Genomic DNA, 136,791 nt, shown 5'->3' on the forward strand with positions numbered 1-136,791 from the left:
AATATGATAATTACAAGATGAAAGAATTATAATACCAGTATCGTGCGTTGAAATGAAACGACGAAAATCAAATAAACACGTCTATGATTGTTTAAGGTTTCACAAAGACACACTTCCGCCCTCAGGTGTACAGACAGAAAACTGCACAAAGTCTACTCTAGACCACAGTAATCTACTGTAGAGTACTGACACTGGATTTGCAGCAGTTTCTAACCATGGAAGTGGACATACAAAACTAGCTTAAATAAGTTACAATTATTTATGCATTTTTGTAACTTTGGTGTGAAATGAGAAAGTCTGAGAAAACTTGCAGCTGGAGGGAGGTTGAATGTATCTGTTTATCTTTTCTGCATTTGTATTACTTTAACGAACTAACCCCAGTGCTATTTCTTTTTTAAAAAACAAACAAAAAAACATAACAAACAAACAAAAGAAAAGCGAATAATTTTTTTTACACTTTAGCTTGTTTAGCAGTTAGCAAAACACCCTTAGGTTAGAAAACACACACAAAAATAAACAAACAAAAACAATTAGGATTAACAAAACAGTACGACATCGACAATTGAAACTAGGGTTAAATGTCAGAATGAAATAAAAGGCACTGTTCATAAAGAGTTGGTTTGACCACACCTACCTTTAAAAGGTTCTCTTAGGGGGCAGTGTTTACTTTATACGAAGTAATAGAATACAAGCCACCCTAAGCCGTAGACCGCAAGACGTCTTAAGATTGTGGTGTGATGGTGTGACATTTAATAAAAACATTAAATAGAACTATTGCCAGCTATTTTTTAAACACTTCAAAAACAAAGCCAGTTTAACCACCTTAAACTAACAAAAGCTACACTTACACCAAAAGAATCAGACATGTAAACTGCTCTTGAAGCATTTACAATTCTTAAGATTGCAGTCCCATTTAGAAGAAAACTGGGTGATGTAGAGACAAGGCACCATCTTGGTTAAAATATATATTTAAGTCAGCTCAAGAGGACAAAGGCAAGGAAGGCAGCAGGTTCGAATGGAATCTGCTCCAGATTGCTCAGGGACTGTGCAGACCAGCTGTGTCAGGTGGTCCTGTACATCTTCAACCTGAGCCTGAGTCTGGAGAGGGGTCCTGAACCGTGGAAGACTTCCTGCATGGTTCCGATGCCAAAAATCGCACACCCCAAGGAGCCAAACAACCTCAAGCCTGTGGCCTCGACTTCTCATCTGATGAAGACCATGGAAAGGCTTGTTCTGCACCACTTTTGCCCACTGGTGAGCTCAGCGATCGACCCCCTGCAGTTCACCTACCGATCTGGAATCGGGGTGGATGACGCTGTCATCTACCTTTTACACCGATCCCTCTCTCACCTAGAACAGTCTGGGAGCACTGTGAGGAAAATGTTTTTTGACTTCTCCAGGAGACTAAGGTCCTTTGGAGTCTGCAGGACTCTCTTAAGGACATTCTATGATACCGTGGTAGCATCTGCCCTTTTCTATGCAATGGCCTGCTGGGGGAGCAGATGCACGGACAGGGACAGGAGCAGGTTTGACAAACTGGTGCGGAGCTCTAGCTCTGTGCTGGGATGTCCTCTGGAGTCTGTGGAGGCAGTGGGCAAGAGGAGGATATTAGTAACGCTGACATCCATCATGAACAACCCACATCACCCTCTGCATGAGTCTGTTTGCTGAGCAGCTCTTTTAGTCAGAGAGTGAAACAGCCTCACTGCAGGAAGAAGCGCTCTCGCAGATCATTCATCCCAACAGCAGTTAGACTCTATAACTCCTCAATCACAAAATCATAAGTCACTGGACATTGTGGACATACACTGTCACACTTCATGCATAATGCATCTTTTTATATGTATGGACGTGTGCAGGTATATGTGTATGTATACATATGTATATTTAGTGTGTACATTCAATTCAATTCAATTTTCAATTCAATTTTATTTATAAAGCGCCATATCACAACAAAAGTCGCCTCAAGGCGCTTCATAGATACAGAGAAAAACCCAACAATCATATGACCCCCTATGAGCAAGCACTTTGGCGACAGTGGGAAGGAAAAACTCCCTTTTAACAGGAAGAAACCTCCGGCAGAACCAGGCTCAGGGAGGGGCGGCCATCTGCTGCGACCGGTTGGGGTGAGAGAAGGAAGACAGGATAAAAGACATGCTGTGGAAGAGAGAGACAGAGATTGATAACAGATATGATTCAATGCAGAGAGGTCAATTCACACATAGTGAGTGAGAAAGGTGACTGGAAAGGAAAAACTCAGTGCATCATGGGAATCCCTCGGCAGCCTACATCTATTGCAGCATAACTAAGGGAGGATTCAGGGTCACCTGGTCCAGCCCTAACTATATGCTTTAGCAAAAAGGAAAGTTTTAAGCCTAATCTTAAAAGTAGAGATAGTGTCTGTCTCCCGAATCCAAACTGGAAGCTGGTTCCACAGAAGAGGGGCCTGAAAACTGAAGGCTCTCCCTCCCATTCTACTTTTAAATACTCTAGGAACAACAAGTAGGCCTGCAGAGCGAGAGCGAAGTGCTCTAATAGGGTGATATGGTACTACAAGGTCATTAAGATAAGATGGGGCCTGATTATTTAAGACCTTGTATGTGAGGAGCAAGATTTTGAATTCAATTCTGGATTTAACAGGAAGCCAATAAAGGGAAGCCAAAACAGGAGAAATCTGCTCTCTCTTTCTAGTCCCTGTCAGGACTCTTGCTGCAGCATTTTGGATTAGCTGAAGGCTTTTCAGTGAGTTTTTTGGACATCCTGATAATAATGAATTACAGTACACATGTGTGTGTAGTGTGCATGTACATGTCTATACTTATAGATATCTATTACTTACAAATTAATAGTAGCGGTAAAATAGTTAAATTTATGTCTTGCATGTTTCTACAACCATATCCATAATCACATACTGTGTATGCTACCACTGTATATATCACAGGTGTCAAACTCTGGCCCGCGGGCCAAATTTGGCCCGCAGCCTAATTACATTTGGCCCGCGAAGCCATACCAAATTACTATTAGAGCTGGCCTACTGGTATTATACAGCTAATATATATATTGTTTAGTATTAAGCTTTGCTTGTTCCATATTCAGTTTTTCAGCAAAACTTGTTTGAGTCCATAAGAAAAGATTCATTCTTATATCTGAGAATCTGAAGATTTTGTTTTTCAATAAATATTAACGTTAGCCCGCGACTTTGTTCCAGTTTTGAATATTGGCCCACTGTGTATTTGAGTTTGACACCCCTGGTATATATTGTATTATCTTACTTATTTTGTATTTGTTTGTATTTTATTTGTATTTTTGTATTTTCCTGCTGCTATCTGTACCTGAGCTGAGGTAACGCAAAAATTTCCCCGCTGTGGGATCAATAGTCTTATCTTATCTTATCTTATTTTAGAGAAGAGAAATACATTTGTTTTGGCCGATTTCTCAACTTGACCTCCAGCTTTAGGCAACTAAAAAAAATGGCACAGTGTCCCACATTGTAAGGAAATATGGGCAAAGCTGCTGGGGGAAAGGGTTTGCTTCAAAACAATCCAACAACTACTGTACATGCTGGGATAAAGAAACATTTAACATAATAGGTCTGTAGTCCGTTATACTGCTGTGAGAAAATACATGCAATGTGTCACAAAATACAGTGTCATCACTTTTTGGCAAGATAAATAAAATTCTTGAAAAGTGCAATTACATATGGCTGCTTTGCCAAAAATAGAAATAGTGAGTGGTTAAGGTTCTCGGTATTTAACTTCTTGAAGTTGAACAAATGTCAGCAGACTTCCTGTTTACACGTTGTGTCAGGACAAGCGAGCCACACTGTATCTACTTTAAGAAGCTCGTGTGCAGCAGATGCAGCATTACCTTTAAATGTCACTCAGCTCTGCCCAGATAAGTGACTTCCCATTGTTCCCAGAGTGAAAAGGAATGGCATTAACACAAGAAAGAAAACAGCGGTTTAATACAAGACATTTTTAAAAAAAATGAAAAAAAGAAAAGAAAAAGAAATTATGATTTCACAGAAACATCCCTGGTTAATATTAGTTTTACATTGAAAAGTGTTCAACTGCCTTTCAGAGAGGTGACACCTCCCAATTTCAAGGTAGTTATTTTATTCACTTTTTCCATTAACCATTTAACAATTTTCCCTTTGGGTTCAGCATCACAGCTTTTTTTTGTGGGAAAGATATTGCTCACATCAAATACCTAAAAACCATATCTGTTGCTCTCATAGATTCCATCCAGTTTACCACACACGAGGCTCCAAATTGTACCAGGAGTGGGGTTTGAACCCACGAGAGCATCCGCTCATTGTAACTTAAGTCCAACGCCTTAAACACTCAGCCATCCTGGTGCATATATTTACGCTTTGCCAAATCATGTGCATACATAGTAGCCCTTACTGGTAATCTCTTATGCATTAAGAGCTAATTAAAATCCTTACATCTATTATTCAGTTCTTTATCCTGCACCCTTTCCCACATTTCCGCCTCCCTGATCAAAACCCCAGTCTTATACTTTTGCACCAAGGTTCTATACAGAAGTCTATGATTTATAATTATTATTACATCTTTACATTCCTTATTTTTCTTTCTCCATCTGTCCATTTGACGGTAATAAGTTGGTCTATCCTCAGCTTTGGGGACCTTATTATCCCATTCAATCAAAAACCGCAGAGGTAAAGACAACCAGAAACAGATTAAAGCTTGGCACTTGTGTATATATGCTTCCTTTAGCAATTTGCATACATTACTGCAAAAAATCATGTCCAACTTCAGAGGGATGCATGGCACATTCCTTCCCCCCTACCTTATCTCTTGGTACATCATCCCCCTTTTCACATATTCATAATCCCTCCCCACATAAACTTAAACATTTTTCATATAAACCTCAACACACATGGAATTGGGAAGATGTAAGCAAGGTGGAGAAGGCCTGGTAGGATATCAGCTTTGATAACTAGCACCTTTCCCAAAATGGTAAGCTTCCTCTTGTTCCATAGCCCCAATTTTATACGCATCTTCTTCAAAATCTTTCCCCAATTAAAGATAGCATCCCCCTCTGTATTCCCAAAGGAAATACCCAAGACCTCCATTGGCCCTCCACATAATTGATATTCACAAATTGCCTCTCTCCTGCCCGCCCATCTTCCCAGGTATTTATACATTGACTTATACTTGTTTATTTGACAAGTATATTGATTCTGTTACACTTTTATCATCAGCCAGGTACAGCATTGTGTCGTCCGCATACTGTTAAATTTTTAATGTTTCTCCTCCCGGTAACTGTATTCCTGTTATGTCTGGGCTTTCCCTAATTGCACAAGCCAACGGTTCTACATATAACATGTACAGTAAGACTGAGACCCCCTCTCAGTCTTACTGTACATGTTATATGTAGGACCTTGGCACAGACCTCTCATTTGTCTTTCTTGTCTTACATCCCAGCTTTTTTGGGGGTGACTGGGTGGGGGGATATTGCTCACAGCAAATTCCTAAAAACTCCTATTGATCATTGTTGCTCCCATAGATACATTTCAGTTTACCAGTCATGAGGCTCCAAATTATACCAGGAGTGGGGTTTGAACCCACGAGAGCATCCGCTCATTGGAACTTAAGTCCAACGCCTTAACCACTCGGCCATCCTGGCGCATATATATTGTGTATGCGTGTTCCTTTAGGAAACAGGAAGATTGGTAGGAGAAAGAAACATATTATTCTTGTTTGTTAGGATCATAGCCATAAATGGAGGACTCTTATAAAGTCCATGGATTTTCATTCACACATATTACATGAGTTATCTACTCTTTACACACTAAGGATCCACACTACCAGGGCTACGGCACACAGCTGTTTTATAAATCATCAAAACCAATACTATCCTAAGATTTATTATATACAAAAATGATCTGTTCCAAAATGTTTTCATGTAATCCTGAAAACAGAAAAACAATCTTCTGCACTATTAACCATCCACAAATGGAAACAACAGACAATACAGGTGATTTTAGCTAAAGAAGCCAAGAAAAAATTGTGGGGGGGGGTTTTTTTTTTTCAAACGATGTAATTTACAGCCACAGAGGACAGGAAGCTGCAGTATGTAGAGAAAGAGAAGAGTTAAACCTATAATCAACATGAGTCCTTGTAGATGGCAGCCTCCGGTTTTTAAAGACTTCTATCGGTCTCTAGTGGACAACAGAGGTAACTGCAGGATTCGAGCCAGAATAATGTAACTGCAGTTCAAAACTACATATTTTTTTGATTTCCCATAGAAAGTGTGTGTCCACGTGTCAGTCCAAGTGGCAGGATTTAGTAATTCTCGTAATAGTTAAATGTAACTCATTCACAAATATTAAGTCGCAACATTTCAGCCTGACTAACCTTCGAAGATTACACGAAGGCAATGTCCACATATCCACACGCACGCATATATCTAACGTATAACAAATTTCTTTACAGAAACTGTTGAATCAAATTACACTTCTTTTTCACAGCTTCAGGGAGTGCACCGTTCCTGGAAATACTGCAATACCAGGTCGATGCGTGGAGTGGACGGAGCAAGCCCCTATTCCATCTCCCTGTTCCAAAAATCAATTTAATATATGGTCCCCGGATAGGGGACGTATCAGATATTAAACTGATAAGAACAGATACTACACTTGATCTTAGCCAAAAGGCCGAGAAGCGATACCCACATATGGCACGACAGAAACGACTCATTCTGCTTACTGCAACTCTAACTCATGGTTACAATGAAGAACACAGTCGCCTTCTAACAAATGGTAGAGGACAGGTCGATGTTTTACTGACGTTTTACCTCCGAAAATCACAATATAACTATGGTCGGCATGTTTCAGTTTATAAACGGCGCCACATATATAACGACACTTTAGTTTCTGAAACGCCGGTCAGCGCGTGCCGGTTAATGAGATTCAAAATCACGTGGTCGTCTGCAGTCCAATCAGCGGTCGTTAAGACGGAGCGTCTTAAATTCATTTTTATAACTTTCTTGGCGTTATAATTGTTTTCATAATATGATAATTACAAGATGAAAGAATTATAATACCAGTATCGTGCGTTGAAATGAAACGACGAAAATCAAATAAACACGTCTATGATTGTTTAAGGTTTCACAAAGACACACTTCCGCCCTCAGGTGTACAGACAGAAAACTGCACAAAGTCTACTCTAGACCACAGTAATCTACTGTAGAGTACTGACACTGGATTTGCAGCAGTTTCTAACCATGGAAGTGGACATACAAAACTAGCTTAAATAAGTTACAATTATTTATGCATTTTTGTAACTTTGGTGTGAAATGAGAAAGTCTGAGAAAACTTGCAGCTGGAGGGAGGTTGAATGTATCTGTTTATCTTTTCTGCATTTGTATTACTTTAACGAACTAACCCCAGTGCTATTTCTTTTTTTAAAAAACAAACAAAAAAACATAACAAACAAACAAAAGAAAAGCGAATAATTTTTTTTACACTTTAGCTTGTTTAGCAGTTAGCAAAACACCCTTAGGTTAGAAAACACACAAAAAATAAACAAACAAAAACAATTAGGATTAACAAAACAGTACGACATCGACAATTGAAACTAGGGTTAAATGTCAGAATGAAATAAAAGGCACTGTTCATAAAGAGTTGGTTTGACCACACCTACCTTTAAAAGGTTCTCTTAGGGGGCAGTGTTTACTTTATACGAAGTAATAGAATACAAGCCACCCTAAGCCGTAGACCGCAAGACGTCTTAAGATTGTGGTGTGATGGTGTGACATTTAATAAAAACATTAAATAGAACTATTGCCAGCTATTTTTTAAACACTTCAAAAACAAAGCCAGTTTAACCACCTTAAACTAACAAAAGCTACACTTACACCAAAAGAATCAGACATCTAAACTGCTCTTGAAGCATTTACAATTCTTAAGATTGCAGTCCCATTTAGAAGAAAACTGGGTGATGTAGAGACAAGGCACCATCTTGGTTAAAATATATATTTAAGTCAGCTCAAGAGGACAAAGGCAAGGAAGGCAGCAGGTTCGAATGGAATCTGCTCCAGATTGCTCAGGGACTGTGCAGACCAGCTGTGTCAGGTGGTCCTGTACATCTTCAACCTGAGCCTGAGTCTGGAGAGGGGTCCTGAACCGTGGAAGACTTCCTGCATGGTTCCGATGCCAAAAATCGCACACCCCAAGGAGCCAAACAACCTCAAGCCTGTGGCCTCGACTTCTCATCTGATGAAGACCATGGAAAGGCTCGTTCTGCACCACTTTTGCCCACTGGTGAGCTCAGCGATCGACCCCCTGCAGTTCACCTACCGATCTGGAATCGGGGTGGATGACGCTGTCATCTACCTTTTACACCGATCCCTCTCTCACCTAGAACAGTCTGGGAGCACTGTGAGGAAAATGTTTTTTGACTTCTCCAGGAGACTAAGGTCCTTTGGAGTCTGCAGGACTCTCTTAAGGACATTCTATGATACCGTGGTAGCATCTGCCCTTTTCTATGCAATGGCCTGCTGGGGGAGCAGATGCACGGACAGGGACAGGAGCAGGTTTGACAAACTGGTGCGGAGCTCTAGCTCTGTGCTGGGATGTCCTCTGGAGTCTGTGGAGGCAGTGGGCAAGAGGAGGATATTAGTAACGCTGACATCCATCATGAACAACCCACATCACCCTCTGCATGAGTCTGTGTGCTGAGCAGCTCTTTTAGTCAGAGAGTGAAACAGCCTCACTGCAGGAAGAAGCGCTCTCGCAGATCATTCATCCCAACAGCAGTTAGACTCTATAACTCCTCAATCACAAAATCATAAGTCACTGGACATTGTGGACATACACTGTCACACTTCATGCATAATGCATCTTTTTATATGTATGGACGTGTGCAGGTATATGTGTATGTATACATATGTATATTTAGTGTGTACATTCAATTCAATTCAATTTTCAATTCAATTTTATTTATAAAGCGCCATATCACAACAAAAGTCGCCTCAAGGCGCTTCATAGATACAGAGAAAAACCCAACAATCATATGACCCCCTATGAGCAAGCACTTTGGCGACAGTGGGAAGGAAAAACTCCCTTTTAACAGGAAGAAACCTCCGGCAGAACCAGGCTCAGGGAGGGGCGGCCATCTGCTGCGACCAGTTGGGGTGAGAGAAGGAAGACAGGATAAAAGACATGCTGTGGAAGAGAGACAGAGATTAATAACAGATATGATTCAATGCAGAGAGGTCAATTCACACATAGTGAGTGAGAAAGGTGACTGGAAAGGAAAAACTCAGTGCATCATGGGAATCCCTCGGCAGCCTACATCTATTGCAGCATAACTAAGAGAGGATTCAGGGTCACCTGGTCCAGCCCTAACTATATGCTTTAGCAAAAAGGAAAGTTTTAAGCCTAATCTTAAAATTAGAGATAGTGTCTGTCTCCCGAATCCAAACTGGAAGCTGGTTCCACAGAAGAGGGGTCTGAAAACTGAAGGCTCTCCCTCCCATTCTACTTTTAAATACTCTAGGAACAACAAGTAGGCCTGCAGAGCGAGAGCGAAGTGCTCTAATAGGGTGATATGGTACTACAAGGTCATTAAGATAAGATGGGGCCTGATTATTTAAGACCTTGTATGTGAGGAGCAGGATTTTGAATTCAATTCTGGATTTAACAGGAAGCCAATGAAGGGAAGCCAAAACAGGAGAAATCTGCTCTCTCTTTCTAGTCCCTGTCAGGACTCTTGCTGCAGCATTTTGGATTAGCTGAAGGCTTTTCAGTGAGTTTTTTGGACATCCTGATAATAATGAATTACAGTACACATGTGTGTGTAGTGTGCATGTACATGTCTATACTTATAGATATCTATTACTTACAAATTAATAGTAGCGGTAAAATAGTTAAATTTATGTCTTGCATGTTTCTACAACCATATCCATAATCACATACTGTGTATGCTACCACTGTATATATCACAGGTGTCAAACTCTGGCCCGCGGGCCAAATTTGGACCGCAGCCTAATTACATTTGGCCCGCGAAGCCATACCAAATTACTATTAGAGCTGGCCTACTGGTATTATACAGCTAATATATATATTGTTTAGTATTAAGCTTTGCTTGTTCCATATTCAGTTTTTCAGCAAAACTTGCTTGAGTCCATAAGAAAAGATTCATTCTTATATCTGAGAATCTGAAGATTTTGTTTTTCAATAAATATTAACATTAGCCCGCGACTTTGTTCCAGTTTTGAATTTTGGCCCACTGTGTATTTGAGTTTGACACCCCTGGTATATATTGTATTATCTTACTTATTTTGTATTTGTTTGTATTTTATTTGTATTTTTGTATTTTCCTGCTGCTATCTGTACCTGAGCTGAGGTAACGCAAAAATTTCCCCGCTGTGGGATCAATAGTCTTATCTTATCTTATTTTAGAGAAGAGAAATACATTTGTTTTGGCCGATTGGTCAACTTGACCTCCAGCTTTAGGCAACTAAAAAAAATGGCACAGTGTCCCACATTGTAAGGAAATATGGGCAAAGCTGCTGGGGGAAAGGGTTTGCTTCAAAACAATCCAACAGCTACTGTACATGCTGGGATAAAGAAACATTTAACCTAATAGGTCTGTAGTCCGTTATACTGCTGTGAGAAAATACATGCAATGTGTCACAAAATACAGTGTCATCACTTTTTGGCAAGATAAATAAAATTCTTGAAAAGTGCAATTACATATGGCTGCTTTGCCAAAAATAGAAATAGTGAGTGGTTAAGGTTCTCGGTATTTAACTTCTTGAAGTTGAACAAATGTCAGCAGACTTCCTGTTTACACGTTGTGTCAGGACAAGCGAGCCACACTGTATCTACTTTAAGAAGCTCGTGTGCAGCAGATGCAGCATTACCTTTAAATGTCACTCAGCTCTGCCCAGATAAGTGACTTCCCATTGTTCCCAGAGTGAAAAGGAATGGCATTAACACAAGAAAGAAAACAGCGGTTTAATACAAGACATTTTTAAAAAAAATGAAAAAAAGAAAAGAAAAAGAAATTATGATTTCACAGAAACATCCCTGGTTAATATTAGTTTTACATTGAAAAGTGTTCAACTGCCTTTCAGAGAGGTGACACCTCCCAATTTCAAGGTAGTTATTTTATTCACTTTTTCCATTAACCATTTAACAATTTTCCCTTTGGGTTCAGCATCACAGCTTTTTTTTGTGGGAAAGATATTGCTCACATCAAATACCTAAAAACCATATCTGTTGCTCTCATAGATTCCATCCAGTTTACCACACACGAGGCTCCAAATTGTACCAGGAGTGGGGTTTGAACCCACGAGAGCATCCGCTCATTGTAACTTAAGTCCAACGCCTTAAACACTCAGCCATCCTGGTGCATATATTTACGCTTTGCCAAATCATGTGCATACATAGTAGCCCTTACTGGTAATCTCTTATGCATTAAGAGCTAATTAAAATCCTTACATCTATTATTCAGTTCTTTATCCTGCACCCTTTCCCACATTTCCGCCTCCCTGATCAAAACCCCAGTCTTATACTTTTGCACCAAGGTTCTATACAGAAGTCTATGATTTATAATTATTATTACATCTTTACATTCCTTATTTTTCTTTCTCCATCTGTCCATTTGACGGTAATAAGTTGGTCTATCCTCAGCTTTGGGGACCTTATTATCCCATTCAATCAAAAACCGCAGAGGTAAAGACAACCAGAAACAGATTAAAGCTTGGCACTTGTGTATATATGCTTCCTTTAGCAATTTGCATACATTACTGCAAAAAATCATGTCCAACTTCAGAGGGATGCATGGCACATTCCTTCCCCCCTACCTTATCTCTTGGTACATCATCCCCCTTTTCACATATTCATAATCCCTCCCCACATAAACTTAAACATTTTTCATATAAACCTCAACACACATGGAATTGGGAAGATGTAAGCAAGGTGGAGAAGGCCTGGTAGGATATCAGCTTTGATAACTAGCACCTTTCCCAAAATGGTAAGCTTCCTCTTGTTCCATAGCCCCAATTTTATACGCATCTTCTTCAAAATCTTTCCCCAATTAAAGATAGCATCCCCCTCTGTATTCCCAAAGGAAATACCCAAGACCTCCATTGGCCCTCCACATAATTGATATTCACAAATTGCCTCTCTCCTGCCCGCCCATCTTCCCAGGTATTTATACATTGACTTATACTTGTTTATTTGACAAGTATATTGATTCTGTTACACTTTTATCATCAGCCAGGTACAGCATTGTGTCGTCCGCATACTGTTAAATTTTTAATGTTTCTCCTCCCGGTAACTGTATTCCTGTTATGTCTGGGCTTTCCCTAATTGCACAAGCCAACGGTTCTACATATAACATGTACAGTAAGACTGAGACCCCCTCTCAGTCTTACTGTACATGTTATATGTAGGACCTTGGCACAGACCTCTCATTTGTCTTTCTTGTCTTACATCCCAGCTTTTTTGGGGGTGACTGGGTGGGGGGATATTGCTCACAGCAAATTCCTAAAAACTCCTATTGATCATTGTTGCTCCCATAGATACATTTCAGTTTACCAGTCATGAGGCTCCAAATTATACCAGGAGTGGGGTTTGAACCCACGAGAGCATCCGCTCATTGGAACTTAAGTCCAACGCCTTAACCACTCGGCCATCCTGGCGCATATATATTGTGTATGCGTGTTCCTTTAGGAAACAGGAAGATTGGTAGGAGAAAGAAACATATTATTCTTGTTTGTTAGGATCATAGCCATAAATGGAGGACTCTTATAAAGTCCATGGATTTTCATTCACACATATTACATGAGTTATCTACTCTTTACACACTAAGGATCCACACTACCAGGGCTACGGCACACAGCTGTTTTATAAATCATCAAAACCAATACTATCCTAAGATTTATTATATACAAAAATGATCTGTTCCAAAATGTTTTCATGTAATCCTGAAAACAGAAAAACAATCTTCTGCACTATTAACCATCCACAAATGGAAACAACAGACAATACAGGTGATTTTAGCTAAAGAAGCCAAGAAAAAATTGTGGGGGGGGGTTTTTTTTTTTCAAACGATGTAATTTACAGCCACAGAGGACAGGAAGCTGCAGTATGTAGAGAAAGAGAAGAGTTAAACCTATAATCAACATGAGTCCTTGTAGATGGCAGCCTCCGGTTTTTAAAGACTTCTATCGGTCTCTAGTGGACAACAGAGGTAACTGCAGGATTCGAGCCAGAATAATGTAACTGCAGTTCAAAACTACATATTTTTTTGATTTCCCATAGAAAGTGTGTGTCCACGTGTCAGTCCAAGTGGCAGGATTTAGTAATTCTCGTAATAGTTAAATGTAACTCATTCACAAATATTAAGTCGCAACATTTCAGCCTGACTAACCTTCGAAGATTACACGAAGGCAATGTCCACATATCCACACGCACGCATATATCTAACGTATAACAAATTTCTTTACAGAAACTGTTGAATCAAATTACACTTCTTTTTCACAGCTTCAGGGAGTGCACCGTTCCTGGAAATACTGCAATACCAGGTCGATGCGTGGAGTGGACGGAGCAAGCCCCTATTCCATCTCCCTGTTCCAAAAATCAATTTAATATATGGTCCCCGGATAGGGGACGTATCAGATATTAAACTGATAAGAACAGATACTACACTTGATCTTAGCCAAAAGGCCGAGAAGCGATACCCACATATGGCACGACAGAAACGACTCATTCTGCTTACTGCAACTCTAACTCATGGTTACAATGAAGAACACAGTCGCCTTCTAACAAATGGTAGAGGACAGGTCGATGTTTTACTGACGTTTTACCTCCGAAAATCACAATATAACTATGGTCGGCATGTTTCAGTTTATAAACGGCGCCACATATATAACGACACTTTAGTTTCTGAAACGCCGGTCAGCGCGTGCCGGTTAATGAGATTCAAAATCACGTGGTCGTCTGCAGTCCAATCAGCGGTCGTTAAGACGGAGCGTCTTAAATTCATTTTTATAACTTTCTTGGCGTTATAATTGTTTTCATAATATGATAATTACAAGATGAAAGAATTATAATACCAGTATCGTGCGTTGAAATGAAACGACGAAAATCAAATAAACACGTCTATGATTGTTTAAGGTTTCACAAAGACACACTTCCGCCCTCAGGTGTACAGACAGAAAACTGCACAAAGTCTACTCTAGACCACAGTAATCTACTGTAGAGTACTGACACTGGATTTGCAGCAGTTTCTAACCATGGAAGTGGACATACAAAACTAGCTTAAATAAGTTACAATTATTTATGCATTTTTGTAACTTTGGTGTGAAATGAGAAAGTCTGAGAAAACTTGCAGCTGGAGGGAGGTTGAATGTATCTGTTTATCTTTTCTGCATTTGTATTACTTTAACGAACTAACCCCAGTGCTATTTCTTTTTTTAAAAAACAAACAAAAAAACATAACAAACAAACAAAAGAAAAGCGAATAATTTTTTTTACACTTTAGCTTGTTTAGCAGTTAGCAAAACACCCTTAGGTTAGAAAACACACAAAAAATAAACAAACAAAAACAATTAGGATTAACAAAACAGTACGACATCGACAATTGAAACTAGGGTTAAATGTCAGAATGAAATAAAAGGCACTGTTCATAAAGAGTTGGTTTGACCACACCTACCTTTAAAAGGTTCTCTTAGGGGGCAGTGTTTACTTTATACGAAGTAATAGAATACAAGCCACCCTAAGCCGTAGACCGCAAGACGTCTTAAGATTGTGGTGTGATGGTGTGACATTTAATAAAAACATTAAATAGAACTATTGCCAGCTATTTTTTAAACACTTCAAAAACAAAGCCAGTTTAACCACCTTAAACTAACAAAAGCTACACTTACACCAAAAGAATCAGACATCTAAACTGCTCTTGAAGCATTTACAATTCTTAAGATTGCAGTCCCATTTAGAAGAAAACTGGGTGATGTAGAGACAAGGCACCATCTTGGTTAAAATATATATTTAAGTCAGCTCAAGAGGACAAAGGCAAGGAAGGCAGCAGGTTCGAATGGAATCTGCTCCAGATTGCTCAGGGACTGTGCAGACCAGCTGTGTCAGGTGGTCCTGTACATCTTCAACCTGAGCCTGAGTCTGGAGAGGGGTCCTGAACCGTGGAAGACTTCCTGCATGGTTCCGATGCCAAAAATCGCACACCCCAAGGAGCCAAACAACCTCAAGCCTGTGGCCTCGACTTCTCATCTGATGAAGACCATGGAAAGGCTCGTTCTGCACCACTTTTGCCCACTGGTGAGCTCAGCGATCGACCCCCTGCAGTTCACCTACCGATCTGGAATCGGGGTGGATGACGCTGTCATCTACCTTTTACACCGATCCCTCTCTCACCTAGAACAGTCTGGGAGCACTGTGAGGAAAATGTTTTTTGACTTCTCCAGGAGACTAAGGTCCTTTGGAGTCTGCAGGACTCTCTTAAGGACATTCTATGATACCGTGGTAGCATCTGCCCTTTTCGATGCAATGGCCCGCTGGGGGAGCAGATGCACGGACAGGGACAGGAGCAGGTTTGACAAACTGGTGCGGAGCTCTAGCTCTGTGCTGGGATGTCCTCTGGAGTCTGTGGAGGCAGTGGGCAAGAGGAGGATATTAGTAACGCTGACATCCATCATGAACAACCCACATCACCCTCTGCATGAGTCTGTGTGCTGAGCAGCTCTTTTAGTCAGAGAGTGAAACAGCCTCACTGCAGGAAGGAGCGCTCTCGCAGATCATTCATCCCAACAGCAGTTAGACTCTATAACTCCTCAATCACAAAATCATAAGTCACTGGACATTGTGGACATACACTGTCACACTTCATGCATAATGCATCTTTTTATATGTATGGACGTGTGCAGGTATATGTGTATGTATACATATGTATATTTAGTGTGTACATTCAATTCAATTCAATTTTCAATTCAATTTTATTTATAAAGCGCCATATCACAACAAAAGTCGCCTCAAGGCGCTTCATAGATACAGAGAAAAACCCAACAATCATATGACCCCCTATGAGCAAGCACTTTGGCGACAGTGGGAAGGAAAAACTCCCTTTTAACAGGAAGAAACCTCCGGCAGAACCAGGCTCAGGGAGGGGCGGCCATCTGCTGCGACCGGTTGGGGTGAGAGAAGGAAGACAGGATAAAAGACATGCTGTGGAAGAGAGACAGAGATTAATAACAGATATGATTCAATGCAGAGAGGTCAGTTCACACATAGTGAGTGAGAAAGGTGACTGGAAAGGAAAAACTCAGTGCATCATGGGAATCCCTCGGCAGCCTACATCTATTGCAGCATAACTAAGGGAGGATTCAGGGTCACCTGGTCCAGCCCTAACTATATGCTTTAGCAAAAAGGAAAGTTTTAAGCCTAATCTTAAAAGTAGAGATAGTGTCTGTCTCCCGAATCCAAACTGGAAGCTGGTTCCACAGAAGAGGGGCCTGAAAACTGAAGGCTCTCCCTCCCATTCTACTTTTAAATACTCTAGGAACAACAAGTAGGCCTGCAGAGCGAGAGCGAAGTGCTCTAATAGGGTGATATGGTACTACAAGGTCATTAAGATAAGATGGGGCCTGATTATTTAAGACCTTGTATGTGAGGAGCAAGATTTTGAATTCAATTCTGGATTTAACAGGAAGCCAATGAAGGGAAGCCAAAACAGGAGAAATCTGCTCTCTCTTTCTAGTCCCTGTCAGGACTCTTGCTGCAGCATTTTGGATTAGCTGAAGGCTTTTCAGTGAGTTTTTTGGACATCCTGATAATAATGAATTACAGTACACATGTGTGTGTAGTGTGCATGTACATGTCTATACTTATAGATATCTATTACTTACAAATTAATAGTAGCGGTAAAATAGTTAAATTTATGTCTTGCATGTTTCTACAACCATATCCATAATCACATACTGTGTATGCTACCACTGTATATATCACAGGTGTCAAACTCTGGCCCGCGGGCCAAATTTGGCCCGCAGCCTAATTACATTTGGCCCGCGAAGCCATACCAAATTACTATTAGAGCTGGCCTACTGGTATTATACAGCTAATATATATATTGTTTAGTATTAAGCTTTGCTTGTTCCATATTCAGTTTTTCAGCAAAACTTGTTTGAGTCCATAAGAAAAGATTCATTCTTATATCTGAGAATCTGAAGATTTTGTTTTTCAATAAATATTAACGTTAGCCCGCGACTTTGTTCCAGTTTTGAATATTGGCCCACTGTGTATTTGAGTTTGACACCCCTGTTCTACAGCATCACTGAGACCATGAATCTCCTCCACAGAGTCCAGGCCAGGTTCACTCAGCCTCTCTATCCTGGTTTTTGGTTGTCAGCATTTGTTGGAGACACTGTTGAGTTGTGTAAGTTAAAGTAGACCGGAGTGATGACTGATCTGTGGTGAACAGTAAAATAATATATGCTGAGATGTGGCTGCACTGCTGAGGTCAAACTCTGTGGGTGAGAATTTAAAAAAATTGAAAAATACTGCATTTATAAAAGCAGGTATACTTATAACATATGCAGATTTTATAAGAATAAAACTTGCATTAGAAAGTGTTTTGATTTATTCATTTAAATAAACCTATTAATTTCTCTGAACACAATCATCTCCGAAAGGAATGTATTATAATGTAAGAAAATGTCATTATAATTTATATATTAATTAATTCAATGTCTATATTTGTTGCTGGGTATTTCATATGCTGTGTATTCTTCTTGTATATATTATAAAGCTGTTTTAATGATATTACAAAATCACAGCAGTATTAAATGTAAATTTAAGCATGTTTAATTGAAGCATTCTGAATAATGACCAAATTTACTTTTGGTAGCTATAATGTTAACACTAATGCTTTCAATCTTTACAAATGCAGGATTTTTAATTGTTATAGAGTATATTTAGTGTAAAAGCTCAGGTTATCTTTTCTTCCACTGAGCAAAACGGTCCCATCTTTTGTAACCTGCACAGCAGAAGAGCCACACCTGATGGTTGCATTTATTTCTGATAGATTTCCTATTGTCCTGTCCATGGCCATTTAAAATAAATCTTGGATTTGTTCCACTTTTATGATTCTCAATTTCTTTACTTTTATTTTAATATAACAAATAAGTAAAAGGTTACAAAAGTAAATAAAAGTAAACATTTCACCAGACAGTGTTACTTTCAGATTTATTACACAACTTGTTTAAACATTCCACAACAATCATGCAGGAATAAAATGGGAATTATACAAAGCTTTACACGCTTCTCCAATCACACTTCAGGAATAACTGGACTTCTGATCATTGTCTCAAAAACACTCAAAATGTGAGGTAATTTTTAAAAATCATTATCTACAGACGAAAGACCGTGTGTTGACTGAATGCCGAAGAGGGTGAAAGAAACAAAAACACTCATTATAGGGTAATGAAGTCAGCAATTAACTATACATAACTGTGCACTGCGTCAGCATTGAGTTCATTTGGAATATTAAAGTTTAAAATGCCAGGAATGTCAACAAATGCACCATCAATTCCTTATCCCTTATTTGATGTCCTCCTTAGAAGTAAAAAAAAATTACACATCAGAAATTATTAACATAACACCTTGTCCTTTTTTCTTTTGTACATCAATTCTACAAAAGAAATAAAAGCTACAGTAAAACAGACGCACAAACAAAGTCAGGGCGCTCTGGGATCATTGGACATTTATCATTTCATTCCCTTAAATTCTTACCATTCAGAGAAAATCTGTAAAGGTGCAGAAAGTGTCTTACCTAAATTCTGACTTTGAAAGGTCAAATACTTGAGAGTCAATCATAACTACCTCAGCCTCAGCATATATCTATACTTAAAAATATCAAAGCTTGAGATAATTAAGATAACGGTTGTTATAATTACCTTCTGTTCTTTTAACGCCTGTAACACAAAAAGCTTCCTGTCTTTTTTTTAAGAGCTGAAACATGTTTTGGGGGTTTTCCTTAGTTGCATACACTATACACACTATATGGACAAACGTATTGAGCCACAACTTTCAGTCTTTCAGTCTCATTGCCACAGGTGTGTAAAATCAAGCACCTACCCACACAGTCTGCCTTTTGTGAAAGAATGAGTCATTCTGAAGAGCTCACATTCAAGCGTAGTGCTGCGGTACCTCTGCAACAAGTCAGTTTTCATGCTAGATATATTCAACAATCAGCTGTAAGTGGTTTTATTGCAAAGTGGAAGTGTTTAGGAACCACAGCAACTCAGTCATGAAGTAATAAGAGCAGAGGAGGCATAGTGTTTAACAGTCAGCAACGCTCTGCTGACTCTGCCGCGCTCCAAAGCTCCTCTAGCATTAACATCCTGAGTTCAATTCCACCATCAGGCCGGGGTCTTTCTGTGTGGAGTTTGCATGTTCTGCCCGTGTTTGCGTGGGTTCTCTCCGGGTACTCCGGCTTCCTCCCACTGTCCAAAGACATGCAGCTTGGGGATAGGTTAATTGGTTAATCCAAATTGCCCATAGGTGTGAATGTGCGAGTGAATGTGAGTGCGAATGGTTGTCTGTCTCTGTGTGTTGGCCCTGCGACTAATTATTGGAATTCAATCCAGATAACAGTTTCCCCCTTACTTGCTAAAAAAAAAACGCATATGAGAGCTAGCTAAGCTCTTTCAATAAAAAATTGAATATGCCTGATGAGGGTTTTTTACACATAATCTGGGTGTTTGGCAGTGAAATACTGTTGTTATTAACAGATTTTAAAAAACGCAAAGTTTCCAAAACTCCACTGTCTATGTGCAAATATCTAGCTTTTAGCCGCTAATAGCAAACTAGCAAGATGTAAAAGTCTATTGGAGCTGCTAAAAGTGAACAAAGCTAATTGTGTGTGTGTGTGTTCACTTTTTCAGTAAGTTGCAGATGTTATAAGAACAGAAGCTACCCAGAAGATTGAAGAGCAGTAACAAAAAGCCATATGTCACAGCTTTTACTAAAAGGTGACTTACACATGTTATAAGCAACCTTAACATGTCTTCAAATCTCCCTTTAAGTCACTGCGAGCAAACTTCACAATAGCCACTGTGTATGCTCTTATTTATGCTTTTCCTGCTGTGTCATATATCAAAATGTCTGCTGTGGGAAAAGCTCCCCAGTTTTGTTGATCCTATCAGGGTTAGAAACAAATAATAACAATTTAATAAACACTTTAGCCACAAATACTGTGTGAAAAAAAAAGGTCAGATCATGAGAAAAACAGGCACCATATCCACCATAATCTCAATGGAAAATATCAGGTAAATATCAAACATGACTATATAAGAATTATGGATAAAAAGAAGTCTAATTTTGAAGCATATAAATAGAAAACAATGAAAAGTAAAGTTTGTATTATCAACGTGTACTACTTTACAGTGTGCTCATTAAACACATACTCTCCCAGATGTAACAATGTAACGATGAAGCCAAACAATCATTTTTTATGGGTTAGTGGTTTGTTTGTTTTTCAACTTCCATTTCCATTTTCATGCGCCGGCTGTTTTGTGAGGTTGTTCGAGTATTTTTAGATCAAGTCAGATGAGATCATATTCTTTGGTAAAAGGAGGGTGAAGAGGATGTTTGTATGAATTACCTCTGATAACACTACGCACGTCAACAAACCAATGATAAAAGGCCTTATACACAAGTTTAAAAATACAATGATAAAAAGTGATAGTATCAAAGTTTCCACAGTACAATACATACAACAGATTATTGCACCAAATGTAACTATTATAAATGTTATAGCAGAGCGACTTAGTGACACTGTTTCACTTTCTCCACTCTCTGGATTTAAAGCCACCCATAAATGAATAATACAATTAAAAAGCGAATGTTCAGTAGGGAACGTTTTAAAGACCAAAAATTATTATTTGCTGAATGATTAAGTAAAAAAATTATAGTGGCAAGTAGTTACATAGCCAATCGGTCATTTTGTATCAAAATTCTCATTAACTATATGTGTATTACACATGTTGTAAAGTCACAAATATTAAACCAATAAAGCTTTGTGCATCTTACATTTACACTAAACTGGCATTTCAGAAAACATCGCTTTCACCTACGGTCGGCTTCAAGTGCGTTACAGGGTAATGGTAATATACCTAAAAATGCACAATAAATACTAACCTTAAATAATAAGCATGATTGGACTTTGTCATCACTTAAAAAATAATGAGCTGCTTAAACTTTTCCTTTAGGAAAGTTACATTTTAAGTGATGATTTTAAGTGATGATGCTGTGAGACTCGCAGCAGTGATGGTGTGATCACCAAATGTTGCTATCAGCTCGTCTTTCCTCTGGAGGAACAGCGCCCTCTCTCTGCAGATTTCCCACTAAAACCTAGAGGGCTGTGGTGGGAGAAAGCCTTATTAGATGGTCTGATTTGTTTACTTTCAGCATTTTGTCCATACACTGCCTGGCCAAAAAAACAAATTTTACAAAGCAAAAAAAAAAGAAAAATTTTCATCCATCATTTTTCATCCAAGTATGTTGGAAGGGTCAAATTATTGGCCTCTTTCAGGCAAAGAAAACAACTAAAGAGACTGATAAACTACTAAAACCGGGTAGGGGCTTTCCAAGTTCTCATTACAATAAGGCAGTAAGCACAGAGTAAAAAGAACAGGACTAAACAAAACCACTCGTCAATGAAAGGGTAGAAAAGGGTTCAATTTGGTAGGAAGTATAAAGATTGGACTCAGCAGTGGAAAAATTGCCAGATTTAACCCTTTAACGCCTATTGTTTCATATTACATATTCAGTTTTTTGTGAGTTATATCATCAGTGTGATTTTTTTTCCCAATAACAAACCTAAAAAAATTAATTTTTAAGTATTTTCTTTGAAGCCAGATTTAGCAAACACAATATAAATTAAAAGTCATATATAGAAATTAAAATGTAATTCATTTTTCAAACAAATTTGCTAGATAGTTCAATAAACTCTCCATTTTCAAAAAAATCAAAGAACTTTCTAGCAATTATTTCATATTTCAGGCTTTCATAACCCTGCAGGAGCATGCAACTGTGTATGTACAAAAACGTGGTGACGCTGCATAAGCTTATCGAAACAATGCCATGGTGAATGCGAGCTGTCATCAAAGCTAAAAAGGCAGTGCAAGATATTATTAGATTTTTTTTGACAGGCAGTGTATTTTCTGATCTGTGAGCAAGGATGCCAATAAGACTTTTGAGTCTTTAGCTGGGTAAAAGTGTTTAACTTTTAAAAGTCATATCATTCGAATTACATTCAGCAACACATTCATAGCAGATGAGATTCTGAATATCTGTGAATCTGTTCACTATCTTGGGACAAATGTAACACTGATGCAAGATTTCATTATTTTACACCAACAAATGGACCCTGTGGTTTGACACAAAACAAGAACACAATAATAGGTAACAGATTTTCCTCTACAATGTGAGCCTTTTAGAATAAAGCAGTGTACCCTTTCTCTTACTTTATACTGACATCTACACACTAAAAACAGTCACACGGGTTTACATTTTGCCGTAGGAGTGATAAATGCAAAGCTAAAAATGAAGCTTTTAGATCAATATAAGGACATTTAAGCTGCGTTTCAAACACAAGTGCCTCCTAAAAACGAAACAAAACATGTCTAAAAGTTGTTCCAGAGCAGGAACAGTGAGGAAGGTCATATTTTTAAATGGGCATGTTGCTTTTTTAAGACATTAAGTTTGTCGTTCTTGTAAAAGTAAGCTGTGTAGAAAAAGAGCGCATTTTAAAAAATGATTATTTTGGTATTTGTGCTGAAATTTGCAAAAGAATAGCAGACAAAAGCAGAGAGTGGAGAAACAAGTCCCACCACAAATAAGCCAGCAGGTTGCTGGGACTAGCTAGTGGCTGTGAAGAGTGATCAAATACAAAAACACCATCCATCCAAATGTCTACAGCTTCTCTGTGCCGAATATGTAACAAAAAAGGCAACCACAGTCCACATTAGCCAATTTGTAGCAAGTCATCAGAGACGAAGAGTGTTGCTGTGAAGGTGTGTACATTTTTTTTTAAAGTTTTATACTTTTAGTTTAAAAAAATACAAACAAAACCTTAGCTGAATAACAATGATCTGCATGTTGAGTCAGTGGTTTTGCATGCAAATAATATGTAGATATTTTGCAATGTGACATTTAGAGAATAAAATCTGTTTTTAGGAGGAATTCCTTTTTTGTGTTACATGAGGAGCTGAGTGGAACTGGATCGGTCAGATTTTAGTTCTTGGATGCTGGATAAATATTTAGATTTCTACTTTTGAAGTGCCACTGAGCAAACCACTAGACTACCAACCTTTCCTCTATAACTATATTTCTTTACTTCCTATCAACCTGCCTGTTTTTCATGACGGCAGCTCATTTAAATTACAAACTGTAGTTCAGCAATAATGTCCTTGTTTACATCAAACAAGATTTTGAATTGTTTCCATTAGAGGTTTCCTCGATAATTTAAAAATAAATGATCAACATCACATCATACATTATTGTGTAGCTGTTCTTATTCTATGCTTTTGCATGGCTATGGTTACACACTCTCTTGCGAACTCCATTTATTTGGAGATTTAATTAAATTGCCTCAAAAGAAATTATGCAATAGACAACGGTGTAGATGAACTTGCAAAATTGCAATAATATTGTCGTTATCGGCAATAATCGTGAAGAGAAAATCTGACAGGACAGTCCAAGTTTCCAACATTTGTTGGCGTTAAAATGCTACATGTAACACTCTAAGACTTAACTACCACAGTAGCTGCTGGATAAAAGCCTCTTGTTCAATGAATATCTGGTATTTTTTTCTCCCCAGAAAACAGATACAGCAATGTGTACACTGTATAGTGAAACCTTTCGCACACTATAGATCTCTAGCACTGAAAAACAGTAATTTTATCAGGTGGCAGGCACACAAAAGACACAAACACGAATAATAGAAAAATCCTCCCCTCTCTCTGCCACACAGCAGACTAGGAAAGTTTGCAATCACCCTCAATATGTGGCAGGAAACCTGTGCGTGTCTGTCTGTTATTCCAGAGACGAAGGGTGAAGTAGAAACGGGGTACAGGCTTTACTCATTAGCGGGCTTCTCTTTGCAGGAAGGTTCACAGAGGATTTCTTTGTGTGGTAGTGGATAGGGGAAAGCTGCTCCGCTGCAAGTGCTACTGTGAACCAGTTTGTTGAGGCGAGAGAGGCCCTTGATGCTGCCAGGAGGCCTCCCGGGGCTGACCTTATACCCCGCCGCTCTGGTCGTACCGAGCGGCCTTCCAGGACTCGTCTTGAACCCGGCAGCTCTGGTGGTGCCGAGTGGTCGCCCTGTGCTGGTTCTATAACCAGCTAGCTTGGTGGTTCCCAAAGGCCTCCCACGTCTGCCCGTCTTCCCGACAGACTTGTTCTTCTTCTTGGCATCATCTGTTGCTTGATTGGTGTTTTTTAACCCTGCTAGCTTTCCAGACGAGCGGGGGTCACCCCCAAGAACTTCCTGTCTCTGGCACACCATGGGCTTGTGGCTCTGGGTGGGTAAGGCCATGGGAGCCAGTGTCATCTGGAGGGATGATGGAGGGGGAGGAGGGTAGAACTTGCTGGCCTGTGAGGTGCACAGGTCAAAGTGAGCAGTGGGGTGGTGGCTGTCCTCTGCTAGGCACGACGGCCTGCTGTTCATGCAGAAGTCACTGGTTGTCACCTGGCGCATCATCTTCTGTTGGGGGTTGGAAATAATGCATCATCACTCAAACATCAGGACTAATGTTTTCTGGATAGTGCCATGTCAGGTTAAAGTTAAAAAAACAACTCTGCAGTTGAAACTGATCATACCCATATTTGCATGAAGACAAGAAACATGGGAACACTAAGACTTCAGTGAAATATTCTGAAAGCATCATCTGGTCTAATCCAGATCTACACACGGTGGGTCTAATCCCATCCCAACAGATTATTCTCATAAGAAAGGTCAAGAAAGGGTGCTGCTTATTTCTGAAGTGAGCTTCACTTTTGTGCTGCTGGTCAAAGTTCAAATTTAGTGTCAGCGCTAAATATTAAGGGCTCATTACTGCCACGCTGACAGTAGAAGGCTGAAAGCATCTACTATGACCAAGGGGCAACAATGACCACATTGCACACTGAAAGGGGAAACTTCAAAGTGCATGAAGGTGGGAGACGATGCTATATCTGAACCATTTTAACAGAAGAAAGGACTTGAGGATTGTTTTGCTCTGCAGAGAAGGAGCAGCAGCATACTGTAATGTGGCTGTGTGCTGAAGTCGAGGTTATTACAGCAAACAAACTACACAATAACTGTTGTCTCATGGTGTTTGTACTATAAGATAAAGACCCAACAATCAGACCTCAAATAAAACGTAGACTCAAAAAGAAAGGCAAACTAACAGAAACAATAATGGACTTACAAAAGTAATCCACAATATTGAGTAAATATGCTTAGTCTTAGTTAACTTGCACTACTTCTAAGCACTTTGTTCTCCAATTTCTCTTGTTTCTTATTTATTCCTGCTGTCTTACTCTTTATATTTTGTTCCTGCACAGTTGGCATGGAGGACTTATAACTTAGTTCTACATGTACAGTGACAATAAAGGGCTATTTTATTTATTTTCAGCCTGAGGAGGCATTGGTTAATCTGTTGGGTTGTTTGTTTGTTTGTTTTTATTATAATGACTGTGAGTCAACTGCCTTCACACAGTGTTGTCCTTGTTTTATAATACCAGCTTTGAACTTCCTAATCTGCCTTCAATAATAATTAGCACGGAAACATACAAAACTAAACTAAAAGTAAACAAGAAAAACAAGCAAATCCACTCTGAAACTAAACAGAATTAAAACCAAATTAGAAATTTGGATTCACACCCTTCATGTAACAACAACAACCCCTAAAAGTTAAAAAACATTATTGTTATTATTACTACTACTACCTATATAACCAGGCAAATACCCTTCATATAACAACAAAAAAACAAGTGCTGAAACTATTAAAATAAACAAGAAAATCCCCTGAAACTAAACAGAATTAAAAGTAACTTATTAGAAATATTGAAATAACAATAAAAAAAATACAAAAACTATAGATCTCGATGAAAAATGCTTTGTTTAGAAACTCAAGTTCACATCTAGTTCGCTTGTTTACACGCAGACTTTCTCGTGTTAACTCGACCATGAAAAGCTGTTTCATAATTTAACAAACAGCATATGATTACATACGTCCCATAAACAGCTTCGACCTTAAGAATAAGGATAGACCTCACCAAAGTGGTGCTGAAGTGCCTTAGAGCAAGACCTCTCCTCTCGCCGGTCATAAAACCGCGTTAGACTGAATGCATTTGGCTGCTTTGCACACTTTAATTACAGTAATGAAGAGTGTAAATGGAGTGAAGTAAAGAGTGCACACAGCTGCTGTCGCCTTTTCTGCAGAGGAAACGGGACGCAGGGAGGTGTGGACTTTCACCATCACACACGCTACACTGTCAGTAGTAATATTCATTCACAAAAAACAAAATGCACATGGATTCCGCATCTTTGCATTCAGACAAAACCTCCAGCTCTCCGTTAACGAGCAGCACCGAGGGCTGAACGTAGCCTCGTTCCTGGCCCGAATAACGGGCTTTTTTTTTTAAGAGACACAGAGACTGGTTTACTCTGTTTACAACATGGCAGCTGACCGCGGACAGAGCTGATTTATGTGCTCGCATTTGAGCCGCATAACGAATCTAAATGCCCCTCCGGAGACCCGCGTTAGCGCTAACGTTACTGTACCTCGATTGTTCGCAGATCTCGGAGCAGAAAGGGTTAAGGAGCAAAATGATCTTTCATCCCCCTCAAAGCGCGAGTCGATCCATTTTCCAGAATATTTTCTCGCCACAGGACATCGGTTCGCTAACACACGATCACCGCATCGGGTAGTTTCGACGCGAGCGACGGTGAGAGGTGAGATGTGGTCAGCTAGACGGCTCCTTTTTTCATCTCCCAGCTCCAGCGGTTTGGATAAGAAACGCAGCCATTTTCCATTAAAAATTTATAAGACAGCAGCGCAGTCTGAGCATGCGCACAACAGCAAACTGGGGATGTGAAGAGGTTATTCTCCTTCCCCTCCTCCTGAACTGCTTTCACGACGGAAAACGCTTTTTTTGTCTCTCAAGTCCTGAAAATTCTAATTTTCACCAAACAAGCGAGAGTAAAGGCTCAAAAAACGACTTTATTTTTCAGATTATTATCCTGAAACCGAGCCATGAAGCAGTTTTAATGCTCACCAAGCATCACTTCCCACCACTGATGAATAATATACAAAGAACTGCTATTAAATAATTAACATTAGCAGTCTGAACAAATACGAAGCACCTTAACAGACTGGAAACAAGTTTATTTTCTTAGCAACATTGTTTTCTTGGGATCTTTCATAAAGATGATGGTTGGTGTGGTGTTCCTACATAAATGTGACTAAAAACATCTTATTAATGAAACCAGGTCTTATACTTAAAGACATATTGTGGATAGTTCACTGCAGCATTGTGCTGGTTTGATGGTATAAAAATCATTGGACATATATGTGTGTGTGTGCGTGTGTGCGTGCGTGGGAGGGGGGGGTCAAAAATGCAAACAAACAAAATGCAACTAAAGTTGGACACATTACAAAAAATATTGACTAAAATATTCTTCAACAACTTGGATGAAACTGTGGAGATGAGGAATGGAAGCTCCTCCGGTGTGCCTCGGTTCATCCTCTACAGCACTTTGTACCGGCCTTTGCTCGTCGGCTGGTAGGAGTTTTGCTGGGGGGGGGGGGGAAGAAAGAAACGGGAAATAAAATTAAACATTTTCGGCATAAAGTCACTGCATAATAAGAGTGGATGACATGTTTTAACATGTGTGAGCAAAAAGATACTTACTAATCGGATGAGCTCTTCCTTGATTAGCCGTGTAATTTCTGTTTTGGCTTTCTGCACAGCCAGTTCATTTGCACCTACAACACAAATAACATGTTAATATTCAGTATAGGCTGCTCTGTTAAGGAAACTGGACACCCCATTAGGAAATTCATTGCCTTCGAGGTAATTAAAAAAAAAATACCAAAAGGGAGGGAGGAGTTGTATTTTGCAAGAGGCACTTTTAACAGCATGATTTAAGCCAACAAAAGCTTTTTTTCCTTCTTTAAAACTTGAAAAGTCAAGATTATCTGCTCCGTGTGATAACTAGTTTATAAACTTCCTGCGTTGTGCTGTTCTCAAGTTATCATGTTCATTGTTCGTGTTCACTGAACCTTAGAGTTCAGCAATTGTACAGCTGCCCTAAAAATATCTTGTTATATCAGGTGTCAGGACTTTAAAAAAAAAAAAAAAGGACAGACGTTCTTTGACACATACTCTCAATAGCCAGGTAGATCTTGCGCTCTCCTTCCTTGGGCTCTTTGCCTGGAGGGAAGTACGTTCCTCTGATGGTGATGGCAGCTTCAGAGTATTCACCGATCCTCTGCAAAGCTTCTTTAGATGTCACCTTCCACCTGGCAGTCTGAGGGAAGGAAGAAAAGGAAGATTTTATAAGCCCTTTTTTGTCTGCTTTATGTTCAGAGGAAGAAACAAAATACTTTGGGATTCTTGATTGTTAATCAGTCGTGACAAAAAACACAAAACGCTCAGTTTAAGCATCTGTCATCTAAAAGATAAGCCCCTCTCCCGGACAAAAAGCATTTGTATTGAGCATAAACATTTTGCCAAAAATTAGAACAGCTTAGCTTTTTTTAATCAGAGATTAAAAGAAAGTTATTTTCTTAGTAGCTTAAAGAAGTCGAGGATTTTAATGTCAAGTATTTTTAATAGATGGATTTGCTTAATTTTCCACTCAAATTTGCATATGTTAGACTTTACATCATGATGCACCAACTACATGCAAGAGGTGGATTTTAAAGGAGTATAACAGGAATGACTACTAGGCCCTCAGGTCTCCAGCTGTCTGCATCCGTGTTCGCAATGGAGAATAATCAAGACTTACGTGTAAGCAAATCAGGAACACACATTCACAGATGTTTTAAAAAAAAAGTACAAATGGCTTTCCAACTTTAAATCTGAAATTGCATTGCTAAAAAAAGCGACAGTGTAAGTCTTACATAAACACTTAGAGAAACAACGTCTATGCTAGAAAAACTTGAACGCGTTTCACTTGAAACCACAACCAGGAGATGGGTTTGGTGTGGTGTGAAAATCACTAAAAAGAAAGCAAAGAAAACACTCAAAGACGTGTAAAGTGGAACTTCTGGTATGTATGGGTAGAATGCCTGCAGACTAAAAAGTGAGCAGACTCTAAAATGGGAATCATCTCTCAGTTTTATAGGGGTTTTAGCAACGTTCACTCAACACAACGTATAAAAAGCAAGATGAGAGAAGAAGGAGGTCTTACAATAATGCAAAAAGAATGACAGGATATCTGTGCATTTGGCAGGAAAAATAACTTTTGAAGGAATTTTGCTGGATTTTTGTTATTGCTCCCCACATGAAAGTACACTTTAATAATAGTAAATCTGGGTGTTGGAGGAATTGTGGCTCCCAAACTGCAGAGCATTATGTCTGCTGGGAATGTCAACACATGCAAAACTACTGGATGGAAACAGACAGGGTGTGACAGGGTGGATCGTCAACACTCACATATGACCTTATGTCTGGATAACTTTCCACCAAAGGAATCAATAAATAATCATATTGATGATGTTGTTTTATCGCCTTATGATGTATTATGATCCTTAGATTTCCCCATTACGCATTCGTTATTTATATACAAATGTATGGCTAACCAGGTAGCTGCAGGTTAGTCTTACATGTCTGTAAATTTGTTGAAAAGTTTTAAATAATAATAGTTTTGGGTTTTTTTTCTTTCTTTTTTTTAAAAGTGGGCTTGAAAAACAAAGGGAGCAATAGTAGAGCTCCGTTTAACAGGAAGTAGTCAGGAAAAAAAATGCAAAAGCAAAAGTTTGTTTTATGTTTTGATTTGTCTTCTGTTTGGTCTTTTACTCATTTTTAAGTCCTTACACGGCCTTGCCCCACACGACATCTGAGCTGTTTTATTTCCCAGTTGCTCAAATCAGCAGACCAGCTGCTCCTGGATGTGCCGAGGACACAGTGGAGGCTCGGGAGAACAGGGATTTGCCATGGCGGCTCCCAAACTGAGGAATTCTTTGCTGTTAAAAAGACAGGCCTCTTCACTACCAGTTTGCGCTTATGACCCACCTCTTCATCTTGGCTTTTGTGAGATGTTGATTTTACGTTTTGATTTTAAATTTTTACTCGTGTTTAATTCTGTCTTGATGCTTTTATTTTACATTGTAATTTTAATTCTATTTATTTTATTCTAACATATCTTTATTTTTGTATCCTGAGGTTTTATCAGTGGTTGCTGTTTTTTAAAGTGCTTTAAAGGAAGTTGGCTTGGCTTATCAGCAGCACGGGCTAAGCTAACAATCCAACAACAGCACAAACAGAAATAAGCTAGCATGCAGACAGTTGATCCCCATATTTTTGACACAGACCCCTGGTGACAATACACAGCAACAACATCCAGATTCATGATTCCTTCCCTATGCTGTTTTGGAGAAATGACTTAGTCGAGTTAAACTACTGAAACCCAGCGGCTGTGAAAAGAAAACCTGAGTCCAAAAAACAAAGAGCAAAAATAAAACTGATCCTTGCTGAATATTTCAGTACAGCCCTGCGCTGTGTGCCGCTGACCTGAGGGAAGTCGTTGATCTCCAGCTCCTCTTCATATCTCCTGACTGTCTCAGCCTGCTCAGCCGCCTGCCGCTCCTCCTCCAGCTTCTCCACCGGGGTGTAGTTGAGCTTTGCATTGATCTTTTCTGCCAGCTGCTCTGCGATGGTTTTGGCTGACACTGAGGGGGTCATGATGGTGCCGCCCCGCAGGATGGCGTTGGTTGCCTGCTGCATTACATCCTGTAGACACAGAGTAATTGTAATTGTCACAATGCAAACAAAGTTTTAATTACTAGCTGAGGTCCTAGGATTTTTGTGGGTACTAAGTATTGGACACAATAAAAATTAAACCTAAGTGGTTAGTCTGAAAAATCACAAGTCCAGCAATCTCAGCTGTGTCATGAATACGTGCACAACCGTCCACTTCACGGTGGCACTGGAGTCTTGACGTACCTGAGCCTCAGCGCCCAGGTTCTTCTGAGCGTTGATCTTGAGCGCCAGCCTTTTGGCCATTTCCAATTTCTGGATGTTACCAGCAGACGTAGGCCCGAGTCCTGGCAAACCTCCGGGGGCAGCCGCTGTGGCGGCAACAGCTCCAGCTGGACCAGCAGCCGCGCCCGGAGCAGACAGATCCTTCACCCTCTTCTTGGAATTAAACATACTTTCGATTTGCTCCTCAATCTAAGAAGGAATAACAGTTAAACATGTTTAATAATAATAGAACTGCAATTAGAGGACAAAAAAAACTTGAAGCCAAGCAGCTTAGCAGAGGTAAGTAAACAATTTAAATAAAAAAATTTAAATCTCCATTATTTAAAAGTTACTCACATCCAGGGCTCCGTCCTCATCGTCAGAGTCCTGCAAACCGAGAGCAGCTTTCTGCAGCTTCTTCCTCTCATTGGCCAGAGCATGCTCAGTCTCATCAAACTTGAAGCCTTTTCCTGAGAAACCACTGCTGCTCTTAATGGTCTTACCCTCCTGCACAGAGCAAACGGAGGAAAGAAAGAAGCTTTCAAGTTTGTCACATTGTTCTTCTAGATCCTTTTCAATCTGCTTACTAACTGAGACACCAAAGATCAAATTTTATCCCAATTAATGTTAAGCATTTACAATATAAGAAAACAATAAACAAATGAAATACGAAGTATAGAAGCAACAAACTAGCACCATGTAACTGCAAAGAAAGCATAAAAATGAACATGATATTTAAGCTGATGCATTACATGTGCAGAAAGACGTTGCTAATACCTTCAGAAACTTCAACATACGTTTCTCCCTGGCAGTAAGTACTGCTAAAATATACGATTGCCTACTGCGGGTCTTTATCTTACCGCTTTTTGTTGGTCTTTGAAAGAGGCCCAAAGCTGCTCCAGTTCTGGTGGGACCGGAGAGCCCGACAGCTCCAGAGCTTTAATGATATCGCCAGCATAGCGAACCTGATCCTCCGTGATGAACGTGTAGGCGTATCCCTGAGAAGCAAATGTGTACAGATTTAAACATGATTACCACCAAAAACAAAACACCCCAAATGTCAACACAAATTTCCTAGTTTTTGATGTCTAAAATTAAATGAGCTCCCTTTAAAGGGGCTGACCTTGTTGCCTGCTCTGCCCGTGCGCCCGGCCCTGTGAACGTAGTCCTCGTAGTGGTTGGGACAGTTGTAGTTGACCACCAGGATCAGCTGCTTCACATCAAGGCCTCTGGCTGCCACAGAGGTGGCGACCATCAGACGACACGCTCCATTCTTAAAATCGTTGATGATGCTGTCTCTGTCGTACTGATCGATTCCTTGGAGACACAGAATTACTAATTTGTAGTAAATGTGGCCATAACAGAACAGAAACCTAAAAATATAACTGACAGATATAAAACTGACTGATTGTATATTCACATTAGGAGGACAAAAAAAAATATGAATTCATGTGGTTTGATGAGACTTTTTAATATTCCTGGTCGTTGTTTAAACAGACCAGATCATCCCAAATACCTGAAATTGAAAAGTGATTGACAATCTGCTAGCCAATGAAGATTCAATATGATGAAAAAAAAACAAAAAAAAAAACTAATGAGGCTTCTAAATGAGACTTGAGAAACCAGAGGGTGATGTCACAGTAGCTTTGTTATTCATCATATGGCTGTCAAAGTCAAAGTGTGGCTCACTACCTCCATGTAAAGACATGCAGGGGTACGAGGCTTTCATCAAGTCTTTGAGCAGTCCGTCTGCGTGCTCCTGTTTGTCCACAAAGATGATAACAGATCCTTTTTCCTGGTAGTGACCCAGAATCTCCAGCAGCTTCAGGAATTTCTTGTCCTCATCGATTACTAGCTGCAGAAATAAAAACAGATACTTTTTAAAAAGGGGGGGAATTAAAACTGAACTAGTAAGCAGAGAAACTGAAAGGGAAAGTTACTGTTTAGTGAGATGTAACATAAATGGCTTACCACGTGTTGCTCCACATCAGAGCAGACGACACTGCGGCCTCCCACCTGGATCTCCAGGGGCTTTGACAGGATCCTGCGAGCCAGCGCCTCCATGGCTCTGGGGAAAGTTGCTGAGAACATGACCGTCTGACGGTCTGGACGCACGTTGTCAACGATACGCATCACCTGGTGTGTGAATCGGAGGGGGAAAAAAATATATCTGAGAATTTTTGTCACTGAACATTTTCTTTTGCAGGTTCAAAGTTGATTTGTCCTGGCTTTATAAAACATTATTGTGACAACCGTTCCTCAAGTGCTAAACATTATACACTAAAAATGCTTCATTTGATGCTACTGATGCATGAAAAGCTGTATGTTAATGTATGATCCCCCACCTGTGGCTCGAAGCCCATGTCAAACATCCTGTCTGCCTCATCCAGGACCACATATGTGACTCTGCGGAGGTTGGTTACCCGACCTACACATTAAGGAAGACGGGCATAAGGAAATCAGTTAAATATGAACAACGCCAAGGCTTAACAGGCATCCTGCCTTCTTCACATCACATGAAACTAGTCTAACAAAACACAGAAAAGCTTTTTCCATGATACAACTACTTGATACAACTGGACAATAAATCAAGGCATCCTAATTTCAGCACATTTTTCAAGTGGCCAGAGTTTTATTGCATTGGTATTTTAGGCTGTTCATTTCTTTGCTCGTCTTGCGTACCATCTCAGGGGCAACTGGGACCTGTAAAACATATAATACAAGAGATGGAGCCACATCAAGCACTATCTGAGCGAGCGCCTTTTCACCTACAAGGGAAACATATTACAGATTACCTCGCATGTGTGGAAGCAACAAGAAACCCCTTCTATCATACTAACTGCTACACACATGTAATAGCTACTTTCTAAGTACACTAATAGTGTTTTTTTCACATTTCTATGCAAAGGCTCAGTGCTGCGCAGGACTCTACAATCATATTTACTCCCAGAAGCAGTACATTAAGTCAAAATAACCTGACATGATGCAAAACTCTGATATAATACAGTGCATACCCCTGACCACCTTACATCCATGTTATGATACACTTATCAAACATTACGATTGTTTCCTGCTTTAAGTCAGAGGAACCGTGGAGGCAGCACCAGGTCCACCTACCTGTACTTGGCCTGAGCTTCGGGAATAACACATCAGTCTTGTAGATATGAGTGATCCCAAAGGTGGTCAAATAATGCCAACAGTTTAGTAAGTAGTACTGATTTGGTTCATTATGTACTGTATCATACTGTTTAATCCATGCAAAGCAACAAGAAAAGGCATCAAATGAGCAGATTTGCATTTATGTCCTATAAGGATAGAGAAGCGACACGACCAAGAGTGATGAACTCACCGCTGTTGGCCCCCAACATGTCAATCATTCTTCCTGGTGTGCACACGATGATCTCAGCTCCTCTCTTCAGCTCAGCGATCTATAATACAGAAGGCAGCGTTAAGGAAAAACACACATTTTCTTTCTGTTACAGGAGTTTTGAGGGAGGAACAATGTCCAGAATTTAAACACTTATAATACCAACACAAACACAATAAAGTGATTATGGTGCACGAGGAGCGTATACAATAATGAGCAACTTGAATTTGGAAGTTTGTGCTACTGGGTCTCAAATCGGTGTTTCCTCCAAACCTTTTCAAAATTCTTCAAATTATTTTACAATATATTTTTTAAGAAGTCTCAGCCATGCATGTTTTTGTTTAAATATATACAAGAATTGCAAAATAGTCTAGAAGACCAATTTTAGGTAGGTATTTTATGCCGTTATTTGATAGTATAAAAGGTAGACGCGGCCACAATGTCATCACCTGCTGTTTGGTGACGTTCAGTTTGACATCACCACCTTGGTGTTTTTAAATTAGATGTGAAAAGTGAGACTCAAACTGAGGATATCACCACCTGGTAAAGAGCCTGGATAATCCAAGTCGTTAGCCAGTGAACATAACCTGGATATTCCTCCTTTCTGACGACGAATGGCCATCATTTAGACTCAAGTCTTCAGGAAAGTGCTTACAGGTAACAGAGTAAAGGAAACCAAGGGCTGTTATAGCACAGACTCTACTACTTAAAATCTTCTTGCAATTGGAGGAATCACCCCCTTGCTGCCCATAAAAAGAAGCAGGTTTAATCTTCTACTCCACCTCAAAGTTAAAGTAGAATTTATTTATGGTTCAGCAGGGAGAGCTCGCTCACAATATGCTGGAAGTCCAGGGATGGCCCATCTACGGTCTACCTGCACAGAGCTTTTTGTCAATTGAGGCAGCGAACAAATAAGTGCTACAGCCGGTCTGTGGGCCCCTCTTCTTGTGCTGTTGATATACAGTATTTTTTGACATGCACTACTGGCATTTTGGAGGACTGCATGGAAGTGTTTTGCAGTGGGTGAAAACCCTTCTCTCCACTCACTGTCCACACAGAAACATGTACATGGATGGAACAAGCGGAACCACAATTTGCTCTGAAGCCTGTGTTATACTGTCAATGTTGACAGTAGTCCTGTAAGCAGTTATTATAGCAGCAGTTGTTCTTTTGTTGTTGTTTGTTTTTTTAAAAACAACCTATTGTAGTTTCCCACACTATTACATCAACATCAGCCTGAATCATTAATGCAAGGCAGGATGGATCCATGCTTTCAAGTCGTCTATACCAAAATCTAACCCTACCATCCAATATATAAATCCATTTTTGGCTCTACTGAAAAGCATGAGCTGCTATTTCAGATGGACACCATAGGTCTATTAAACCTCTAAAATGATGTAGTTGTGCTACAGCGCACACTTACCTGTTCACTGATGCCCGTGCCTCCATAAACACACACCACCCTGAGTCCCAGCGGTTTAGAGAATTTCTTACACTCCTTTGTGATCTGCAGAGCCAGCTCTCTGGTTGGAGTCATAATTACAGCTGTGTAAAAGGGAGGAAAAACAGGATAATTGGATTGTTGTCGTTAGGAAAAAAAAAAGGAAGAAAAGAAAAAAAACTTGACCATTTGGTCTTCATCTGACCTACAGTTGGATTCTGAACCCGGACTATGAAAAGCAAAGGAATCAGACAGGATTCATATGTTTTTATTTAAATGTGATCAAAAGATGAGTTTATTTATATTTTAGTGAGAAGCCCAAAGGAAAAATAAAAGTTCCTGTTGCTTACAGATTGGGCCCTCAGATTCCTCCAGGGGTCTCTGGTCCATGATGTGTCGGAACATGGGCAGCAGGAAAGCTATGGTTTTCCCGCTGCCGGTCTTAGCAATACCAATGAGGTCTCGGCCCGACATGATGGCAGGGATGGCCTGGGCCTGGATGGGTGTGGGTTTCTCATAACCGTGCCTTTAAAAGAAAACCATGAGCATCTTGTCAGAAAGAGTCATATGCAATCCCAATATATTAATTATATATTTGTGGCTAGTCTTGAGTGAATATGAATGGTCATATTTATTGGCTTATTAATGGATTTTATATAAAGAGAAAAGACTGCTCACTGCACAATGATTTTCAAACATGCACACACAGAGACACACTCACTTCTTCAGGGCGTTCAGGATCTTCATCGACACTCCACACTGCACCCATGTCTTGATGGGTTTGGGACAGCCTTTCCCTTTCACCGTAATGCCTTCCAGTTCCAGCCTGTACGCATTCACTTCTGTATTTATTTAAAATAAAATAAATAAATTGAATAAAGAGATTTTAAACAGGTAATTAAGCATGAAAAAGACAAGTCGTTTATCATAGAACAGATATGGTTTTCTCACTGACCTTCTGTAGTCATCTTGGCCAGCTCAGGCACCTCCACGTAGAAGTTTTTGCGGTACGATTCATACTGGATCTTTGTGTGGTCAACAGGCTCCAGGATCTTCCTTTGTTTGGTCTGGAAGCCTGTCAGAGCCGTCTGGAGATCAACCTCTTCCTCCTCTGATGAGTACTGTCAAACACATGAGCATCATTTTAGATTGTTAAAAGATGAGCCCATCAGCAGAAAGCAGATTAATTACTGAGGATCTCTGTTTCATTCATATCAGCTTCTCGGGCAGCGAGAGAAGAGGTTTAACCTTTATTATATAATCAAAGCAAGCATTAAAATCTCACCTCCATGGCATCCTGGTCATTCTCCATCAGCTCTCCCTTCTTTTTGTGCGTGTGAGGTCCTTTCTTGGTTTTAACGACTGTCACCACTTTGGTCACAGTCATTGCACCTTTCTGCAGAAGAAGAGAAGACACGCATATTCATCAGCAGAAGAACAAACATCCATAAAGGCAGCATCTGGTCTGACACTAGTAGATGATAAACCCAAAGCCACACGCTTCCAGTGATGAACACCTAAAGACAAAATGATAGCAACTACACAAACATCAGGAAAATGTTGACAAACTTCAATTGCATTTGAACATTTTTTCTAAGATTTTTAGTTCAGGTGTGTTTTTAGAGCTGATCCTAATGACTTTGGGGAGGGTTGGGCAATAAGGATAACACTGCAAAATGCGGGATTTTGTCCTCACCTTATCATTTCCTTTCATGGCTCCAATGTTGAACTTCTTCACTTCCTGTTTCACCTCCTCCATGTAGGCATCCAGGGGATCTATATCATCCTCCTCTGTCTGCTGCTCCATGGGAGTCTCCTTGTCCTTATCGTCATCACCCTCTTTCTTACCATCCTTTAACTCCTCTTGCCTTTCCCCTTTCCCGTCCGCCTCCTCGTCATCATCTCCCTCCATTACAGCAGAACCGTCCTCGTCATCGTCTGAAATGAAGAGTTAATTAAGATGCTGGGCAAAGATAAACCTATAGCAAGTATTGGTCAGTTAGCTGATAAAATTAAAGCAAATAAAGGGTGACTGATTGGTTTATCACACAGATAAAGTTTTGTTAGACACAGTTTAAACAATTTAAACTACTCGTGAAGTCCAAAGTAAAAATTCAACAGTGTTTCCTCCAGTTACTTCCTCACCATCATCGTCCTCCAGGCTCCATTTCTTGCCCTGCTTCATCTCCTCCAGTTCTTTCTTGATCTCTCCGATGTTTTCGATGGCCTTCTTCCTCTGCTCTTCCCTCCACTTCTCCACCCGCTCCTTCCTCTTCCTCATCTCCTCCTCCAGTTTGTTCTGGTCAAAGTCTTGCTGCATGAAAACAAAGGAAAAGCACAAATATTTTACTTCTCGTTATGTTCTTTACTTACTTGCTTATTATTTCAAACAAAGAGGCACTTTAAAGTTCTTTCTATGGGCAAAGAAAAACATGAAGAAAGGACAATGGCATTCAAGCTAGCAGAAATAAACATATCAACCAACTTACATCCTCAACCTTTTCATCTTCTTTCTCCTCTTTAATCTTTTTCTTTTCAGCTATTGGCTCCAGGGTGTCCTTCTCTTTGCTTTTAGCCCTGCAAGGGAAAAAGAAAATAAGACAAAGTGTAATAGATGGGATTATGGAATTGCTCAGATTAAGCAAACCATCCATCCAATTTCCAAGGTCTTCTATACCGTTCACCACTTCTAGAGGACAGTTTAATCTTTATAAAAATGGAAAGCCCCATATATTATATGGTGTTTTTTTTAACTGTCGCCAAGCTCTGAAAATATGCCTCACATCCTGGCTGCTGATAGCATCTTTACATGACTCTGCGTGCCAGCAAAAGAACACAGTGGAAGTACAGAGTAGAAGACTCTGTGTGTTTTCAATTTCACAGATGGGAATTTAAAGCCTCACTTTTCATCCTTTTTACTGCTCTTGCTGGGGCTACCAGAGCGGGACCTCCGGGCTCGGCTTCTGCTGCCCGACCGCCTCCTGTCTCGGCTTCTCGACCTCCTCCTCTCCCTGCTCCTGGAGCGCCTGGAAGCCAAAGGCAAACATATCACATGTAAAAGGACAAATCAACAGGGAGACAACAGTTTTGTCAGTTTCAGCTTTTTAAGTGTGCAGATGCGCATCTGAAAGGAAACCTCACAATAGCTTAATCATGATAAAACTGTATCATAAAAAAAGTGCACGAGAGTTTTCATTGTCTCGATTCAAAACGATTCTTCGCCATCACTGTGATTTTTATCCACTGTCCTACTGGATTTGCAAAATTCAACACATGTGAAAGTTTTAGTTCAAAAGAATTTTCAAATCAATGGATGCAATTCTACTGAAATTAAAGATAATTACCAGACAGAGCAACAGCAGTAAACAGTTTTGTTAAAAACTAAATTTGGCTTCTGTTCATCACCGTATAGCTTGGACATATAGCCTGTTGTTTTTCCCCCCCATTAAAGCAGGCTATTGTCTGATGATGTTTATCAAAGAGTTTTTGGTGGACTCTGTTGTCCTAATGTCTCTGAAGGAAGAAAAAAAAATTGAGAATGTGCCCCTCTCCAAGCAGACAATTGACCTTTTCTCATTGGCTCTGGACAAGAACTGTAATGTTTGCGAGTCAAGTTACTCATCTTTGCAAGTGGGAAAACAAAAGAGTGTGAGATTAGCGAGTGCCCCAGGAGTGATTTATTAACAGAATACCTGCATGCTGAAGCTGAAATGGGACAACAGGCAGGCTACAACCAAAACAATGTCAGACGTTTGAAACAGATGCAAGATAAAGTGACTGAAATGAACCCAGAACTGCAATTGGTATTGTTGCGTCGTATTATAGGTCAGGAAGTGTTGTGCAAGTCTGCAAGAGATGGTCATTCTGCCTGCATATGGTTGGAAAGTCAGTATTGTTACATCGGATCAAAAGAGTGACCAAAAACTTCAATTTGTGTTCAGGCTGTAAACACCAGAAGACTTCAGTCCACTTCAAAATGTATTTATTTACGTGTACACTTAAACTTAAGTTCAAACCACCACACACCTGGCTCGTTTTCTGTCTCTGGAGCGCGACCTGCGGCGATCCCGGCTCCGTGACCTCTCCCTCCGGCTCCGCTCGTCTTTCTTGGAGCGCTTGTCCGGGGAGCGACTCTTTGATCGGCTACCCGACCGTCCCCGAGATGCGGAACGTTTCCGGTAATGCCTGTTGATTAAAAAACACATGATATGAGAGATTAGCTCTTGGTTAACGTGCATAAACATCAGTACGCTTTTAGCCAGCATGCTAACGCTAATCTAAAATCGCTTCCTCAAACAGAAGTTAGTCACACTCGATTCACCAGCACCAGACTAACCGTAAAAGTCCAGACATACCTCGACTCACGTCCCATCTCGAACCCACGCAGATAAGTCTCGCAAAAAAAGTGAAATTAGTTCTCAAAAAATAAACGAGTCTTGCGCGTCGAGTGGATGTTTGTGTGTTTGAACCCGCACGTAAAAAAAGTGCGACTCTACAACTCCTGAACTCCACGGGTAAAAGGTTGCTGCGCCACCAAGTGGTGGGAGGTCAGAATACCCCAGCCTTATCACAGGCTGTGTCGCAGGGCTTTTCATTTGTGAGCGGTTCCCGAACTTTATGAAGATGATTTCATTTTCATTTATTTCACCTTATTCATCTTTTTATCTTTCGTGGAACTGAAACATTTTAAAATGCTCTCATTCTTAAATATAAGATGTATTAATTGGAGGATCAGTGGTTTATTGGTTCCACCACAGAGTTATAAATTAAAAACCTATTTATCTTTCTTGTTATCTTCCACATTTTAAAGCTGAGACTTACATGAGAGATCGCACTGGATTTGAAAAGAAAATATAAAAAAAAAAATCCTCCAATGGCAGCTTTTTGTCACTACTGGGGTGAATCTAAATGCAAAATGTTCAACGTAGCAAATATTTGCCAGAAGATTGGTTAAATTTCAATATGAACCATGAATAGTAAAGTAAAAGAAGAGTAGTAACCGTAAAGACAAGACGTATAACAGCAGATCAAATGATTCCAATAAGTTTTACTCAAAGATAACCCAAGTAAATACAAAATGCAGTTTTGAAATGACTTCATGTATTTAGGGAAAAAAATCTAACCAAACTTACCAGGCCCCTATTAAATACTACACCATTACAACCAGAGGAGCGTGAGCTGTTGAAGGCAGAATGGATCCATGCTTTCATGTTGTTAACATCAAATTCTGACCTTACACTTTCAATTGTGCAAGAGTTTGTTGGTTTGATTCCAGCTACAGACACAAATACCCTTTAGGGTTACATCCTGTCTAAAACGCTGCCAAACCAAACATGCTTGACCATGCTTACATGGCTATACAGGCATTTAGTTACTGCCCTGTGATTGGCTGATTAGATTAGATACATATTTTTAATAAGCTAAATTTAGTCATTTCAGTTCCCTTGGTCTTTCAAATTAAGGCTTTTTCAAAGTTTGGCTCAATAACTGACTGCCAAAAAAAAAAAAAAAAAGAAGAGGTGAGTCACACAAGTAGTATTTATTTGGTATGAATTGTTCGGTTGCTCATTCATCTTTTGGAGCAGAGACTGTTTACATCACATCAACACTACATTTGTTACTCACGTTCAAATATGTAAGATACCGCAAGAGCCATTAAAAACAGTATCTGCAAATTTACCTTATCAAAAAACAATCAAGTAGGTCAGACAAGTTGTAGGATAAATTACACCAAGTCATTCACATGGAAAAAATATTCACATTCATAAATTAATCAGGTTAAAATTACAAATATGAAACAAGGACAGCACAGAAGTAGAGAGAGCATACTGTATATTTATGCAAGTATGTATGAGAGAGGCTTGAACAAAGCAAAGCAGGATATGTCACCAGAATTACTCAACACAAATAAGCATACGAAGTCCCACTGCCTCACACAAAACTGCAGTGACAGCACTTTCTAGTAAAACCCCCCAAAACACTCTCAGCGTGTATAAAGTGTTTTAAGCTCACCGAGCTTAATAAAGTACACAAAACATACAAGGGCTAAACTCTTCATCAGACGTAAACAAAGAAGGAAATTGTTTGTAACGTAAGTGGACCCTTCCCAAAGATCAGAGAAAATGTGATTTTTAAAGCAGTGCTATGAGGAAAAGAAAATCCCTCAGAAATGGGAAGGTCCTCAACACTCGACTATCTTTAAAATCTCTAACTGAAGGTTGGAGGGCCATCTATGTAAAAGTTTGTTTTGTAGAAAAATCAAAGAAGCTCACAGTTTGAGGCAATCCAGAAATTCTGTCATTCTTCCTCATTCCATTTATACCAGAGTAGTTTTGTTCTTCCCGGCCTCTTCTACCTCTAAGATCTCCGTCTTTTTAAGCCAGCTCATTCTGATGGACAGAAATGTTTGATACGGCTCTTTCTACAACAGATTATTAGTGTGGTTAAACGATGTCTAACTGCTGGCCTCTTTCTCTCCTTCTTATTATTTGTTTTAAATAGGCTGTGCAGCAGTGTCGGAGGTCATCCGAACCTCTCCACTCAGAGAGAAGCAACGTAACTGTGAGATCTCTGAGATTAATCACAGTATTCACAAAAAAGCTGAATTAATAAACCTGAGAATAAAAGTCAGAAAGCAAATTTCTGAATCTTGTCATTAATCTCAGGGCGAGTATTTTTCCAACGCTGCTCGAGTTAAACGTTTCTCACACTTTTGTTTGCGGGAGATTTTTCTACTGGGCTGCTATGCTACGATCTGTGACACAGCTGTCACGTCTCTATCTCGTCTACAGCTCTGGTGTGGACACTGCAATCAGCAGGGGTGTTTATGTACCGTATGAGAAAGAACAGAAAACTGCTGCTTCTGTCAATGTCATTCATACTGTCAATTGTAACGGATCAAGAAACTTCTCCAATCTTTCCTTGCAAGGTTGTACCAACGTCACTTTCACAATGTACAAATGAAGCACTTCAACCTAAAAGGCCAGCAGTGTTCTGCGTTTGATTTGAGTGGCATGAACTGAAAGTGAGTTGACCCTGTGCGATGCCCTAAGTTGACAAAAAGATTACCGTACTATAGTGTTGTAGACTAGCTACCTCCAAAATTCTCCAGCAGTTTTCATCGGTTTGACAGCAGATTTTGGTTTTACAGAAGAGTTAGAACCCTGCTGAGGAATCTGGCTGAAAATATGACACCCTGCTCAGACTAACCTCAACTTTGGAGGTTATTACTCCGCAGAATGACTCACAGGCTTGGCGATAATTCAAAGCGTTCTGACTCAACATCTTGTTCAGCAAACAATTGTTCCTATCAGGTGTCAGATTTTGAATTATGACCCAGCCTTTGAGGAGTCTCCAGTGTTTCCCCTTCATAAGTTAAATGCAATCTGTGGCTGCCCACTGGGATGTCAGACTGATGACTGTACAGTAATCCAATCTTCGGCGTGATACTTCCCATTTTCCGTACTAATAAATATCCTTCGGCGCAATAAATGGCAGTACATTCTTTACACACAGGTAACACAGGTTTCACAGCTTCTGTTCAGAGAAATATTAACCTGGAAGTCTGTAACAAACACCAAACTTTGTGGTTGGGCATAGCTTTAGCGTTAGTAAAATCCCGAAGAGCTCAAATGACGAGCACTCGTCCAGCTGGCGTGTGCGGGCCTGATCATAAGGCAGCAGGGGTTCACCTCCAGACTGTCAATGATAAACAAGCACCTAAGGGTGCAAATGAGCATGCCTATGTTGCTATGAGAGATGGGAGGGGACAGCAAAAAAGGAGGGGTGGGGGTTTACAGAGGTCCTTGTAACCTATCAGGGAGTCTCTGAGCCAATGAACAGCAGTATCTCATGCGAGAGGATGAAGGTGAAGAAGTAGACACAGAGGTCAGCGAAGACGTCACCCATCCTCCTGTAGGTGTCCATGGAGCGATTGATGACCTCGGCAGGGATGCCGGACAGTAACAGGGCAGCAGTTAGCACAGTGGTCTGGGTCTTCTTCTCTACCTGCAGAAACAGGAGAACCCAAAGCACATTATATGCAAATATATGTGCTTACTTCTCATTATTAATCAATCTATTTTTGCACTAAATAAATCAAGATTAAAATGTTCAAAAACTAAAACTCTATTAGAAATTTGTGCCAAAAGTTCCTTCAGTGGCCACTTGAGGCTGGCTCAAAGAGCAAGTCAATCCCCATAGACTCCCATGTTAAAATGTCCAGCTTTGCAGCAGAAAGAAACATGTTTACAACCTGCTTTGGTTGTAAATTAAGTGGAGTCACTGAACTGGACCTCTCCATCTATTCTTCTGGTGATGACTTAACAATCCACCAGCTTTTCCAAATATGATCACTTCTTATTTAAAAACAAGAACAGCAGCTGTTAAAATTAAACCCTGAGCCTTCAAAATGAGTCCAAAACTAGTGGGTGATGTCACGGTGGCTATGTCCATGTTTTAAAATATCACTGGACCCTCTGTGGCATAAATTCAAAATGCTCCTGGAAATATTCCTCACATATTTTGGACCATACTGACATTAAAGCACCACACAGTCGCTGTGGATTTGTTAGCTGAACATCCATTATGCAGATCTCCAATTCCACCACATCATAAATGAGTACAGTGAACTCAACGTCATGCTCATGAAAGCAGTTCAAGAAGATCGGTATACTGTAGTCATAATGGGATGGGCATGGGCGGCAACAGTACACCAAAATCTGACCCTACTATCTGAATGACACAGCAGAAATTCAGACTCATTGGAACAGGCAGCATTTTTCCAAACTTCTATTGTCCAATTTTTGAGACCCTGTATGAGCTGTAGCCTCAGTTTCCCTTTCTTAGCTGACAGAAGAAGCACCCGGTGTGGTCTTCTGCCGCTATAGCCCATCTGCTTCAAGGTTCAGGGTATTTTGCATTTAAAGGTGCTCTTCTGTATACCTTAGTTTTAACAAGTTCTTTGAGTCAAACCCTCAACATGGATTTTTCTCACAGAGAATTGCTGATCATAAGATATTTTCTCTTTTTTCAACCATTCTCTGTAAACCCAAGAGATGATTGTCTGGGGAAATCTTAGTAGATCAGTTTCTGAAATACTCAGACTGCCTAACTGGCACCAGAAACCATGCTATGTTACATTTGAATCATCTTTCATTCCCAGATTTTCTGATGCTCGGTTTCAGCAGGTTGTTTTAATCTGTCTAGTTGTTGAACAGGTATTTGTCTTTTCCTTATTAGCAAATAGTTTTTATTGTACTTTGTATGAACTTGGCGTTGGTTGAGAAGATTGTAGCTAAAAAGACTGGGCTGTCAGACACAGCACAACTACATCGGAACAACTGCAATAGGTCATTGTATTTGATTTTCTATTTATACAGAGAAAAACAAAACTAAAATATTATTCGTAGTGCTGTCCGCTCTGCATGCACAATGTGTGCATGCAGAGTGACGAGAGTCTTAAAAAAATAAAAACTCACCTTTGGAAAGTATTTGGACAACCCCATGTAGGCCAGTTCAAGTGTCAAAAATGGAGCAAATATTGACTAAAATAAAACAAGATAAATGTAGCATTAACAAACAAATAAATAAATACATATTTGGTACTGATACTGGCATAAAATGTAAAAATGAACTCCTTACTAGTGCACTAACAAGTCTGTGTTAAAAACCAAAGGCTCACCAGATACTTGCAGACAAAAACCCTGACAAAAACAGCAAGGAGGACGCTGCCGATGAGCCTGAAGACCCTGAAGGGATCAAACTCCTCTGAGTCCGACCTTCCATCCTCGGCCGGCTTTTCATTGGCCAGCTGACCCCGAAGCTTCATGGCATCATCAAAACGAGAAAAGTAGGATGCAGAGAGAAAGCCTGGACGAGGAGAGCCACTGACATCATCTGACGGCCGCTCGCCCCTCGGTCTCCGCCGGACTCCTCCGATATCATCTTCTGAGGATCCTCCGGGTGGCTCACTGGAGAGCTCTGGCAGGGGTGAGCCTCTCCTCTCCGGGGTGGAGCTGTGGGAGTGACTGCCAATCCCTGGAGACGGTCTCGGAGAAGATGAGGCAGTGGACCATGGCTCTAGAGGCAGATGGAACCGGGGTTCTGCAGGACGCCGCGACGCTCCTGACAATGAGAAGACAATAATCAATAATATGACATTAGCTAGTCCTAAAATGATTGGTCACCCCCCCCGTCCCAAAAAACCCCAAATCCAGGTGTGATGTAACTGCAGTTTTAGCTTTAATTCAAAAGGATTTAACAAATTAATTAATTATCTTTATAAACAAATTGCAAGCAGTTTAGATTTTGTACAGGGGACTATGGTTTTACTTCAGTTCAGAGACAGCATAATATGGATAACAGATTGTAGTACCAGTAAGTTTCCATTAAGTTTTTTTTTTTGCTGGGTCTGACGGCGTGAAGACACTGATGAGTTCCAGCTTGTCTGTGTTGTTTAAGTTAAACTGGGAAGTTAATGTCAGCATAATTTTTTGCCTCACAGTGTTCAAGAGCACAGGAGTGAGTGAGAACAGAGAGGTCTGAGCAAAAACAATCAGGACTTGTCAAAACTCATAGTATGTTCCACAGAATTGAGAATTTCAACACATTCAAGTCTGGGAAGATTGATTTTGGATATTTAGAGTAAGATAACTTCAGCGAGGGCACTCATGATGATGGAGGAGGACCTGGGCTTGGTAGATATGGCCACACTGAAGAAGAGGGCTTGAAGAAGTCAATTAAGAAGAGAACAGTGACTGATGATGATGGTCGCTTCGATCACTTTTTGAAACATGATAACTATGATGTGTCGCCAAAGAAAGGGAATGACATCATAGACAGTACTGCTGGTGTTGTGCCATAGAGTGATTGTCTGCCACTTCTGATTTTTCTATGCATTTTCAATGTATAATATCTTTGCTTATTGTACCTACATTATAATAAATACAGTCATTTTTGGCCACTTAAAATATCTCAATAATTATTTGTTGCAATTTCAGCCCCCTTTTGGCCATATCTCTCTATTCTTCATGTCAATGACACTTTTTACCCTGATAAATAAAGGATATATAAAAGTCACAGCCAAAAACCAACTGCAGCTTTTACCTTGTCACTCACTCCTGTGCTTTCTGGTTCCAAATGACTAGATATTTGTTACAAGAGATATGCTTGGCATATATGTACTTTTTGTTTTCTTATGTACTGACTACTGCAGCTTCTCTGCAGGTGTCTTAAAGCCTGTGTGCAATAAGACAGGTTGGCTGAGGTACCTTCTATCTACACTGCTGTATTGTTGTGTATTAATTATTCTGTTTATCAGAGCTGAGCAGCCTGTGAGCCACCCTCTGATCTCCACCTGCTAATGCTAACAACATTTAGCATGATTTGAATCCCAAGCTGCTGCCATTTTCCTCTTCTACTTAATATATCTGTAGTGAGCCCGATTATTTACATAGTAAGTTATGGTCCTAAAAGACAGCACTAACGTCCTAACTGCAGCCGCAGGATGAGGCGGGTCTCTGTCACGACAGCGTGTTTCAATAGGAAAGACACGCCCAGGAGAAATTCAGAGGATCGTTTGTTACCGATTACCGTTATTTTCAGGCTCGTTTTTGGTGATTCCCACGATCCTGTTCATCCTGTCCTCTGAATTCATGAGCAGCCTTTTCCTCCGGATCTCCGCTCTTTTCTGTGCCGCCGACATGGAGCCCGTCTTCTCCTCGCTGGCCTCCCCGGACTCCATGTCGATAATTAAGTAAATGACCCTTTAATGCAAACTCAACCCACAGTACATAAAGCTAGTGCTTCAGTAGCTCACGGTACACGACACAGAAGCCTCAGACCACTGAATTAAACGCTTAACACGAAAGAGCGACGAGCCTTAACTGTGGCGCACAGTGATGATGTCAGCACGGCTTTTTTAGATTACGTCAACGATATGCGATGATTGCGACGGTCAATAGTAATAAAATAATAATAATAGTGAAGGGGCCGGATGGGTATATTCTGCAAAAAGGCAAATTTACAACAAAACGGGTCATATATTTAAAAGAGAAAGGTGATATTTAAAACAAATAAAAACAAATGGCAAGTTTACAAGAAAAAGGTAAAAAAAAAAACTATATAAATTTATGGTAAATAAATTTATTTGTTCTTAGTTTGTTTAAATCCTCAGCCTCTTTATGCCTTTAATCGGCTCTAATACGCCTTCATAAAACTGTATAACAATATTAGCATTTAACGAGCATATAAAAGTACAAAGAAACACTAAGGAGACAGTGTGTTCTGAGTGGCAAAGCATAAGCATAACAAAGCATAAAGCATAAAAAACGGGATAATTTCATTTTTAGTTTCATTTTTGTTTTTCGAAATGGCACCAAATTTTAGATTTTCTCTAGACCTCAAGAGGCTGGAAGTGACAAGTTCTGCCTTTAAAAAAAAAATCCATTTCTGAATGGTCTGTAGTGTTAATAGGAAAAATAGCTCTAACCTCTAGGTTTGGAGTATTCTTTACTCAAGCTGAAGTAAAAAGTGCATTAACGATGCAAAAAAAATCAGACCTGAAATAACAATTTTTTTCAGTTAATTATATAAAAGCAGGGCATATTGATTTAAATAATTGTAACTGAGCTATGGAAAAACTGAAGAAATGAAACAACTTGATCATTTTATTTGTTTCATCTTTTGGTCATTGGTTATATTAAAGCAATGAAGTGATATAATTAAAGGTCTGAGAAAAATGCTTATTGCAAATGTCAACACAGCACATACTGATGCTGAAAAACAGACAGACAGATATCACTAAAAGCCTGAACTTACCACAACTTTCATACCCTTGATGGGTGTCTGTACATCTCACACTCTATGGGCCTCTGTTAGCATGTTAAAGTTAATGACAGCACAATTTTAAAAAACGACCGAACAAGAGAAATGAACACATCAGCACAGCTTACATTTGCAAAGTTGCATCTGAACAAACCACTTCTTCTTCTAGAAGAATCACCATATCAATATAAATGTCCACTCGTCAATATTCTACGATAGAGTACTAGCACTGTAGAGAAAGGTGGGATTGAAGTCCACTTGGCTAACCTCTCACTACATTGGAGATAGGGTAAAAGGTCTTAACATCCAGCCTTTATGATAACAATGAAACAAAGTTCTAGAAAAGATCTTATCAATGTGTGTTTTTAATTTGTATCAAAGTTATAATTAAAGTATACATCTAAGTAATATGATGAATGAGAAATCTGAGTAATGAAACTGATTTAATATTTAATCTCCTGACCTTTTGCTGTGATTTGGTGTGTGCGTGTGCTTTTGTGCTGAGGTTGATTGTACCAGCAGGGAATCTAAATATGGCACACAGCCTAGAGCTTGTCTGAGGTCTGTAGTGCTTGGTCAGAATGACTAAGCAAATACTCAGAGAAAGTTTGATTTTTAATGTTTATGATTTAATTAATTTAATTGATAAAACAAAATTATATGAAGTAAATTGTGATTGACAAACTGAGTTTTGAAGAGTAAAGATGAGAGAAAGTATTTCTATATAATGAGCTGTTTGGAAGATTGGATCTAAGCAGATCCAGCAGAGACAGCAGAGGGATCTATTGCTGAGCCGGGGACAGAGGCTGACTGGAATTTATTCTTTATTGACAAAAAACAAACAAAAAAAGTCTGGTGCTAAGAAACAAATATTTTATGGTGATAAGTTAATAAATTTTCACTCAATTGTCACTTTTCTCCCCTTTAATTATCTTATACCAACTATAAAGCATGATGGCACAGGCATGATGATTTGGCCTTGCTCTGCAGCCACAGGGCACTGTCATGGCTGCTGTCATTGAGTTGACCATGAACCATGACCCCAGAACAAATTTCCAAATGAGTGCCTCAAAGCCCAGGCCTCCACCTGACTGGAGTGAATATCCACAAACCTCAATAATCTGAAACAACATTGTAAAGAAGAGTGGACCAGAAGTCATATGGAAAATAATTATTTCAAGTTATTTCATGTCACGCTGATGTTCATCTGAGGTTGTATTTAAATCATTTTAGAACCTGTAAGGACAAAAAGATTTTTTGTTACATCCTGATTACATGAAGCCTAAGAATTAAAGGAGTGTGTACTTTAGTTTTTACAATGCCTGTACAATTAGGGAACACAGAGTGGGCCAAGAAGAATCAGAGAAGCCTCTCAGATTAGAGAAAAAACCTAAAATGAGTCTACTTTCCTTCAACATGAGTACTGAGACTGAGGTCCTGCGCACAAACACCGATGATACAGAGGTAGAAATTCATCAGTGCTGCTACTGTTTTTGAACAGTGTATAGATGTGGGGCAAAGCCAATATTGATGATCCACTTTATACTCAAGACACAGCTAATAACTAACAGGTAAACCTCCACCCACCCTCCAACCAATTTTAAAGTTTCAAAGACAAGGTCTATTATATTGTATAGCTTTCTTGTTATATGTAAAATTGTATTGTATTTATTTAAATTTTTACTTTTTAATTATTTTACCTGCATTTTTTAATCACTCATATTTAAATGTTCATTTGCTATTTTATCTAGGGATTGAGAGTAACGTAGTTTCTATTCTCTGTATGTCCTGTACATGTGGCAGAATTGACAATAAAGGTGACTTTGACTTTGACTTCATGTTGTCCATGTAAGTCAGAAGAGAAGTCACAGGTCAAGTCAAATTTGTATTATTTTCTACTTTATTTTTTGGGTGTTAAATTAATTCAATTTCTTGTTGAAAGGTGAGGTCATTCTAAAAAGCCAGTGGCATTACATCTGTTGATTTAATCCACTCTGTCCACACTCACGAGTGGTGTTATTTTAGCTGTAGTCATGTGACTGACATCCAGTCCTCAGCAGGTTAACTCTGTACAAAAACAAAGCTGCTTTTTATTTTCATCAGTATTTTTTTATGAAAAACAATTTTCCTTGTGCATGAAGACCAAAACATATTTGTCTGTTCCTAAATACATTTTTGTTGATATGATACATAGATTACAAACTGTATGAAATGAGACCAAACCAAATTTAAAAAAAAAAAAAAAAAAATTAGATTCAAATGCATTCAAGAGAAATATAGACTGATTTGGTCCATGTTGTCTTTTGTAGTCTTTGTGTTCACAGAATAAACACTGTTCACCCACCAAAACACAAACTACACTTAAAAAGTCCCAACATTTTATTTTCTTAGCGTCATTTCACCTTATTTGTACTAAAATCATCAGCATGTCTTTACCTTTATATAATGCAATCTTTTAATATACAAGTATCAATAAGCATGATTAAAAGATCACAATGGCTTTGTTATGTCTGTGTTAAAGAATTTCCCATATCCTATTATATTAAAATATTTCATATATAGAGTCTGTATTTAAACAGAGGTTTTAATAATAAAAAGTGAGTTCCCATACAAGGCAATTATAGAATTTAATCAGATTGGGAGTCTCATAAATTAAACAATCAGAAAAAGAAACAAACAAACAGAACAGCAATGTCGTCAGAGGTGTTCTGAATATCCAGATAGAAAGAGCGAAAAGATGAGCGACAGACCAGACCGATGAAACCACCTTCCGCTGCCAAATCCAAACATTCGAGGCAGCGACGGCAACGAGGCTGATCTGCCTTCAAACACCTTTAAAATTCAGGCTTTCAAACAACAGAGTCTACAGATTTATTCACCACACAAGTATAATGACTGTCAAATAAAAAGCACACGCTCTCTCCTTCAGGTACAATATTAGAGTGTTGTTAGAGCTCAGCTGCTGTGTGTACAAATACTCCAGGTGACACCCAAAAAACAAAACAGTCTTTTTGCCGGTTCCTTTCTGTCTTATAAACTAGTCTTAAGCGTACGTATATATGTTTGACTCTTATTAATAAAGACTGTGCTTTTTCCAAACACAAACACTTCACACATCTGTTTTCCTGCACTGTTTCTGAGCACTACCTCAGTTAGACAGCATTGTTCTGTGAGAATAAACACTGATTCATTCGATCATTGACACAATAATCATCCAGGATTTCTTGTTTCTTCAGCAGGGTTCAAAAGTGCCCAATAAGCATCAGAACCAATTATTTGTCACATCCTCGTCACATGACCTGATTGGGCTGATGCCTCATGTTAAGTTCAGCTCGGGTTTCCCCCCCTCAGAGATATGGTGGACCACAGCTGAAGAAGGACCAAGAAGCGACCTTGAGTGTAGTCTCACTCACACGCATACACACTCTCACACCATATACATATATACTCGCACACATACACTGACGCACATGTTCGCTTCAATGTTCCCTCGTCTCCGCAGCCACACTGAAGATTATTTGGAGATTTGCTGTTGGAGGTGAAGGAGGAACTCGTAGTACGACAGGGCCGACTCTGTTCGGTCCTCGATCATGTTTTGCATAAAGCTGGCTTTCAGCTGGCTCTCGTCCCTGAGTCACATGATAATGGGTGGGAAATAAGAACACAATGAGAAGACGTGAGTTGGGATTGCTCCTACATATTCAGGTACTAAAGATGTGCAATTTAAAATACTTTCATTCATTTTAACAGGGAAGAAGAGGAGATGCTAAAGTTTTTCAGAGCATTTCCTTCAACATAGCACAGTTGCAAAGCCTATATTTTACTATTTTGTTAACATGAAGTCTGTACTATAAAGGAGGGTTAGGAGGCCTGTTGACGACCGTCTGGGACTTTCCCATCAATAGTCGTGAAAGAAAAATTGATTTTTACTGACCAGTTAAAAAAGTGTGACGCAAACCAGAAACATAGACCATGGGCTTTCAAAGTAAAAGCTGTGCTTCAGCAGTACAACCAACACGTTTCAAAAGTAGCAACTTTTACACTGGAGGGGAACGGTCTCTGTTTGCGGTCTGCACCACACTTTTCAGTTTCTTAACTGCTCAGTGAGTAGTCAATATCTGCCCTGCAAACTAGAGGCAGCAACTCCATGCCCACCAAAGCTACTGTAAGGTGGTTTTCGATGCTGCTTTGTAATCCTCTTTGCTTGTTACACAGATAGCAAAAAGGTCTATTGGTTTAAGAGATCATCTACAGTTTTTGTCTTTACTTATCAGCCTCAACAGGAAATACAGTCCCTCATAAGCCACTTGCCTTACTTGATTTATACATTACATTATAGTTAGTATCATAAGCGTTAAAGTGCTATAACCCTAAAGGCACAGGGTGGCTTGTATTTTTTAGACCCTTTTGTTTTGCTGGGTTCTGAAAGATCAAGTCTGAAACAGTCTTATATGCCCTGAGAAAACATTAAGTCAACACATCACCCTATAAAAAACAGTTACTATAGTGAAATTTTAGCTGTTATATAGATAAAGCTATAAACTGATCTTGATCTTTTACCTGTGGAAGAGTGTGGGAAAAACTGACAGCACTACAAAAAGTATCGGTAGTTTATAACAGTTCTTAGCTAGACCACCAGGGAGCACACTTTTTACTTTTGCAACTTAATTCATTCTTTTCTAATACCCAGTGAGGTCCCACCTGATGATATGCAGGGAGGGGAAAAATGGCCTCTGATCTCTCAGCCAACCAATGAAAGCTCTGGTTCTCTGAGACTCTGCAGTGTCCAGTTCCGGAAGCAAATACTGTGAGAGGACAGCAACAGTTTTTGTTATCAGCAAGTAGGGGAAGGCGTCAACATATGGAAATGTAGCTGGGCTGCATGTTTTGAGAAGTCTTGTTACAGAGATAGAGCAGTTGACCCAAAGTAAGAAATCCTACCAGATTATCAGGCACAGCAGCGTAGTTTGGAACTCCTAGGACCTGTGTGAGGAAGTTGGAGTGGCAGTTTCGTCCAATCCACAGGTATATCACCTTTGGGAAGAGAATGAGGTTCATTTAAATATCTTTAACTGAAGAGCAAGAAGATTACAGTACTGAGAACTGTGACTGAAGAGCTGAACACCTTTAAGTACAGCTCAGGAAAGCTCATAACTGATGTTTTTAATCTAGAACTGTGCTACATGGTTACATAAAATGTTGAGTGTACAAGTTATTATCAGGCGTGGGGGGAGAATGATTAGTGTCATGGAGAAAGCTGGAGTAAGGCTTCATCACAAAGCTACACATTTGCATAAGTCACACAGAGAAGAGGCACTAGTGATACAAAATGTACAATTCAGTGATTTCTCATTTTCCAGAAAAGGAAATCTCTCAATCTCTCTCACTATGCCAATATTAGCACCTTTTAAAAAGCCAGAAAAAAGGGCCATCTAAAGAATCTTTAGCACTGCTGCAAATAAGTAGGAAAAATGTAGGAAATAAATTAAATGAGACATTCAGGATGGGAAATGCCAAGCTGTAATTTTGCCCGACATTGAAAATTGTTAGCTTGCTCTAAGAGCTCATCTTGAAACGCACAATTCCAGCATCCATGAGGAAAGCTCCCTCCCTGCTGAGCTTCTCCACAGACAGCTGCAGCAGTCTGGGCTGAGGGATGGTCCGCTCGTTGATGTTTAATGCTCCCTGAAGATGGAGAAAAGAAAAGATCACTTAGTAATGAAGAAAAGCTGAAAATAAATAAAATCCTTCCGAAAATGGTTTTAGTCCAGTCATGTAATCTTAAAACTACACATTACGCATAAAAAGAAATAAAACACAGGGCTTTGAAACTTAAATTCATCCTCCTCACCTCGTCAGTCAGGTCGTCGACACGGTACAGAGCAGGATGGATCATCAGCATGGCGTAGGCCAGTGGCTGGTACTTCAGCTGAAGCATGGCAAACACCCGGTCATCCAGCCTGGTGCTGGTGCCTGTCCTGAAGGCTTTCTGCAAAGCGCACATATAAACACACCAAAAACCTTCAATGACGACTCAGTGGTGGCGTATTCAAGAAAGGCCTCTGGAAGTAGAGCCAGTTAGTGTTAATGTTCATAAAAATTCGTGAATTTAGCAAAGAGAGGATATAGTAGATCGATCTTTACACCAAACAAAGGTACGTTTAAGCACAGGGAAAGGTTGAAAATCAGTCAGTGGAAAAGATTAATGGCAGTGTAGCAGTTGTGTAAACCAGCCAACCTGTTTGAGCAGCGCAAGAATGTAGAGCGGGAAGAGTCTGAGGCAGGCCGGAACCAGCAGGCCAGGCTGCTGGATTGTCAACACAGACTGCCGGTAAGACATCAGCGAGTCGATAGCAGCGTTGGTCATTGCGTCTCTTGCATCGCTCAGACTTGCCGTCACCGAACGGTCAACAGCTGTGGAGAGGGACATTAAGAACTTTTAGGCAGATATTTGTGGGATTAAATAGAAGGGCTGTCTCTACAAACAACACCGACTACCAGAGTAGTTTAAAAGAGGCTCCAGTCTCACACCAGTTATGAGACAATCATGCATTTTAGGTCTGATATTGTAATATAAGGGGCGCTGTTCCTAGACCATGTTCAAAACGTAAAAAAAAAATCTGTGATCAAGACCTCAATAATTACACTTTTTAAGACAATGTTTTTTTAAAATCAGACTTTTATGAACCTTTCTTAAATAATTTAACTGAAACAGAAATATAATACTTCTCTTTACCAGAATATGGTAAACTAAATATTTGTGTGATTAAAAGATGAACTTTCTAAAAAAAAAAAGATTCATTAAAATTTTATCTGCTAATCTAATTCACCTAACAGCAAAATTGTTACTGTTAAAATTCACAATATGTGTGACTTTACAAAAACTTATTTTCCTTCATAGTAACGCTCTTCTAATAACATTTCAATGGAGACTATGATGTGAATTCAGTTTGAGGAAATTAAATAAATTTGTGTTTGACAGAATGAATGACCTGCAGGCCTGTGGCTATATTGGTTCTTGTGGGTAAGCGACAGTTGTGTTGGTGGGCCAGTAAAAGTCTGATCTACTTACCCAGAGGGTGGAAAGAAAAACATGCTGAACACTGCTAAGTGACCCAATTTTATGCAGTAGGACATTTAACTACCAAATGAATTTTCTGTGAATTTAAAATGAAAAAATACGTCCGTCTTTGAGATGTTAACATTTGTGACATGACCTGTAAAAAATGCTTATATTTCCCAGCAGAGCTTAGCATTAGGATTAGTGTTTATAAATCTTTTTGAGTATTAGCCTTGTGTATATTACAGTTGTGAGTTGATAATCATCATTCACATGGCATGGCTGCGCCTTACTATGCATTTGAAGTCACAGTGCTAAAACAGCCATGCTCCACCTGATTGTTATAAGATTAAAATGAAATAAACTCTTCTGAAACATAATATCAGTATCTGTTCTCCAAGTTAACATCAGATGAGCCAGCACAGATTTGAATGCTCGGTTATAGAATGGTCGCTAGGACACCGCAGCTGTCACCACTCATCACCATCTGTCAGTGCTTATAACAGCGAAGACGATGAAAACCCTGTGAGGATTTAGGATCCAGCCAATTAAAAGAGTATTAACTGTGACAATGAAGAATAATCGCCTAGTTATGCTTTCCACAAATCCAAGTTTATCCAGATTTTACAAACACACAATCACGTATCCAGAAATTTACAACTGGTGAAGACAAAGCTCTCACACTGTTACTTCACTTTCACATTTCTGCCTACAATTATTATATACAAGTTTCAAAACAAACATAACTGGTAATAACTCTTAAGTATGCAAAAGAGATGTGCAAACTGACCAAATAAAATTAAGTATGAGTGGTAAAAAAAATAACAAAATAATTGTAAAACTTTATTATCTCATGTGAAATTTTAGAAAACAGTTTAGCACGTACCCATGCAAGCCAACAGCCCAGAGATGGCTTGAACATCAGCCCCAGCAAAGATATCCGACAGAGAATTCACCACAGGGAGACACAACGTGTGCACGCGGATCCTCCTCTCTCCTGTAAGGGACCATTCATGTTATTTAAACATATTTTAGTTCTACCCATTTATTGCATATAAAAATGTGTAAATAATAACATCTGCTTTTCATTCGATAAAATTACACTAAGTAGTTCCATCTTATATAATAATAATATTCATAAGTCACTATTTGCATGGATGTTTTTTTTTCCATTTATCAACACTATTCTGCAAAAAGATAAGGAACCCAACAGGCTCGTCTAAGTGAGCATGTGCGTACCTTTGCTGGAGGTGTAAAGCAGCGCAGCCTGGAAAGAGACAACCTGCATGTCATCAAGGTTTTCCTCGATGGACATCTGAACTGCGAAGCCGGCGTCTGGGTTGACGTTGGGGAGGGACAACAGATCTGTGGAGCGCACAAAGAAGTTTCCGTGGAATGTGTGGATGGACAGACCTGCATAGGAACAGAGAGAAATAAAAATCAATTAAACTGGACTGCACTATCTTAAAAGGTAGCAAAAAACAGAAACCATGAATGAGTCCAAATGTGTTTTCCTCTCTATAATGACTCAGAGTTTAAGCTTTTATGTCCAATTTCCATGATGAGCAAATACAGGGCTACAAAGACCTTGGTGTTAGCAACAGTAAGCATATACTACTAATACTTTTACCAATAAATCAAACATGTAAAGAGAAACTTGAAACCATATTTGGGAATTTATCGCTGTAAGGAAAAGTTTTGAACCAATTACCAGGATTTCTAAAAATGATTTTTGAGTGAAAATCAAAACTATTTGTATTATTATTACTATTACAAGTGTGTTTATCTAATTGTGCCTTGGATGATGATGAATAGACCACATTTTATGCCAAATCAGTGCAGAGTTGCTAATTCCAAAGTTTATAAACAACATCATGCAACGGTAACCTTCACTTCTATTCAACACTCAATCATCTTTAGCTCTTTTGTGCCCACAGACCTTTGGTGCAGCGTATCCTCATGACAGCCTCAAAGCCAATTTTCCTGGTTAAATATCTCTTCAGATCCTTCTGGAAGCGCTCAACCTGAGCTGGGTTATGCTGGTGGTGGTAGGATGGGTAGTAGTAAACGCTCCCTGCTGAATATCTGGATATGCATCCTGCAATAAAGAGAGAACACACAGAAATGGAGAGAAAAAGCTTTAAAGTTTTGAAAAAACAGACTGGTTAAGAATTTCTATCAATTTCCATCTCGTTAGGGAAGAAATAAAATCTGATAGCATCGATTCTGTAATCAGATTTCCTCCCATTAACAACAAATATTTTTGTGCTTAACGTTTTTACCACTCAAGAGTTTTAAAATCTAGGAATATGAGGGGATTTTTAAGCAAGAGGTTAACATGATAAAAACAATAAAAGATCCACTGCATCCATCTTTTCCCTCCATTGTCCCCCTCCAGTCCATTGAGGTGAGATTTACCAAGAGATGCCAGGTCACAGTACTGAGCACTGAGCAGGAACAGGTCTACAGCCACCTGCTGGCTGGAACAGTCCAGAGCCAGCTTCTTGTAGAAGTCTGTCGCCGGCGCTAAGTGCTGGATATCCTGAAAGGAATGCACATCAGATAGCGCCATGAACATAAAGTGTAAATGTAAAGCAACAACTCAAAAGTCGTCCAAAGTAAAACAAATTTTTACAGTTTGTGGAAAAGCTGACATTTTTTAATCCTGATTTAACCCTCTGGTTTAAGATCACCAAAATCAAATAACTCTAAACATAAAAAGGTAAATCTTCTCTCTCTCTCTGTCTCTGAAAAGTTAGTTTTTCTACAATAAATCTGATCTTATTCCAAAAAAAATGCTTTTATTTTGCATTTACTAGAAAAGTTTAAAACTAGCTGTCAAACATTCGTCATGTCCATTTTTGTTCTATGACTGACTTGAAACACTAGTCATTAAGACTTACTTTGTTTAATATAGTTATGGCAACTGGTGTCTACATATAACACAATGGTTATATTTAAATCCCGCTGTATACCATTCAGCACACTTCTCTCATTACCTTGGCAGATGCCCGCTGGTTGGGGTCCTCTCTCGACTGCAGTGCCCCAACACCGAGGTTAGGCAGCTGCGTTTGAAACACTGACATGCGCCCTCCAGTGGGGGACAACAACTTAAAGGCTGCTTGCAGAGCTGAACCCAGGGCGGACTGCGTCTCCATCGTCTTCTCAAATAAATTTGGCAGGCTCTTCAACAGATCCTGCACAAGCTGAAAGGCAAATGGGTGGACATGAGTCATATTTTTATGACGTGTTATCGCTATTAATCAGAGAAAACGGATATGAATATAAAGCAGCAATCAATTTTACTTCCTACATAATGTAAACACATAGTAAACTGTTACACTGAATCTCAGTTTCAGAATACAGTCATTTATAAATTAAACAACACAGGACTTTAACAAAATGTGCATATCTGACCTCTTTGCTTTCATTGAGGTTTACTAGAAGGCTGTCTGGTGTTGGTAAAAAGATATCTGTAGAGAACAAAACGTATTTATTTAAACAAATATAACAGTAGGTAATGACAACCATAAATCAAACAGGCGAACAACCATAAAGTGGTTTCATTAAGAAATAAGAGTCACTGCATGTATTGCAACAGTTTTTACAAAGTTTCGCTTAAAATAAAGGCGAAAAAACATAAATGTACTAATTTACCAACATGGCATTCATGTTTAGTGAGCCAGTAAGTCTGTGACCTTATATGTTTGCTGGTTCTCGATTCCTGCAGCAAGTGGGCACACAGCTGATGTCAAGTTACTGTGATAATGAAAGTGTGGCCTTTGCCGTCAGCTGCGTCTCACCTTCTATGTCAGACACGATTAGCATCTGAGGCTGGGAAAGTCCTTCCTGGAGGTTGTAGAAGTGGATGGTGCTGTCAAAGGTGATGAAGCCTACCTTAGTCCGTGAGTCTCCAGGAAGTCTAGGACACATAAACACACACTTCAGTAAAGCTTGCCCTTATGTGTCAGGGATAACCTATTTTCATCGAAGTTAGCAAAGACCCAAATTAAGATCCTTCCATTAAGATATTATGTTGGATCGTGTTACTGCACATTACAGAAAATAACCATCTGTTGATCAAATATGTAGACAGGTGGTCAGAGTCAGCCTGCCAGGGGGTCCAGTTTGTCCTATATAAAAGGGATCAACCTTCATGTGCAAATATTAACTGTACATGTTTAATATGAGTATCGTCCACCAGAACAGTGTATGACAGAAAATAAGGTACACTATGTTGCCAAAATTATTCGCTCGTGTACCTTCACATGCATATGAACTTGGGTGACATTTTATTCTAATCTATAGGTTTTCATATGATGTCAACCCACCCTTTGCAGCTATAACAACTCTTAAACTCTTCTGGGAAGGCTTTCTTTACGGTTTAGCAGTGTATTTATGGGAACTTTCGATCATTCTTCCATTCCATTAAGCTCTCTACAAACTGTTCTTGAGCTAATCTAAAGTTCAAATAAAGTTTGGAGATTTGTAGCGAATGACTGGAGAAAGTCGGCGACCTCTGTGCACTATAAGCCTCATTGTTGCACAGGTGGGATCCTATCACAGTACCATGCTGGAATTCATGGAACTCCTGAGAGCGACCCATTTTTTCACAAATGTTTGTAGAAGCAGGCTGCATGCCTAAATGCTTGATGTTATACTAAATACGGAAAATTACTGTTTAAAAGGCTATTTTGTCAAAAGGACTCTAATGAATCAAAATTAAAGGTTGTACATACGAATTGATGTTGTCCAGCAGTGACTGACAGAACACATTTAGGTAGCCTGTCTCCACTGCATTGTGGGAAACGTCCAGAACGAAGAGGTAAACAGCAGGCTGGGGTGGCCTCAGCTGAACAAAATCAGAGCAAACACAAGCTAGTTAAAGCAGGGTTAATAAAAAGAGACAAAATTACTATCATGTACACAGAAGACTGCACAATTTCCAACCCTCAGAATTAAATTTAGCAGGTTAAAATAGCAAGTTAAAAGCTTAAAGTAACCACTAACTGACTTTGCCCTGAGACAGAGTCCTGGAAAGTATTTTCCCTGCAGAAGGCTACACCTCTCCCACCATCTTTGAAATCTCCCTCAGCTTTCAGATCATAATTCTTCAATTTTACATCACTCTGAAAATGCCAGTTTTATAATAGCATGGATTTAACTGGTGACAGATGCAATGTTAAACACCTACCATGTATTCTGAAGGAGCAATGAACTCAATGGTGGCATTCTGGACCTCAGGTCTTTTGTGTGGTTCTCCATATGATCTGCTGACAGGGTTGTACATGAACTCCTCTGGAACTACACACAAACACACAAAACTTCCAGTGAGATTTTAGTACTGAGTCAGATCTTCTACCTGAGGTGAAAACACATATAAACTAACAAAATCTTCTTTCCAAAGTAGGTGACATTATTCTCTCTTTGTACTTAATCTGTGGGTGGAAAAAAAAACCCCTCCTGTTACTTACCATCATTAACCCGATAGCAAAGGTTGCACTTCCACCTTCTCTGGTCCAGGAAAGAGACAAAGGGATTGATGTAGGTTCTGCAGAACCGACACCTAACAATCGTGCTGGATGTCACAACAGGAAGCTGCTGTATTTATAAAAGCAGATGAGAAACAACTTCTGTGAGATGAGAGCCTCAAGGCAAACATTATCTGGTATGCAGCTTATTTCAATAAAGACGTTTCTTGTTGCTGTCCAAGCTGTGAAATGTCTCTGGAATTTGTGTCCTCAATTAACAGGGAAACATAAACGTAGTCACTGTGATAGATTTTGCCCAGGGGTGTATTAAGTCAAACCCTACTGGGAAATAAACAGCTGTTAGGAAGACACTGTTTAACCAATACAAATTTGATGCAGCTCATGCATCTTTTTAAAGATAATATAGCTGTTATATGTTGGTGTTATATGAGGATGAAACGTTTAAAAATGGCTCTGGGAATGCCTCATTTTTAAAAGCACCACTAATGAGATTAGACAATTAGCTCCTGTAACATATATATGATTTCTGTGGGGAATTCATTTAATGACCTATAAGTCACAGGCATATGTTTAAGGAAGAAGCCAGAGGAATGAGGCACCTATTCCAGAAAGACACAGAACAAACTCATTCACTCTGAGTTAAGCATGTGTGTGCCACTAAGTAAAGAGGAAAGTCTGTTCCACTGAAGGGAGACATTACCGCACTTTTATCATTCAAACCAGACATGCAGCAGTTAAAGCAGCAGAAAGAGTCAATATCCTAACGCTACATTTTATTCAATGCAATCCTCTTATTTATAATTTAGTCTTTTGTCAATGTGTGATAAGTGCCAATTGCCAGGTTTGACCCAGTGATAATGATGACATAAAACTGCATGGAAGCGTTTAAGATCAAGACAAATTCTTATCCACTTCAAATGAGAGAAAAACAGACAAAAACAGAAGTTAATACATGCAACCTATATTCATAAACAGTCTATAAATATTCTCACCATATGACATAGCTATGACAGCGATATATGGAGAGAAATTTGTCTTAAAGTGTTAGTGCGTGAAATGATTAATACATGTGCAAATGCATAATACTGCAACCCCTGCATTCATGTAAATAACCAAAATAAGTCACTGCTTCGAAAGACATTTGAATGCTGGGAGAAAACGGAGACATCTGAGCTTTGGGTGTAACCCAGTATCGTTTCACATAGAGCAGACCTTTTTTCTAAACAGACAGAAATACCTCGCCACCCTCTGTCTAAAAGCCATTAACCTACACCTCTAATTGTTGATACATGATAATGACTACACACATTTGTGACTAAATTGTCTCCTATGTGTCACCAATATTATGTGTATAACTACTTAAATGTGAGGACAGAAATCAGTGCTGTCTCCTCACACTCAGGATTGATCATAAAAGTGGTAATGATAGTAAACATAGGCCCCGGGTAACAAATCTCCAGCTGGGATTGTGGTGATGTGTATGACATGTAATTAATGTTCTCTGCTTTGAAATAAACGAAAGATAGACTCAGCACTTGTTGCTGAAAACCTGCTGGCTTGCAGCTGAGGTTCACAGTGGAAGCTGTTGGAGTAACTGACCCAGTTAAACTGACTGACAACTTAGAATGAACATTCAATAATAAATTGACACGTTACCGAGAGGTCTTTGAATGGGTGAAGCAGCAAGCCCAGTGGCATCTTGGCTTTATTGAGCAGAGACTGGGTCTGAGGGATGCTGGTCAGTGTAGAGCGAAAAACTCTGGAAGCACACAGAGTGGCAAATTCAGCGTTTAGGCTGTGTGCACTTAACACGAAACAGTGATATGATTGATGTCCCACTTTAAACAAAGCATTTCTTAACCATTTATAATTTTGAGTTTAAAAACATAAAAACTAAACAGAGATCATTTACAGTATTACTAGCTGTATGAGATAAAAACAATCAATTCAATGAAAGACAAATGCAACAACACGGAAAATTAGTTCATTATGACTCACTCTGGGCTGCAGTTGAGTTTCTGCAGGTCCTGGGTGAGGCAGGGAGTCGGGGCAGGGACTGGAGCCGGTGGCAGCAGGTTCCTCTCTTGCAGGAGGTTGACCACTCTCAGGGCCTCTGGGGTGCTGGACTGGAGGCTCATGGCTGCTAATGATGGGCTTAGCTGAGCTGGCCCCAGGCCACCAGGTGGCTGAAACAAAAAAAACAAACAAACAAACAAACAAAAAATACATTAAGCCTGATAGTCTAATAATATTTACTTGACACAATAAATGTGAGAATTTTGAAGTCCACACGTGTTCAAGTGCTTTTTCCTAAATTCGTATCTTGAAATAAAATGAATTTAAAATTGATTTAAATATTGGTTGCAAACTGTTCCCTCACAAGCCCTTTACTATAATTCACCTAAGTTTGTTTAGCCATTCCAGTTCTATAACCAGTTCAACCCTATGCAACAGTGAAAAAAGCAACCCAGTGTTGGTTATTCTCCTTTCCATATAACCAGCACGTGTTTTGCATTCATGTGCAAGTCAATGAAAAATCGAATAAACAAACTGTGTATGCAAAGTCATAACAACCATCTGCCTCTCTTCATTGGCAGTGAGGCGGTGGAGAGGGTGAGCAGTTTTAAATTCTTGGGGGTAACTGTGACCGAGGACCTGTCCTGGGGCAACCATATCACCTTAGTTGCACGGAAGGCCCAACAGCGCCTCTACTACCTGAGGAGACTACGGAGCGCACACATTCCCAGACCTCTGATGTTGAACTTCTATAACTGTGCCATCAGCAGCGTCCTGACGCATGGATTTCTAGTGTGGTTCCCCAGCTGCACCAAGGCCGACCAGCAAGCACTCCAGCGGGTGGTGAAAGAAGCTGGCAGAATTATTGGAACAATTCTGCCAGAGATCAGTAATATCTTCCCCACTCGCTGTCTGAGGAGGGTGCACAGTATCCTGCGGGACCAACATCACCCTGCGCGCCACCTTTTCCACCTGCTGCCCTCAGGGAGAAGGTACAGGTCTATACAGGCCAGAACATCCAGACTGGCCAACAGCCTGTATCCACAGGCTGTGAGGCTCCTGAATTCTGCCCCCCTCCCCTCTCTGCCCCCCTCTCACGGACAATAACCATATCCAACTTCTTAATAGCACTGAACTGGTTTGCATTGGTGCATTATATCTTTATTCTCTCTCTCTCCCCCCCTCTTTCTTAAATAGACAACCATCATATCTCACAGTACAATAATATTGAACGGGTTGCATTGTTGCATTTTGTCATGTTTCTCAGGTCTTTGTCTGAATGTCCTATGAACATTACCTGTCTTGTTCTCATGTTGTTGCTAAGGATTGTCTCATTGCACTGAAGTCACACTGGGTTAAATATTTACACTTGGGTTTTAAGGGGTATTTGTTTTTGTTTTTTACGGGTTGTACGGAAGCCCCAAACGCAATTTCATTGTTCTTTGACAATGACAATAAATAAATACTTGACTTGACTTGAAAGTGTTCTAAAATTATGTGGAACTGGGTTGTGACGTTAGGCTCACCTGCTGATATGGCTGAGGTGCTTGAGTGTAAGGCTGCGTGGCGGCTTGCATCGCAGGGTGGATGGGAGGGGTGGCGTGGGGAGCTGAGGTGTTCTGGTACCCAGGAGGGAGCGAAGGGTAGTGGCCCAAGTGCCGACCGGGTGGTCCAGGCTGAGTCGGGCCAGCTATGGAAGAAACAGTAACATTAAAAACATTTACACTTACAAAGGTTTACATGAGAACTCAAATAGCAGACATCACTAAAAATGGGAAGCTCTGTGGCTGACAGGTACACACAGCAGCAAGGCATATTAGTCACCAACTTAAATAAAACCCAGTGGCAATGTTTCGTGGTAATGAGGATTTGAATGTGTTTTTATAGGCTTAAGCTACTTAATGTTTGTCTACACAAACAATGGCTGTTAGCAGAAGTTGTTTATTGTGGATTTTGTTCTTTTCATGGGATTTGCTGATGATATGAAAAGTATATTACAAATTCCGAGACGCCTGCTGGTATGGAACCAAAGGGAAAAACAGAAAATAAAAGACTGTTCACCAGAGCTGACAGTCGCAGTGGGATTTGTGACAGTTAATATTTAGATATTTGTACTGAAAAGGGAATCCAGTTGGGATTCAAGACATACATCACACAATTAAAGATTGTACAATAAAATGTAGAAATGCCTCATATTCGTCAAAAAAATGCAAGGGCAGGCATTTGCAAAGGCTGCAAATGTGACTGGTGTGTGCACAGAAAACCGCCTTACCCATTTTGTTGTCAAGATGATTATAGCTGTTTGTTGCTTGCGGGCCATTGCCAGCCACAGCTCCTGTTTCAAAGCAAACACAGACATGATATGAATAATTTAAGCGGCACTTTGCCAACCACAAATAACAGGGATGGAACAAAATGAACTACAAAAAGGGTCAAAACAATGACAATACTAATGATGACGCAAATTAAAGAGACACTAAACATGTTTATGGGAAGTATTATTACATTGGTGATTTTAATATTTAGAAGTTGAGCCACATGGAAGACATGGTGAGTCTAGATGACTGAAAAGGTAAAACACACCACCAAGAAATAATTGTTTCCATGGATGCTCAGTTTAGCACTAAAAAGATACAGAGTTACTATGAATGCCATTACAATATCTCTAGATTAGTTTTCATTTTATATCCATTATTCTTTAAGACTATGAGATGAAACCTCTGTATATGCTCAATAGTGCATCCAGAGATACAAGCAAGAACTGTACAGATGAGACAGGACTGGCAGCACAGCACTGACACAACATCTAAGAGCTGAAAACTGATTTTGCCACACCTGGACATTCAATATCTCCCTCCTGGCTGTCGGGCTTAGTGGGGGAAAGAGTGCTGTTAACAACACCCCCACACTGAGCTGGCATGTAGTGGAAGGAGCGGAGGGAGGGAAACAATGGAAGGTGATCAGGAAAAAAAATATATAGAGAGATAATAACACGTTGGCTTATACAAAGGATATGCAGTCATTAAATATCACGATTATCACATCTGTGGGAGTAAAATGTTTAATGATTATTCTAATGTTTCCAAATGTGCTGAAATCTGGGCTTTGTGTTTTAAAAAAAACTTATAAAAAGATTACACATACCATCTGCTTTAGGTGGTGGTGGTGTGGCATTTGCCACTGGAGGACCAGTGGGAAACGATGTGGGTTTCATTGTTGGTGGTGGGCCTGCAGGTGTTGGACCTGTAGGTGGAGGCCCATAAGCAGGCCTGTTTGACTGGCCTTGGTATGTATGGGGCGCCATGGGATTCATTGGTGGAGGTGCCACACCTGTAGAGAAACAAAGACTGTAATTTGTCATGATTTCCTCTATTCAGTGTATAATGAGCTAATTACTTTGCATACAAAATGTGAAAAATTTGAGAGGTTTCTTTGACACGAGAACTGGAAAACTTTAAAATTAAAAGGCTTGAATCAATGACTATGTTTATCTTTTCTTCTCTTTAATAAATGACTAATTAATCAGAAACCAGTGTAGCTTGTTTCTCTGGCACACAGCCGGGACTTTAGCAACATCTTCTATCATCCCTGTGAATCTGCTGACATCATGTTACAGCTTTCAGCTGGTCAGTTATCACTTCTAAAATTATGTCAAGGTTGCAGTCTATGTAAAACAACTCCAACATGCTATCATGTACAAGACATCAGAGTGTACTGTACCGCACTAAGCTCCAGGCTGTGGTGACAGCAGCTGGTGGCGCTACTAACCTACAGCAAGTTAACCTCAGAGCACAAATGAATTCATCTGCACTAACACACCAGCTAGTTCAGGACTGTCTGTGCCCAAACAAACACTTCTTGATGAACTTAGTGATGACTGAAGACAGCAAGTATGTTTACTCTTTTACTATGTTAATTATGCAATTTCCTAAGCTTGTATGCCAAGGGTGGGCAACATTTGCTTTCTGTCTTGAAGAAAGAGTCCCGTTTTACCTACTTAAGTTAAACTTAAAAGTTAAAGTTAAACCATCAATTTGCTAGACAGCATTACCTCCTTTACAACAGGTCTGGCCAAGACGAAACAATTTTTGTTTGTTTTGTTGTTTTTTTGCATTAATATGAGACACTCCAAACTAAAACAATCCACCTAAACACTTATTATTTAATTTTTGTAATATTTACTGTTGTAGAGCAGGTGTTTGCAGCAATGAACTAAGAAAATATAAAGGTTCACAGACACAAATTAGGAGCAAATATTTAGTCAGAAGAATGACTAGTGAGAATTTAATCATTTTGTCTATGACTTGGACAGGTATCTGAAACTTTAAAACCGCTGCAGTAGAGACCTGTATCACCAAATTAGAGTGAATTAAGACATCGACAAAGATTACTAAATACATTAAGTTATTAGTAATTATGATGTGTGTCAGAAATGTGTAATTTAGTTTAATGAGAATAACTGCACCATCAAATCATGCCATCGGATGTTAAAAGGATAGATGTTTCAAGATCAGCTAAGAGCTCTAACATGATGTCTTTGTCGCCTCACAGAAAAAGTGGCACACCTTCTGTTAGAACTGGGCTTAGAAGCACTGCAGACCAATTACAGTCTAGTCTAGTGATTCAGTCACATTCAGTGCTCTTTAATGATTTGGGGGGATTTGTTTAGACTTCTTTTTTAGGGATGCCTGGGGAGGATTTAGACTGTCTGTCAGGCGGATGTATTTGTGTGTGCATGTGCTGTATAGGTTGCACACACAATCAGTGGCTGTATAGGTTTCCATTGATAGCTAGGACCAAATCCAATCCACTGGAATTTTATGCCTGATCATCTCAATTCCTTTTATTAACACTGCAGTGGTTTTCTAACAGTTCACACTGCAAAGCAAAGATTTTGTTCCACACTGTGGGAGATAACACAATAGTTGCACTGATGCTGGAAACCTATGTCCTCCTACTTTTCTTCCCAAAAAAACAACAACAAAAACACAAAAACAAAAAAGGACCTGACCTATATGAAGAAAATCTTAATAACATCCATCCTTAATGAAGTTTTAAAATGTAGTTTGGCAGGTTCATTATGTATATAGACATAAAATGGCTTCAAGTATGCTTTTGCAGACTGGAGCAACTCAACAGAACAAAACCCAATTTCATGATCACAAGCATTTTTTTTACCACTTAAACTAAATGCCCTTTGTGCCCATACAGAGTTTATTCAAAAACTGATTTATGTAGTAAAAGCATAAATAGACAAAGAACTTAAAAAAAAAAAAAAAAAAAAACCCTTTCCTTTACAGTTTTCAATGTTACAGAAAATGTTTCACTAATAATAATAATAATAATAATAATAATAATAACAACAACAAGAAGAAGATATCAACACATAGTTCTGATGGGGCAATTTTAAATCAAAGATGACTGAAAAATTAAAGACTCAAAGCAACCGTTTGACCTCTGCAAGTACTGCACTAAAACAAACAAAAATCTAGGTTAAATTACAGAAATGCTTTGTGAAATCACTTTGCCTCTGTGGTCACATATTACACAACCAATTTATGTCAAGCTAAATCATGTAACAAAGCCACTTCCTGTTACTAAGACTCTTTATGAGTGTTTTTTGTTACCGCTGTGAGCTAACTGAAGGCTACCCTTAACCCTCACAGGAAATTAAAATGTAACCAATAACCTTGAGATACAAATGAGTGCAACTGGTTAATATCAACAGCATTAATTTGTGCATTTTTCATTTTTCATCATTATCACCAGAGGCTGTGCCAAAAAGTAAAAGTGGTCCCAAAAGCTAAATTATATTCAGTATAAGAAACAATATGGTTTGTATTTGAACTTTGTATTCAGACTAAATGAGTTTCTGTGCTTGGGAGGGAGCCAGAGGCCACAGCAGGCCAACATGTTCAGTGTAGGAACAGAGGGCAATGTCCAGCTCCAACATATCAGCATTCTAGATATGCATATCTCCAACACATATCAATGAAAGAAGACAATGACAGGGAGAAATTAAAGCAATCACACCACAGAAAAGATACCAGAAAGGAACAGTGCCAAATTAACACACATTACAGTATATATTTTCAAGTAATTAAATAGGCAATAATTGCATGATAATAATTGGTTAAAGTTCAGTGCTTTCAGTGAAACCCGACAGGATGATTCATCTATTTACTGATTTGACCCCAGGACAGGGGGCATCATTATGGTTTCATTTGCAACAACTAAGAATTGTTGCCTCACCACTGTGTAATTACATCTTTTTTTAAAATGAAATTGCATTGGGTTAGTGCAGTGGCCTCTGGAAGTTCAGTGTTGTACACAGAATTCAACTGAACAGTGCATACAGTGGTGTGAAAAAATGTTTGCCCTCTTCCTGATTTCCAAGTGTTTTGCACATTTGTCACACTTGTTTCAGATCATCAAACAAATTTTAATATTGGACGAAGATAACCCGAGTAAATACAAAAAGCATTTTTTTAAATGACGATTTCACTGATGATGGGAGAAAAGTTATCCAAACCTACCCGGTCGTATGTGAAAAAGTAATCTCTCCTCTTGTTAAACATAAATTAACTGTCACTAAATATGGAACGCCAGGACTGCCATAATGAATTAATTAAATACATCATTAAATAATTAATTAAATGTGGCAATAATTAATTAAAATTGGAATTAATTAATTAAATAAATAGTTATGACACATGTAATTAATTAATTGACACATTTAATTAATTATTTATGTATTTCACATTTTAATTAATTATTGACACATTTAATTAATTAATTATTGACACATTTAATTAATTAATTATTGACACATTTAATTAATTAATTATTGACACATTTAATTAATTAATTATTGACACATTTAATTAATTATTTATGTATTTCACATTTTAATTAATTATTGACACATTTAATTAATTATTGACACATTTAATTAATTATTGACACATTTAATTAATTATTGACACATTTAATTAATTATTGACACATTTAATTAATTATTTAATAATATATTTATTTATTTCATTTTGGCAGTCCTGACGCCTGGCTCTCATCATGAAATAATTTTATCTGTCAGCCTCACCCATCAAACTCAGGGGGCGGGGTTAACACTGATCGAGTCAAAACCATTGCTTTGGCCTGGTGGCCATTGTTTCTAGCGCACAACAACCGGCATGTGGAAGCTAACAGAACTGAGCTTTGAAAAACCCTGTTTGTGTGTTACCAAATACCGTTTTAATATTTTTTTAGCCGAGAATGTAGTGGTTTAATCTTCATGTGTCTGGTCGGTTTGTCAAGATACAGCCTCTTTGCAAAAGTGTTTCGATGATTTCGGAGATGTCGTCCCAGTCTCACGGCAAAGCGTGGGATAGACCCGCTCGCCTCGCAAGCAATCCCACCGACAAAGCGCAGGCCCCGGTACACAGCTGTAGTAACCCCCGCTGACTTCTTTTACTGAGGTTATATTTATCGGTGTTTTATTTCCTGATGTTCTTATGTGTCCTACGTGTTTCAGTCGCCAATTCTGAATTATAACTAACATTAAAAACATGTTTAAGGAGGAGAGAGAGCAAATAAATCTGTTTAACATCTGATCTTTGGGTTTTTGTTCAGTAATCAGCGTGACCTGTGTATAAACGCATAAAAGAGATAACGTTGGTGTTTCCGTCATGTAGTAACTGCTGGCTTTAACTGTACAAAGGTTGTTCGACACTATGAAACACATACAGACTTCATGATGTTCGGCTAATATTTTTATTGTGAATATTAATCATGCTGACCTCGCTCTGTACACCACGCAGCGAGGTCAGCATATCCACGATATCCTCAGCTCCACGAGTTAACACAAAGTTTCCCAGCTGACTATCTAACTGCCAACTATTCCAGAGACGTGAAAATATACAGCATAAAGAAAAGTGTAAGAGACTCAGCAGCAGATTAGAATAACAGTTATACATTTAATAAATCACCAAATGAATCCAAGAAACGAGCAAACCTGTTCCGACAATTTGAATTTGTATTCCCTCAGCTGCAGACTCGCTGCTGTTTAAATGTTTGAAAAGGAAGATTAGATATAAACAAACGTATAGTGGCCTCAGCAGGCTATTACTGAAATACACGTGCTATATCATAAACTATGATATAAATAGGGAGGTCCTATTAACATGTTTAGTCTTAAAGGACACCTTCCTGCCTTTAGTCTCATTCATGAGCAGTATTAGTTTTCTTCTAACATCCAGAAGTCTGCACCATGTGTTTCATAGTTTGTAACAAGCCTTTGACAGGTAAACATAACATGACCGAAAAAGCAAAAAAAAAAAGAGAGAGAGAGAGAGAGAGAGAGTGTTGAGATAAGAAGAGAAAATGCTCTCAATTATGGAGACAGACAAATGGTTCATTTATGTTTGATGTGTGTTTATTCCTCCCTAAATATCGTCGGTGAAGTTCGCCATGCACGTCAGATTTTCCTGCGCATTTTTATACCTCTGCCAACAGAGAGAGAGAAAAAAAATCACATTCTAACAGACAGCTGGTGCTTAGAACACAGTTGAATAACTATTAAAAAACAGATGATATTTAGATGATAGTTCAGTCTAACACATGTGCCAGTGAACCATTAAACGTCTGTGAAACTATGCAGTTATGAAACGTAACTTTAACCTCAGCCAAACCGATTTGCTCAGTTGTAAATAAAACAGCAAAGTAAACGTGACCCGACAGACAGAACCTGAGTGAATGAAGTCCAGCGTTTAACCACTGAGAGCTAAAACTCAGCTGAGGTTTGAAAGCTGTGTGCCGGTGATTGGACATCAGCCGCTGATAAAGCTGTTCGCCTATAAAGTGCTCTGTAAGGAAACGAGCTCCAGCAGCTCTGCGCTCGGGGAAAACACTATATTTACTTATCTTGTGCAGAAAAATGCGCTGACATTGCGTTATATCGAGCACCGGCTGCCCAGTTAAACTGTGACTATCACCAGGTAACTAGGCGTGTTTCTTGAATTAGCAGCAGGTGTTAAACAGCTGACAGATGAGGAGGAGGATGCATGCAGGTAAACTGAGGGTCTGTTGAGCTGATCGCTGGTTTCGTGAGAAAAATGTCAGCTCGTTCTTTATGTTACAGAAGCACAGAGACACAAGACCAGGCGGAAAGAGACGATCGTTCGGTGAGAATCTGCGAATACAACATGTGGAACACGGAGAGTGGAATACGTAAACAAACCGGTTAACGTAACCCCCTCGGTGCACTCTGCATGCTAATTGTTAGCAGAGCTAGTGAAATCTCTGAAAACATCTGAGCACTTTTGCAAACATGTTCTATGTTGACAACCTGACCAGACATACGTCGCGACATTCGCGGCTAAAACACTGTTAAAAGTGTAGCTGGTGACAGAAAAACTACACCACCACCATTGCTGCCTGTGATTTGATCTGCATTCTGGGATAACTGGCTGCCCCAAGTCTGCACAAGCAATCGATTATCTAGGATCGACCTGTTTTGACTTACTTTGCACGGCAACCAATCAAATGTTAGAGAAGCTGCATGGGCAGCGTTAACCCCGCCCCCTGAGTTTGATGGGTGAGGCTGACAGATAAAATTATTTCATGACGAGAGCCAGGCGTCAGGACTGCCAAAATGAAATAAATAAATATATCATTAAATAATTAATTAAATGTGTCAATAATTAATTAAATGTGTCAATAATTAATTAAAATGTGAAATACATAAATAATTAATTAAATGTGTCAATAATTAATTAATTAAATGTGTCAATAATTAATTAAAATGTGAAATACATAAATAATTAATTACATGTGTCATAACTATTTATTTAATTAATTAATTCCAATTTTAATTAATTATTGCCACATTTAATTAATTATTTAATGGTGTATTTAATTAATTCATTATGGCAGTCCTGGCGTTCCATAACTAAACACATTTTTTGGAAAGCTGAATTCAGTTTCACTAAACTCAGGCCTGATTACTGACAGACCTGTTGAAACAAGAAATCACTTAAATAGAACCTGTCTGACAAAGTGAAGCAGGCTAAAAGACCTCAAAAACAACACATCATGCCAAGGTCTGAACCTGAGAAAAAGTCACTGACAGTTACCAATCTGAAAAGGTTTACAAAGCCATTTCTAAGGCTTTGGGACTCTATTGAAGCCATTACGGTATATACAAATGGAGAAAACTTGGAAGATTGGTGAAGCTTCACAGGAGCAGCCGGCCTACCAAAATTATCCAAGAAAGCATAGAGAACACATCTAGGAGGTCACAAAAGAACCCAGAAGAACATTAAAGAATCACAGGCTTCATGTGTCTCTGTTGAGGCCAGAGATCATGATTCAACAATAATGAAGAGACTGGGCAAAAATTGTCATACCACTGGTAAAATATGGTGGTGGTAGTGGGATGGTCTGGGGCTGTTTTACTGCCTCAGAACCTGGAAGACTTGCTGTGGTATATGGAACCATGATTTCTGCTGTCTACTAAAGCATCCTGAAGGAGAATGTCCAGCCATCTGTTCGTGATCTCAAACTAAAGTGCACTCGGGTTCTGCAGCAGAATAATGATCCAAAACACACCAGCAAGTCCACTTCTGAATGACTTAAGAAAAACAAAATGAAGACTTTAGAGTGGCCTAGTCAAAGTCCTGACCTAAATCTGACTGAGATGCTGTGACATTAGGGGTGGGGGAAAAAATAGATACTGTGTAGTATCGTGATATTTTGTTTGCTAATAATGTATCGATACAGGGACAGCAAAAATCGATATTTTGTTACAAAAAAGGTTTTTTTGCTCAGAGCATGTTGATCCTTTTTCTGAGCAAGAATCCTGACATTCCTTCACTGTCCAAATGTGTTTAACTTTTTTTTGGCAGCAATAAACATGACAGTTTACTTATTTTAATTTAAGACATGTTTTATTTTAATTAAGTTTGAAACTTTTTTATTTAATGTAAATTTATATTTTGTTTTAATTTACTTTCAAATTCTTCAGTTGCTGAAGGGGCTGCATAGTTTTCATAAATTGCTTAGTTCAGAATAGCTATAATTGTACCAGATGGTTGCATTCAGTTAAGTTGGACTAGACTGTAATACAAACCGTTCAGTTTGTCAACAATAAAACTGACTGAAATGAGAGAAAGACTGAGTGCGAGACTTTGATATTAGATAAAATGAATATTGATAAAGTTTAACTTTATGTACAGAATCTGAATATTGCAAAATATATATATATTTTTTTAAAATCGCAATAATATCATATCGTGCGTTAAGTATTGTGATAATATCGTATCGTGGGATGTATGGTGATTCCCACCTCTATGTGACATGACCTTAAAAAGATGGTTCACGCTTGAAAACCCTCCAATGTGGCTGAATTATGGTAAATGGCCTGTATTTGTATAGCGCTTTTCTAGTCCCTAAGGACCCCAAAGCGCTTTACACAACCAGTTATTCACAGAGGCGCACTGACAGAGGCGAGGCTGCCGGACACTGGCGCCGGGCCCTCTGACCACCACCAGTAGGTAACGGGTGAAGTGTCTTGCCCAAGGACACAACAACCGAGACTGTTGTGGGATTATAATATTATTTTATGCCATGTTAGACCCCTAATTAAAGATTGTGAATTATTATGTAGTTTTAGTTTGCATTATTCTCCTGAATTAGAAGAAGGTGATAACTATTGCATTTGTTAAACTGATTTGCATTACATTAGACCGCTGATTTATTGTGAATGAATGATATTGTTATATGATGCATTATACTGCTGAGTTATAAGAAATACTGTTCGCAGAAAGTCATCGCCTTATTTGTCTGATTAGAAGAGAACAGAACATACTGGAGTTTTCTGCCCCATCTCAGCAGGAGCAGATAAACAGGGAGCCAAGGTCGTAGCTTAGGCGCTGTGTGAGAGAAAGAATGTGAATGTTTAGGCTTTTATGATTAGGTGGGGGCCACTAGAGGCTATAAGAGTTTGATCAATGCTCCACCATTTTGAGATCTGATGCTGTCTGCGTACGGTGTCCATCTCCCACGCGTGTGATCATTAAAATCATCGTTTGACTCAACCGGGCCGGACCAGTGTTGTTATTGTGGTTTTTCCTCTTGTATCCATCCCCAATATTTGAATCCGTAACAGTTTGGGGGCTCGTCCTGTGGTATTGGGGTGGAAGTTGGAGGTTTGGACGGTCCGAGGTTGTCGAACGGACAGGCACAAGCCAGTGGTCTGACGTGAGTGGGCATAAGCCGGCTTTTGTATAAGCCGGCTTATACAAAGGTAAGGCACTACCTGTTGAATCTATTTCCAAAGTGTGCCAAATTGGACATGATAAAATTAAAGTCTACTCACTGAAATTACTGGTAGAAGGCCTGTTTTGATTTTGATGAAAAAAATCTCATGAGAACTGAAGCTGAAGTAATGATAATGAAACGTTGAAAGTGACAGTACTGAGTATTTAAAGCAGTTGGACTGCTGATTGAAGTTAAAGCAGTTGGACTGCTGAGTGAATTTAGTTTGATAGGGAATTGGTCATTTTGTGGGTTAGAGTCCCATTGGTCAGACAGGTTGGACCTGGGTCAGTCATACACTTGTTTTGGGGTATTGACTGTTGTTTCAAAGTATTATAAATTATTATAGAACGGCGGTTGGACCGCTAAGAAACGCAGTGCTCAGAGGTAACGCTTGCCAAGGCCGGGGACGCCTAGGCCTTGTACTCTTTGAGGGATAGTCAGTTGGTCACTGTCACATTCAAAATGGAGATATGTAATAATAAACACTGGTCCCCATCTTTTGGGTGCTCTCTTGAAATAGTCAGCAATTTAAAAGTAGGGGCATGTGCTGAGAGGTGGTGCTGCACAAGAACAAGAGCAAAATAAAGAAAAATTATTGTGTTTAGCTTTGATAAATTCAAATTAAAATGTACCATTACACTCAGAGGATCAATATGAAATCAAATATATGCTAATTTTGTATGAAGTACATGGCTGATAACTGTTCTGTCCTGAGCATTTGTTTTTACAGCACCCACTTGACCACACCAACAGTTTCTCGCCACCAACAGGGGGTACTTGCAAAGAATAGGGAGGAATATCATCAAAACTGGGACAGGTAAGCCCCGAAGGGGGGTGATAACACCATAACTTTCACTTATGGTCAAATTCTCAAAATTTGACCCCAAACTAGAAAATTCTTCAAACATTTAGAGACAGAGTGGATAAACATAATGTCGCAAACCACATAAGGATGGAGCATTTGAATCGATAAGATGGTGAAATAACACGCAGTAAAATGTTGATCATGTTGATTCTGTTTATTCCAGTGTGCAGAGCAAGGCTATTATTATTAACGAAAACAAATGAAATAACGAAAACTAGAAGTGAAAAAACATTTTCGTTAACGGAAATAAAATAAAAACAAAAAAAGGAAAACTAACTAAAACTGTAATGAGTGTTCACAAAACTAACTAAAATTAACTGAATTTATAGCAAAATGTGTTTAGTTTCATTGATGTGTGCGTGTCCTACAATAGTCAAGGGTGAAAATGAAGTTTAGCTTCCAGATTTTTTCTTGCTGTCTCATTATGCCAGCAGGTGGCAAGTACGTTAGTCGAGTCGTCTGTGTTGCTGCTCCGTCCACGCGCAGAATCATGTCAGGAAAAGTCGGGAGAAAGCGTCAGAGTCCAATTTGGGATTACTTTGAATACGACTGTGTTTTGGATAAAGCAAGTGTCTTGTAGTGGAAAGAGACAAATTGAGGGGCAAATAAGGGACATTTCTAAAGGGAAAAAATCCCACAAACCTTAAAGTGCACTTGAAAAGTTCACACCAGAAAGCTAACCTAGCTTACCTTGAGAAGGTACGGGAGCACACTCAACCGTCATCCCCAGAAAACAGAAGCTAACCCCAGACAAGGCGGCGTGATGCATCCCGAGACAACAGGACTGGGATATCTACATGACTGTGTGAGTCAATTGCCTTCAAAAAGTTTATCAATTCATTTGAACCAAAATTACGAACACCCGGTGCTGCAAGAGTTAATAGTCTCAATACCCAAGGATAAGCACAAGAGCATGACTGATATGATGAAACTGGGATTTTGTTACACTTAATTATTGCAGACACAACTAAAACTATAACTGACACTAATCAAAACTAAACTGAAACTAAGGATTTTCAGAAAACAAAAACTAGACTAAACTAGCAAACAATTGGTAAAAACTAATTACAACTGATATAAAATTGAAAATCTGAAGTCGAAGCTAAATAAAAATAAAAACTAATGAAAATTGCAAAGCTATTAAAACCCTGGTGCAGAGACTGGCAAATCTGACCAGGAAATGTTATCAAATGGATTGTCGGAACAGTCAGCGTTAAAGTCACCTTTGACAGTCCAGACTAAGATGGCGTTGAACATCTTCAGGGCGGAAAAGGGTTGGTGTGACCAAGGTGTGGTTTGGCTTGTTGTATGTATATTTCAAGATCATATGGCTCTGGATGGACCAGTTACCAGGGCATGGAAGGAGGACAGACTCATTAAATGAGGAGAAGGAATTTCCTGCGATTGAAGATCCTCTGGGTGAGTGGTTGACTAAAAGCATGCATAAAATAAAAGCTATTTTTTGTTATTGATTGATAATTGGCCACATTTACAGCTGTATTGACTTGTTGTGGACGCAGTCTACTTCATGTTTAAGCACTCTAATTAACAGATTGAACATAGAGACATTAAAGGAAGAGTATGCAGCGCCACCCTGTCAGATGCCAGTCACGGTGGGGCTCAGTGATGAATCAGGTTAGCCGGATTCATAGCATGAATCAAGACAAAGATTCCCCTGCTGTGGTCAGTGAGGGAAAAGCAGGGGGAAATAAAATTTAAAAGAGGCATTCATAAACGTTTATGTGTCAAGTTTATTAACGGGATAAAAGGGGGTGTTTTACTGTTATTTTAGCATCAGCATTATTGTTACATCAGAATCATATAACAAACATTGCATTGATCATTTATTGAAGCTTTTGACATTATACTAACATTTGTGTTCCAGTGATTGTTATAACCTCAGGTTAATCTTCTATTTACAGGTGTCAGGATAATCATATGATCTTTCATTGCAGGTGTAACCATGATCATTTTTATACATATTGCAGTTTGTTGCTCATTATAGAGTTGTGCTCAAGTTAATAAGGGTTAAAAGCTACAGTCAACGCGATGTTTGGCTGATCTATGGACTGGAGTGACTTCGAGCATAGAAGGCCTCACGCGCTTACATAACACTGATATCATGTTTTTCTTGGCGATCTTTTATTCAGTTATATCTTTTGCTAAGTTTTAAGTAGTGGCAGTTAATTAAACGACATTCATTTAATATTACATACCTGATTCAGAGCATTACACACAGATCAACTTAACAATCTGCGAAACCTTGTAGCTGCAATATTGTGTCTCCATAAGGGACAGTTGGCTCCAGGAGATAAGTGGGAGTCAGTGCCTGTCCTCGAGAAGGAGAGAATGTTCCTTTGCTGTGTCAAAAGTAGTCAACAAGTTCATATTCCAGTGAAGTTCATATTAATGCAGGTTTTGTTTCTTGGAAATTCTGCAGACGCAGGCTCTGGGCGGAGCCAGGAGTTGAACAGATCTAACATGACAATTAAATTGGTTTCATTCCCTGGCACAGGCTGACAGGACTGGAGCAACGACACTGGATAGGAGAAGGTCTCATACTTTCTAAGATATGAGGTCACTAACCTTTTCTTTTAATTTTCTAGCTCCGTTGATTTGACACATGGGAACGTGTCAAAGAAGGGGGGAAGTTGAGTTTTAACATCAAACAAGGGTTATATGAACATCTTTATGACTTCATTTGTGTTTTAATAACTTAGGTATGGTAAAGCTTAAGCTAATAGTGACCCAAGAGGTTTCCGGACTTTTTTAGAGATCCAGTGAGAAGCATAAATCATTATTTCTATGTTTAAGCGTTAATCATTGAAATGAACTGAATAGCGTTTAGATGATAAAATGCTTGTGTTCATGAGAAGCTGAGTACCACACTGGAGAGGAAACCATGGGACAGTAGGCGGAAGCAAACACATGATTTTTGGGGGGGCAAATGTTAGGATTAAAAATGGCTAATTTGTTTTTGATGTCTTTTGTTAAAATGAGTGGTTTTAATAATTTTCAGACACACCTTGCAAATGTGCTTATAATGAGTTGGCACTCGGTCTTTTGAAGGTCATAAGCTTCGTTCGGCGTGATGGTCCAGACTGATAAAGTGTAGGAAATGCCTTGAGTGCAGAGGGCTAACAGCATTAACCCTTTAAGACCTACCATAGAACCAAGTCCGCCAGAGCTTATATCATATTTTTACATGCTGTGGAGCCATTTTTGGGAGCATTTCAAGTTGCTATACATCAATACAACCATTATAGCCCAGATTTTAATAATATGTATTCATTAAGTGCATAGTAATTACATAAATTGCAAAAAAGTGCAATAAACTACAAAAAAATTGAAAATCGTTTTTGCTTTTTTAACATATATTTGTAGTTAGAGAAATTTAAGAGGCTTATCCCTCAAAACTGTAAATACAAAAAAGTTGCACAAAATAGTTTCCCACCACAGGAAATTTATTTTGAGTGTCTTCATAGTTTTATTTTTGAAATACACCAATTTTTATACACTGCAGGAAAAACGAAAATAAATATTATACTGCAAATTTGCAAAAAAGCAGCATATGCATCAAAATAAACTATTTCCAGCAGTGCAATATGAGTCCTAAGCATCCCAGAAACGACACAGAAAGTCATAAAGTCAAAGATAACTTTTAAAAAGACGAGTATAGGCCCTGAGGCCCTGATAGTAAAAAAGACTACATTTCCGCGAAAATGACGTCACTTCCGGTTTCGGGCATGTAATGGCGGAAATGCAAAAGTTCGCGCTGACGTCTATTCCAACGTAGGAAGTGTTATGACCAGCTGATTGGATCGGTAAAGCGTGTTTCTGGAATATTATGTTTTTGTTCCTGCAAGCGCTTTTTATTCAGTTTTTGCAAAGCTTTATGTGCTGATGGCATAAGATGTAAGTACAACTCCTCCGGTTTCATATGCAAAAAAAATTTTTGCGCTAGCTTACGTGGTTGCAGTGCTACCGGGATTTAAAAATAGTTACGCAAAACAGAGCGTGCCCACTCCGATCGGCTGTAAAGGGTTAACCATGAAGGGGTTGGCGGAAATCCAGGAACACCAGACCAACGAGGTTCGAGAGGCTCTTGGGCAAAAGGGGGACACGTTCCTGTTCCTTTTTCTGGGGAATACACAGGACACACAGGACCCGAGGATACACAGATCGTTGTTTGAAATCGGGGCAGAATAATCCCCTGATCTGTGCAACGACTGAAGGGTTGTCTAACCCCTGAGGTTGAAGAAAGAAGAGCAGAGGATCACCCAACTGGAAGACACTGGTGGCTGCAGCAATAAAATAAAGGCTAAAAGCTCCTCGGACAGAGGTTCTAGTCTGAGTACGTCTGAAGGGTATAAGGTAGCACCAAAATAAAGCTGTGGAAGAACTGGGGAGTGTCATCTGTACCTGCTACTGTTGTAATAATAGTTTTTCTTGCATCTGAACTGCGCAAACACAGAGGTCATCTCACATATGGTTCGCCCAACAGGGGGACAAAGGGCCTCAGGGGGAAGAAGAAATGAACCCGGCCACACTGGATTACAGGGTGTAGGTGAGCTCTTTATTCTAAAGAGCTCAACAGGGGGAGTGTGAGATTATAATATTATTTTATGCCATGTTAGACACCTAATTAAAGATTGTGAATTATTACGTAGTTTTAGTTTGAATTATTCTCCTGAATTAGAAGAAGGTGATAACTGATGCATTATACTGCTGAGTTATAAGAAATACTGTTCGCAGAAAGTCATCGCCTTATTTGTCTGATTAGAAGAGAACAGAACATACTGGAGTTTTCTGCCCCATCTCAGCAGGAGCAGTTAAACAGGGAGCCAAGGTCGTAGCTTAGGCGCCGTGTGAGAGAAAGCATGTGAATGTTTAGGCTTTTATGACTAGGTGGGGGCCACTAGAGGCTATAAGAGTTTGATCAATGCTCCACCATTTTGAGATCTGATGCTGTCTGCGTACGGTGTCCATCTCCCACGCGTGTGATCATTAAAATCATCGTTTGACTCAACCCGGCCGGACCAGTGTTGTTATTGTGGTTTTTCCTCTTGTATCCATCCCCAATATTTGAATCCGTAACACTGTCCAAGCCGGGGCTCGAACCGGCAACCTTCTGATTACAAGGCGAACTCCAAACTCTTGAGCCACGATCGCCCCGAATTACAACAATTCTGTAAGAACAAGCGGCCAAAATTCTTTCACAGCACTTTAAAGGACTAACTGCCAGTTATTGCAAACACTTGATTGCAGTTTTTGCTACTAAGGGTGGCCCAACCAGTTATTAGGTTTAGGGGGGTAATCGCTTTAACTTTTTTTTTTTTTTTTACTCTTTTTAATAACAAACACCTTCATTTAATAAATGCATTTTATGTTTACTTGTGTTACCTTTACATGAAAGTGTGACAAACATACAAAAGAACAGGAAATCAGGAAGAGTGCAAACACTTTTTCACACCACTGTATATGCCCTTTCCAATAACATAACAAATAATACCATATGTATTTGGTTACATGAAATAACAGTAACAATTAGTTCCATCGTAAGGACAGACTCCAGCTATAGGTGGAGAAAGGCCTTGTTATGCTCTTTATCCTCATGAGTTTAGCTTTCCACTTGTGGCAGCTGGTTAGAGTGGCACTCTACCAGCAGATTTCCACACCAGAGCAAGGACTATAGGGCAAGAGGCTCAAGACGGCTCAAGTATAAAAGGCACAAGAGACAAGAGCAAGTTAACCAACTCACTTGTAGGAAAACATGGAAAAACTGGACGCAAAGGACTATAGGTCAATAGCACCTGAACATTCGAAATAAGACTGATGGGATTGTCAATTTATATATTAATCTTAATGTTGTTTTGGATGAAAACAACACTGTGAAATAATTTGCAAGAAAAAATTATGTCTTTGTCAGTTTGTCCAGGTTTCCCAGCCACGTAAAGTCTATGTGTGGGGAAACACTGAGTATCTCTTTGTTATATGCCTTGATGTACTTACCTGGCTGTGTATAGCCGTGCAGAGAGGTGGGAGGCATTCCTGGGCCCGGGGGTTGGGTAGTGCTGTAAGACATGTTGGGAGGTGGTGGTAGTGGTGCTGCTGAGCTGTAAGATGCTGATGATGGCAGTGATGGCCCTGCTAAGGTTGCAGCTGGATTTACATGATTTGCCACAGGGCCCATTGGAGGCGCACTAATGGAGGTTGCTGGCCCCAGTGGTGGTGTAGGTGTGTTGTACTGCCATGCTGGAGTCATGGGCTGCTGAGGGTTGGGGTAGTAGCTACTAGAAGACACAGAAGGAGGAGGTGGTGTTGCCTGTGCAGGAGGCATTGGCACCCTAGGACCAGGACTGGGGCTGGCAGACTGAGGAGGGGTATGTGATGGATGACCTCCCATTGGAGGCCTGGGCAACAGTGGCTGGCCTGCAGAAGATGGGTAGGAGGTGGGTGGTGGGCCTGGCTGATATGAGCTAACTGGGGGAATAGGCTGGTATAGCCCAGCTGGGTAAAGTCCAGGGCCAGGGGGTGCAGGAGCTTTGGCCTGCACTGGATTGTATGGTGGTTGATTAGTCATCCCATAACTAACCCCTGGTAGCTGCTGGAGGGCAACAGGATTCTGTGATGGACCTGGAGACCAGAGGAGGATAAATACAGACATGTTAATACATTTTTCTCACAGTTTCCTCTTTGAGTAATTAAAATCAGACATGAAAATCATTTAATTCTCTGGTTAATTTTATGTCAATTTTATTTTTTTTATAAAAACTCTTATTTCAATCCCATTGTTTAGGGGAAAAGATCTGCCTGACTACTCGCCAACATTTCACAATGGCTGCAGCTCTTTAAATAACAGTATTGTCATGTAGGATAAGAGTTATATCTGAAATTTAGCCTTAGGTTCAAAAGCAGTAAAGCCTTTAGCGTTACAGAGAGATGTAACCAGCAATGTTATAGATTTCAAGCTAGGGGCTATTTTTTGTGATTCAAGTGCATTTTAATTAAGGCAATCCACTTGCTTTAAATGTTTTTATATGAAAAACAGATGGCACAGTGCTGGCAGTGAAAACTACACGGATGCATCAAATGACCAATGAGCCGACAGCCCAGAGGAGTAATCTCTTTACTTGGATTTAATTTGTTGTGATTTTCCCTCAGTGACAGTGGGTTTCAGGCTTACTTACTGAACACAGCAGTGATAAAAGCTGACACCTGTGCACCATTAAAATGCTGTGTTTACTGTGCAGATACTAGGCTAAAAATGTAACACAAACATCTCAGTTTCAAGAGTGTCAAACATTAATAACAATAGGCGATGTAAGATCTTGTTATGAACAGGAAACAGTTGTCAAATTCTAAATAGTTATAAGGAAGAAGGAAGGAAAGCAGGACAAAAACTACCAAGAATGATCTAATCAGCACACTTTAATTTGCAGCATCAATGTGATGCCATTTGTGGCCAAAACGATTATGTAATGCAAGCAGTTTCACTACTATGCATTTATTCCTTTACTTTATAACTGACAGCAGAGCTAAGTCAGCAGAGTGAAAAGGGATTAGAAAACTTTTCTCAACATGCAAAGATAGATGACGGAACATAATCCAGTAATCTATGCCCTTTCTAAGAGCAGGGAAATTCTAAGAAAATCAGAAATCATAAAGTGCCGAGTGTGATATCAGACCTTTCACTCCAGTAAAAAAACAAAAAGCATCTAATGGTAAAACAAGAAAAACTTCACTTACAGAGTAGGAAAATACAACCCATGTGAATCTAGACTTGAGGGTGTAAATATGCATTACAATGATTAAGATAATGAAAGCAGCTCTAAAGACCACTTTATGACAGCAAGTTCAAATAGTGAGGCTGTTAATGTACTGGCGCTGTTTAACTCCAAACACAAAACTAATAATTTCAGTTTAAATGGGAGAATGCCCATGGGTAAGTGCTGTAATGAAATTATTACTAAATTGTCTTCAGAAGTTCAACCCTGTGCTGCCAGAAATACTAATACTCAAGACAAGAAAATGAACCAAAGATACAGAGACAGCGCAGACTGTCAGCTTTAACTTGAATACTAGTAAGGCAGTCAGGAAAGCCTTTTGAGTCTAGTCCACTGCAACTTCTGGCTTTAACAAAAACTGGGTATATGATAATGATACCGAATAAAATATAAATCAGTCAAGAAAAAAACCCAACAACAACAAAACACACACACACACAAAAACCACACCCTCACCTATGAGCATATGCAGGGGCTTGTAATGGACAGTTTCCTTATAACTGCCTTTAGTCTTTATACACGAAGCTTAGCATTATAATATGACATTTCTGTCCATTCATAAGTGATGGGAATTACACCTGATATATGGAAACATTTTTTAAACAAAGATCCATATTCACACATTAACATTTCATTTGCATAAAGATAACCCAGGATAACAAATATTATTCAAGTCATGCCACCCAGCTTTATTGATGTGCTTGATGGGTTTTTTTCTTGTTGGTAATTGGCATTGTTTATTTTCCACTGCTGTATTTTTAACTGAACTGCAATTAGAAAAAAGAAAAAAGAAAGGAAAAAAACAATGCTATATTAAAATGACCAAAATCACGTGTACTCATTTACAACTTTTGAATTGGAGCTGAGGTATTATGACCTAGGGATGCTGTTGTCTGCACAGAACAAGAAAGTTATTTCAAGTGCAGACTAATTTGATTGTGAAATATCAGTACTCCACTGGAAAACCATAAAAAGATATGAATAACCTGAAATTAAGACATTTATCTGTTTCAGGCTGCTTTGCTTTAACATATTTGGATGGTCCCCAACGTGCCACATGTACAGAAAAACGCAGGACGCAGACAAGCCAGAGCTTTTAAGCCAGCTGAAAATCCGTATTGCACAACAGTGAAAGAACTAGTAAACAAGCAAATGTATTTATTCACTGCCACTAAAACTACATCGGGAGTTTAAAAAAAAAAAAGGAAGGGAAAAAAGGTTCAGACAAATCCAGCAGCATGAAAGGAAAAAAACAATTACTTTTCAAGTTATCAACGAGCTCGCATTATATCTACGTATATTATATTATGTTGTGTGGAGAAAGGTCGGACAATTGAACACCTGTCTCTATAATTTTATGGTGCCTGATGAGTCCTATAATCAACCTGTTGGGCTGCCACCTCGACAAGGGAAAAGTAGCAAACATTCAAACACTAACTAAATGTGTATGTATAGCGTAACTTAAAGAAAGAAACTATTTTGGTCACGTTAAGTCATCATGGTAGCATAGATCAAGATTAACCTCAGCTCTACACCTGACAGGTCGCCCCTACTTAGCTACCTATCGTTACAGTGTTACTAAGCAAGTCAGTTAGCTAACAACTAGCATCAGACACAAGATCCAAGAAGTGCCGCTAGTGCTCGTTTGTGACTACCGAAAAGCCAGTTAGCGGTTAGCTACTTCGCGTTGAAGTAAATATATTTAATAAAAGTTACTCACCATTTGCGTATGTTTGCCCTGTCCCAGTCCCATTCTGAGAATTGAACCCCGCAGTTGACATCTTGAAACAGACACCAGGATCTAATTTAGAGGTGCTTGGTTGGCGAAAAGCTAGCTACGACTTTAGCTGGCTAACTAGCTGGCTAACTAGCTGGCTGACAGTCGCGGGTAACGTTTAAACCTGTAGCTCTGACGGCGCGTAGCCTGCTCAAAGCGTCGTCCGCGGCGACGTCTCCTATTATCTCAAAAAAAAAGTTGATTAGGTGACTTGTTGACGATTACAAGCCCATCGCCATTATCAAAAAACCCGTTCGGCTATCTACGGGTGAGTAACGATGGGCCTGGTCAGAGTAATCGTGTCAGACACTTCTCCCCTTTCACCGGAAGCTGGGATCACCCAGCAGGATCAACGTAGAAACTGTCGGGCATGCGCAGTATTTACACGTGGCATTTCCTCCGGTGCACAGGATTTTCCAGTGTACTAGAAACATCATCGAGTTCATGGACAATCACTGTGCATTTTTTGAGAAGCTGCTCATTTAATTGCACGTGAAATACAACCTGCGATACTTTTTCCAACGTATGGTGGAATCCTCTAATCTAAGTTAAAGCACTAAAAGAATATGCTATAGTTTGTCCCCAGGTGAATTCTTTTGGACATAACTGTATGGAAAAAACAACCTTGGTTAGTTGGGAATAAGCTTCATCTTTATAATAGGATTAATGTAGTTTAATTCACCTTTTTTGCATTTGATTAAACAGTCAAGCACTGGAAACATTTAGACTTGACATTGAGTTTCCTTACAACTTCTATGAATTCCGAGCTATTTGTTTTGTCCTTGCATGCAACTGGGAAAAATCCAGCATCATTGTTTTGAAAGTGATAAGAAAGTCAAAGGGAATACATTTGTACATTATTTTTTTTTAATCACTGGGGAAATTCCATATGAATAAGAACTGGTGGACAAACTCCAAATCAGATGTTTGACCATTTTTGTCAAGAAATGCAGAAATGTGACAACAAAACTTTAAGAATAATAAGTCAGTTAACTATAATTTGTTAATTTTCTTTTTTCGTTTTTGCCAGGACTTTATCCTTCTAGTCATATGCACATAATATGATGTAGCCTATACATTTTGTGCTTATAATATAAAATGAAATAAGAATTGCTGAATGTAAAAATGGTCTACAAGTCCTATACATGTCAAATAATCTGCAAAATAATTACATCCTACATGACCTGTGTCTATCTTGGGATATGATGTTAGTGTTGTGGGTGTCTGACCTGAAAGACCAACACAAAAACTGTATAAAAAAATGAAATGAGCAGACTCTGTTTCATAAGAAAAATTAGATCCTTCAGTGTGTGCAGATACATGATGGAGATTCTCTATTACTCAGTTGTGCAAGCACAATTACTTCGCAGTGGTCTGCTGGAGGGTGGCACTGTGACTGGCTACAAATTTAACACTTTTGAAGCTGGAGAGCAGATCACTGAACAAACTGTTCCCATCATGGATTAATCCGGACCACCCTCCGCACCGGTTACTGTAGAGAGACCGCGAGAGAAAGCACCTTCTCTAACAGAGTGATTAAGCTCTGCTGACATAAGTACAGCTACATACCACATCACCCTCTATAATAAATAATATAATAAAATACACCTGCCTCGTAGAGAAAGTATTTGACGGGTATTTTTATTAATATTAATATTTTATCATCCTTAAAATCCTGTTCTGTTCACTCATGATATTGAGTTTATTCCTTCAACTTAGAACTACTATGAGATATCATGTGATGATTCACTTGATGGATAAAGTCCTCCTCAGAATGTGACCAGTTCCCAGGAGGACTATCTTCTGCACCTCCTGAATGGAGTGCAAGATTTTATTAGTATAGTTTTCCATTTCTTTCTTTCTTATTATTATTTTACTATTAATTTGAACTGCTTTAAACAAATGATTTTCTAAATATGAGATAAACAAAGTACATCTCGTCATATCAGAGCTGACATGGACTTGCCTAACGAGATTATTTGACTATAACAATATGAAAACTTGGAGCAAACCATCACACACGCGTTAATACACCGATAAAATTATTTAATTAAAAAAAAATGAGCAAAATATGTCCATGTTGGCTCTGAAACAAAAAGAAATCCAGAGCGGAGCTAGATTTTAGTTCCCCTGCCGGAAAGATGACTGTGAAACATAAACAGGAAGCGGCAGGGCAGAGTTTTCGGGGAGTTGCTGGACAGCCATTGCAGTGTCGTGGCTCAGTAACAAAACACGAAGGAGGAGAGAAGGACCTGGCATTTTGCAGGCTCTCTGGTTTTTTTGAGCAAGTGACCAATTTACATGAGTATTAGAGCGAACATACTTGTTATATTAATCTACACCTAGATAACGGGTAAGTTTTTTTTTTGTTTAATGTACTTGATATCTGAAGAGTCCCGTAAACGTTCGACATCTAGGCTAGCAATTTCTCCCGGCTGCTAATGTTGCTACGTTAGCATTTCTTACACCAAGTTTACTGTTACGGTGCTGGGAGTGAGGTGTACATTTAACTTGACCCGTTGTCATATTTATTTAAACATTGGTGCTTATTTCAGAGTTGAAAAACAGTCGGAGTATTGCACAAATTTCATGGTTTTAGCACGTCGAAGAGCCGCTTTTGTAGCTAACTGCTAGTTAGCTAACGTAGCCATCGATGCAACGTCGCCTAAGTGATAGAGAATATGACACGTAGCTAGAAGCTTCCTGCTAGCCGGTTAGCCGGCCTCGCCTTCTCTTTTCAAACTATACCTAACCAATATATATATATATAGGCGTGGCATGGTTTGTTGGCATTCTTAAATACAGTCCTCGTTGTAGTTTTTTGGCTGAAGTGTAACCTGGCAGAGACCATCAATTGCTGTAACATTAGCCGTCATATTGAAGGTTAGCTCACTTCACTGCTACGTCTATACTGGCTGTTATAACCCGGGGATTTTGACAGCCGAGTCAAACCGCATTCGTTGTCTTCGCAGTGTTGTGTTAGTTGACAGGTACTGCCTGAAACCTAAATGTGATAATAATTCATATCTTCTCAGAGGAGAAAATGTGCCCCATCTTAGTTTGGTAACACACTGCTCTGATAGGCTTTATCTAAGACATGAGCACTTTGCTACTAACACGCTGAACTAGGAATTCAAGAGGTAGATCACGTTAGTGTTTGAGGTAAGCGGTCTACATGGGTGACGATTTTTGATAAGACACCCCTGTTACCCATTTAATGTTGACTCAGCGTTATTGCAGTGTATTTAAATGTCAGATTTAATTATATTAGACATCTTAGTTATAACGAGTTTTTCTTTGAGGGCACATTTGAGTTCCCGAAGTCATCTTTTTTGTTGTCACAAGTTAAAGGTTCAAGGCAAAGGAGACAAATAAATATAGAGAAAATATAGTGGCCAATGAAATTAATTGCCTTGTTGCCAGTGTGTGAATGTGTGTGTGAATGGGTGGATGACTGGATATGTAAAGCGCTTTGGGGTCCTTAGGGACTAGTAAAAGCGCTATATAAATACAGGCCATTTACCATTTGTTGTTTCACATAACTTTGCAAAAGCGAACATTTGTAGCATAACTATTTTAATATATGTAACAACTAATTTCAAAACACAATTTCTCAAAGTACTGAGCAATTGAGCACAAAATTTTACTGAGCATATTTAAAAGTAAAAAAATAAATCAAACTAACAAAAAAAACTTAATGTATGTGAAAAGTTTGGGGCCCACCTAGGGCTGTACGATATAAGGATATATATCGGATGACGACATAAAAACGTCTATCGTTTCATTTTACGCTATCATTTGTTTCGTGGTGTTGCAAAATAAACTGTTTATGGCAATATTTTTTCATCGTTTTGATGGTCACTGTAGTGGCTATATTCATCTCTTTCTCTTATATTTAATATAACCACACTATGGACGGACAAGCGCCTGTTTTTATGCATTGTCATCAGCAACAATGATGGTAAAACCATCGCGTCCGCTTGTTTATTTTCCACATAAACCTTTCTCAATAAAGCTCAAGATCCTGTTGAGACTTTTCAAAATAAACTGAATCACGTAAAATAGTATGCAGAGTATTTACCAATGAGAAGCAAAAAAGAGCCGTCAGGTGCTAAAAAATAAACCTTAGACTCAAACGTTAGAACAGGCTTTTCCCTGCAGCACGCTGCAAAGAAAACGGCGGCTGTTACAACCTATGTCTAAAAATGTGTAGTTTCATGCATCGGTAAAACACTCGACTCCAGATATATGACGCCCAGCTAGAAACACTTCAGCTACCCGAGATTCACAGAATTTACAGAAAATGTTACATTTTTGTGATTTATATCGTTATCGGACGATAGATGTTTTATATCGGGATATGAGATTTTGGTCATATCGCACAGCCCTAGGCCCACCTAATAGTTTTTGCCTTTTCCTCAATCGTATGACATGAGAATGGATTTTTAAGAAGTTGTTTCTTAGGGGGTGTTCTTTTAAGGAATCTTGTTGTCTATTAGATGGCCAGGAAAATTCATAAACTTCTGTTAAGATAACACAGGTAACGTTGACATCTTAAGTGGGGACCATTCGTCCTAGAGGCCCTTTATGAGGAAAAAAGAAGGCTGTAATGGTTCGGAAACCTTCTTCATGGATAATCAATTTGATCAGAGTAATTCACCTTCATGTTTGCATTACATTTTTATTTGTTTACTCTAAAGACCCATTCCTATTTTCCCTTTATTTTGATAGTGTCTGTGTCTTTCTTAGGGCTACCGTTTGGTTTGGGTGAGCTCTTGTTCTCTTGTTAGAATATTGTCATTGTTCATTGGACTCTGAGACAGACGGCAAATGACAGAGCAAGTCAACAACAGCAAAATGTAGTAGAGCGTCAGCATAGTCTTTTAAAGTTGTTCATGTGTATTTTTTAGGGCATATATTTACCCGTCAGTGTGTCAGAAAGTCTTCTGAGATTTACCGACCAAACAGAAGATCTGTTGGCATTTGGCTTTTCATTTCAGACCCTAGTAGTAGCAGTTGGTCATGCTTGATGATCAGTTTGCACATCTTGTAAACGACACCGCCAAATGCAGTTGAAACAGAGTAAGGCAGCAGACTTCAGGCAAGCTTTTTATGGCCACATGCATCTTTTGCTTGCCGAATATTTTACAGTCACTGAGGCAGGCATGGGAGCATATCGGTCCACAGTGTGGCACCAGCTGACGTGTAGTTCAGCTGTATTTGCATGATCTTGACCTTTGTCAGCCTTATACTTTAGCCCTGGAGTTGTTTTCATGTTACGTAATTGGGGCCAGAGGTCTGTACCAGCTTACCTTGCTGTGATCAGTGTGCAGAGGATTGAAAAATGAGATGAAGTTGGAAATGGAGTGCAAAAACTTCTTATTGGAGAGGGGATGTTTGCTTTTTCTGTCCTCCCTTTTATTGAATGTCATAAGCATAGCTCTCACATATTTGATTGGGTCACTTAAATGGGAGACAAAGAAGCTTATATGAAGTAGAAATAAAAAATGAAGACTGTAAAAATGTGTCTTACCCAGAAAAAAAGAAGAAAAAAAAACATCTGTTACACAACAGAAACTGCTATTGATTTCATACTTGTAGTAGTTATCTGAGTCTGTTTATTTTGGAATTTTTTTTTAATTGGCAAACAATTAGGCTACCCCCATTTAAACGTCTTAGACGGCATAATTTTCAGATTAAAGCTCATGTTGTCTGTCAAGAAACTGTCAGATGGTATGTGATCAGGGTTCTGAATCTCCTGTCCTTCTGGAACAAGATAATCATTGGCTGTAGAAAGGCACTCACTGTTCTTATCAGCAGTTGCTAGTATCTGTGTGATAGGTTGATGCAACTGGCATATTTAGTTCTTAAGTTATGTGTTACCCTTTAATTGTGTTTATCACTTAATATTTTCAGATACTTTGGCAAGTTGGTTTTTGCCCTATTTAAAAAAAAAAAAAAAAAATCACAATTTTACAACTTATAAAATTTGAAAAGTACTGTTGAATCAGATAAGATATTTTCTTTAAATATTTAAAAATTTTGCTTCACTTTACAGCACTTATCAGTCCAAAGGGGGAAAAATACCCTTCTCTGTGAATTAATTTGTTCTTTCCTTTGTTTTGAATCCTCTTTTTTTGGGGGGTGGGGTTGTTTTTCAGGATTCAACAGCTCCGGATATGTCATTCCTATTGGAGTGGATTTCTAGCGGTTTCAATAGCGTACTACAGTTTTTAGGTGAGTACCAACTAGGGATGGGAATCAAGAACCGGTTCCCAGTTGTCCATTTCCTTGGACTACTGGGAACTGTTAGTCTTGTTGGTCTGCTTGTCTATCGATCCAGTTATCGGTTCTTGCACTTGCCAATAGTGACACAGTCTATATTGTGGATATGACATTACTTTTATTGTTATTGCACAATAGGATGAGAATGCAATGGTAAACTGGAAACTCCATCTAGGACATAAACACCTGCATTATGTTGCTAACACAGCTTCGACTCTTTGCAAGCATCTAGTCAGACAGCATGCTAACGCTAAGCTAGCCAAGAACGCAGGGTGATGTTAAAGCTGAGTGACTGCTGACCCCAACCCAGCCAGACAGACCCTAAACTTCAAAGGTAACAAACTGATGAGCAGACAGGCTGCAGCCTCCGTTTCAACAATAGAATTACTGTGTTGATCACTTTGAAGTGTCTTTGTGCTGGTGTTCATCATTGCTTTGTGTTGTCAGTTTTGTGTTCATACCTAAACACTGAGAGAAAGATCATATTATTATCATTATCTTATTCCAGTGTTTTTCTAATTTTTCTATGTAACTTTGCACTGTCCACTTTCTGCTGTAACAAAACAAATTCCCCACGTGTGGGACTAATTTATCTTATCTTATCTTTTATCTTTGTGACTTTATTAGGATAGCGATTTGTTTTGGTGTGTGAAACTGTAGCCTCTGTTTGTATTGTTAAATGGTAATTATGAGTCAATGCATTTCAGCTATGTTACAGTCAGTGTTGGGAAGGTTACTTTTAAAATGTATTCCATTACAGAATACATGCCCCAAAATGTATTCTGTAACGTATTCCGTTACGTTACTCAATGACAGTAACGTATTCTGAATACTTTGGATTACTTAATATATTATCATGCTTTTTACAACAACGTGAATGTACTATTGCTGTGTGATTTATTACTATTACTGAAGGTCCGCGACTCCGAACTGTAGTAAAGGGACCTCTGACTAAAACGGCGGGGTCCCTGTCGGCTCGTAGCCGAAAACTAGCTTTACTTTGTTGTGTGGGTCAACTTTTCTTGCGACAGACAGAGAGAGGCGTTGAAAGACTGCTCCAACGGAACTTATTGTTTTCGGAGGAAAACACGAACACAGTGTACAGTCGAGTCTTAATAGCTTACTTACAACTGGGCTCGTCAGGCACTCTTCTTGGCTGAAGTGGTTATTATTATATTTACATGCTTCCAGCTCCCGTTTTTCCTCGATGACAACTCGTACCTTTCCACTCCCCTTTTTCTCCCTCCTCGCGCTCACAGACACATAACGTGTATGGCAGTCCATTCTCCCTGCAACACGGACTACACTGCCCATGATGCTACATTCTTTAGAGCTATGCTTGTAGCATTCTGCCTGTTAGCTTAGCACAACAACAACAACAACAACGAAAAGGCGCTCTCTCACCCAGGAAACACACAGTCGCAGAGAGAGAGAGCGTCGCCCTGTAACCATGGCAACCGTAACGCTGCCGCCTGGATCAACAGAACGTAGCTGTCAAACAAAACCCAAACAGTCCTGACCCGCGACAAAATGAAACAGGAAAGTACCGCAGTGTAATCCATTTATTTCAACAAAGTAACTGTATTCTGAATACCACCCTTTTAAACGGTAACTGTAACGGAATACAGTTACTCATATTTTGTATTTTAAATACGCAACGGCGGTACATGTATTCCGTTACTCCCCAACACTGGTTACAGTAAGATGAAAATAATGTTACGAGTAAAATTAATTACTTTCTCCTTGGAGTGATAATTACTTTTTTGAGTATTGACTAACGCTGATCTGCTTGCCGCTTGGCAGATCAGTGTTACGAGAGTCCATCTGTTAGTCGAACCTTGGATACAGGAGAAACAATGCGTTTTTCATCCTGGTCATGGAACACTGGACCAGCTCTTGGTCTGCATAACTGGCAATAAGTTGGACTCATTCCTGGTGGGTGATGGGATCCACCAGGGCTGCCCTTTGTCCCTGATTCTGTTCATAATTTTCATGGACAGAATTTCTAGGTGTAGCCAAATAGCGAAAGGCTTTCACCTGGGTGGTTTCAGAATCTCATCACTGCTTATTACTTTCTAGTATCAGCTGATATTTGCTGGAGCCACAGCTGTAAAAGCTACTGGTCATGATATCGGTTTGGATATCTGGTGAGAGGGAAACATGAAGATGAAACCAGGAGATGTCCTTACTGAATCATCAGAGCTGAACAGGTGAAGGAGAGACAGGTTTACCTTTTTAGGTGACATGAATGAGTTGAAGGGAAGTTATAAACTGTTTCTGAGAGACAAATAACATCAGGATCCTTTTCTAAGTAGCTGACAGCTGGTAACTGTGCAGGGGCGGGTCAGGGGGCCAGGTAGGGCATTAACAGGGAAAGGGGGGCACAAAGAAATACTTTTCTTTCTTATTCTCATTTAAAATGTCTCGCTTTTAAAAAATAATTATCTGAATCTTACAACCAAAGTTTTTATCTGACGTAAAATGTATAGAAATCATACATATACCAACAGGACAGTGTACATCACTGTCACAACAGCGTTTATTTTCATTCAAAGGCTTTATGGCTTTAATACCTGGTGGGCCGGTCTCTAGTCAAAATGCCCAGGCCGATTTTTTTTTTTTTTTTTTTTTTTTTTTTGTCCCAGTCCAGCCCTGAAGTCAGCTGTGACGTGAGGACTATATATACTGGCTGAGAGTGCTTGAAACTCGCTGCAATATCCACCTAAACAAATAGGTGTTGTCCCTCAGGCAAAACCTTTCCAAAGTTTCACACAGAAAGTCTGATCTTTCCAGGCTGTTGCAGCATCTCCCTCTGTGTAATATGGATATCTCTGAGCGGTGAACCATGGTGGTTAAAAACTGACAGGATTGCACATGCATGTCTTCAACCTGTCTGCACCTCCATGCAAGGTAACAAAAATTGAGAGATGCATGATCAGGAAAAATGCACCAAAGCATGTTTTAAGCGTCACCTCTGGCGTCTGCCGCCATTTGCTAGGGAGACATCAGGTATAATGGGCCATTTATTCAATCCTGACCCTGTTGACATAAGAGGGACACAGTGGGTAGTACAGCTTTAGTTGAGATCTGATATCAAATATAACTGAAGGTAAGGTATCAAATTAGAAATGGAATAAGTTGGATTGGTACATCCTCACTCATTATCTCCTAATCCACGCTGCAAAGTTTTATTGTTGTTCATAAAATATTTTTCAGCTGCAGCCCTTGTCAGGAAAATGCTTTGTTTTGTTTCACATTCTAACACATCCATTTTTACACTCTTACACTTTTGATTGTATCACCATTTTTTGGAGTGGTCATCATTTTTCAAATTCTTTCTATTGCTTCAGTGTATGTCTTTAGTTCCTGGTTAGAGCTCTAACACACGGTAGCCTATGGGTTATGGCATTGCCATTTTGCTCCCTGAAAGTCGCTCAGCTTAAAGCTTTCAGTGATGTCCACATGCTGCGTAAACATGAAAGCCTCATAAAGGATACATCTCTCAGAAACATGACAGAATTTTCCACCCTTCTTTTTTTTCCCCTCTTTTCTTTCTCTCTCTGAGTGTCCATTTGAAATGTGTACCAGCAGCTCTTTTCCCCAGGGTGTGCTGTTCTAGTTTCTGTGTTCGAACTGCTTATATGAAACGGGCGTTCCTGTTCTCCCAGTTAGACAGGTCGCATAGTGCTGCTGTAAGTAATGATGTCATCCAGTTGACTGACTCAGAAATGTTATAAATCCACCAGGTATCACTATGCTGACTCAGAGTTGTAAACACAAAGGCTTGTAATCTTGTTAGGAAAGTTGATCAAGGAGTGGCATAACTTTGCACCTTTTATGTTTTGAGAAAGGTTTTTTTTTATATATATATATATATATATATATATATATATATATATATATATATATATATATATATATATATATATATATATATATATATATATATATATTTTTAATAAATGTAAAAGAAAAAAGAAGAAGAAAGAAAAATAGTCAAATCAGTCCATCAAATTGGAAACTAACTACTTCTTTTTAAATAATCATTGTGTGAATTTGAGAAAACCAAAATGGTGTTCTGATTTATATAAACTTATGTGGATTAAATGTCCCCTGTAGTTCTAAGAACAGGTCTGAGCTTGATAGCCTTTGTTTAGTGTCACTGATTTGCTTTAAAGGTTAAAAAAATATATAATGTGATTCAGCAACTTAAAAAAAAAAAAGAAAGAGTAGTAGCGTACAGGTTTGTGTTCTGAAATACTTTTGGCTTTCTTTCAGGACTGTATAAGAAATCCGGCAAGTTAGTATTTCTTGGCCTGGACAATGCTGGCAAAACGACGCTACTGCACATGCTCAAAGATGACAGATTGGGACAGCATGTGCCAACTTTACACCCAAGTGAGTTGGTGCTTACTCTGTCACATGCATGCACGTTCACACATGCTCATTCGGTTATGTGTCAAAAGACTATCAATACAAAGAAATGGAGGCAGCTTTTACAGACATTTATATCTGTTTTCTTGTTAACAGACACTTTTAAAGCAGATGCTGTTGATTGGATGTAATATCATAAATGTAACGTACCTATGTGTAACATGCGCTTGGATATTCCATATGGAATTGCATTAAACTGATGTTTTTTCAGTATCTTTGCTTGACTAATTCATTTCCTCCCCTCCAGCCTCAGAAGAGCTGACGATTGCTGGTATGACTTTCACCACCTTTGACCTTGGAGGCCACGCACAAGGTGTGTCTGTGTTCTGATAGTTTTTGTATTTTACTGATTGCATTTTGTTTTTAAGGAAACAACAATATTCATTTGTATGGCTAATGTACTTCAGTTTTCAGTCTGGTTAGCCCAAGGTTAAAACAGAAGAGAAGTTGACAAATAAGATTTTTTTTTTTTTTTTTAATTTTGTTTGTTCACTCAGCCCGCAGGGTGTGGAAAAACTACCTCCCTGCCATCAATGGCATTGTCTTCCTTGTGGATTGTGCAGACCTCGGGAGATTGGGTGAATCAAAAGCAGAACTTGATGTAAGTACCCGCAACACACGTGGTCCCCATCACATCGCTAAGCGTCGTTTTTGACAGCTTTTAGTATAATAACAAAGAGAGAAATAAGTGTAGTTTTGGTTATTCATTGTGCATGTTACCTTTTACCACATGTATTTGATAATTGCAATTTGAGAAAAAAATGAGAGGAGATAATAGTTTTTGTTTTTCCCCAGTAAGTCCATATAAAGATACAAAGGGACCATTAAAGAACTACTCATAAAGGGATTATTTCTTTCAGAAAACAAGTAATCATGTAGAAAAAGAACACAATATAATTAATAATTATTTTAAAAATAAGAGAAAAAGGAAACATGTTGAAAAAAGCGTGTTTGTATGAAAGCGGCACCACAATATTATTGATCACAATTGTTTGCCCAATGGGTACCAATATTATGGGAATTATGATAGATTATACAAAACAGTATGGCAGTTTTTCTTTATTCAAATGTTTTTTTTAAGGGTTTCAGTTTGTGGTGCATTAATCTAATGTCTTGGATGTTTCTGAAAAATCTGCTTCTAGCCCCGCTTCTTAAAAGAGAGGGGTTCATTTCTCTTCCCTACATGTTCTAATCTACTTTTCAACCAGCCGACCAAAGGGATATTTCTGGTAACTAATTTACCAGTTTTAGAATAGTCTGAAAGGCAAAAGCTGCTCACAGAACATCCAAAACTGAGCAAATTCTAAAAGTGTAACATTGGCCAGTCAAATGTTTTGTTTGTATTTTAGGAGTTACAGGAAAATGTTAATCACACTCTTTATTTTCTAATTGTGTTTCACAAAAGCATGTTTTTTGCTGGCTTTTTTAAATTTAATTTTTAAATGGACAAATCTGGGTGAATGATTAATGACCTGGCATGGCTATAAGAATCACTCCTCCTCCTTGTATTGGAAAGAATTTAACCAAACTTGTGTGCAAGTTTGTTTAAATTCACACCAGCTGTGTTCAAGGTCACATTTTAGTTTTACAGGCAGTAACCTATGAACAGTGATGGTTCATAAGCCAAATGAGCTACAACGTCATTGTTACTGTGGTCTCCTGTCTGACTTCAAGTCACTAAAAACTCATGCTATTCAAAGGCTACTACTGTCTACTAGTTACATATAACTTAGTCAGTTAGAGGACAATCAAAGCAATAACTGTGAGAACTTACTAGAAAAAATTATAATAGCCATAAACGCTTCATTCAAACACCGCATTTTTAATTATTATTATTATTTTTTTTAAATAAATCTGCTCGTGAATTAATTTTTTCCCTTTAATTTAGAAGGGACGATGCATATTATTGAAGATATCAATGTAAATATACCAGAGTTAGCTAAAAGGCTGCTCCTCATCTGTGGTCTCTGACAGGTCAGACAAAAATAGTGAAGAAGAAATTTACCCCACACTGTCAGACAATGTACAACAATTTATTAGCCATTGTTTGAGATGAATTTTAAATGTGTTGAAGCATTGTCTTACTTTTTGGAATATGATTCCAAATCTACCTTTACCTACCAATACGAATGTTGTCACTCTCATTGACCCACCCAGGCATTAATGACAGATGAGACCATCGGAAATGTGCCTATTCTGATCCTGGGCAACAAGATTGACAGGCCAGAAGCCATCAGCGAGGAGAAGCTGAGGGAAATCTTCGGATTGTACGGACAGACGACAGGAAAGGTGAGACACCGTCCAAGTGAACCAAGGCTTTAAAGCTCTAAATGCTGAAGAACAGAAAAAAATATATATAAGTTCATATATCAAAATGTGAAAGGACCAACAGTCCTAGATAAATCCCTGCCTGGTTCTTTTGCATAACATGTCAGATATTTTATCAATGTAAAAGACATAGGGGATCATGTGCAGTAAATGAGCCTTGTACCAATGTGTTGTGGTCCCAAAGTGGGTTTGGTTTAATTTTTCTTTCTGCTTTTTTTTTTTTCTTCCATCCTCAGGGCAACGTTCCCTTGAAGGAGCTGAACACAAGACCACTGGAGGTGTTCATGTGCAGTGTGTTGAAGAGGCAGGGCTACGGTGAGGGCTTCCGCTGGCTCTCCCAGTACATCGACTAAAGAAGCCAAGCCCCGTGACACGCTGACACCACCACCACCACGATTATCAGGGCGAGCGCTAAATCCAACCATTCGAGTCGCCCACCGTTGCCACCAGTACCATCATGCTCAGCCCCACGTTCGGTTAATCAAGTCTACATCCACCTTCAGAGAAACCAGTACAACTTGATCCCAATAGACTTTTATTGGTCGAACATTTGGTTCTGCACTTACAGCATTCATACCTGTACATGAACACGGTTGTTTCCATCTCTCGCTTTTTTTTTTCTCTTCCCCTCTTTGAAAGAGTAACATAGCATTGGTTCCACAGCAAAGGGTGTTCAAATTCAAGTGGATGAATCTTTTCTATGTTGTCTGTCCTCTGCTGCCCCTTTCTCCCTCGCTCCCTGCGATCTGTTGATAATGATGATAGATGCATTATAAGTGTAAAACTGTACATGATTCCATTTATATAATCAACAATCCAATGCCTCTCCCCCACCCCCTCTTCAACAACATGTTAAACAATGAGAGAGAGCAACATAGTTGTATACATTGCAGTACACTTTTTTAACAGTAAAGACATTCAACATCGTATTTAATCGCAGTGTTTTTGTTTTTGTTTTTTTGCTTTCCCCACATGGTTTCAATAACTAAATGAAGTGGCCACATGCACACCCCCCACTCTATACATGTGGCTGTTTTACCCATTTATTAAAATGGAACAGTGCATTGATCTTGGTGTATCAGAAATGTGATGAGTTTCTTTAGGTTATTTGGAAGTTAAAATACTCTCATCCCAGGCTCTGTGGGCACAGTCACATTATATTGAGTCAAAATAGTCAATAACACCCCCCCCCCCCCCCTTTCTTTTTCTCTTTTTTTTTTTCCTTTCTTAAATTTACATAAGAGAAGCATGGGGTGGTAACATAACTAACAAGAGGAACGTTTTAATAGAAGTAATACTGGCTGTAACTCTGATAAGGTTTGAAATTGTGTAGGTAGCACAATGGTCAGTTGATGCAAGGAAGACTATTTAAATAAATTAAATGAACTTTGCAATAAATATCTTTATAATAACATGCAGTAAGAAATGAAGCGAGGAATAAAATAAACAGCCAGATGTAACGTCTAGTAGTCATCACTGTTAGAAGTTCATACTACAGATGTACGTTCCTGCTCAGACCTTTTCACAGGGTTAATCTAGTGACCAAGCAGAAGACACGTCCCACAGTGGGAACAGGTAGATAGGCTTAAGACACCTAAGAAAGGGACCATATATATGAAATGTACACAAACATCGTACATGGATTTTGTATTTCTAAGTGGTATCCTTTGATCTATGTGCATTACCAGATACTATTATGCATGCCTTGTTCTTTTGAGTTTTTTTGTTTTATTTACATTTACTCCACAATACAACAGGAGAGAAGGAGATGCCAAAATTCACTATGAGATGATTGTTATGTTTTTGTTTTTATTTTGTAAGGAAACAATGGAATTGCGCATAATACATACTTTTTTCTGTCCCTGTCCCTTTGTGTCTCTTTAATTCCCTCATGACAAGATGATGAGCTATTCCAGCAAGGGTGGGACTTACTGTTGTTTGCATCATATGAAATGTAATAAATGTTTGCAATGAATAACAGGCTAAACCTTGATCCCCAATGTAGACTCCTTTTTTCCCCCCCACTTTTCTTTAATATTAATGTTTTTTCCATCAGCAATCAATTGGTGCTTCACACCCAAGCGCCTTATAAATCAATGGAATTTTTTTCTTCAACATTTTCCAGATGTGGTTCTTTTGAAATCACATTATATTTTTGTGAGTTAATAACATCCAAGAGCCTTCATAACTTTAGTTCAGGGGAGACAAGGGGCTGAAAAACACATTGAGGCCCTGCAACCTAGTCAGTCAAATCTCTCCAAGTGTCATGTTCTAAATAATAAATCTAGTCTTGTTTTTGTTCATTGTTTATTTCTGTAACCAGTATTGGTGTCGTGGGATTTGCCAGTCTTAACGGCACCAAATTAATGTCTGGTGTAGAATAATAGAAACTAACATTGGTACCCTGGATGTTTTATCCCTTTTCTGATAATTCACTGGCTAAAATCTTAATTTGAGGTCAACTTTCAAGGGCCAATATCACTTTGTGAGACGAGTAGTAGTCAAAATGAGTTATAGTCCATAAAAGGCCTACATTTTTATACCTCACTTATCTCTCAGGTAAATTAAGACATTGCACAAAAAACACTTGATTCTGAGAGGGTCAGGTGCAAAGTTTTTTCCTTTCCTTTTTTTATGTAACGGTCCAATTTTGTCTCTTTTATTCAAGTAAAAGTGTCAATCCACCAATATTAACTGATCTAAGAATATGAAATAAAAATCTTAATTTTAAAAGTAACAGTATCAAAAATTAATTTAGGGTACAAATTCAAAAATAATGTTGATGAATTACTGTTTGCCAGTTTAATAGTCAAGTTCAATGATCTCTAAGATAGTGATCCCTTCAGGAAAACACAAAATGGTCCCATCTCTGGGATCATGAGATGACAAATGGGGCAGGGGGGAAAAATCATATATTGAGATTACAGTTTAAAAATGCTTAACAAGCAAGAAGGTTAAGAACATTCAACAACTCAAAGAAATTCTGAATGTGATGAAGGGTATGAAATGAAAATGACTTTTTATTAATAGGTCACAAGACAGGTTGGTTGGCAATGACTGTCACAATAAGCTTTTGGCTGATGACTCCACATATGCGCATACAATGTTCTCAACAAATTTATATTATTATGATTCATGACCATCTGATAAAATAAAATGAGCATTAAACATGAAAAAAAAAAACCTAAACAAAACTGCAATTTATAAACATTGTTAAAAAAAAAAAAAAGATGTTGCAGTGCTGGTGCTTTTGCTCTGACTAAAATACCCCTGGGTAGGATGTGACAAATATGACAAATATGTAGGCTGCTTACAATGTAATGTGCCCTGAGATAGCCATTGATGCTACCTAAAAATGCAATGATTTGATTTTGTAACTACAGTCCAGAATTCCCTGATAAAGTAACAAGTAAAAGTAGATGAAAAATAACATCAAAAAACAAAACAAAACAACATATTCACCTAAATTTTATCCTCCACATCACCTTTATGGGTGGAAGAAGTATCTCATCGCAATATTAAACAGCATACATCAACATGTTGTGCTACTTGAGTTATTAAGCTGTCGTAATTTACATTATGAAGTTTGTGGAAGCATTACGTAACTGTGGACATTAAAAAACCCATTTTGCCTTTATGTGTATTATTTAGTTTCAGCACAAGCGTCGTACTGTGTAATGCCACTAGATGGCGCAGTCGAGATGGGAGAGTATATTTGAAGGATCTCAGTAAATACTAGAAATAACAACAAAATAATAGAACAATGGGGGGTACAATAGAGTCTTTGAAGGAAAGTGCACTCATTGCCTCATAAGCGCTTTATTACTAATAAAGTTCTTTTAAATCATTTAAGAAAAATAAATATAAAATTTTGTCAAAAGAGATTTAAAAGGTACATTGAAGAGAAGGAACATAACTGTACAGATCTTTTAAAAAAATTTTGTGTTTCTAAATAGCACATCCAATGCAAATTCAATGGTTTTAAATTCTTTTCTTAAATAGTTGTGATGACTGTCATTATTATATAATACATGTTTTAATTTTGTTTGCTTTTTAGAATCTAAATATAGAGCTTTTGTTGTCTTTGGTTATTTTTTCTTGCACTTTGTAAACAGTACCTCTTAGCCTAAACAATCTTCCTTTCAATTTTTAAACAAAACACAGGTACATTTTCTAAATGCATTATAATTTATAACTGTTTTTTCCCCATCCTGTCATCAGGCTTAGTGTAAAGACATAAGTTACACAAAATTACAATCTTCTCACAGTTCAGCTCTTTTTGTCACTGTCTTTGAGCTTAGCTTTTCCAACTAGAGAAGCAGTACTTGAATGCTGGAGGTTTCTTGAATGAACCACAGTAGTTGAGGGTGGGACACTGCTGTTCCCAACCTCAACTACTGTATGATATAAGATCACATAAACCTAACTAAACATAAAGTATGTAAGATTCTCAATGCAATAGAGTGTTTTAGTCTATTTATTATGCAATGAAAATATGGTAAACCAGTCTAAAAACAGAAAGAAAATAGCTATAAACAATAAATAATTTGTACCTGTAAAAGGTTAAGAAAAATGTTGGTTTTCTCTGTTAGGGTCACAATTTGTGATAAATACAAATCCCTATACAGTAGATTATGTAGGGACTGTATTTATAAGCAGTCTATGGGTCATCCATTTCTTTCCCATTTACATTACAACACTCTCCAGAATAAATATCAGCGATACAGACTCCCACAGCAAAAAGAGGGGAGAATACAAACAGGACTACGGCAAATATCAGGTGTCCACACACCCCACGGTAATGCTTAATTCAATGCTTACTTCCCTTCAGTATCCCTTCACCTTTCCCTCAGTTTCCTCGTTCCAGGTTTGCACTCTCACTGATTGGAGCTGACGTTCCAAGTTTGGGCTGAGATCTGACACAGGTTTGTACACCTGGTAATGGTCCCGGTTGAAGTACAGTCGGGGTAAAATGCACGTCTGTTTTTTTGTGTGGTTGACTTGATGTATCTGAGGGGGTTATTGAACAATGGGCACCCAAAGAAAGAACTTCCTGGCCTGAATGCGATGCCTCGGATAATCCTGGGCAAGCTGCCTCAGCGCAGGACAAGTTGTCTGTTCCTGATTCAAGTGGCATCTGACGTGGCCTGGAGCAGGAATGTGTGGGGAGGATTATTAGCTTGTGAGATTGTTGAGAAGGAAGAGGAAAAAAAAAATCAAACAATGCTTTTATGATGATAAAAAACCCTTAAATACAGAATGACAACAACAAAACCGAGTTTGTGCATGTGATTATACTGTTCACAGAACCCATGGTATATTTATATAATATACCATACCATACTAAAATAAAGCACTGGTTCTGACACAGTTATCATCCTAAATAATATATTATTAAGGAGAACAGAAATAATACAATCACTAACACTATTTAACTTACTTTAAATAATATACTGTATATAGACAGGCAGTTAGCTGTCTGTTGTCTTAACTCAGTCTGGGTCAGTACAGGATGTTACACGTTGTTCTGCCTAAGAAACTGATGCCAACAGTCTTCCTTTACCATGATTTAAGGATACAAGACAATAGGGGAGGCGATTCGGTATTACTGGGAACTTTTACCCTGTCTTATCTCCTTTTACACCTCAACCCAGTCACAACAAAACATCAGCAGTTAACAAGATGTGTAGGCTATTCCAGTCATGGGGAAATGCTTTTTGATATTCTATAAAAGAGATCATTCCTGTTAAAGAGCTGGACAGCTCATGAATTCAACAGTGAGGTGTGTCTTTTGATTGTACAAAAACACAACTTTATGTACAATCAGGAGCACAATCGAGAGTGACAGGGTGTCTGTGAGCAGGTTAATGAAATAATATACAGGGCTTTGTTAGATCATTAAGGAAATGCAATACCTGATATTCATAGTACAAAGAAAAATGTAAAGGCAGGGCATGTAAGTGCATACACATGTTTGTGAAATAGTAGCGCAGCCACATGAAGGTAAGAGGAAATATTCTGTGTCAGCTTGATTTGTGAGCTCATGATGAGATGTTGCAGATGAAATGGGGAAATTTTCTTCTTTCACTGGAAACTTTGATGTAATCTTTGATACCATTTTTGAAGCTCACATCAAACACCGACGAACTTCTTCACAAAGAAACCTTTGTTTTTGCTCGACCCAGAGGGATTTTCTTACTCTCTGTCTTTAACCCTCAAATCCACACCATTAAATCTATTGAAGAGTTTACTTTAAGACAGACACTATCTACAGCTAAAAAGGAAGATAGAGCAAATACACACATACAAAATGTGTATTTGATGAAACCGATAAAGGGCAGAAGCCTTGACTTATAATGATGGTTCATATGACTGGTCACCTGACATATTCTTCAGTTTTTGGGATATAGTTTTTTCTCCTGATGCTGTCATGTGTGCCAGAGAGGAGAAAAGCACGTTTCTTATTTGTTTCTCTGCTTGCAATGTCACCTGTTTTGAGTTTAACCCTCAAGAGACAAACTGGGATAATTTATGACCCCAGCAAGTAACAATGGATGAACCAAAACACCCTGACTATTATTACTGATGTCTACACTGTAATTTTCTGTTAATCAAAGTCTTGCAGAGTCACCAGTCCGTCTGTGCTTTAGTGTTAAATAACAATGTGCTGTAATATAGATAAAAACCTATATTACTGAAGAACATCTGCTGTGTGAGAGCAATAAGAAATTAGTAACAGGTACATTTCTACCTCTATTTCTCTCCCTACTTTCTTCTCTCTCTCTCTGACACACTGCTGAAATCCAATAAAGGCAAAATGCAATATGTACATACACTGTGGTAATATATTGAAATGTAGGAGGGAATAGTTCCTGGGAACCTGAGTAAGCAGAAATCTGAATCACTTTCTGTATTCACAGAGCTTAAAGCTTAAGAATTTTCCCCCTCACAGAGCTGAAATGTGCACACTCCTGAAGCACTTCCAATTTAATTTAAAATGTTCAGAGCACAGCTACGGTATGTTCAACCTGAAGCCCTTCTTATCAATCGACCAAATGTATGAATTTGAAAAATGATCTTGAAATGAAGTATCAAATTCAATCACAGGACATTTTAGCACATAAAGCCCATGGGTTTTCTCAGAGCACGAGCACTGATTTAAGAATATTCGCCACAGCCGACTCTCACCCGTACAAGATGGAAAGATGGAGAGTTACAAGATTCTAAAAGTAATTAGTTACTTGAAAAGTAACTATTGTGTGAAGTGTTTAACCCTCTGGGGTCCAGGTTATAATTGGCCATTTTTCACTACTTTTGATGTTTCCTTTACATTTAACCTTTAAAATCGATTTACTTTGCCTTGTTTGGTATCATCCTGTTCAGCACAACCTCACGTGCCTGAATTTGCAGTTATGTTTTCATTTTGACATATTGTATTAACACAATTCATCTAAAATCAGACAAAAAACATAAAATCCAAGTAGAAAAAGTTATTTCTGTAACAACCACAAACATGTTTATTGAATCATATTTCATATTTCATAACTTTCATAACTTTAAATGCAGTTAAATGCAATTGTCAATTTTAAAATCCAATGCACAAGTTTTGCAAACAACAAAGTTATTTGCAGCCATTTACCTTTTACCCTTTTTTAAATAACCATTTCAAACTATTTACAGAACAATCAAATTATTTGTGTCACTCCAAAAAAATAATTTCTGTCCACTATAAAGGAGAACATCACAGCCTGGTACCTGCAGGTCTGACAGCATCAGGTGTATCACTCCTGTTTCTACCTGGAGACAGCAGTAGCCTCATTGTTCTGACACACAACACAAAACTATCCACAACACTACACACTAACAACACAAGACAACACATATACCGCGAAAGCCTAATTACACAATGGTTGCCTGAACCTATTCTTGTTAAATGATGAAAAACTCAAAGGCACGTTTCAGCAGTGGATGAAAATATGGGCTATTGATTCTAAAAACAGAAATCGCAAAAAGGTTCAACATTTACTAAAACCGCAATTCAATCATCTGAGAATCTTTACTCATTAAATTATAACAGTTAGATGAATTTATATGCAGTGATTTACTGATCAATGATCAAAGGGGAGATTTATGCCACAAAGAAGATTGGCATGAAAAGTAGGTGGCATTGGATCTCCTATAACCTGTTGAGCTAAGCTGTCTTTCCAGCTCCAAAGTTATTTGATTGCAAATGTATTTTGAAAATCTCGCCATACATTTTTCAATGTCAGCAGTGCGAAAACCTGCACTGATCTGACCTAATTTCTTCCTCATCCTGATTCCTGACCTTGGAAGGGAGAGAAAAATATTTTTGTTTTGTTTTTGTTTGTCTTCTTGTTTTATTTAATTCCTTGTAGGATATGGATCCAACAAGTAAAGTATGCATATTATGCACACACACAAACACACATGCAGCTATTACCCATTACTTGTATTCTTGAATAAAGCCATTGATCTGACACATTTAAAATGCAGCCAATTGTTTTTATTGTTATATTATTAAGAAAAAAGAAGGGGGGGGGGGGGGGGGTGTTGAAAGGAGTAAAGGGATAGAGGAGAGAAAACCCCAACAATCCCCTCTGAGCAAGCACTAGGCGACAGTGAATAGGAAAAACTCCCTTTAAAAGAAGAAACCTATGACAGAACCAGGCTCTAGAGGGGGCAGTCAACTGTCGGGACTGGTTGGGGTGAGTGTGAAAACGGAGAGAGAGGGGAGGGAGATGGGAGAGGTGTTAGGAGTTAAAGGGAGAGGGGGGAGACGAGGTGACATCGGCAGTAGTGAAAGAAGGAGTGTTCTTCCTCCAGAAGAAGCGGAAGCGTTTTTTCTTTTTTTCCAGCTGCTTTTCCACGAGCACCTTTTTCTCGAGGATGAGGATTTTCAACTCCTCGGTTGTTTCTGTGTTTTGCTTCTCCAGCTTATTGCATTTTTTCTCCACTTCTTCTATTTCGGCTTGTTTTTCTTCCAACCTTTCTTTCAGCACTTTAGATGTTGCCTCCTGTTTTTGCAGTTTTTCATTTTCTCCTTCCAGCTCAGATGCTTTGAACTTCATTTTGTTGTAAAGTTCTTGCAGATTTTGGTTTTTCTTCTCAAACTCCTGGAGAAGAAGTTTTTCTTCTCTCTGCTTAATGACCAGCTGCTCTTTCTCTTGGAGGATTTCTTTATTTTGTCGCAGAGCTTCATCAAGCTTTCCTTGCAAGCTTTCATTTTGTTGCTTGATGCTCTGAAGCTTCGAATCCATTTGTTTTTGTTTGATCTCTTGTTCCCTTTTCTCTTGGAGAAGCTTCTCATTTGCTTGCTCTGTGCGATCAAGCCTTTTTTTGTCAACACTGTACATGAGCTCCATGTCTCTGAGATTGCTGTGCAGCCCTCTCTTCTTCATGCCATCTTGTATCTTTTCTTGGACAAGTTTTTTATTTCGTCGCATGGCTTCATCAAGCTTTCCTTGCAAGCTTTCATTGTGTTGCTCAATGCTCTGAAGCTTGCGATCCATTTGTTTTTGTTTGATCTTTTGTTCCCTTTTCTCTTGAAGAAGCTTCTCATTTGCTTGCTCTGTGCGATCAAGCCTTTTTTTGTCAACACTGTACATGAGCTCCATGTCTCGGAGATTGCTCTGCAGCCCTCTCTTCTTCATGCCATCTTGTATCTTTTCTTGGACAAGTTTTTTATTTTGTCGCAGGGCTTCATCAAGCTTTCCTTGGAGCTCCTGGTTCTTTTTGTCCATGTCTTGGAGATCCTGTTGTTTCTCCTCAATAATAGCTTCCTGTTTTTGAAGCTGGTATGATAACTTCTTTAGTTGAGCGCTCTTTCTCTCATTTTCCTCCATCAAGAACTTAATCTTCTCTGTGTTTGTGAGCGCTTCATCCTCCATTTCTTCCAAACGTTTTTCCTCTAGTTCTACTTGGTCACACCAAGGAAGAGAGGAGAGGGAAGGGTCTAGTGGCTCATCCCAGGGAAGAGCGTAGGGGTCAACTTCTTGTCCCTTTGGATCTTTTGTTTGAGACATGTTGGGTCTGGATACAGTTACTATTGCAAAGGATCCAAATATTTCAAAAGGTTTTTCTGGCGAACGGTTCAATGCTGCACACATCAATGCTGCGAGAAACGGACTAAAAGTCGTTGCTCTTCACCCCTATTTATAGGTTTTAAGGATCAAAGGATCAAAGGATCGGAATGGTGGTAAGATTCTACATGTGTGTGATGTCATAATTCTGTAAGGCAATGAGGTTGTCACATAACATTTGTGGAGGAGGGCATTTTTCAACTTGGACAAATTATCAGTAAAGTTTCAATCTCTTTTATTTTCCCCCAAAAACGTGTTGTCACAATAATGTTTTCTACAGTCACTGGTGTCAACAGATCAGTTTAAAGTTGGGTGTTACTCTGCCCAGGGTGCTACCATAGAAGAAAAATGTGGACCAATAGTACTTTAATGATTTCCGCGGATCATTTCCGTGTAAATCTTAGCATTGCGCTAGCTGTCAAGCGAAAAGTTTAGCGCCGTACAGCCATATTAAAAAGGTTTAAACTGACTCAGATCATAGTGAGTATTTGAAAAAACATTTATTTACTTTGAAACCTATGATGTGGAAAAGTTAGCAAGCGTAATTTTTCCCATTTTGTTATACACGTGTGCTTAAATCCGGGAAATGTTAATCTTTTCTAAGATCCATGGGTTTATCCAACAAGCAGCTAAGTCACCATTATATCTCGGATTCTGTGCGCAACATCTTAATGCAAGAAAACCTAAAACAAAGCAAAGGAAACAAAAACAAAACAAAAAACACAGATGCGCTTTTAAGCTCTCTCTGCGTTCACTGCCTCTCAAGTGTCAGACTTCCTAACTTTAGCTGATGCTAACCAACATTAGCGCTTACGGTTGGTATGTAAACACAACTGTCAGCCCTTCACTTTTGGTGCCGACAACATTTTGAGCATTTTCGACAGTGTGTGAAATGGTCGTCATTGGCATTACATGCCAGTAGTGTTCGCTAACTGACTTTACCAGGGATTATATTTATTACAACGTGTGGAAGTGATCGACAAGTATGCTTATGAAAGTGAGTGGTAGGTGTTAGTGGGACTTTACCCTGCACCCATGTGCAGAAGCTTGGCACATAATCTCTAAAGGCATTGAAGCTAATCACAGTGGCATCGGCGTAACTTAGTGCTGAACATCCAGTTCATGGCAAGTCTGCCGTGAACTGGAAACTGGAACACCACTGTCACTTTTCACAGTGAAGCCAGTTTTACATCAACATGTACTGAGAGTGGGTGACCAAAATTAACACCTTCAAACTCAACTGAACTTTGCAGCTGCCCACATGGTCAGATGAGATAAAGAACTATTTGGCCACAATGATAAGAGGTATGTTTGTAGGAGTAAATGTGAGGCTTTCAAACCTAGCATCATTCTCTGAGGTTGTTTTGCTGCCAGTGCACAAAGTGGATGGAATAATGAAGAAGGAGGTCTACCTCAAAATTCTTCAACTTCACATCAAATCAGTAGTTAGATGGGTAAGTGTTGAGTGTTCCAACAGAACAGCAACCACAAACAGAAAACCAAAAACTAGTTTTGGAATGGCTAAAGCAGGCTAAAATTAAGCTTCTGGAAGAGTCTTCCCTAAGCTTTGACCTTAATCCTGCCTCGAATTTGTGGACTATGCCAGGAAACCAACCAGTTTAAATGAACTTTACGAATTCTGCTAAGAAGAGTGTTCAGAAATCTGGCAGACAGAAGCTTGTTGATGAGGTGCAACTTGCACATTTAACCAAATATTCGCAGAGGTGTATATTTATATTTATAACTTTGACCCTGTGCACATTAGTTTCTTAGTTTCTCAGTTTCTTAGTGCATTTCTTGTGGCATTACCAATAAGTTTGATGTGTCTCATGGCCCTCTTCCTACTGAAAAAACAAAAGTTGTATCCAAGATGGCCGACTTCTAAATGGCCACCATGGTCGCCACCCATCTTGAGAAGTATGCCCCCTCACATATACTAATGTGCCACAAACAGGACCAACCATTCCCCTTTTATTACGATGTATCCATATAAATGGCCCACCCTGTACAATATAGAAATGTAGTTGAATGACAAGAAATAAAACACCACCAGTGTCAGTGATCATTTACACCTTTCCCCAGATTGAAGGCAATCAAATATTTGTCCAACCAACAGTTCAAACCTCCCAAAATGGTTACTTAAAAATTAAAATTAAAATGTTTTTAAATATTTAAAAAAAATTTGAATACAATGAGACCACTTACATCTATTCATCAAACAGAACACTGAGTTGCACATCAGACTCAGTTTGCAATTTTCTTTTAGACATCTTTGTTTCCAAGAATAAAGCAAATGTAAGAATTACTTACAAGCTTAAAGCTACAGATTTACCTTTAATTTAATGTATAAGTAATAAAAAAGTGCAGATAAAAAACTGTTGCAAAGGAACTTTCTACTGTAAAAAAAAAAAAGAGGGCATCATTCCATTGAAACAACAGAGATTACAAAGACATTTTAAGTTCTATTCTAAGAACATTTCTAAGAAACTTCTACAAAAGTTTTGTCCTCACATAGAGACACAGTTTCCTTGTTGTGAAAGAAAGAAAAAAATCTGATCAACAAGAAGTGACTCAAAACATAAGAAAACACTATAAGAAGAAGACTAAGACAGGGCCTGTAGCTGTTAAACCATGCTGCACTTTCTTGACTAAAAAAGCACAAACGTTGGTTTAATAATGGACACTGGACTGGTCCACACTGGACATTCTGGACTTTGTTTACACTAATTCGATTAGATGCGTGGTCATCAAATCGAATCACTTCATCACTAAATCACTTTAAGCATATTTGCACTGCACAAGACACTTACAAATGTGGATTGCACAACACTGGACATTATATTTCTTAATTTCCACTTAATACTGTACAGCTGCTGTTATTGTATATATATATATTTATATTTCTTCATACATTCTTATATATTTCTATACTGTGTATTTGTGTATTGTGTATTTTGTTGTACAGTTATTTTATTTTCAACTTTAATTTATATATTTTATCTTATTCTTTCCCAGTTAAATTTACCCTTCATTCTAATTTGTTGTTGTACAGTTATTTCATTTTTAACTTTAATCTTTATATTTTATTTTATTCCTTCCTAGTTAAATTGACCCTTTTTAATTTTCATATTTATTTCCTATTTTATTCATAGTCTTTATTTTCTTTAGGTCACGAGCAGTTGTGTAAGCATTTCACTGCATATCATACTGTGTATGACTGTGTATGTGACAAATAAAATTTGAATTTGAATTTAAATTTGATTTAATGCAAGAAAATTACAATAGAATCACACAACTGTCTTATTGAAGTTACAAGACAAAACTGAACATTTTCTATTTATGGATCAGCTGCATATCTGGCCTAAGTCTTAAAATCACAAAAGTAATCAAGCATGGCTGTAACTTTTGAGTGGTATCATTCATACTGAAGTATGTATTCTGAAGGGTTTTCAAATGAGATACTGATCTCCTGAGATCCAACCCAACCATAGAAATGGGCAGTGCATAAGAAAAGTCAAGAAGAGGGTAAAGGAAGGGTGGGGCAGATGGAGATGAGTGTCAGGTGGAAAAGAGGAAGACCAGTGAGAAGATTCATAGATGTAGTGTAGAAGCATGCTGGATAGGGTGAGATAGAAGCAGATGATCCACTGTGGTGACCCATAAAGGCACCCGCTAGAAGAAGAAGAAATCGTTGGTATAATTTTGGCAAACATATTAAAAATGGACTAAAATGCATGGTAGTTGTTCAAAATTATCTACTTTAAAGTATTTGAGGTGATACAGCTCATAGCACATTTTGGACTTTGGCAGCTGAACATTTTATCCATTTTGCTCCGACATTGTTCTTCCGCTTTTGCGTCACCTTTTTCTAGCCAACAGTCTTGTTAATGTTTCTGAAAGTGAAGGCTATTTATAGTAGGTGTCTGTGAGTGTGGGGGTGTATACAAGCCATGGGGATGTGTCCTTCACCACTGCTGTGAACAATGCTCTGTGCCAGACTCACAAACACTTATTTGCAAGAGGGAACTCAGTTAGTGTGGAGAACAGTATACATGCATATAGACTAACACATAAGCACACGGCACATGTGCATGAAAACACACAGGGAAACAAAATCACACTGCAAAGTCAAAGAGAAGAAGGAGCTTTGCAATTGCAGCCTCTATTTTTTTTGTAACTTCAAAGGAAACTCACATCATTGGATGTTATTTGAAAACTAAAAGACTTGTAAAATAAAGTAAGTACACTAAAACTGGGCTACTGTTAACAGATATGAATTTTTAATTGTGTACCTGAAACAGTGGCTTTGACTTCTTGGTTGATTTTAAATATGGAAAATGTAAAAATGTAGCAGTATCACAAGTTAGCTAACAGCCAGTGATAAAGAGGTAAGACAAGCTGCAAGTGATGTCGAGGGTTCATGGATAAGTGGTATACAGTGTGGGAAATTTTTTTTGATTGCCTGCTGAATTTGTAAGTTTGCTCATGTACAAAGAAATGAACAGTCTTAGTTTTACCGTACTTTCATTTTAATGGAGAGAGACAGAATATCTACCCAAAATCCTGAAAACACGTTACATGAAAGTTATTAATTGAGGTGCACGTCACTGAGTGTTTCATTGAAACAACCCAGAAACAATAGGTGTGGATCCTACGAGGTAGAGAGGCGGAGTAATTAGTAAGGTTGTGTGAAGTGATGCAGAAGTATCCACATGGCAGCCATGAAAAAAACTGGTCAAATTCTCCAAAAAATGCATTTCAGTGCTTTCTTTATTACCTTACCAATACATAGGATACACTGGACCATCTTTTATGGAAGCAGAGATGTCTTTGCACAACAGACCATTCAGAAAAATGTCAAAGGTAATTTTTACATAACCAGTTAATAGAATCAGCGTCTTCTGAAGTTGTCACCTTGTAATAAGAGCATTTTTTTTAAAACTCTAGAAATAAAGATTAAGATTTAAGTTTAAAATGATGAAGTTCATTACACTATATATAATTTATGTCCTCAGTTTGAAAGCTGCTGTATAGCAGACTTTGGGATTATCATTCATAAATTTTATCTCTGTCACAGAAAGCCTTAAGAAAGGCAAAACTCCAATTCCACCCAGTTCCATCAGTAATGAAGTAATATTTTTCACCAGTGGTTCTTTTGTATAAGAGCTCCATGAAACATTCTCCCCACCCCAGGGAAGAGGGTAACACTACCTGGGTCTGGGTGCAGTTTCCCCCTCCAGGGGCAAGGGTACCTAGACCTGGGGCTTAGAGTACGCTTGGGGAGTGTGATTGTGTGTACAGTGTCTATTTATGTCTGTCTCCAGGTTGGGTGAGTGTTGAGTATTTGCATATGAGAGCACGAGGGTGGGAATGGATGTTTGTATCTGTGTGTGCCTGTTTGTCTGTGTCTATATGTCAGGTCGGGTATCAGACACCACATCTCAGGCCCTCCAAGGTATGGAGGCTATCTCCCCCCACCATTCCCCTGCCAGTGGCAGATGCCCTCAGACATCGGTGCATTGGTGGTTCTTTGTGTCTGGGCATGGGCGTCCAGGTACCTACCGGCTCACTCCTGGTGGCTGCTTGTCGGGGCCTGGAGCCTGGGGCTCGCTCGGGCCCCTTCGGGGGGTGGGGTGCCCTCGGACTCTCGGCCTGGGGCTCGGTCACTCTGGCACAGCTCACGGGCACGTCACTGCAACCCCCCACCCCCTGGCTTCTGCTTCGCGGCTGCTGAGTGATCCCTCATCTGTGGCTCTCCTCAGCTCTTTCTGGGACAGTGGCGTGGCTGCCCCTCTGTTGGTCTTCCTTGGTCTCTTGTGCTCTGGGGGCCTCTGGATGTCTGGAGTCTTGATCTCCTCCATACCTGCTTCATGCTCTGGAGGACGGGGCTGTGGACCCCCACACCCTCTAGCAGATCATTACATGAAGGAACCTTTTAAAAACAAGTGCATTCATGCTCACAGGTGTACACACGGGTGCTCACACACACAAACTACACCCTTTTTGGCTCCTACCTCAAAGCACACTGTGTGCTGTCGATCTTACGTGCTGCACAATAATGTTTAATATTTAGTATTTACTGTTATATTCCCATAGATCATCGTAATGGTGTTGTTTATTATATTGCTCTTTTTTCTGCTTGTTTTCTCTTTTTTCTTTCTCAACAGGTGATCCAGATGATCGATATACGGTATGTATTTTTTCTCTGCTTATTTTGTTGGTTTTTTGCCCTTTATCACCATTCCTCTTCCCCGCTGTTTTTCTTTCCCTCTTTCTTTCTCCCCTTTTCGTTTCCCCAGTTAAGTCTGTCCCGTATTTAGCAGGTTAAAATAAAATAAATAATAAAAGGCGAATCAAATAGACCAATACGGCAAGGCTGGGTTGGTCGATGTGGTAAAGTAAATCCGTTGGGCATCTTTCTTTGCCTTTAGACAATAATTCTGATGGCAAAAGAGCCAAACGGGACAGTCAAAAAAAAAAAAAAAAGGATCTCCATGAAACAAAATTTTTGGAACACCTTAGGTAAAATACTTAAAGTACAGTATGTCTATAGGCTTTGAGTTTTCCAGATCGTGGTCGTTTTAAATGCTTAAGTTTAAGGCAACTGGACTTTTTTTTAAACAATATTTGTTTAAACAGCACTTACAAAATTATAGCAATCACAAAACTGCACAATTACTTTAATGTGAACAGAGCAGCACAAGAATCAAAGACAAAGTTTACACTGAACAAAGCACTGAAATCCCAAAATAAACAGATATCTTAATATTTCACTTCAGGATCATCTGAGGATCATCTTCAGTTCAGAGCAGAGGGGATACAGCTTCAAGAACCAAAAAAAGAAGTCCAAAAGCCTTCAGCTCCAGCGTTACAGACCGTGTAAGGTATGCTTTTTGTTGTCTCTTCTCAGGACATTTCACACCCATGTCAACAAATTACACATTATTAAAGGAGCCTCATGTAAGTGCAGTTGAATTCTCTGAACACAGTTCTCTTTTTCTGACTTGTTATTATTTCCCCTTAATATCTTTATTTAACTACATGGTGTTTTCTATTAGCTTCAATGAAAAATTAATTACAAAAGAGATCTTTCTTTCTTTCTTTCTTTCTTTCTTTCCCAGATAACCTTAAACTAAATCAACAAATCCAAATCAACCTTATAGCCCCTGACCCCCGAGAAAAATGTACTATAAAGCATAATTAATCTGGAGTAATAATGAATCTTTGTAAATATCCAATAAGCATGATTTACTAAAGAGCCATATGTAGATATAGATGTGTTCACAGGTCAAACATAAGTACAAATAATAGGTTGGACTGCAAGTACAGTGCAAGTAAATATAAGTTTTTGGTAAGTTCTGCTTTGAAGATGACAGATATTTGTAGTTGTGAAAATATGAAAAATATGAAAAAAAAATTTTTTTGGAGGAGGTGTATGTATACACTGTCATGGGGCTTGATGTATTATTATAAGTCAAGTTGTTTTATCAACTTACAGTGTCTTAATATGACAGTTTCTTAATAGGCCCAATAGCATATTAAAAAACCCCACTACTGTTAAGCCAGATCAAGAACACCAGCAGAGGGCAGTACAGGAAGGCAGCTGAGGGTCACAAGCTCTTCTAAATCTTTTTTTTTTTTTTTTTTTTGCTGTAACTGGAGAAAACAGAAAGGCTCAGATTTTTACAATCTGATATCCTACTTATTATCAATAATAATGACTGGACAGTTTGTCTATAAGATCTCCTGCCTTTTCCCTTTACTTTGTCATCTGGTGCCAATGGTGCTTAAAGGTTAATAAAAAATGCTGTAATATTTGTTAAGATTGTATCAGTTAGATAAGATAAGGTTCAATGGAAATTTAAAAGGCTATCTGATATGCTTCTTCTGCTGGTTTACAACAATTGCACTTATTCATTATTAGATAGGGTCGTGATTTTAGAATTTAATAAGATTGATTGATTGAATCTTTATTTTGAACATGTTGAAAAGTATAAAAAAAATAGAATTAAAAGAGACAAATGAACAAAGCAAACAAAAGGAAAACGAGCAACCACAACTCCAAATAACGTCCATGTTCAAAAAGGAGCAGGAAGAAGCATAAGCTTATTTAATCCCACCCCTTTTCCACTATCTAGTATCAATAGACTACAGAAATACCTCCTTGCAATTACATTATATGTTATGTGTAATTTTTTTTTTTAATATATACACATATATGTTTCTATCTATCCATACATACGTATATACACACATACGCACATATACACATTTTCAATAACCCCATTAACACCTCAAGGATACACAGCCTACAATTATATATATATATATATATATATATATATATATATATATATATATATATATATATATATATTTATATATATTTGTGTTGTACCTCGTCAATCTCTAGCTGTGAGAGCAGTCCCACCCGAGATTGGGTACATAGGCCCAAGTGCGATAGGAGAAGGACCGTTGAGTGCGAGAGGAACTGACCTGAAAAATAGGATCATGGCCAAGCTTGAAACCTGGATCCCCCGTAGCCGGTTACCAAGATTACGGGAAGTACCTTCAGAAGGTCTGCTAGATGATGTTAATGCAGCACTACGGGCAATACCTACAACCACGATTACCGACACTAACAAGCTGATCTACAATACGGCAGCAGTGATCAGTGAGATGCTTGGCTACAAGTTGAACAGCCACAAGGGGCAGTACCCTCCATGGAGAAGGAGGCTAGAGGGCAAGATCAAAGTAGCACGGAGAGAGGTTAGCCAACTAACGGAGTTGCAGAAAGGTGCGACGAATAAGGTGCCTAAGAAATACAGCAAGCTGTCCATACCTGAGGCCTTGGAAACTGCCAAGCAAAGACTCACAGCCTTGGCCAGCCGCTTGAGGAGGTACACCAGAGAGATAGAAGGCAGGAGAATAAACCAGCTGTTCTCCACAGAACCAGCAAAGGTGTACTCTCAGTGGCAAGGGAACAATAAGAGAACAGCACCACCAAGGCTGGAGACGGAGCAATACTGGAAGAGCATATGGGAGAAGGATGCAACCCATAACGGCAATGCTCAGTGGCTAGAGGATCTGAGGGCAGACCACAGCGACCTCCCTGAACAGGGTCCAGTAACCATCACAGTGGCAGATATCCAAGAAAGGGTCTCCAGTATGAAGAGTTGGACAGCACCAGGGCCCGACATGGTTCACGCCTACTGGCTGAAGAAGCTAACTGCACTCCACGAGCGTCTGGCAGCACAAATGAACCAGCTGCTAGTTAACGAGAGACACCCGGAATGGCTAACTGAAGGCCGGACGGTCCTGATCCCCAAGGACCCCAAGAAGGGACCGGTCCCCTCCAACTACCGACCAATAACCTGCCTCAGTACTACATGGAAGCTCCTGTCAGGCATCATATCGGCTAAGATGAACAGGCACATGGGTCAATACATGAGCGGGACACAGAAAGGAATTGGCAAGAATACCAGAGGCGCAAAACACCAGCTACTGGTAGACAGAACAATCAGCCGAGACTGCAAGACCAGACTGACCAACCTGTGCACTGCCTGGATTGATTACAAGAAGGCCTATGACTCAATGCCCCACAGCTGGATACTGGAATGCCTAGAATTGTACAAGATCAATGGGATCCTAAGAGCCTTCATCAGGAACTCAATGGGGATGTGGCGTACAACACTAGAGGCCAACTCCAAGCCCATAGCACAAGTCACCATCAAGTGCGGGATCTACCAAGGAGATGCTCTGTCCCCACTGCTGTTCTGCATAGGCCTGAACCCCCTCAGTGAGATCATTAACAAGACTGGCTACGGATACCGACTACGGAACGGAGCAGTTGTCAGCCACCTCCTGTACATGGATGACATCAAGCTGTATGCCAAGAGTGAACGAGACATCGATTCACTGATCCACACTACCAGGCTATACAGCAATGACATTGGAATGTCGTTCGGACTGGAGAAGTGTAGTCGGATGGTAACAAAGAGAGGGAAGGTAGTCAGAACTGAGGGGATTGAACTACCAGAAGGCAACATTGCAGACATAGAGGACAGTTACAAGTACTTGGGGATCCCGCAGGCGAATGGGAACCATGAAGAGGCCGCTAGAAAAGCTGCAACCACCAAGTACCTGCAGAGGGTCAGGCAAGTCCTGAGGAGTCAGCTGAATGGTAAGAACAAGATCCGGGCCATCAACACGTACGCCCTGCCCGTGATCAGGTACCCTGCTGGGGTAATAGGCTGGCCAAAGGAGGAGATAGAAGCCACTGACATAAAGACAAGAAAGCTCCTTACCATGCATGGAGGGTTTCACCCCAAGTCCAGCACCCTGAGGCTGTACGCTAAGCGGAAGGAAGGGGGCCGGGGACTGGTGAGTGTCAGCACCACAGTCCAGGATGAGACAACGAACATCCAAGAATACATTGGGAAGATGGCCCCAACTGACCGAGTGCTCAGTGAATACCTCAGGCAGCAGAAACCCAAGAAAGAGGAGGGAGACGAGGAACCATCATGGAAGGACAGAGCCCTGCACGGTATGTACCACCGGCAGATAGAGGAGGTGGCTGATATCCAGAAATCCTACCAGTGGCTGGACAAAGCTGGACTGAAAGACAGCACAGAGGCACTAATCATGGCAGCACAAGAACAAGCTCTGAGCACAAGATCCATAGAGGCTGGGGTCTATCACACCAGGCAAGACCCCAGGTGCAGGCTGTGTAAAGATGCCCCAGAGACAATCCAGCACATAACAGCAGGGTGCAAGATGCTAGCAGGCAAGGCATACATGGAACGCCATAACCAAGTGGCCGGCATAGTGTACAGGAACATCTGTGCCGAGTATAACCTGGAAGTCCCGAGGTCAAAATGGGAGATGCCCCCAAGGGTGGTGGAGAATGACCGAGCTAAGATCCTGTGGGACTTCCAGATACAGACGGACAAAATGGTGGTGGCTAACCAACCGGACATAGTGGTGGTAGACAAACAGAAGAAGACGGCCGTAGTGATCGATGTAGCGGTTCCGAATGACAGCAATATCAGGAAGAAGGAACACGAGAAGCTGGAGAAATACCAAGGGCTCAGAGAAGAGCTCGAGAGGATGTGGAGGGTGAAGGTAACGGTGGTCCCCGTGGTAATCGGAGCACTAGGTGCGGTGACTCCCAAGATAGGCGAGTGGCTCCAGCAGATCCCGGGAACAACATCGGAGATCTCTGTCCAGAAGAGCGCAGTCCTGGGAACAGCTAAGATACTGCGCAGGACCCTCAAGCTCCCAGGCCTCTGGTAGAGGACCCGAGCTTGAAGGATAAACCGCCCGCAGGGGCGTGCTGGGTGTTTTTTTGTTTTTTTTTATACACCCATACCAACAAACCCGTGCATGCGCACACACATGAAAATATTAGACAAGAACACCCTATCAAATCTCTACCTTTTCCCTGTACCCTGTAAAAACCATATCCTTAAACCGCTTTTTAAACTGCGCCATGCTTGGACATTGCTTCATATCTTTACTTAGTCTGTTCCACAGCTTCACTCCACACACAGAGATGCAAAAACTTTTTAATGTTGTACGGATACGAGGATGTTTTAAATTTAATTCCCCCCTCAAATTGTATCCCCGTTCCCTTTTAGAAAACATTTTTAGAATATTGTCAGGAAGCAGGTTATTTATTGCTTTATATATAATTTGTGCTGTGAGAAAATGAACCAGATCTGTGAATTTTAGAATTTTTGATTTTAAGAATAGTGGATTTGTATGATCTCTGTAACCAGTTTTATGGATTATCCTTATGGCCCTTTTTTGTAATATAAAGATTGATGATAGCGAACATTTGTAAGTATTGCCCCAAACCTCTGCACAGTAATTCAAATACGGTGCAATCAGGGAACAATAGAGAATGTGGAGTGATTTGTGGTCCAGAATGTGTTTTACTTTACTCAAGATTGAGACACTTCTTGAAATTTTGTTATGTATATGATTTATATGAGACTTCCAGTTTAATTTATCATCTATAATCACACCAAGAAACTTATGTTCAAGTACTCTTTCAATTTCCACACCATCTACATGAATCTGCACTTGTGCATTTCTAAGGGAATTCCCAAATAAGATAATTTTAGTTTTACTTAGATTTAGCGATAGTTTGTTCCTGTTAAACCATTTTTTAATTTTGCACATTTCTGAAGTAATTGTATCCAGCAGCTCCTTTAGATTCCCCCCAGAACAAAAAATATTTGTGTCATCTGCAAATAATACTAATTTTAATATATCAGATGCCTTACAAATATCATTTATATAAATAATAAATAATTTTGGACCCAGTACAGAGCCTTGTGGAACACCACAAGCAATGTCCAAGCATGATGAGGAATGGACACCCAGCTTCACAAATTGTTTCCGGTCACTTAAATAATTTTTCACCCATTGCAGTACAACCCCCCTAATCCCATACCGTTCCAGTTTATTAATTAATATGTCATGATTGATTGTGTCGAATGCTTTCTTGAGATCCAGAAATACTCCAGCTGCATACTGTTTCTGATCTATAGCATTCGTAATCTCCTCAATTGATTCGATTAATGCCAGAGATGTTGATCTTTTTGATCTGAATCCATATTGACTGTCAGAGAGTAATTTATATTTATCTAAGAATTTGTCTAATCGTTTATTAAACAGGTTTTCTAGGATTTTGGAGAATTGTAGTAGTAAAGAAACAGGCCTGTAATTTGTGAAGTGGCGTCTATCCCCGGTTTTATACAGCGGCACAAATTTAGCTATTTTCATTTTGTTTGGCACTTTTCCCGTCTGAAATGATAAGTTGCAAATATATGTTAGAGGTCCTACAATTCCTTCAATGACCTTCTTGACGATTTTCATGTCAATATCATTACAATTAGTAGATGTTTTATATTTACACATGTGTACAATGTCAATTATTTCTTTTTCCTCCACTGATGTGAGGAACATTGAGTTAGGGTTCCTATCAATCAGGTTTTCACTACATTCTACTGATGGCAGTGACTCAGGAATTTGTTCTGCCAGTTTTGGTCCAATATTTACAAAATAATGATTAAAGCTGTTGACCTTATCAGCAGTGTTTTCCATAATATTGCCATTATCGATAAAGTATTGTGGATAACTTTGTTGTCCAGAATTATTTTTAATGATACCGTTTAAAACATCCCATATTCCTTTCATATTATGTTTATTGTTGTTCAATATTTTACTATAATACTCCTTTCTACATACACGTATAATATTGGTCAACTTATTTTTGTATTTTTTATATTTATTTTCAGCATCTTTTGTTCTTTGTTTTAGGTATTCCCTATAGAATGTATTTTTCTTTTTACATGCATTTTGTAAACCCTTAGTGAGCCATGGTCTATCTGAATATTTGTGCTTTCTGTTGTATTTTATTGTTGGACAGTTTTTATCGTACAACTCCATGAATATTCTTAAAAATATGCCATATGCAATATCAATATCAGCTTCTTTGTACACATTGTCCCAGTCCTGATTTAATAGATCGTTCTTAAATGCAGTCATAGTTTCTTCCGTCCTTACACGTCTGTATCTCAGTTGTTCTTCATGATGATTTTTCTTATAATTAGTGTCATAAACTGCAAAAACTGGTAGGTGATCACTGATGTCATTAATTAATAATCCGCTCACAATGTTGTTTTCCATATTGTTAGTGAAAATATTGTCAAGTAAGGTGGCACAATGTGGTGTAATTCTGCTAGGCCTGGTTATTTTAGGATGTAAACTCAAACTGTACATAGTGTTTAGGAATTCGTCGCTCATTTTATGCTTTTTTGGATTCAACAGGTCAATATTAAAATCACCACAGATAAACATAACTTTTTGATTTGTTTTAGAGAATATTTCCTCTATGAAGTCATTAAATACTTGAATACTAGAGCCAGGTGTTCTATATATACAGCTAATTATTACATTTTTTTCTTTTTCCTTATAAATTTCAATTGTTATACATTCTAGTAAATTATCAATTACAGTTGTCATACTTTCTACCACCTTGTAGTTTAGGTTTTTATCCACATACACAGCTACTCCCCCTCCACTCTTGTTCCTTCTATTTACAAAATTCACTTCATATCCCTCCAGTCCAAAGTCCATTCCTTTCTCCGCATTGATCCATGTTTCAGAAATGGCAATAATTCCAAATGGATTTGTCAACTCATTTAGATATTCCTTTATATTGTTGAAGTTGGCATACAGACTTCTGCTATTAAAATGGATTATTGATAATTTATTTTCCGTGTTGATGGTGTGCTTAAACTGTTCATCAGTGAAGTAGCAGCAGTTACAGCTGATGTTGTAGAAGAAATTATTTTCCGGGTCTATATCCTTTTCTAAGTCTAGAACATTATGGTCTGTGTATCGAAATGTTCTCAGTTCCAGATTATCATAAAGAGAATTCCAATGAGTTATGTTGATATTGTTGCCGGATGCAGATGAAGTTCTTTTGGACTGTGCCATGTGTTGTGTTGTGTGTCACGTCACATGTGTATTCATACCTCCAGAGTAAGTTGACCTCAGTATTTGTCCAGCTCTTCCATATTTCTGATGACCAACACTTTGGCTTGTTCCGGTGTTCCATTGAGTTTAATGAATACTTTGCAGTTGGTGGTCCATGTATTTTGAATTTTTCCCTGTTTCTTCAAGTAACGTGCTTTCCTGGCAATGTCCGCATTTCTTTTTATCAGATGTTCGTTCATGAAGACATCGGATCCTTTCAGTTTCTTTCCTTGTTTTAACAGTGCTGTTTTCTGTTTGCAAATCTCACAATGATGGCTGGTTTGTCACTGTCATTTTTTCGGGGTAGAGGGTGGCAAGCCTCAATGTTGTTATATTCCACTTCCACACCTTTGGACCGTAGAAAGGTAACCACTTGATGCTCCGTGGAGTTGACATCTTCCTCTCCTGGCCCTCCTACATTGTCAGTGGCGACCGCCCGGGCGTATGACCGGGGTTTGATGCGAAGCCCCGTGATGATAACATCGTTCATCCGGGTGTACTGCTCCAAATCCGCCACTCTGTTCTCCAGGTACGCCAGCCGCCGATCCTTCTCGGCGTTCTGGATGCGGAGAGCCTTAACTTCCTCGACCAGGTCCAGGATGGCTTTCTGCTGCAGTTTGACAGTAGAAATCTCCTCTGTCATAAACTCCAGCGACTTCTTAATATCGTCTCCTTCCTCGGCTGACAGAACTTTTTTCGGGCCCATGCTGAGAGACGCTCTTGTAGCTTTGCCGTGACGACCGGCTAGCTAGTTGATGCTAGCGTCCTTCCTCTCACTCACCGCTACGGTTCAAAAACATCAACTTATGAGTTTTCGAGAGGTCGCAAATGACGAGCCACCACAGGTTTAGTGCGCTGATCTTCAAAAAAGTCTCGAAAGTTAGAAAGACGTCAAATAGGTGTTGTAAAAATGCTTTATATCTTTCTAGTGCCGAGAGCTCGAAAAAACACTCCTCTTCACGCCGCCATGTTTGGCGATCATTAAGTTAATTTAAAAAAATAAACAAAAAAGGTTTATGTAATTTATGTATTTATTTGGTTTTACTGTCATGTTCATGATGTCAGTACAAGCAAGTGAAAATAGTAACCCACGCATCCATCCATCCATCTTCTGCCACATATCCAGGTTCAGCCTCTCTCTCACCCTGGCCACCTCCCAGCTTATCCAAGGGGAAACAGAGATATAATCCCTGGAGTGAGTCCTGGGTCTGCCCTGGGGCCTCCTCGCAGTAGGACATCCCTGGAATACCGATTGAGTCCACGAGGCATCCTTGTCATCCTTGTCAAACTACCGTAAAAGGCTCCTTTCGATGTGGAGGAGCAGCGGCTCTCCAAATCCCTCTCAAATGGCCGAGCTCATGACCCTGTCTCTAAGGGAGAACTCACCCACCCTACAAAGGAAACTCTACCGCTTCTATTCGTGATTTTGTTCTTTTGGTCACCTAGAGCTCATGAACACAGGTGAGGGTGGACAACGTAGACTGACAGATACATCAACAGTTTCACTTTTATGCTCACCTTTCTCTTCACCACAACAGATCATACAGCCACCCCAATCCATCCGACAGTCTCACACTCCACTCTCCCCACACTCGTGAACAAGAACCTGAGATACTTAAACTCTTCCACTTTGGGTAGTAAGTCAATATTCTGTCCATAAAAAGTATGAACAGAATCAATGACAGGGAACCCCTGAAGGAGTCCAAAACCCACCAGAAAAAAAAGATCAGACTTTCTGCAAACCAATACAAACCAAGCTCTACATGGACATAATGGGGTGTAGCATTGGGCCAGACATCCCATACTCCCAAAGGACCCCCTCTTCTCCAAGTCCACCAAACTCCCACTCACTCTCAATTATACTTGAGAGGATGAAGAGTTGGTCCAGTGTTTCACAAGAGTCACCCTGAATTCCTCAAGTTTCTGAATGTTATTGGGCTATCCTGGCTAACACGTGTCTGCAATGTCGTGGGGAGTCTGGGGCAGTGCCTATGGATTGGCAAACTGGGGTGACAGTTCCCCTGTGGAGGATGTGTTCCAGCTACAGGGAGATCACACTCCTTAGGAAATGCCAGGGTAACCTCAGATTCAAGAGGAACAATGCGGTTTTCTTGTGGAAAAATAGTCAGTTTTAAAAAATCTCTTGGAATAGTATTCTATCCTGTAAAGGTTGTCTGTTTCCATTATTTCTCTAAAACACTGCTTTGGCCGACCTGTATGATGTAGAAGATTTCAGAAGACTGGACTACAACTATTATGGGCTTGATAAAGCAAATTAGCACATCTGGAAAATCCATTTGGTTGACTGAAGGAGTTAAAAACACTACTTTAATATTTGTTTGCAACTTTTATTCTATCTGTAAATATTCTGTCATACTGCCAACAAAACACTGGAGCCAAAAGAAGACCAGTTAACAGATTTTGTTGCAAATAAACAGGTTATCACACCCAAAGCTTGGGAACCAAGAAATGCAACAGGTCAGAAATTTTTGGAGCTGGGATTCTGCCAGAGAGGAGAGGCTAGTCAGAGCAAGGCTAATATCTGGACAAACAAAGTGATTAATAATTCTTTAAAATTGTTTGACGTAAGTTCTTACTTGATTCTGTCTTCTTGGCAAACAGGCCAAGAGGAAACCAGAGGGTGAGCAGTGGAGGTTGTACTGACCTGGAAGTCCAGGTCCAGGTCCAGGAATTGGTTTTTCCTTTGTGGATTTAAATTAAATTAAACTAAATTCAAGTTCATGCATATGGTGTCAAATTACAACAAGTGCAGCCTCAAGGAAAAAGTCAATCAGATGACCTGCTATGAGTTATTTTATCATAGTTCTGTGGTTCTGGAAGCGATCTTTTATATACAGTACACTGTAGTTTAACTTAATTATTCACAGACTTGATCGGCTGTTTTGATTAGTTGTAGTTTAATATTTTCTTCTGTTCCTGTGCCCTGTACATTTATGGAGATTGAGTGCACTAACAAAGCCCATAATGCAGTGATAATATTATCTGGCATCAGTAATCAAACATTGCTCAGCTGTGTTTCTAAGTCACATGGGTGTGAGGCAAACAAACTGCCTGCAAGTCTGTCAGATTTCACCACCCTGTGCCGATGTGCTGCTGCATCATTAACTGAGGAGTCTTTTGCTTTTTCGGTCTATTAAAGTGATCTGTGCACATGTGTGCCTATAGGAGAAGTAGCTATTTCACATACATCTGCATCTTTAAAACTACATTTGACTTCAGTTATTTAGCTCGGAAGAAAAAAGAACCATCTGCTAGATGACAAATGAGGTTCAGGTGCATACGATTCTGTCCTGCTCCTCCTTAATTATGATATTACGCTGCAGAAAGCACTTTTAGGCCAGCTCCTGTCTTTTATACTGTATTTGAGCAGAACATGCATATTATTCTTGTTCTAAAAAGTTCTCTGTATGGGTAAGGCACACAGAAAGAAAGCTGATAAAGCATTTTATACTCTTATCATGTCTACAATAGTGGAGCAGTAGCTGCAGAACTACTGTACCTAACCTTTGAGTGAGGTATAAAGGACTTGGCCCATAGGCGTGGCAAGGATAATGAAATGTTGTGTAGGGTCATATGTGTGTTTTTCTGCATAACTATTTAAAATATTACACACCTAGAAACCACATATTTTAGATTTTTTTTTTAAAAGCACGGAAGTGACAAAGAAATAAGAATGACTGTAAAATAAATAAAAAACAAACCCTGACTGTTAGGAATTCACTGTGAATTCATCAGAGTAGTACAGAGTAATCAGTACATTTATATTTTGATGTTAAAGTGACACTTTATGTAATACATGAATCACATTTTAGCCAAACATTTGGTCATTTTAACCATTAAAACACAGTTGTTTAGAGGTTTACGTACTCTCATGGGCATGAATGTCATGGTAATTCAGCATCCATCTTTAATGACTTTAGTGAGTCATTAAAGATGGATGTACAAGCCTGAATTTATTTTGGATTTTCTCTAATGCATACAGACTCAAATATACAAATATACAAATATATATCTATATACATACACAGTTAAATCTTTAACTTGACGACGCAAAGGACTGTGAACTTCTTATTAGTGATCTTGCTTGACTACAATTAGTAGTTTTTCTTTGCCAAGCATAAACATGATGATAGTCCACATGGAGAAGCCAAAGGCCTTCTGGAGAAAGGTTTTATAAGCAGATGAGATAAAGAGCTATTTGGCCACAGTGACAAGAGGTATGTTTGTAGGAGTAAATGTTCATACCTGAAAACACTGTACCAGCTATTAAGCATGGTGGTGGTAGTGTCATGCTCAGGGGCTGTTTTACTGCCAGTGTTACTTGCACATTGCACATAATAGATGAAATAGTGAAAGCCACTTCAAATCAACAACTAGATGTATGAAACTTGGACACACTTGGGTGTTCATGCAGGATGATTATCCCAAACACACATTATAACTGGTTTTGGACTGGATGTAGCAGGCTAACATTAAGCTTCTGGAAGGAGCAGATTATCTGCCATTCGAAAAGTTGCTGGTTCAGTTCACCAACTTTCCCCAAGTATCCTTGGGCAAGATACTGACCCATTCATCGGCTTATGAATGTGTGTGTAAATGTAAGATAGAAAACATATACAGTGGGGCAAAAAAGTATTTAGTCAAATCAAATCAAATCACTTTTATTGTCACATCACATGTGCAGATACATTGGTACAGCACATGTGAGTGAAATTCTTGTGTGCGAGCTTCACAAGCAACAGAGTTGTGCAAAATACAATAATGTAAACAAGCAAAATACAAGAATGGCTACATCTGAAACTAATAAATATATGTACAATATATAATAGTATATGCATTTCTGGATGTGTATACTAAATATTTTTTTACGTGTGTGTGTGTGTGTGTGTGTGTGTGTGTGTGTACACATATTTTACAAATTAAATAGAGTAAACAATAAATAAAATATATAAAATAAAATATACAGAGTGAGACATGTGCAAAACAGTGGCGTTACTGTACAGTATGGAGTGCATAATGTTAAAGTTCCAGTAGTGAAGCTGAGGTGTCTATGAAGTGTTCAGCAGTCTGATGGCCTGATGGAAGAAGCTGTCTCTCAGTCTGCTGGTACGGGACCGGATGCTGCAGAACCTCCTTCCTGATGGAAGCAGTCTGAACAGTTTATGGCTGGGGTGACTGGAGTCCTTGATGATCCTCCCCGCTTTCCTCAGGCACCGCTTCCTGTAGATGTCTTGGAGGGAGGGAAGCTCACCTCCAATTATCCGTTCAGAGCACCGCACTACTCGCTGGAGAGCTTTGCAGTTGTAGGCGGTGCTGTTGCCAGCGATAGTCAGCGATAGTCAGCCACCGATTGTGCAAGTTCCCCCACTTAAAATGATGACAGAGGTCAGTAATTTGCACCAGAGGTACACTTCAACTGTGAGAGACAGAATGTGAAAAAAAAAATCCATGAATCCACATGGTAGGATTTGTAAAGAATTTATTCGTAAATTAGGGTGGAAAATAAGTATTTGGTCACCTCAAACAAGGAAAATCTCTGGCTCTCACAGACCTGTAACGTCTTCTGTAAGAAGCTTTTCTGTCCCCCACTCGTTACCTGTATGAATGGCACCTGTTTGAACTCATCATCTGTATAAAAGACACCTGTCCACAGCCTCAAACAGTCAGACTCCAAACTCCGCCATGGCCAAGACCAAAGAGCTTTCGAAGGACACCAGGAAAAGTATTGTAGACCTGCACCAGACTGGGAAGAGTGAATCTACAATAGGCAAGCAGCTTGGTGTGAAAAAATCAACTGTGGGAGCAATCATCAGAAAATGGAAGACATACAAGACCACTGATAATCTCCCTCGATCTGGGGCTCCACGCAAGATCTCATCCCGTGGGGTCAAAATGATCATGAGAACGGTGAGCAAAGATCCCAGAACCACACGGGGGGACCTGGTGAATGACCTGCAGAGAGCTGGGACCAAAGTAACAAAGGTCACCATCAGTAACACACTACAACGGCAGGGAATCAAATCCCGCAGTGCCAGACGTGTTCCGCTGCTGAAGCCAGTGCATGTCCAGGCCCGTCTGAAGTTTGCCAGAGAGCACATGGATGATACAGCAGAGGATTGGGAGAATGTCATGTGGTCAGATGAAACCAAAGTAGAACTTTTTGGTATAAACTCAACTCGTCGTGTTTGGAGGAAGAAGAATACTGAGTTGCATCCCAAGAACACCATACCTACTGTGAAGCATGGGGGTGGAAACATCATGCTATGGGGCTGTTCTTCTGCCAAGGGGACAGGACGACTGATCCGTGTTAAGGACAGAATGAATGGGGCCATGTATCGTGAGATTTTGAGCCAAAACCTCCTTCCATCAGTGAGAACTTTGAAGATGAAACGAGGCTGGGTCTTCCAACATGACAATGATCCAAAACACACCGCCCGGGCAACAAAGGAGTGGCTCCGTAAGAAGCATTTGAAAGTCCTGGAGTGGCCTAGCCAGTCTCCAGACCTCAACCCCATAGAAAATCTGTGGCGGGAGTTGAAAGTCCGTGTTGCTCGGCGACAGCCCCAAAACATCACTGCTCTCGAGAAGATCTGCATGGAGGAATGGGCCAAAATACCAGCTACTGTGTGTGCAAACCTGGTAAAGACCTATAGTAAACGTTTGACCTCTGTTATTGCCAACAAAGGTTATGTTACAAAGTATTGAGTTGTATTTTTGTTATTGACCAAATACTTATTTTCCACCCTGATTTACTAATAAATTCTTTACAAATCTATTTTTTCACATTCTGTCTCTCACAGTTGAAGTGTACCTCTGGTGCAAATTACTGACCTCTGTCATCATTTTAGGTGGGGGAACTTGCACAATCGGTGGCTGACTAAATACTTTTTTGCCCCACTGTAGATGTAGAAAAAAGTGCATGTAAGAATGAGTAAATGAGACATATTGTAAAGTGCATGTTGTTCATGTAAAGTGCTATATAAGAACCAGTCCAAGTAAAAGTGGATATCGAGCTGCTTCAAAGATCTGAGAAATATCAAAATGGTCAAAAATTTGATCTGAATATAATATTAAACTATGTAAGCCCTGGCAATTCTGACTCTGTTAAGCTAAGCTCATTAACATCTGCCAGAACAAAATTAAAGATGTTCGTCTAATACACTATGAGCAATGCAACCCAGTCGAGCGTGCCAACAACATTGTTGTCAGTGCCTTTTATTTAATTGTATATGTCTGCAAAAAATGGGTTCATATGACCAGTGTTGGTCAAGTTAGTTAGTAATTAGTTACTAATTACTGATTACTTCTCCAAGAAAGTAATCCCATTATTTTACTCATAACTTATTTTCAAAAGTAATTAGTTACTTTATTACTTAGTTACGTTTTAAAAACATGTACAACCTGAATCCCTAATAAAGCAATAGACCTTTCAGCCCAATTCTATTTTTTCTGCATAATCCGTCATATAAAATTGAATTAAATGAAAAAGTCTCTCTTAAAAACTTGTTTTATTAGTTTTAATCTTTTAACTTTATGCATCAAGCAAAAATTTAATTATATGCAACAGTCTTTGACTTGAAGAAATTTATTTAACATTCAAATCTATTTTCTGCATATTCCAACATATAAAATAAAAAAAAAAATTGTGTTTACACTCACTCTTTCAAATAAATGCAAGTAAAACGCAGCAAAAAATAAATAAAATCAAAGACTCAGCACCACTAAGTCCTGCCATTCTTAAATCTATTTTCTGTTTTTTTCCCCATGCAGAGTGCACAGTTTTTGTCACTTTTTACGGAATCAAACTCAAAGTAATGTCAGTACTTCCACACTTTAAACACTCCACGGTCATACTCTCTCCCGCACTCCATATTATCCATCGTTACTGCCCAATCTCTGCTTATAACTGGTTGGCGCTTCATTCAAGCCACTGTGTTGCTAAAAAATTATCTATGGGCAGGATCATGAAGCAACATACTGAGGGGTATCTTTGCATTTTCTGACCTCACTTACCCTAACATCAGAAACTGGAATAAGTTAATCCAAAGTGTAGCATCCTAGCTACAAGTACATTTACATGAAAGGAGTGCAGTTGGCTGCATGTGAACAATCACAGACATGGATAATCTGTGAGCATCAGAGCTGCTAAAAGCACTGAGGTACTTTTAAAAGTGCTGTATGAGTACCTGTGTGCCTTTAGCACTTTGATTAGTCAGACTGTAAAAGATGTGCAATAAAATCAAAATCAATAAAATCGAGGTAACAGAGTATCAGTGCTCTATCGTTAAGACAAAGAAGACATTCTATTAAACTAATGTTTAGATGTGCATGAAACAGTTTTAATTATAGTGCTTGTCAAACAGTAAAGTTGTGGTGAAATTATTTTTGAGAGTCTTTATTTCTTGAGATGCTCATTGGGGAAATTCAAAGACTTTACACTGTCTTACTCTCTGCACACCTGCAAACACAGGTCAGTGGGATCTTCCAAGAATAGTGGTGCTATTGAACTGACGAGTCAGTCGGAGGTGATTTCACATTTGTTGATCTCTCATCTCAAATATAACCAGTGAACTAGAGTTTCTAGCACAGGTTGCCATGGCAAAAGTACCCCAGTGAGAAGTCTTTAACAATGGAAACCCCAGTTTAACCCTGAAGTTACCTGGATAATCCCTCTGTGTAGCGGGATTATCCAGGTAACTTAGCTCAGCTTTGATTTGCTGTGTGTGAGAAAGTCCAGTGACAAGGGTCAGGGCTCACTCTGTAGTGTGCTACAACTGCTTCCATTGACAAGACAAAAAAGTGCATAAGCTTGTTAGCTCAGGCTGTAGCTCAGGCTGTAGCTCAGGCGTTAGAGGTCATCTGCTAATCGGAAGGTTGGTGGTTCGATTCCTGGCTTCCCCTGGTCTGCATGCCAAATATGCTTGGGCAAGATACTAACCCCAAATTGCTCTTCGATGCATCCATCTGAGTATGTATGTGTGTGTGAATGTTACTTAGAAAAATGTGCTTGTGTGAATGGGTGAATGCACAAGTTGTGTAAAGCGATTTGAGTGCTCAGAGGAGTAGAAAAGCGCTATATAAGAACGAGACCATTTAATCACACAGTCTGTGCATTTTAGAATAGAATAGAATAAACCTTTATTATCCCATGGATGAGAAATTTGGGTGTTACACAGCTCTTATAGCAAGTGGAATATAAAATATAAAAGGAAGACACAAAGTGGTCATATATACATAACCAACTTCGTATATACAGGTAACACTATACAGAAATATGTATAGAAAAATTGTACGTAGATATGTATAAAATAAAATGAAATAAAATAAAATTTAACTGCAAAGCCCTATGTTGTATCTTGGTCACTCTTGGCCAGCCACATATGAAGCCTCTTATCAGTAATCTTATTGGTTTACAATTTAGTAGCTATAACTCGCTCTTTCAACTTGCTAATACCTTTAATAACCCTTCGTCTTTTTCTCCTCACCTCCACCCTTGTTTGGCTATACTAAGTATTTACAAGTGCTCTTGCGCTGCATTACTTACTGCAAAGCACCCTGGACCTCGACCAAGAGCAACAAACACAAACTATCTTTCATGTCAGCAGGCTCTGGTATCTTTTTTCCTTCTTTTTAAGCCCACCCCTCTGGTGAAACCATTGTTTGTTGCTTTAAGAGGAGATGGCTTATAATTCATCAGTGGAACACACTAAACCCTAGTGGCCTCTCGACATTTCAGCCCGCTGTTGTACTCAGTGATTTCAACACCTGACATGTGAAAATCCTTGTCTTGGTTGGATGCGATTCTGCTGTTGATAACGATCTGGGAATGGAAAAGAGAGAAAAGTGCGAGTTCAAGCGCCTGTGTCGGGACTAAGATGATGTTCTGTGTGTTGTCACAGTGCATGCGTGTGTTTGTGTGCGTCTGTGTGTGGAGGACAGTATATCAGATTGTCAGATACAATTGTTCAGATCCTGCCAGCAAAAACGCCCACTTCCTTCCTCTGTCGTTGCAGGATGTCATGAATCCGATGGCACACATCCATTGATGGTGGATGGCACCCAGTAACAACAGAAGATTATTTGTGTGGGTTTATTTTAGACCCTTGTGTCAAACACACAGGTGTCATTTGATCTAAAGTGAGTCAAACCATTTGTTGGAGTTTCCTGGTGCCATTTTCTTTTAAATATTTTGGGAAAAAAAACAACTTTTACTTTGAAGTACAGTTAGAAAACGTGCAAATGTGCATAAAAACTACACGTCACAACAGGTCTACAGATTTGTGGCGCTGAAATCGTTAACTGCTACTGCTCCTTATTCCAGTTGGAGCCTTTAACTTGTTTGCTTGACACCCCTGTTTTAGATCCTCGTAACAAGAAAAAATGGTTGGTGAATCAGCTCTGCATCATGCCCCGCCTGATCATAAACTGACCATCTCCTCCAGCTGTTTTCCTTCTCTCTTCTATCTGCATTACAATCTAAAAGGCTCCTTTGGATTCAGATGGACCTCGACTCTCTCAGCGCGTCACACAAGCACAGCTTGGAAATGAGCCAAACAAACAGACATATTCATAATAATGGAAATCAATTTAGATGCACAAAGCAAAAGCACCTGGAGAGATTTCATGCACCTGGCTTTCTTTACAAAGCACTCATTTTCATTCCTGTGGGAAGCTTTTGAAAATCTTTTTTTTTTCCCTTTTTCGCAATTTAAATGTTATTCTTCTGGGCTATTATGAAGGTTTAACTAGCTCAAGCTGCTGTATAGTTATACTACTGACACACTATCCCACAACAATTTCAGGGAGCTTGAAAGAAGCTTTTGAGAGCCCTCGTTTTGTGTGAATTTTTATATTTTACCACATAGCTTCATATCTCCAGCAGGTAACAGCAGGATGAAGTTTCAGAGCTGAGCATACCACAGGGGATCCGGCCAAACTTTTTTATGCACCTGCCGCAGTGCTGGTTTTATTTAGTTTTATTTATTTATTTTTTACAACGAGTGCTTATTTAAGCTGATTTTTATCAGCAGAGGAGGCTGGTCCACAGAGACGGAATAGGCTGAGATAAAATATAAAGAGCAATTGGATAAAACAAACCATTGTTATTTGATTCCTACATCTTGCCCTCACCCACCTGCACAATAAAGACACACATGTACGAATTCTGTTCATAGACAGTTCCGCATTCAACACAATCATTCCTCAGCACCTGATTGGAAAACTGAGCCTGAACACCTCCCTCTGCAACTGGATCCTGGACTTTCTGACAAAGAGGCTTCAGACAGTCCAGATCAGTGACACCATCTCCAACACCACCAACACTGAGCACTGGAGCCCCTCAGGGCTGTGTGCTCAGCCCACTGCTGTTCACTCTGCTGACTCACAACTGTGCAGCAATGCACAGTTCGAACCACATCATAAAATTTGCTGATGACACGACTGTGGTGGGTCTCATCAGCATGCAGAGAGGAGGTGCAACAGCTAACGGACTGGTGTAGAGTCAACAACCTGTCTCTAAACGTGGACAAAACAAACTAGATGATTGTTGACCTTAGGAGAGCACAGAGAGATCACTGTCCACTTAACATCAATGGATCCTCTGTAGAGGTTGTCAAGAGCACCAAATTCCTTTGTGTCCACCTGGCAGAGAACCTCTACCTCTCCTGGTCCTTCAACACCAGCTCCATAACTAAGAAGGCCCAACAGCGTCTCTACTTCCTGCAGAAGCAGAGGAAAGCCCATCTCCCACCATCCATTCTCACCACCTTCTACAGAGGGACTATCAAGAGCGTCCTAAGCAGCTGCATCACTGTCCGGCATGGTAACTGCACCATATCAGATGGCAATACCCTACAACTGATAGTGAAAACAGCAAAGAAGATCAATGTAGCCTCTCTTCCCTTCATCACGGACACTTATAGCATCCGCTCCATCCGCAAAGCCACCAGCATGGTGGAGCACTCCCACACACCCCTCACACGCACTCTTCATCCAGTTGCCTTCCGGAAAGAGGTACCGGAGCATTCGGGCCCTCACTACCAGACGGCAAAACAGTTTCTTGCCCCAAGACGTCAAACTCCTGAACACTCAGTGATTGGACTGACACATGCACACCTTCATACACCAAATGACTTTTTGCACAATACTCAGTCTTTTGCACATTTCTATTGCACTGTTGTGTCTGCACGGTCTTGTGTCTGTATTGTTCTGATCTGTCTGGTGTTGCACTGTCTTTGTTTTGGGATTTTTTATTTTTTTTTTGCAATTTTTGCACATTGCACTTTATGTAGTCCTGTGTTGATTGTCTGTTATATGTCATATGCAGCACCATGGTCTTGTCTCGTTTCACTGTGTACTGTACCATTGCACACGGTTGGAAAGACAATAAAGCCACTTGACTTGACTAGCTTCATTAACTGTTCATAACTATCAATTAGTTATGATGTACACAGGATTGGTCAGGAGAACATCAGAAGGCTGAGGTGACACTTTTAGATGCTAGCTAGGAATAAGCTGAGGAAGAATTCTCATTCAGTTGTAGCTGCTTTTCCATTTTTGGGGGTATATTTTCTTATTTGAAGTAGAAAATTATGGAAATGTAAATTATATTGCAGGTTTATTAAATTAGTCAAGGGCAGCGTCATGCAGTGTGCTGACTGATCTGTTATCCCCACTGTGCAGTAATCTAAGCCTGATTGACTGAAAGTGCAAAAATCCACTGGGATCGCTGGCTGATCACTGAAGACTGAGTTGGTTAAAGAAGCTCTGGAAATGATGAACGCTTAAATTTGAGACTTAATAAATGAATTTTTGTTCATTATTTACTCCCTGCCAAAACCCAGAGAGTGTCATTTTTGGATGATGTGTAAGTATAAGAAAGGCTAATAACAACAATGAGAA

General features: G+C 39.3%; 5 protein-coding genes across 7 annotated transcripts; 1 reads left to right on the forward strand and 4 right to left on the reverse strand.

Annotated features, from left to right (window-relative positions):
• Nucleotides 1-18,215: 18,215 nt before the first annotated feature.
• On the reverse strand, nt 18,216-27,164 carry cUnh5orf24 (chromosome Un C5orf24 homolog). 2 transcript variants are annotated; one of them, XM_082549761.1, is made up of 2 exons: nt 26,820-27,164; nt 18,216-24,752 (listed from the first exon to the last, which is right to left on the reverse strand). In XM_082549761.1, the coding sequence occupies exon 2, from the start codon at nt 24,750-24,752 to the stop codon at nt 24,129-24,131; it is 624 nt and encodes a 207-aa protein (XP_082405887.1). In that variant the 5' UTR covers nt 26,820-27,164; the 3' UTR covers nt 18,216-24,128. The 2 variants fall into 2 exon arrangements, with proteins under 2 accessions (XP_082405887.1, XP_082405886.1); XM_082549760.1 differs by having other exon boundaries at nt 18,216-24,755.
• Nucleotides 27,165-27,238: 74 nt separating this feature from the next.
• Nucleotides 27,239-40,546, reverse strand: ddx46 (DEAD (Asp-Glu-Ala-Asp) box polypeptide 46). The gene is made up of 23 exons (XM_082549759.1): nt 40,389-40,546; nt 40,060-40,218; nt 38,937-39,059; nt 38,523-38,610; nt 38,179-38,347; nt 37,730-37,971; nt 37,319-37,429; nt 36,989-37,154; nt 36,755-36,875; nt 36,384-36,559; nt 36,016-36,137; nt 34,575-34,653; nt 33,571-33,653; nt 33,197-33,361; nt 32,918-33,080; nt 32,349-32,542; nt 32,086-32,223; nt 31,583-31,732; nt 31,208-31,435; nt 30,776-30,994; nt 28,424-28,568; nt 27,950-28,023; nt 27,239-27,832 (listed from the first exon to the last, which is right to left on the reverse strand). Exons 1-23 carry the CDS (start codon nt 40,403-40,405, stop codon nt 27,785-27,787), a joined length of 3,180 nt encoding a protein of 1,059 aa, XP_082405885.1. The 5' UTR covers nt 40,406-40,546; the 3' UTR covers nt 27,239-27,784.
• Nucleotides 40,547-41,553: 1,007 nt separating this feature from the next.
• On the reverse strand, nt 41,554-47,957 carry camlg (calcium modulating ligand). Its single transcript, XM_082549979.1, has 4 exons — nt 47,626-47,957; nt 45,716-46,158; nt 45,513-45,578; nt 41,554-44,040 (listed from the first exon to the last, which is right to left on the reverse strand). Exons 1-4 carry the CDS (start codon nt 47,774-47,776, stop codon nt 43,849-43,851), a joined length of 852 nt encoding a protein of 283 aa, XP_082406105.1. The 5' UTR covers nt 47,777-47,957; the 3' UTR covers nt 41,554-43,848.
• Nucleotides 47,958-51,214: 3,257 nt separating this feature from the next.
• Nucleotides 51,215-86,523, reverse strand: sec24a (SEC24 homolog A, COPII coat complex component). Of its 2 annotated transcripts, none has more exons than XM_082548311.1 (23): nt 86,117-86,523; nt 82,622-83,245; nt 66,571-66,756; nt 65,699-65,761; nt 64,953-65,116; nt 63,409-63,596; nt 63,067-63,169; nt 61,393-61,516; nt 61,113-61,222; nt 60,658-60,770; nt 59,722-59,840; nt 59,336-59,391; nt 58,918-59,124; nt 58,337-58,460; nt 57,858-58,016; nt 57,158-57,331; nt 56,805-56,915; nt 55,097-55,272; nt 54,710-54,847; nt 54,439-54,543; nt 53,800-53,892; nt 53,560-53,663; nt 51,215-52,487 (listed from the first exon to the last, which is right to left on the reverse strand). In XM_082548311.1, exons 1-23 carry the CDS (start codon nt 86,175-86,177, stop codon nt 52,373-52,375), a joined length of 3,417 nt encoding a protein of 1,138 aa, XP_082404437.1. In that variant the 5' UTR covers nt 86,178-86,523; the 3' UTR covers nt 51,215-52,372. The 2 variants fall into 2 exon arrangements, with proteins under 2 accessions (XP_082404437.1, XP_082404436.1); XM_082548310.1 differs by having other exon boundaries at nt 61,393-61,519.
• A 1,812-nt stretch (nt 86,524-88,335) lies between these two features.
• On the forward strand, nt 88,336-101,213 carry sar1b (secretion associated, Ras related GTPase 1B). Its single transcript, XM_082548466.1, has 7 exons — nt 88,336-88,526; nt 92,335-92,410; nt 96,737-96,856; nt 97,140-97,205; nt 97,390-97,493; nt 99,050-99,181; nt 99,457-101,213. Exons 2-7 carry the CDS (start codon nt 92,353-92,355, stop codon nt 99,571-99,573), a joined length of 597 nt encoding a protein of 198 aa, XP_082404592.1. The 5' UTR covers nt 88,336-88,526; nt 92,335-92,352; the 3' UTR covers nt 99,574-101,213.
• The last annotated feature ends 35,578 nt before the right edge of the window (nt 101,214-136,791 follow it).

Source organism: Aulonocara stuartgranti (genome assembly GCF_965226115.1).
Source record: "Aulonocara stuartgranti genome assembly, chromosome: 10".
Taxonomy (NCBI): domain Eukaryota; kingdom Metazoa; phylum Chordata; class Actinopteri; order Cichliformes; family Cichlidae; genus Aulonocara; species Aulonocara stuartgranti.

Coding starts and splice junctions, on each gene's coding strand:
- camlg (XM_082549979.1), bottom strand. CDS start 47,776: ATGGAGTCCGGGGAGGCCAGCGAGGAGAAGACGGGCTCCATGTCGGCG. Junction 45,579..45,715: donor TTTTTGTCTGCAAGTATCTG/GTGAGCCTTTGG, acceptor GTTTTATTTTAG/TCAATATTTGCTCCATTTTT. Junction 44,041..45,512: donor TGTCCAAATACTTTCCAAAG/GTGAGTTTTTAT, acceptor CTGTTTCTGCAG/GTAGAGAAGAAGACCCAGAC.
- ddx46 (XM_082549759.1), bottom strand. Junction 32,224..32,348: donor CGGGCAGAGCAGGCAACAAG/GTCAGCCCCTTT, acceptor TTTGCTTCTCAG/GGATACGCCTACACGTTCAT. Junction 28,569..30,775: donor AGATCAACGACTTCCCTCAG/GTCAGCGGCACA, acceptor TCCTTCCCTCAG/ACTGCCAGGTGGAAGGTGAC.
- sar1b (XM_082548466.1), top strand. CDS start 92,353: ATGTCATTCCTATTGGAGTGGATTTCTAGCGGTTTCAATAGCGTACTA. Junction 97,206..97,389: donor CCTTGGAGGCCACGCACAAG/GTGTGTCTGTGT, acceptor TTGTTCACTCAG/CCCGCAGGGTGTGGAAAAAC. Junction 99,182..99,456: donor ACGGACAGACGACAGGAAAG/GTGAGACACCGT, acceptor TTCCATCCTCAG/GGCAACGTTCCCTTGAAGGA.
- sec24a (XM_082548310.1), bottom strand. CDS start 86,177: ATGTCAACTGCGGGGTTCAATTCTCAGAATGGGACTGGGACAGGGCAA. Junction 61,520..63,066: donor ACCCATTCAAAGACCTCTCG/GTAACGTGTCAA, acceptor TTATAAATACAG/CAGCTTCCTGTTGTGACATC. Junction 53,664..53,799: donor CTGCTGTGCCTGATAATCTG/GTAGGATTTCTT, acceptor GTCCTCTCACAG/TATTTGCTTCCGGAACTGGA.
- cUnh5orf24 (XM_082549761.1), bottom strand. CDS start 24,752: ATGATGCGCCAGGTGACAACCAGTGACTTCTGCATGAACAGCAGGCCG.